Here is a 144,179-nt window from a genome sequence, read left to right on the forward strand (position 1 = left end):
GATGCTTTTACCTCTTGGAAAGTTAAGAAAGTTTTGAAAATCTTGAAGAAATTGATCTATCATCATAGAATTCATAATGGCAAGGGGCACACTACTGAGCACATTCACACGTGTATTTTAGGAAACCTAACTTCAGAGTGTTGAGAGGGGAATGGATCAGGAGGTTCCAATAATGCCTTTTTTTACAGCACAACCTCACATTTTTCAGGGAGAATAAAAAGGGAAGCACCTGAAGTTGAAAAAGCCATCATACTCCTCTGAAACTTCTTTGATCTCAAACCTTTAAAAAAGTTGTGAGTGGCAATGTTCTTATGATAATGAATCTAAAAGAGGGACCAGCACTCTTAAGGAAAATGACAGGATAGCAGGAGTCTAGATGGCACTAAAGATTGAGATGTTACTAAAGGTTGGAGAAAAGGCCAAGGATATCTGAGAAAAGATATTGCCATAGCAAGAAAGAAAAATTAGAACGGTTATTTAGGGAAGTCAGTATAATATTGAAAGAAACTTTTCTTTTTCTCTGTCAAGATTTATCTTGTCAGGAAAGAACACAAGGTTAAGGGGAAAGCAAAGCCCAAGAGAGAGAAGAGATAGAAAATGTCCTGCTATTTTCAGTGAGTCTGTTGCCAGGTTTAGGCAGACCACATGCAAGATTGTTGAAAGAATTTGGGTCTGAGGTCATGGAGCCAGAGATGATTATTTTGTAAGAATTGTGTAAGGTAATACAGAATCTAGATGACTATTGATAGATGAGTTACATTTTTTAAGATGGTTTCTTGATGTGGTATTGGGAGTTGGAAAAATTGTAGGAAAATTTAGTGAATTGGGTGTACTGTAATATTTAGAAAAGGATTGTGGTAAAGGGCAGCTGCATTGGTTTAGTAAAATAAGTCATTTTGAAAACAACTCCATTTTCATCTTATGTTAATATGAGGTCATAAGATAAGGAGAATATCATATATACGATTTTATATGATGTTAGGCATTTGATGGTTCTCAAAAACATTTTAGACAACAATGAATTTTGCACTAGAAATCTGTTAAAGAGGGAGTTGAAGGAGGTGATCATATTTATTATTTAAAGTACCGGTTTTGGAGCTTTTCAAAAATTGTAAATTGACAAATTATAATTGTATGTGTCTATGGGGTACAGAGAGATGTTAATAACATGTATACAATGTAAGTCAAGTTAATTAACATATTCATCAACTCATTTATTTATCATTTTTTGTGGTGTGAACTCTTGAAATTTACTATCTTCTCAATTTTGAAATGATCCATAAACTGTTATTATATTATAGTTATTATAGTCATCATTCTGTGTAATAGATCTCAAAAAATTATTCCCCTGGCTAACTGAAACTTTATATTCTTTAACCACTATCTTCTTTACATCCTAGAATTTCATATTCACCATTGTACTATGGAATTTTTGTATGAGAAACACACAAATAGCATGGTGTGTTTAGGAATGTAGGAGCTCAGCAGTGCCACAATTAATATTAGCATAGTAATTTATAGCTTATTTTAATGGTCGGACAAAATGTTAAAAGGGCAATTAATAATTTGATAGCAGCAGGAAAGGGATGATCCTAAATTATACTGTAGGGCTTTGTCAATTTGTATTTACTGTTGTTCAGTACTTATTTTAAGTTTACACTATGATGGGATTGCAGAAGTGTGCCTCTGTGTCCTTCTTTTCTTACTATTTTTTTAAATACTAAGAATCATTCTTTTTCCATTTACTTTATGAAGTTGAAATGTGATAAAAATATTTTGTTCTTTGTTGTTAAAATTATCCTATCAGAAAGTAAAGATTCCTAAAGTGAGCTGGTAATGGTAGTGCATGCTTGTAATCTCACCTACTGGGAAGGCTGACACAGGAAAATCTCAAGTTTGAGGCCAGCCTGGGCAACTTAGTGAGACTCTGTATTAAAACAAAATAAAAAGAGTTAGAGATATATATCTCAGTGGAGTATATATATATATATCTTAGACTTACCTAGCATGTGCAAGGCCCTGGATTCAGGACCCAGTATGGAAAAAAAAAAAAGAGTATGTGAAAGATTAGAGTTCTTCTGCCTGTTTTCATTCCCTTTAAATAAATACAAGTGGGATTAACTATGTTTGATTTTTTCCATTGGAATTAAAAGCAATGCTCTTTACCAATTATCCTCTATCTTTTATGACTGAGGAAATTTGGGTTTATAAAATATGTTGAGGCCTGGAATTGTAGCTCAGTGGTAAAGCACTTACCTCACATGTGTGAGACCCTGGGTTCAGTCCCCAGCACCACATAAAAATAAACAAATAAAAATAAATATATTGTGTCCATGTACAAAAAAACAACCACAAAAAACCAAAAACTTTGAAATATCTGCACTTAAAATATGACATTTGATTTGGTTAATTTTTCACTATTGGTCTTAGAGAATTGTACAATTGAAATGTGTTTTATTATGTGGTGCAAGCAGAATTCTGAGCCATTCTTGGAAAGTTATCGCAAGTATGACCTAAAAAGAAAGAGAAAATAATGGCTTCCTTGAGCCTCCAGATATAATTTCCCATATACAGGAAAACATGGGGGAGAGATGCAGATTAAACATACCATGAAGGAATAGTTGCTCAGATCCAGATGTGGGATATTGCACAAAGACATTTGGCCTGGGTTGCTTAAAAGTTCTTTATCATGGAAAAGAATAAAGGTAGGAGATCTGTTCTAGATTAAAAGAGAATGAGCAAGCATAGGGCCAAATATTATGTATGAACTTTTTTGGTTATATGTTTGAGGATATTTTGAGAACAGTTGGATAAATTTCAATATGGACCAGTTCTATGATATTAAGGTATTGTCAGGGGCTGAGGATATACCTCAGTGGCAGAGCCTAACTTGCATGAGGCCCTGGGTTTGATCCTTAGTACCAGAAAAATGAAAAACAGATATTGACAGTTTTCTTAAGTCTGTAATTGGTGGTGTGGCTATAAAGAAGCGTGCCCTTATTTTAAAAGGATGCATGTTGAAGTACTGGTAAAATGTGATGTGTGTAATTTTAAATGGTCAAGGAAAAAAGCATATGTATATGTGAAGAGAAAGATACGGCAAGTCCTTAGCAATTGTTGAATGTAGGTAGATGGTATACAATATTTTCTGTATGCTTGAAATTTTTTCATAATAAATGTTTGGGGAAATCCACAATTTCTGGAGTCTCCTTTGTATTTAAGCTTTAGGGTGAAAAGTAAAACTTGTAAAAGACTTGTAATACATTAGTTGAACTAACAGAATTTAGCATTATTCATTTTCTGCAAGGGAAATATAAAAATAAAGCATAACATTGTCTTTATTGTATTTGGCATGGTGCACTTGAATTTTCTAAATAAAATATTTTCTCTGCTTCCTGGTTGGGAAGATGATCATAGTGGCTCATAGGTCCTTTTAAAGCCCATTTGTTTATAAATGAACTTAGAAAAAATTTTGTGGAGAACATTCACCTTAAAGGAGTTAAATTGTGTTGTGGCTTGCTTTGCATAGTATACAGAACCCCACTTGAGCTATGCTTGGTCACCCTCCTAGAGGAAAGTTCAAAGGGAAGTAAAGAGTAAGTTTCACTTTAATATTTTTAAAAGCATTCAGCGCCTGTTCAGGAGTTACCTCCTGGCAAATGGCAATGTTGGGTTAGAATTTTTGAAAAACAAAATCTAATTCAAAACTATTAAAAATCTGATAAGTTATATCTTTATTTTTTTTTGCCAATGTCACTTTCATATGACTTTGTTTTATAGTTTATATTCTGCAATTTTAAAAAACCTTACATTGTTTTCTCAGATGGCTTCTCTGGGAACTACCTTGTATATAGACAAAGTCATTATGTATTAAAATACAGTTACATATGAGAAAAGCAATGTAATATTTTAGGCTTATGCAAATTACTAAAGATTTTAGTTTTCATAAACTTTCAGTTTTGGTATCTGAATATTTACTATTTGGGAAAATGATGTTAAAAATGATCTGACATTTGAACTGAGGTGAACTGTTTCATGGTTCTGTTGAGTTATTAAGTTTAGTATGAAGTGCAAGTATAAAAAAATTTAGTCTGAAGCTTTCTTGAGTTCACAAAGCAGTGATGGGTTTTATATGAGTAATACATTGTTGTGTGTGGGTGTGCTCTCTATATAATTATGCCGGCCCATTATAGTCATGTGTCTTTCCTTCCTCTCCGTTCTCTCCTTCGTATGCAGAGTATTTGATCTGACGCTGGAGGACAACAGCTCTCAATAGGTGACGCCTTCATCAAAGGTAATTTTATCAACAACTGTCCATGTGATGGTGTTTCTTTTGCTCAGGAGGGTATCCTTAGGGCTTAGCACATTGACTGACAGAGAAGTACTGAAAATATGTTTGATTAGTACTACTAACACAGTTTTAATGTGTATAATGGCTTTGAGAATGTTGAAAGACAAGGATATAAATTTAGATTTGGTTTGAGAGAAGGATCTGAAAAGTAATTGTTTAAAAACTTTTTAAAAAAATTTGAATTTTATTCTTTTAAAGGCATGGATAGTGTCTTACATCATGAATAAAGTATTAAATATTGATATACATATCATCAGGGATTGTTAGCTTTATCAAAAAGCCTATAGGTAGATTTCATCCATTTGAGGATGCTGCTTTCCCATGTAGACTTGGGAAAAGAAATAGACAAAAGAGGCTAAAGAACTAATTTTGCTGATCAGTTTCTTGGGGACAACAGGAATATAGAAGAATATAAGCCTATTATTACCCATTCCTTATTTAGCTTACTGTAAAGTAAGAACATACCCAGTTAGTTCACAATACTTCTTAGTTTAGGTCTTAAATATGGGAGAAGTTCCATTCCCAGTGTCTTTTTGGCTTCTGGAGTTTTGGATAAAAGAGAAGGTAGGGCAAGTTAGTGCAAGGGAACTGATCACTTGGCAATCCTTCTAAATTCATTTCTAAGCATCTGGTTCAACTGGAAGTTTGTAGACTGGCAGTTTATATGATTGAAATGTGCAGGTCTTGTACCTCCCACATCATGCACACATATTTTATGTAATGACTGTTGGACTGTTTAGTGTAAGTTTTTTGCTAGATTAGTATGCTTTAAAAGGGAAAGGATTAGAGGATTTTTCTAAGCATTACCTATCTCCTTTCTTTCCATTTATTTAGTCACTTCAGTTATTTAGAATAAGCATCTTTTCTACAAAACATTTATTATCTGTTGAATTTGTCTTGATTCATTTTTACCCTTTAAAATATTTCAATGATTTTATAAAACTTTGTATAATTTGCTATGTATCATGTTTTAATATTTCTTTGTAGTTTATTTTCAGGTCTATCTTGTTAACAAGTTTCTTTAAAAGTCTCTGCTAATATTGAAAAAGAAACTCCATAAAGGATTGTCTATATAGATTTCTACATTGTCACCTTCTGTTTTGGGATATCTGAGTTGAGCTTCTTTCTTGAAAGTTCAGTACCCCCACTATTATATATTATTCTGCCAGCATTCAGATTTCAGTTGAATGCAGTCAGTTTGTAATTTTGTAGGTGAAATTAGCATACACAACTCTCTCTTTTGTGGTGCTGGGAATCAAACCCAGGGTCTTGCACATGCTAGACATGTGCTCTACCACTGAGCTATACACTGTCAATCTCTGCTTCTATATTTTTAATGTATTTATATATGTACATGTTTATTATTATATATATTTTATATAATTTATGTATTTATTTTACATCTTTGCCCTTTCATACCTGTATTTTATATTGGCTAACTTAAAAAAATTTCAAAAGAAAAGTTGGTAATTTCTAAATATGTGAGTAGATGGCATTAAAACATGGCAATAAAATACTGACTTCATATTTTATGTTTACTTAGAATCCTTATTTAATCATCAGGTGGAGGAAAAATCCAAAGAGTTGCCTTTCACACCTTTGGGCTGGCATCATAACAACCTGGAGCTCCTAAGGGAGGAGAATGGGGAAAAACAAGCTATGGAGAGATTGCTGTAAGGCAGAGAGCTTTTAAATTTTAAATGTCCATTTTTATGTTCAATGACTTAGGCATATGTGTAGTTCCTCTTCCTTATAATGCAAAAAATACAAAGATTACTTAGAAAATAAAGCCTATTCTGATTTCTGATGAAATATCTTATTAAAAAGGGACTTGTCTGTTCACATTTGCATTTATGTACTGAAATTTCATTTTAGCAAATTAATGGGGAATGTTGGTTGGATTTATTCACAGATTTTATTTATATACAAAATCATTAAAGTACAGATACACCGAGAAAATATAAATTGACCTAGAAGATTCATCTGTGAGGTGTAATTGAAATGTTTATTCCATTGTAGACTGCTTATATCTTGAGAATTATGTGTTTGGTTATATTAACTATGCACATTTCTTTCTTCTGACATTTTCATAGTTCAGCTAATCATAACCACATGATGGCACTACTCCAGCAGTTGCTCCATAGTGACTCATTGTCACCATCTTGGAGGGACATCATCGTGTCACTGGTCTGCCAGGTTGTTCAGACAGTGCGACCTGATGTCAAGAACCAGGATGATGATATGGATATTCGTCAATTTGTACACATTAAAAAGGTGAGCTCTGCTAATACTCTGCCTATGCTAGGAATCAGTGAGGCAGGCCTGGTAGCATTTGTGACTTAATGGAAATGTAAAAAGAGTCATTACCCTGAGGGTTGCTGAGTGTGGGAAGTTTGGTGTCTGCTCTGTTAGCAGTGCACTTAGGGGTCATGAGAGCCACTCAGAGGAAGTGAGAGGTGGACAGAAGGTGTGAGTTGGGTGGATAATCCCCCAAAATAGTTTCTCCTTTCTTGCTTCCTCTTCTTAAGAAAGAAATCAGTTATGAGAAAATCTTGTTTCAGATTACTGTCACCATTCTGAGGAAAACAGTGGGTAATTAATTTAATTAGATAGTAATGGAATACTTTGTATTTTTTACTATGATATTTAAAATAATAGTTTTAATTGCCAAAGCAACTAATTTATTCAATCAGTGAGTATGTTAGAGTACCAACACTGTATAAGAAAATTGGGAGTAGGATGATAATCATGCTGAGATGCCATTAATCATTGGTTGATAGGAAGATTTATATCCTGGAATTTCTTGTCTTTATTTGGATGTATAGTAGAAAATGTTAGCACCATCTGGCTGGATACTAAGGATTTATCACTTAATTTTATTGTTTTTTTTTAATTTTAGTTATTCCATCAGATCCCAGGTGGAAAGAAATTTGATTCTGTGGTTGTCAATGGCTTTGTTTGTACCAAGAACATTGCACATAAAAAGGTAATGTGATTTAGTTCAACAGTGAAATTCAGTGAACTATGGCTCTGTGCTCTGTTAACTAGTCTTTCTGAAACATGGCAAAAAAGGAGAATAAGACATTGAGGGGCAACTAGTAATGTTTGTCACAGGGGTGAAAGTTTGGAGGTTTCTTGGAAGGTCCCTGTTTTAGTCAGCCTTTTCGCTGCTCTGACTAAAGGACCCAACTAGAACAACTGTAGATGAGGAAAAGTTTATTTTAGGGCTCTCAGTTTCAGAGGTCTTAGTCCATAGAAGACTGCTCCATTTCTGGGAGGGGGCCGCTCCAGGTGAGGCAAGACATCATGGCATAAGAGTGTGGCAGAGGGAAACAGCTCATGATTTGATCAGGAAGCAGAGAGAGAATCCATTTGCAATATACAAATATATAACCCATAGTCACACCCCCAGTGTGACTCCAGTTCCTCCAGCCATATCCCACCTGCTTCTAGCCACCATTCAGTTAATCTCATCAGGGATTAATTCACTGATTAGCTTAATGTTATAATCCAATCATATCTCCTCCAAACCTTCTTGCATTGTCTCACATGTGAGATTTTGGGGGACAACTCATAACCAAACCATAACAGTCCCCCAGAGCTGATGATGAATGAACTGGAATTTGGATAATAGCATTCACCAGATGGAAGAAGGAGGCTCAGTCTTCCATATAGGAAGGTTTCAGGTTTCCCTAGAGATACTAAAATCTGAGGGTGCTCAAACCTCTCATATAAAATGGTGTAGTTTTTGCATACTTTGAATTATCTCTGTATTACTTATAATAGCTAGTACAATATAAACACTAGATTAATAGTTGCTGTACTGTATATTTAGGGAATAGTGACAAGAAAAAAATCTGCATATTTATTTAGGTACAGTCCTCCTGCCCATGAATATTTTCTGTCTATGATTGGTTGAATCCATGGATGTGGACCTTGTAGATACAGAGGGCTTCAACTGTAAGGCATTTTACCTCTAGAGAATTGTTAGTGATCAAAGATAAGTAAAAGTTGCCTGAATTCAGTATTATTTTTCAGCAGTGGTCCAAAGTTAGTATTTACATATAGACACTTATTAAAGCGGCACATTACCTTTTAAAGTAGTGCTTTCAATCAGATTAAGTAGGGTTTTTGGTGGTTGTTATTGAATTAAGAGGTCAGTGTATCATGCTGTTTTCAGGAACTGAAGAAAACCATGTGTAACTGTGGTAGAAATGTATGCATGAGTGACCAACTTGTCCTACTGACCATATTTAGAGAATCTTTAATTTGCTAAAAGAACCTTGAATATAATTCCCCAGCTAGTGAGTCACTGTTCTCAGTACTGTTTGGGGTCTCTAATATGGGTCAGTCTGAAATCTTGATTAGAGAACTCAGTCCCTTTTGCCTGTGACTTTAGTCACATGTTTTTGAACATGCTTGAAGACTTTCTCTATGAACTTCATGTTACCCAGTTCAGTTTGCCAACTTGTGATTGTTTAGAAATTTATTTCATTATAAATGTTCAGGAGACATTTTAATTCTTTTCTTCCTTTTCTATCTTGAATTAAATATGCTTTCAAATTTGCTGATCTCTTTGAGTTTTTAAGATAGCCTATCTGTAAGACCCATTCCTACCTCTTCTTACAACATTAGGGGGAAAAAAGTTAGATTATAGAGGAATGGATTCAATTAGTGTTTCAAAAGAGTAAATTTTTAAAGAATTTTTCATTGATCAGAAAAGATTACTTGTTTTTTAAAAAATGAAAGAATAACCCAGAAGAATTAAATTAATACTGATATAATGAGATATTTTAAATTAGCGGTAATTAGGAACCATGTGAACTTAATTATTAAAGAAGGTCTGTAAAGTGCAAACCTTTAACAGCTTTAACAGTCTGTTCTTTTTTTCTAGATGAATTCTTGTATTAAAAACCCCAAGATTCTTCTGTTAAAGTGTTCCATTGTGTATCTCTACAGAGAAGAAACTAAGTTTACTTGCATTGATCCTATTGTGCTTCAGGTAAGCACTCACTACTGAAAGTGGTAATTTGAAGGAATGGCTATGTACAATGATGCTTATCTCAATTATTTTGAAAGGAAACTTGTTGCTCTTGTTTTATTTAAAATTTAGTTATAGAAGACACTTCTATGAATTAAACTTTACAGATAGCTTACCAAAATCTCTGTCACTCATTATTTTTAAAGCTTCAGAGTGTTAAAGGGAAATGTACATGACTGGGAATTTATGGAAGAAAAAATGAAAATCCAAATATTGTTTTCCCTGGACCATTGATATACTGAGAGAGTTTCACCAACTTTTCAGATCTCTAAAAGACTTTCCAGTTTGTAATACAGTCACTTTTACTAAAACACATTTCTAGAACATAGCACGTAGTTAGAAACTTGGGGAATAGTGTCAGATGGAAGCTGCTGATTCTGGGGCTGTTCCTAAGTATGGGGCTCCAGAATAGCGGAGTAAGATTATAGCCCTCATTTTGGCTGCCACATAAGCAAGAAGTCTCTCAGCTCTATTTTAAGAAATTGAAAGTGAGCATCTGTTGGCAGGACTTTCTCCCCAGCGAGGTGCACCTTCCAGCTCTGGGTGGCTTCTTGGTAGCTCTGCTGCTCTGAGCTCCATTTCCATTTGTACTGCTATAGTTTTGTGCATTTAAAATTTCTCTTGAGGCAGCCTCCAGCCATGATGAACAATGTACCTGGTCTTTCCAAGTTCTCTGTTAAGGTTCCAATTAGTGATTTTGTTATTGCTGTTGCATAGGTTTTAAGTCTTCTGCCCCAACTCTTTTCTCCCATAAATACTATTGTAGTTTGTGGTCATTCAAAATGGAAAGTTTTTACCAATGTAAATATAATACTACAGGGAAACATTTATATTCAATTCAAGAAACATAGGAAAAGCATTTCTTAAAAATTCATAGATAATCACATTTTTCCAGGAGTCATAGGAACAATCACTTTTGTTCTAAATTCATAGGTATCACAGAAAAAGTGAGGAAGTAAATTGTGGTCAAAGGCACAGTGCTTTTATTTATTTATTTATTTTTATGGAGATTGATTAAATACAGGGCACTTAACCACTGAGCCACAACCCCAGCCCTTTTATACATTTTATTTAGAGACAGGGTCTCACTGAGTTACAGCCTCTCTAGGTTGCTAACGCTGACTGTGAACTTGTGATCCTTCTGCCTCAGCCTCCCAAGCTGCTGGGAGATGTGTGCCACCACACCCAGCACACAGTGCTTTGGAAACTCTGCTCTTTTACTTAATGAAGTGTGTTATCTGGAACTCTGTGATCTTTGGAATTAAGCTATGTTTTCAATAAAATGGAGGGGTTTTGATTAGATTTATACCAGTCTTTCTAACTCTAATTTACTGTGACTTTTTGAGATTTCAAAGAAAAAACACAATTATTATTGTTCATGTAATCCAAGATGCTTTGATGTTGGGTTTTGGCTGCTGAAGATTAAACTCCAGGCCTTGCATTTGCTTATCACACCCTCTACCACCAGGCTAAAGCCCCAGATACTGCTCCGGAGGCTTTTTGGTGTCACAGAAGATGTCATATGACTTTCACAGGATAATAATCATAATTTTATTGATTATAGGGATGTATCCTGATTGTAGACGTATTCAGATGTCTAGAATTGTATGACTTGGATCAACGAACTAGTGTAATTGAAACTAAACAGGTATTGTTTATAAAAATTTTATGCTTCATCTGTGTTTTTAGTACTCCATTCTTTCAGTCCAATTAACAAACTAAAGTTTTTTCATGTTAGAGAGGTAAGCTCTGGACAAATATGTAGTTAATAAACATGGATTGATTCAGATAACAGAAAGTGTCTTATCTTTTCATCAATGCTTTTAAACATAGTTTAATGATACCTCTAACATTTCAGTTTGGAATTGATGGAAATAAAGTACCAGCTGATATGATTTTTCCCCTCCTTCCTCCCTCCCAATTCCAGTAATGAAATTAGTAATCAAAGAAGCCTAAAGGTAGATAGTCAGAAAAAGGAACATACAAGGGCAAGAAGATAATTAGGCTGTGATATTATATTGTCTTTACAAGGCCAAACACACTAGGTCTGATGGTTTGCTATGTTCCCCTTTGTGTCTACCTTTTCTTACTCTTTTCTAGCTGAGCATGGACCAGACCCCCTTTTTAAATGCTGTTTCAGGTACACTTACAGTAGTTGATTGGAGTTGGGTGAATAGGAAATTTATTTGTCATTCCTGTAGGAGAGGCAAAATATTTTTAAAAAATCAACTTATTTTAATTATGCTTTATTGGAGCTTCATAAATAACTTTAAATGCTATTAAATTATAAATTAATAATCAGAATAGAAAATTAATACATTTCACAAAAGACATTCGATTTTGTTAATAATGGGAGAATTTGAAAATATATACAATAATGGAATTTCTCCAGAAATTCTTTTAAGCATAATCGATGGTTCAGAATGATGAATGAAATTCCTGATTGGGTGTGAATTAATTTGGTTACTGATTTGTTGTGATAAAAACCATTTAGGTGAGATTGATATTAATAGTCAAGCTGTCCTAATATTTTAATATATCCTGATCTTAAATTGTATGAGGTATGAGGCTAAAAGGACCATACCTCCTAACAGGCAGGTTCATTAAAGGGAATAAACAATAAGCTCTTGCATTTTTGGTGGCTGTGAACATTATTATAGTCTTGCTCAGAAAATACTTTGGACATATGGAATAGGAGTGGCAAGCTTGCTCAGTTTCAGTTGTCTGCCATCTAGAGCCCAGAAGTTTTATGAAGTAGTTAATGAATTGTTTTGTCTTAATTCTGGTTGTTGTTTTCAATGTTCATTTGCTTTGAAATCAAATGTTTGTTATTAAATCATATTAAGCATTAGTTTTAGATCTCTCTAGCTATTCAGGGTGGAATATGATCAGTTGGGAGATTGGAATTAGGCTGTTTGAGAGTCATTTATTCTGATATCTAGAAAAAGGGTGACTTTTGTTGGTTTCAAAAAAGAGGATTATAACCGTATTAAAAAAATTCAGTAAGTGGGAGCTGTGAGGTTAGAGTTTGGTTGGTCTTGCTGTAGTTTTTTTAAACTAAGAGCTAATTAAATGTATTAGTACTTATGGATAATGATGCACTAAAAATCTTTCAAAGTAAAATTAGTTGGAGATGGCAGTTTCTCCTAATTTTTTTCAGCACAAGTAATATAGTTCAGAATGATTAATGAAATTCTTGGTTGTGTTTGAATTAATTTGGTTATAGATTTATTTGTGGAATAAAAATATTTAGGTTGAAAGCAATTTTAATTGTCAAATTATCCTGATATTTTAATATGTCCAGATCTTGAATTGTAACAGGCATAATATTTCTGATTTATCTTACTTAGGAAAGGGAATTCTTGAAGAATTATGTCCAGCGAATAGTTGATGTTCGACCTACATTAGTTCTGGTTGAGAAAACTGTGTCTCGGATTGCCCAGGACATGTTACTGGGACATGGCATTACTTTGGTCATTAACGTAAAGTCAGTGAGTTCTTATTTTTTAATTTTTATGTCACTTAAATCCATAGCTTTTCACTTTATATTTGTGCATGGTAGGTCTACAGTTATCTTTATTTCTTTGCTGCACCATAGAAGACATGGTAGGTATTTCATTATTAAGACTGAAGAATCTCAGATTAGAAGAAAATCTGCTTGATTATATGACACTTACTAAAAGTTTAATTAGCAAGTATTTGTTGGTCCTTTATTTTGTTTGGGGGAATTGTACAGCAGTAAAAATGTTCTCTCCTTTGAGAAGATTACCCTCTGCAGAATAGAGGCCAATTCTAGGGAGTTTTTCTTTCTTTTCCTCCACAGTAGCTTGTGATAATGCATGATACTCAAATGCATTTTGATAATATTATTAGTATGCGTATTGTATTTTAGTGGGCATGTTTTAATTACTTAGCAACCCAGTGTAGACTTAACTCTGACTATTGTTTATAATGTTCATTTGCTTTGAATTCTAGAATAAAAAACTGATTTTAATTATTAAAATTAAGGAAATTCACTATGAGGTTCACATCCCCATTACTTTTCCAGGTTAAATTCACTAAGGTTTTTATTTTTTTCTAATTTTGTAATACAATGTTTTTCTCTTGTAGCAAGTTTTAGAACGAATCAGTCGGATGACCCAGGGAGATTTAGTGATGTCAATGGACCAGCTACTCACAGAACCACACTTGGGCACTTGTCACAAATTTTATATGCAGATATTTCAGTTGCCTAATGGTGAGTGATTTTTGGCATAGATTCACTTGAGATTGGGGATTTCAGAGATTTAATGACCTCCTTAGTACTGCAGCATTTAGTTAGTAGGAAATATCAAGCAGCAGTGGTTAAGTGAGTGTAGGCAACTGTAGTCTTATTCTTGGTAGGGTGGTTTTTGTTTTTAAGACATTAAGGTAGTGAATTAATTCTGTTGGGACTTCTGGATTATCACCTAAACCTTCTTAACTTTTTGTTTGTTTATTTGTAGAACAAACCAAAACACTGATGTTTTTTGAAGGCTGCCCGCAGCACTTAGGCTGTACAATCAAGCTCAGAGGAGGCTCTGATTATGAGCTGGCTCGAGTCAAGGAGATCCTAATTTTTATGATCTGTGTAGCCTATCATTCTCAACTAGAAATCTCCTTCCTCATGGATGAATTTGCTATGCCTCCCACATTAATGCAAAGTCCTTCATTCCATTCTCTGATTGAGGGACAGGAGGAAGATGGGGCTGTGCAGGAGCAGTATAGCAGAACCTCCCTTCCCCGGGATCCTGACTACCCTCCTGAGTTTCTGCCCTCTGATGATAACACTTTGCTGGAATCCAGGATTATGTTTGAGAAGGGTGAGCAGGAAAATAAAAGTATTCCACAGACTGTTGCCTCTTTGAAGCATCAAGAGTATGCCACATCTGCTTGCCCAGCTGGTGTCCCCTGTGCTCTTTTCCATTTGGTACCAGAATCATTGTTGCCACTTCATGTGGACGAACAGGACGCTGTCCGCAATCAACAGCCAGAGATTTTGCAGCAAATAGAGGAGCAAGATCCCAAAAGCCAGATGAGAACCTTTAGAGACCCTCTACAGGATGACACTGGATTATATGTTACTGAGGAAGTTACCCCCTCTGAAGATAAATGAAAGACTTATTCTTTGGCCTTTAAACAGGAGTTTAAATGCTAAATAGTAATAAAAATGCTAAATAGTAATAAAAAATAGTAAATAGGAAATGCTAAATAGTAATGGTGTTAAACAATTTTTTATTTGTGAGACTGGCAAAAAGATCCACGATTAATGAGGGTTGGAAAAAACAACTTGCATAAATTTCTATACACTTCTGTAAATTTCTTGAAAGTGATAGGGAGGTATCTTAATGTATGGGTACATTTATATGCCTTTGACCCAGTCTTCCTCCTTTTTATAATCTATTGCTGAAGAACCAATTAAATCTGTTTGTATAAGGATGCTTGCATTTGCTAAGAATATATGTACTAGGATATTTATTGAAGCAATGTGTTTAGTTGTTTGTAGTGAAAACAATGATTTGGATTGCATTTAATGACATGGATAGAATCGATGATACATTTTTGGTTTTTTTGGTGTGTGTGTTTGTAGTAATGGTGACTGTACCTAGAAATGTTCTATCACCAAGCTAATCCTCAGCCCCCCACCTTTAAATTTTTTTTTGCAACATAGTCTAGCTAAATTGTTAAGACTGATTTTGAATTTGACAATTTTCCTGACTCAGCTTCTTGAGTTGCCAAGACTATAGGCAGACACTATGACATATGGCTTTGTGATATATTGTTGTGTGTTAACAAGGAAGTTGTATTTTAATATATGTAGCCTCATTTTATAATTTTTATAAAACAAAATCATCTGTGTGTTCATACTTATGAGGGTATTTGTGTGTGTGGATGTTTTAGAGAGCTAGCAAAGAGGATGGACATATGATTTTAAACTACAAACCACTGAGCTTGGGAGGTGGGGTGGAAGGCTTCTCCTCAGATGCACAGAGGCTTTGTGTATTTTAAGAACTTCTTTTTGTATTTCTGTAGCATAAATTTGAATTTCAACAGATAGCAGTTGCTACCTCATAGAGAACAAAAACAGGCATAAAATATAGGTGAGGAAATACCTTAGAATTTAGAATTCTGGGCATCTCTGATTAATGTTATATTCAGTTATCAGATCAGACTTTCATATGGACATTTTAGTTTCATTTTTCTCCCCAAATAATACAATTTTGAAAGAGTATTTAAGAAAACAAACTATTTAGTATTTTTTTATATTTTCATTTAGACTTTTTAGATTGTCTTTCTTCAAATATCAAGTTTTCTTCTTCCTTAAATATAGTTTCTTGTAGTATTGAATTCTCAGCAGAACTACTGCAGTGATGACAGGAGACTTTACCAATAGAGTGGAATATATTGTATGTTAGAAGCAGGTAGAATTAGATGTATTCTGACTTCCAGTGGCTCATGTGTTCCTTCTCCTTCAGGTGGACTGTCTGAATCCTGCTAACCATCAAAGACTGTGTGTGCTTTTTAGCAGCTCATCTGCCCAGTCCAGCAATGCTCCCAGTGCCTGTGTCAGTCCTTGGTAGGATTCTTCTCCCTGTAAACTATTGCACTTAAGAACAGAATTCTAGCAACTGACAAAAATGTAGACATTCATACTTGTTTTTAGGTATATGGCACATTGCTGGTCATAGCTAAGTTGACAAAACTCTGAAATTTGTAAATATGTAATTTGTTTATGGGAAGAAATAAATGAGAATAACCTGAGAGTGAAAAAAAATGTGAGGGATAGAAGAGAAATTTGTACTTACAGAAAGAAAGTTGACACACACAAGTTGAATTTTGATGATAACTGTTAGGCAAATTTTTCTTCAGATACCATTTTTATAAAAGCAATCAGCCTTTTGCTATATTGTTTTTATTTTTGGTGCTGGGGATTGAACCCAAGGGCTTTGCACATATTAAACATGTGCTCTACCATTGAGCATACCCACAGCCCAGTCTTTTGCCTTATTAATGGGTTTTATTCTAAAACTTAATTCTCTGTTGAAAATATAAAACATATTTTATAATGTTATAAATTATTGTTTCAAATCACAGGCACATGATGCTCACATAGACTATATAGTTTTACATGACATAGCTTACCTTTAGTTTAACATGTACCTTGTAGCTCAGTGGTAGAGTGTGTGTTTATATTTGTGAGTCTCTGGGTTCCATCCCCAGTACCACACACAAAACAAGACAAAGTACTATAAGAATGTAATTATACTTTCTGCAGTATTGTTTCCGTGATATTCTGGAAGTGGTATAGCAGTGGTATAGGTCCAGTAGGCAGATGGGGGTTGGGGAAGCCCACAGGGATTTTCTCTGGGAGAAAAGGGACTCCTTAGGTCAAAATTTGAATAAGAAGTGGGTTTTTAAAGGCATATAACCTAACTCTTGTTTGTGAGCATTTGTAGATTAGATAAAAAGTTAGCAGTTGGATGCTTAGTAAGAAGAGCTGCTGTTCTCCATGTTCAGTAAAGGTGTGGACTAGAGAGCAGACGACAGAGTCCTCTTTTTATGTTTAGGAGGCATAAGGTTTTGTAAAGGAAACTTTTACCTCTTTCTAACTCAGATCAGTTTTACTTAATTAATATTATAGTTTATGCATCCTCATTAAACAATTTCATAAGGTACTAATGGACTGGGAGTGGAAAAGATGGTATGGTGTTGCTAGTCCAAACTTTTTTTACAAGATGATGTAAAACCTGTTCTATAACGACAAATATTACCTCCTTTAATACTTCATCATAAGCCCATTTTATAATCAGAATGTGTGGTCTCATGAAGTGTATTTGCTGTGTGGTCCTTATGTTTCTAAGAAGTGATCTCTTCTTTTAGGATTGTAACAATGGAATTTTATGGGAAGAATGATCTTACATTAGGAGTATTTTTAGAGAGATACTGTTTCAGGTAAGAGCTAATTTCCTTGTGTTCCATTATGGCTTTTTGAAGACCAGAATTTCAACCTAAAACATAAGTATGAGTTTGATGTCAAGTGTTATATGGTCCTCACTTTAACACCACATTAAACCATGCCATGCAAAGAAGTAATCTACTTCATATTCAAATTGGGATGTCTTATACGGCACTTTTCTCATATATTTATCAATCTAATAACCTTGCCATCCCTAGGGCTTTTTCAAATGTCTTGTCCAATAGTGATTCAAATGACAGGCAAGGGAAGTGTTGGAGGCAGCTAGCTAGTCATTTTAAATCTTAGTGCTATCATTCCTCACTTACATGACAAAAGGCAAGTAATTTAATCTCTATCATTCCCCCTTTAAAGGGAATACCAGTCCCCCAAAATGTCTAGGTTTTAATGGATAAAATGAATCATCTTGAAATTGTTGGACAAATAGAAATGACTTAACACACAGTAGTTGATGACAGGGGTTCAGCTGCAGCTCAGAGCAGCAGGAGTGCTGTACACTTTGCTCACTGGTCATCAATACTCTAGCAAGAATGCTGCTCTTTATTGACAGTGGTTCTGAGTAACCAGTATTCATTATTCTTGGTTTCTATGTTTTATGCTTAATATGAGAAGGGCTCTTTTGTTTGTCAAAGGCCTTCTTATCAGTGCCCTAGCATGTTCTGCAATACTCCTATGGTGCATCACATTCGGTGCTTTGTCCATGGGCAAGGTTGTGTGCGGATAATCCTTAAGGAGTTGGATTCTCCAGTACCTGGATATCAACATACAATTCTCACGTATTCCTGGTGCAGAATCTGCAAACAGGTAAATATACCTTGGTACTATAATATATGACATTTATTTCTTTATTTGTATAGTTTTTTGGGGAGGTAGTAATCTATAATATTTTGAAACTGGTTGTAATTGGGCTCTTATTTTATCTTCCTTTGCTATATGTTCAAAATAATGTTCATTTTTTGACAATTTCACTACTGAAATATATCAGTCATTAAGTAAAATTCAGGTGCTTTGTTCAGTAAAAATATTGAGACCGTATCTTGACAGTTATTAATTATTTTATTTATTCATTCAGCAATCACTCATTTTGCACCATCTGTGTGTCAGGAGGTACTGTGCTAGGTCCTAGGAATGAAAAAAGAATACAGACTTTTCATCTAGGGGGTAAGACAGATTTGTAAAGTTAATTATTGCAGTGTATCAGGATGTTTGCACAATAAATCTGAGCTTCTATCAGTATTTCTCTCTGAAGAGGTATGAATGAGACAGTGTTGAAAGTGAACCCTACTGATTTTCATGTACAATCTTGAAAAAGATATGAGTTTTATTTCTTTCATGTGCCTTTCTTTACTTTTCTAACTCTGGGGCAAATATTTGGCAGCATGATCATGTTTTTCATACATAATTTTTTTATCCAAATTACGGTGAGTATATATCCAGTTTAACTTCATTGTTACCATGGCTTTTTTTCAGTTTATTTTTGGAAGGAATATATGACAATTAGAAAATAATAGTATGACTTACGATAATATCTGCTGTCAAATCTAGTTCCTCCTGCATTAGCAAATATACCAGCCTAAAATCATTCTATCATTTATCAGTCTTACTTTCATATTTATCTTATAGGCCTTTAGTTCTCATTAGATAGTTGGTAATATTTTTTGTGAACTCTGTAGATTGATAATTGCATTAAAGGAATAACTTGAATTTGAACTTTATATCTTGCATACTTCAGTATATGCACTTTATTTTAAAGACAAAACTTTCTGCTTTGGGGATTCTGATAGAAAAGAGTTTTGTTACACAAAAATGAAGAACTTCTAGTGTAAGAAAATTTACAACTTAAAAAAACCAAACATAAATATACTTAATATTAAATATATTAAATTTCTAGAAACCATGGTTATAGAAACAATAGGCAAAGAGCATAACATAGCAACTTAATACAAATGGACAGTAAATGTGCAAATAAATTTCACATTAGTAATCAAAGCAATGAAATCAAGTAGAAATTAAATAAAATGACTTTTTTTTTAAGAAATGGCATTTCAAATATTTATAATTCCTAGGATTGGTAAGAAAGTAGAGATTGATATTCTGAAATACTGTTGGTACTGGAGGTTTTATAAACTAGTACAACTGTTTTGGAAAACAGTGTGTCAAAAAGTATGAAAGCCCATAAGAATGTTCATGCCCTTTGATATTTTATTAATTTATTTCAAGGATGTAACTATGAATGTTTTTATGTATGTACAAGGATGTTTAACACAGCATCATCCAAATAAGGTGGAAATTATAATGTCTTACATGCACATAAGTAGGGATTGGGTTTAATATTCTAATGTAATAGGATAATCCTACAGCCATTTAAAAAGTTGTAAAGATTATCTTATGATAAAAATATTCATGATTTCTTGCTCAGTAAAGAATAAAAGCTTATAAAATTGTAGGAAAAGAGTTTGTACAAGTAACATTTACTGTGTAAATATATATTCATATATAGAAAGTAAACATACAGGTGTATTGTTGTTGGTGATGTGATTATCAGTGATATTTCTCTCCCTCACAACCCTCAGCTCCATTCACCTATAAACTTTTTTCTCCCTGTTTTCTGCATTCAGAATATATTGTTTGTATTAGAAAAGACATTTTAAAAAATGAAGTTCTCATTATTATTAGATAACTTAAATTATTTTTGTCGAATTCCAGGTAACACCAGTTGTTGCTCTTTCCAATGAATCCTGGTCTATGTCATTTGCAAAGTACCTTGAACTTAGATTTTATGGGCACCAGTACTCACGTAGAGCCAGTGCTGAGCCTTGTGGTCACTCTATTCATCATGATTAGCACCAGTATTTTTCTTATAACCAGATGGTGGCATCTTTCAGGTAAGGAATCAAAGGGATCTTGTACATTGTCATATTTCCTGAAGGTTTTGCAACATTTCTACTGTTACTGGATTGAATTAAATTGTATGTGTCATCTCCCACGTCCACCCTTGCAAAAGCACAGAACCAGACACTGCTAAGAGCTATCAGTGTTAACTTAATCTACCTAAAAAATGTATTATTATCCTTACTTATAGACTTTATAGACCTTACAAGTGAGGATAATAATATTGTATGTTCATTATAGAGCTAACAAGTTTTGGGGTCTTGATTTGAACCCTGGTTGACCTATCGGTTTCACTTTTTTTAAAAAAAAAACTTTTTTGTAGTTATAGATGGACAGAATGCCTTTATTTTATTTGTTTATGTGGTGCTAAGAATTGAACCCAGTGCCTCATCTATGCTAGGCAAGCTCTCTGCCACTGAGCTACAGCCCCAGCCCCTCGGTTTTACTCTTTGTTTTGGCATTCAAGAAACTCTGTCAGAATTTTTGCTAAGGTATTAACTACCATAAAGATAATCAAATACTTGTAATAAAGCTAAAATTTCAAGTTTAATAAGTAAATAATCACCACTGTGGTATTAAATAATTTGAGGAAGGGTTCAGGCTCTGGCTTCAGAATATATCCAGGATCTGAACACTTTTCACTGCCCTCAAAATTTAGTAGTCTCAGACAGTTTCCTTTTGGCCTTGTCCCACAGCCTGTGCTCAGTATGATCTTATTAAAGGAAAAATCAACCAAGGTCATTTCTCTGCTCTAGATGCTGCACAGAGTCCCCGTTTCACCCTGAGTGAAGGCCAGAGTCCATTTACTGGCCTATAAGTCCTTACAGGCTCTGTCTGTTTGCCTAGGGCCTATCACTGTCCCTTCACACATGTGCTAGCCCCTTGGCTCAGCCTCACCTGTGTCAGGTAGGTTCCTGTCTGGGAGCCCTGTGCTGGTTCTTCTTTCTCTAAGCTCTTCATTCACAGGTATCTGCCTGCTGTTTACTTACTTTGCATGAGTGTCTGTTCCAGTTTTCCCTACTCTGATCCCCTCTCATGACTAGTATTCCCCTGCTTCTCTTTCTTGTTTTGTATTTCTCTGACACTTAGCACTTGATGTATGTGTTTTAAATATTTATTTGTTTTTTAAAGAGAGAATTTTTTTAAATATTTATTTATTTTTTTTAGTTTTCGGTGGACACAACATCTTTATTTTATATTTATGTGGTGCTGAGGATTGAACCCAGCACCTCTTGCATGCCAGGCAAGCACGCTACCACTTGAGCCACATCCCCAGCCCCAATTTATTTGTTTTATTTTAAATATTTACTTGTTTTTCCTGAATCATGAGGAAATATCTTCAGTATCTAAAATAGCATCTGGGACATTTTAGACTCTGAGGGAACATTTGCTAATTAGAACTTATTTCTTTTCTTAAGCAAGAGCTTTAAACGTGAAAGTACTGTGTAGGTGGGGCATAGCATTGACTAGGCAGTACCTTAGGCGGAAAGGAAATATTCTCATGAAGATTCCTCAGGAGTGGAAAGGTAAAGAATATCTATACCTATACCTATTATATGAAGGAGTCTCTTCCTTACTCATAGAGAAGGTTTATATCAAAATCAGTTTTGTTTTTATAACAAATGAGGATAACTTCAAAAGGATACTGATGGCATCACAGTGTAGTGATGAAACAAAACAAAATCTAAAATTGGGGAAAATATTTATGATTGAAATTTGTCTTCAATAACTTTGATTTTTAAAAAATACAACTTTATAGAAACTTTATTTTTCTTTATGCCTTATTAGGATTTAATTGACCATCTGGATATATCTCTGCTCAAGGTATTAAAATAGTTTTCATTTTTCTGCTGTTACTTGTATTTCTTCTCTCAGTTATTCTCCCATTCGGCTCCTTGAAGTATGTGTTCCACTCCCTAAAATATTCATTAAGTGCCAGGCCCCATTAAAGTTGTCCCTTCTTCAAGACCTTAAGGACTTCTTTCAGAAGTAAGTTTCAGTTTCTTTGGTGATCCTCTTTTTTTAAAAAAGTCTGTGATGTACAGGTATCAAGTATCAAGTATCACGATTTGTTCATTTAACCGTCTTTGAAAATGTCGATAACTTTTTTGAATTGTATGTTATATGTGCTTTATGGAAAAAAAAGTAGACAATACAGAAAAGCATTTTTTTTAAAAAGTTGAACTCTGACAATGCAAACAACTGTGAAAATTTTGAAGTATATCCTTCAGGTCTTTTTTGGTGTGCACAATTATATGATTTTTAATTAGATAGGACTTTTTTCAGTTATGGTTTTGTGTCTAGTGTCTTCTTTTTTACCTGTTTATGTGGAGTGGGAAATTTGATCTCACCTTCTTTAAAGTATGTAATGTTCTCTGGTTTTAGAGTTTCACAGGTATATCTAGCTGTTGACGAAAGACTTGCATCTTTGAAAACTGATACATTTAGCAAAACAAGAGAGGATAAAATGGAAGATATCTTTGCACAAAAAGAGGTAGTTCATTTCTTTAATAGAAAATCAAAAAGTCAATTGTCTGCTTACTAGAAATTGTTTTTTGTGGGGAAGGGTTATCTATATAGTGCCTATTTACTGAAATTTTATCTTATTACCTGCTAGATGGAAGAAAGTGAGTTCAAGAACTGGATTGAAAAGATGCAAGTAAGGCTCATGTCTTCCTCTTTAGACACTCCTCAGCAACTGCAGTCAGTCTTTGAGTCACTTATTGCCAAGAAACAAAGTCTTTGTGAAGTTCTGCAAGCTTGGAATAACAGGTATATGATTTTGCAATTTAATTAATATTATTGCCAAATTGGCTGTGCCATGACATTTGGTAAATTTAAATAATTTATTAATTATAGACATTTCATCATATTCTTTAGTTATAAAGAAACTTCACCTACCCCCTCCTTTCCCTTTTTTTAAATCCTTTAAAATGTATGGTCTAACCTTTAGATTGCTTGTGAAGATATAAAAACCAAAGAAGGGAACAACCTTCAGTATTGTTTCAAATGTGTATACTGCTGAATGGAATTTGACAGAATTAGTGTGCAATGAGTAATAATTGGAATAATTAGTGTGCAATGAGTAATAATTGCTATGAGAGTATTTTAGTTAGCTTTTTTGCTGCTGTGAACAATTAGAGAAGGAAAAGTTTATTTGTGGCTCATGGTTTCAGAGGTTCTTAGCCATGGATGGCTGATTCTATTGCTCTGGGATGGAGGTAGAACATCATGGCAAAAGAGTATTACAGAGGGAAACACTTCAGGAAGTAGATCCAGAAAGCAGAGACAGAGACTTCTGTCACCAAGTACAAAATATATATCCCAAAGGCATACCGTCAGTGATCCACCTCCTCCAGCCACACCCTACCTGTCTATATGCCACCCAATTAATCCCTTCAGGAAATTAATGCTCTTATTAGGTTAAGGCTCTTATAATTCAATCATTTTCCTGAACTTTCTTGCATTGTTTAATACATGAGCTTTTGGGAGATAACCCATATATAAACCATAACAGGGGTGAGAATTCCAAATATATTACTGTATTTATCTTATGTCATTATTTAAATATTTATTTTTAGAAATATTTTTCTTTATACTAATTTGCTATTCTTTTATAATTGTAGTCATATCAACAAGAGCTCTTGATTTGTTGGTTAGATATGATAAGAATTTTGTCCTAGATAGGTACAACTTTAAAGTCTGTTGCAGAGGCTGGGGATGTGGCTCAAGCGGTAACGCGCTCGCCTGGCATGCGTGCGGCCGGGGTTCGATCCTCAGCACCACATACCAACAAAGATGTTGTGTCTGCCGAGAACTAAAAAAATAAATAAATATTAAAAAAACTTCTCTCTCTCTCTCTCACTCTCTCTCCTCTCTCACTCTCTCTTTAAAAAAAAATTAAAATAAAGTCTGTTGCAATCCAAATAGGAAACAATTGTGATTTCAGAGTGTAAAAAGAAAATTTATAAATATTCAAAGTGCTAAAAAACAAACCATATTCTTTGACTGCAGGTTGCAGGACCTTTTTTCAGCAGGAAAAAGGTAGAAAGGACCTTCAGTTCCTCCAAGTCCTGGAAGACTGAGACAAGGAGAAGAAAGCAAGGTAGGAAAATAAACTTTTGTCTTTGGTCCTTCACTATAATTGATTCCATTCATAACACTTAGAAGTGGTAGTTTAATACATAATTGATTAATATCTAATAGATTTTCCATCTTGAAGTTGTGAGGTTTCAAGGAGATATAGGACTTGGAATACTTTTATGTACTAGCCTGAAATAAATGATCTGTTCTGTTTCATTTATTTGAAATATTTATCATAAATCTGTTCTCCACTGGAGTCACTGAGATACTCTCATGGTGATAGCAAGTGCTTCAAAGGAAGAGATGTGGGTACTCAAGAGTGTGTAATATAGTCCTCGTTTGTTTTACTATGAGTATTTATCTCTGTGCTTAAAATGAGAAGTTCTTAAGGTGTCTGAACTGGGTAAGTTCTACATCTTAATTTAACTGAATTAGTTTTATTTTGCTGGGGAACAAATTGCCATAGATTAGTGTCTAAAAATATAAATCTATAATTTCATAGTTTCTGTGGGCCAGAGATCTGGCAAGCATGGCTAGGTTCTCTGCATAGAATTTCACATAACTGAAATGAAGATTTTGGCCAATGCTTCTGTCTTACTTGAGGCTCAGGGTCTTCTTCCAAGCTCATTCAGATTACTGGCAGAGTTCATTTTCTGGTGGTGATAAGAAGCAGATTATGCTAAGTGAAGTTTAGCCAATCCCTAAAAAACATAGGCTGAATGTCTTCTCTGATATAAGGTGGGTGACTCAAAATGGGGTAGGGAGGAAGAGCATGAGAAGATTACCACTAAATAGGGAAGAGAGGTGGGAGGGAAAAGGAGGGAGAAGGGGAATTGCACGAAAGATGGAAGGACACCCTCATCATTACAGAATACATGTATAATGATGTGAGAAAAAAAAGAAGTGTGTCACATCAGATTGGGTAGAGAGAAGTAATAGGAGGGGAGGGGAGGGGAAGGGAAGGGGGTTAGGAAGCACAGCAGAATAAAATAGACATTATTATTGCTATATGTATATGTGTGACTGTATGACCAATGTGATTCTGTAACCTGTACACTCAGAAAAAATGAGAAATCTGATTCAAATATATGATATGTCAAGATCATTGTACTGTCATGTGTAACTAATTAAACAAATAAAAAAAAGATTATGTCTGGCTGTGGAAATTCCCCATTTAAAAAAAAAAAAAAGAATGAGCTTCCCTTCTGTTGGTGGCTATTGATTTGGAGGCCATTCCTAACTCCTCCAGGCTATCTGCATTCATTGACCTGTTCAAAGCCTGCAACAATAGTCAAATCCCTCTTGTGTTTCAGATCACTTACTTCCTCTGTCTCTTATTTATAGACTTGGTTTTGGTTTTAATGACTCATGAGATTACATCAGGCCCACCTGGAATTTGAGGTTTGAGGTCAACTGACTTGGGACTTTAATTACAGCTGCAAAATTCCTTTACAGCAGTAACTAAGTCAGTGTTTGAGTAGTTGGAAGAAGGTATATACACACCAGGGGCTGGTGACCATCTTAGAATTCTCATCATGCTGCCCAAATTTCACATGAGTTGTTACCAGTATTTTTCAGGTCCTCATGCTTTGATATCACAACAGCTTTGAGCGAGTGTCTTCTTTTTATGTAGTGTTTTGTATTTGTAAAGGAATATTTTCATGCACTGATGGATCCAGGAAACTTTTGCTTTTTAGTAATATATAATGATTTTTCCTTTTGTCTCTTAAACAAATGTGTAGGAATCCTGTTCCCTTACAGTTTAGGTGAGAGTAAGAAAAAGATTATTAAGGATCATTTAAATTTTAGTATTTTCCAACTAGTTCAGGGCTATTAATAAGCACAAACCCCTGGTGACCTTTCCATTTGCCCACTGAACGCACTGCAAAGGTAATGGTGTAAGAGGTTGATACAGAATTGAAAAGATACCATCATTCAACAGAAAGTTATCTTTTTGAAAGATTAAAGATTGATTTGAAATTCTGTTGCACTGCCTTTATATTTAATTATTTGATAAATTGTTCTCAAGTACTTATGATGTTCTGGGAACTTTTCTAGGTTATAGTGGATGCAATTAGGAATAAAGGTCATATAGTTACTGTCCTCATGAAATATTTTTCTAGTAAGTAAGAGACTGATAGTACACATGTGAACCTATAATTATAAAAAGGCTCTGAAGGAAGAAATAACCGGAGATAGTTTTGCTGAAAGAGTAGGTAGTGGTGGTGGGTTATTTTATCTAGGGTGTCCAAGGAGGTCTCTCTGATGTGATGATATTTAATCAGTGAACTTAGAAATGACTTTATTGAAATCATGTGGCACTGATAGTCATTCTAAATATATTTTATCCACAGATAATTAGGACTTGAGAAGGTTCAATGGATAATAAAAGTTTACCAGCTTAATGATAATCTTATGTATTTCTAGATGCCATAATGCCAAGAAGTAAGCTTCTGTTTAGAACAATATTCTCAAAGTGTGGTTCAAGGACTGTTGAGGGTTTATGACCTCTTCAGGGCTTCTGTAAGTTTCTCTTTATTAACCACATATCTGTATGGAGCCAGAACTTTAATCATAACAGTGTATTCATCAGATTAAATGCAGAAGCCAAATAGGAATCTAGCTAGCTAGACACTAAAGATAATTGAAAAATGCAAAACAGTGCCACTTTTTCACCAATTGTTTTTAATTTTGGAAAATAAGTATTTTTTATTTACTCAATGTTTTTATACTTGTGCTAATATTATAATGGACTTATTACTATATTATTATTTTAGGGTACTGAAGATTGAATCCAGGCGTGCTTAACCACTGAGCCACATCCCCCAGCCCTTTTACTTTTTAATTTTGAGACAGGGTCTTACTAAGTTGCTTACGGCCTCTCTAAGTTGCTGAGGCTGGCCTTGAATTTGCAATCCTCCTGTCTCAACCTTCTGAGCCGCTGGGATTATAGGCCTGTGCCACCAAGCCCATCTTGGGCTTATTGTTTTTAAATGAATAAATGAATATTGTAAAATATTCTCAGGTTTAATTTCTAATAAAAAGTAGATTGATTAATTTCTAATGAAAAGCTACATTAAATTATAAAGGTGGTTCTTTGTTATTTTTAGTATAACAGGTCTTGACATGAAAAAGTTCAAGATTCATTTGGTTAGACAGTTTTAAAAATGTGATTTTAGTATTCCCTTAAGAATACAGTATTTATTTCTTTACAGATAAATGCAATGGATGCGTCTCCACGGAATATTTCTCCAGGACTTCAAAATGGGGAGAAAGGTTGGTCCTTGAGTCTAGTGACCACTTGCCATTGGAAAGTTTGCATAAGTTGTTGTTTTATAACTGAATGAATTGTTTTTAACTGCCAATTTTAGCATTTTTCCCAAATACAATTACTCAGAAACTTTTAACCCCCTACGTATAGATCATTTGTAACTCTATCATCTTAAGCTTATCATATAATATATTGTAAGAAATTAAGTTAGGAGAGAGAAACACATGAAATATAGAGAGGACTGCTATTGAAGGAAGAAGTAATAGAGAACAGGAAATTGAATTTCTATTTGCTCATTCCTGAATCCCTAGGTTTCACTAAAAAAATCTTCTAACATTTAATTTATATTTTTAATGTCACTAAAATATTTCCTAGGCTTAAAATATCTTTTCTAGTATCTTATTAGATAATTTGGTGTTATTGTAGAAACCTTGTGGGAGAATTTACATAGACTATTTTTGTTGGGCAAGAGCTCAACTCAATTTTTTTGGTATTTTTCTATAATAATTATGATCTAGTATCTTTTCTCCCCCAGAATGAGCATCTGATTTTTTCCCCATAGTGTCCTAAGACATTGTGTTATAGTGGAAAGAGTATTGTGTTAAATAGGAGTCAGATTTGATTGATATAGTCCCCTGAGATTTGATTGTGGTCAAGTCATATATGGAATTTTGTTTCCATTTCTGTGACATGAGCTACCTGACCTTGATAATTTTTTAAAAACTAAAATTCTGTGTTTTAGCAATTAAAAATATGAATTGGCATTTAAAAACATTAATGTTAAGTTGAAATAGACTTAATATTTTAAAATGACTCTTAGGATTGTATTTTTTTTTTAGAGGATCGTTTCTTGACAACACTGTCCAGCCAAAGTTCTACCAGCTCTACCCATCTCCAGTTGCCTACTTCACCTGAAGTCATGACTGAGCAGTCAGTGGGAGGCCCACCTGAACTAGATACAGCCAGTGGTTCCGAAGGTACAGTTTAAGTCACTTTTTCTATATTTCATTGACTCTAAGGCTGTTAGTTGTCTCTTTGGCTTATATGGGTCTCTGAGAAAGAAAAAAAAATCACTGCTAATTCTTTGACATAATGCTTTCTTAACTCTTAGAATATTTATATTATACTTACCAAAAGTGCTTTTTAAGATAGAGCTTTTCATTCTATCACTTCTTTATTTAGTTGCACTACTTGACATGTAAGTATTACAATAACAAAATGTGATTCAGCTTTATTTACCTTCTGGCGCTCTTACTTCTGTAAGTTCCATGAAGTATAGGATTGCTGCTTTGAAAAAAGAAAAAGAAATAAGAGAAATCACTGCCATTTCTTCCAAAAAAAATATTTACTTCCTAACAGTAAATTAGTGCCTTGTCCTTTCTTTCCTTGCTTTCTGTTTAAGTAATAAATTGCTCAATATAAAATTTGGAATTACTTTCCAATTGCTACTAATCTCAGGTATAATAACCACAGTGCTCATTACTTAGTTGGACCTGAACTTCATCACATGAATAGTTGTAATGAAGTTCATGCATATTTGGGCAGTTATACCCTTATGGCTACTCACTGTCTCCTGCAGCAGAAACCATTGATGGTAGAATAATCTCAGTTTCAGAGGCGCTAAAATGTAAAGAAGAAAACCTGTCTCTAGAGTCAATGATATATATGTTTCACTGTGCTTTCTCTTTCATTCCATAAGAGTCATTTTTCCTAGATTAGAAATTTTGAATCACATCTGATAATTATGATATTGATATGTCTGCCAGTATTCCCCAAGGGGAAATCAAGTTGACACTTTAATTTTTTTATTCTTCCTGAATGTTAGTGTACAAGTGGAATATTTTTTTATTCTAGATGTGTTTGATGGATATTTGCTGGGATCCACAGACAGCCAGGTGAAAGAGAAGTCAACCATGAAAGCCATCTTTGCAAATTTGCTTCCAGGAAATAGCTATAATCCTATTCCATTTCCTTTGTGAGTATTATACAAACTTTGTGTTTTTTTTCCACTCCAAACTCTACCATGTCTGTTTTTTCACCATTATTAATTTCTTAATTATGTAAAATGCTTTGTTTTCCTTAATGTCGTAACCTTGCCCATTAGGGGCTGAGTAAATAGCACCTAAATAAAATGAATGGATGTGCCTTAACAGTACCTAGAAGAGTTAGACTGGAAGTCAGGGGAGCAAAATTTACATTGAGAGGGAGTCGCCATTGAGTTTTCATGTAATAACAGTAGAGTGGCTGGGTTATTCTTGTTGGACTAGTAGTATGTCTTCTTCACAGTTTCTAGAAGACTTTTCTCTCAAGCTTATACTGGAACAAAGTATTTTAGACTTCTCTGGTTCTTTGGAAATTCTTTTTGAGATTAATATGGCCAAAATTTTGGTGCTATAGAAAGTTTTCTGGAGTCAATATTCTATAGTCCTGTGATTTGAAACCTAATTCTGACAATTTTCCGGTTGCCTTCAAATTTTTTTCTTGATTGCTTTTTTGTTTCCTTTTGATTCAAGTTCTCATAATTTGCATACATTTTTGATTAATTAATTATAATTCTGTAGTATTTAGGTAAAATTGTCCTGAAATTTACTTACAGAGTGTTAATGGATTTTGTATTTGATTTTCTGCTAATTTTAGTTTTATTTATTTAATGCATTTTAAAAATTTAAACAGTGATCCAGATAAACACTACTTAATGTATGAACATGAATGGGTGCCCATTGCAGTCTGTGAGAAAGAACCCAGCTCCATCATTGCTTTTGCTCTCAGGTATTGTTCTTGGGACTTTTTCCCCAATGGTTATATCTGTGTATTTTATGTATGTCTATAATTCTTTTTTGGGAGATTGTTCACATAAAGCATAACAAAATGATTAATAAAATACTTTTTGTTTCAGCATGGTGGTCTGTTCTCTTTGTACCTGAAAACCTTCTCTTTATTCAAATAATGGGGTATAGCATGAGTCTTAAGCAAGTTCCTAATAACTGAACTGACTAGAGAGTTTATTTACTGCCCTTGAATCCTGTAACTGTTTAATTTGTACCCCTGTATCCCTTACTTTGATTTACTTATTAACATAATACGTGGGACATATTTTCCTAATAACAGGTGAATATCTTGTTTTTGTATTCTGTTCTCATTTCCTTTCGGCTTCCTATACACACTAGGTAAATTTTCCTACCTTGAGAATGCTATTTCTATTCCTTAAGTCGTAGGTATATTTGACTTTCTGACATAGTTATCATGTGTCTTAAAGAAGTGACCCACTGGGCTGAGGTCCTGGCTCAGAGGTAGAGTGCTCGCCTACCACCTGTGAGGAACTGAGTTCGATCCTCAGCACCACATAAAAATAAAGCAAAGATATTGTCTCTACCTATAACTAAAAAATAAATATTAAAAAAAGAAGCAACCCACTTTAAAAATATTGATATGTCTAAAAAACCTCAGCTTTTTGATCATAAAAGTATCTTGACAGTGGTTCAACCGTTTAAATAGAATCCAAGGTGTTGAATCAAATTTTTTTTTCTATTGTAAGGCATTAAATTTTTCCTTTTGGATATTTGTTACAAGGTGTATATTTATTCAACAAGTATTTGGCATTGTATCTACAGGGGTAAACAAACTTTTTTTTTTTTTTTTTACCAGGGATTGAACCCAGGAGTCCTTAACTGTTGTGCTACTCCCCAGGCCTTTCTTTTTTATTTAGATATAGGGTCTTGCTAAGTTGCTTAAGTTGTATTCAGAAGTATATTTTTTTCAAATGAAAACAACACTGAAAGCTTTATATTTAAAAGTACCACAGGTTTTATGTGTACTTGATGTCCATGTGTCATTGAAATAGTAGATCCAAGGCTGTTTGTAAAACAGAATGACTGTACTTTTTATATAGGAATAGCCCTAATTTAATGATGTTGATTTTAATGAAATTCAGTGGGAGTGGCTTTTTTGCCCTTCATTTTTACTATGCTACTGAAATACTCTCCCCCTACCCAATTCAGAGAACCAACTGTTCTAAAAAACAGGAAGTGAAAAGAGGACATACAATCTGTGGAATCTGTGGGGGATTATTTCCAGAAACACTCCCCTCACCCCACAGATACTAAAATCTGGAGATATAAATCTCCTCTATGTAAAATGGCAGTGCATTTGCATATCATCTATGTACATCATCCTGCATCACCTCTAGCTTACTTATAATACAGTGGAAATGCTGCATAAATAGTTGTTTAGGGAATAATGACAAGAAAAAAATATGTACATATTCAACCCAATTTTCTAAAATGTATTTTTGATCTGTGGTTGGTTGAGTCTGTTAAATATGAACCCTGCAGGTACAGAGGGCCTATTGTGCTGCTGTTTCTGGTGGTTCTTTCCCTGGTTTTGGGTAGTTTTCTCACTTATGTGATCAGTATTCTGCTAGACACCTGAGTTGAGCCCTTAGCAAATCTTTGGGGTTCTCTTTCTCTTCGATTCTTACCAGGCTGGTACTCTCTCATATGAATTTGAGCTGCCTTGATTTCCCCAAATCTCAGTCCTGTCTTAGCCCAGGAAGTGGAACAAGTTTTTCTTAATTGCTCCCCTCTGTGCTTCACCTAGAACCTTCCCAGGTGTAATCTGGGACAAACAGGGCTCACCTTATTTCCCATCTCTAAAGGATTATTGTTCTTTCTAGGATGATATATAACTGCTTTTATTAATTTTGTTTGGTTTTCTTGGCTGTTTTTGGAGGGAGGTTAAACCTCCTGTTGCTTTGTCTTGCTCAGAAGTAGAGGCCTTCTTGGTAATAGAATTTTAGAAAGATTGGGTAAATGCTGTATTGAATATTTGATGTATTTGATACATGTTATCTGTTGGAGAGATAATTCTTTATTTGTAACTATTTTAAAAAATCATTTAAAAATCCAGTCTCCTCTAATTGAAGTCCTTATTTTATGCAACAAATCAGAATTGACAATAACAAGAGAGGGATAATTTAGTCAATATACAAAAATATGCCTGAGGTACCATCAGATAGTCAGTACTGTGGACATGAATGCATGTCATTGCCTCAACAGAGCAAGCTCCTGGGAGTGGAGAACCTGGAATTGCTGCCAGCCTTGCATTTCAGCTTCATGTCTGGGAAGTGCTGCTGAACTTCAGAGTTTTTAAGAATGTCCAGTATAATTAGTTGGAGTTTAGCTTATTGGCAGCAGGGCTTTATCAGTACATCTAGATTTTTCCACATAGAATTTGATGAACATTTCTGCTGCAAACATGCTACTTTATCTGTGAAAAACTTCCTGGCAGTTTTAGCCTCACAGGATCTGGCTGTCATCACACCTTCAGGAACATCACTTACACATAGCACTCCTGAGAAGGTGTGCATAGGCAGAGTCTGCCTGGTATTCTAAGTGATTCTTCTAAGCAACATTTGTTTGCCTGGCCACACCACTGCTCTTTAGGGGCCCTGGTTTATCTTTACTGTACTCATTTCTAAATGCTCATAGGTGGAAATATCAAGCATTAGCCTAATTTCAGAAGATTGCTCTTTTCTTCTGTCTTTTGGAAGTGAATGCAAGTGTGACACTGAACAAACTGGATGAGACATCTTTGGGAAATCCTAGTTCTTTGGCTATGATGGGAGTTGATACTCGTTGTCTTAATGATTAATTCAGGCATGGGAGCTTCTAGTGACATATTCTGCCTGCCATAGGAGTAGTAATTTTACCTTCTACTTGTCATTAATGTGTGTGCTCTTCATAATGCTATTTCAGCAACACTTTTGTTCTATACTGTCAGTGAAGACACCCTGGTGGATAGAAATTCCTTTAGAATAAATCCATCCATGGCTGTTTTGCTTCATATCATCTTAATACTAAGTTCTTCCTCCCGCCCTTGCTTTCAGATTTTGCAATTTTTTTTCTAATTGCTGTGTGTATGTGTGTGTGTGTGTGTACAGGGATATGTGATTCACTGGAAAAATTATCAGCATAGCTGGATAATTCTAAAATACTTTCTTTGTTCTGCTTCTAACCAAATTTACTTAACTAGGAAAACCTACATTGTATATAATGGAAGCTATTTTATTTTGATTCATGTAGTAATATAAATAAGTTGATGATTTTGAGATATTCATGCTTAAATTATCTCATAGATTAGATTTACAAGCTTTAATTTTGGTAATTATATTTGCTACAGCATTCACTGATTTTAAATATTGTAAACAAGAATTGACAGTTCCTACCATTGTTCCATAAAAATATATACAAATGTATGAGTGAAGAATGTTTTTGTTTTCAGGGCAGCAATAAAATAGGTGAAATTTTAATGTGTCCTCAGATTACTCAGAATACCAAGTAATACAAATAGTTTATTCATATTTGCATATATTTTAAATCACTGTGTGAACTGGATGTGTTTATTTTCACTTCATTTGTATTACTGGTAATTGCATCTTGAAGGAGGAAGAGTTCCTTCTGTCCAGGGTTCACAACTCCCCTCTTCAGCTTTTGATTCCTTACTCTCCTGTCTTATTGCCTCTTTTCCCAAAAGTGGCCCTTATTCTTCCCATGCTTTTTCATTTCTATGTCACTTTTCATTACAGAACTTTGAGAAGGCTCATGCCACATTTACTGCTACCTTGTACCAACCCCCCCCAACCCCCTACTCATTGCCTTCTACCCACTACTGATTTCTCCTTTGAAGATTATTTTTTATTTAACCCACTTGTGAAATCTAATTGAAAAGACTTTTTTTTTTAATCAACTAAATCCAGGCAGTGCTTGCACTCATTCAGTCAACAAACTTGGCTACAAACTCTTGGCTAGGTACTAGTGCTGCAGAAATGAAAGATGCCACTACTTGCCTTAAGGAGCTTGCAGAACAGTTGTGGCAATAGGTGTAAAATAATCATGAGTGAGATAAAGACTGATAAAAGTCTGTTTCTTGTTTTTGTTTTGTTTTGGATGGCAGTAAACATTTTTCAGAGAGTGTTGGTTCAGTTTTCAACATGACAAATTTGTTGACTTGAAGAAAGTTATCTGTAAATGAATTTAGAGATTTGTTTTCACATTTTAAATTTCAGACGATAATGTTATTCAAATCTTTGATTTTTTAAAATAGATGTAAACTTTACACAGCTACTTTAAAAGTGATATACCCCCTATTTCTCCTCCCGCCCCAAACTTCAAGGAGAAGAAGAAAATATATTTAACTTGAATACCTAATTTCAAGCATCTCTCACAGAACCTGATGTAAACTAAGGTAGAAGGATAATGCAAACCCCTTGTGAAGACAACCTACCTTAATCTTGCTGAAAACCTGCTGTGAGCAGCTCAAAACTATTTTATGAAGGCCAGGATCAACAAATACTTATTTTTTGTTTTTCACAGTTGTAGTTGAACTGTAGGCCAGTTGACTAGGCCACAGACCTTTAGGACTATCCATGGCAGTTTTCCTGTTAGAATAAAGAGACCATAAGCAATTTCTTTGTATAATTTAGACATTTTTTTGTCATGTTTCCTGATTACAATGACCATTACTGGTTGATCCAACCCTTTCCTAAGCCCAAAGCAACTCTGCACACCGATATGCTGGAGACCGGCAGCCTGTGAGGCCATCCAGTTTGAGTTCTCTGTCCAATGAAAAGACTTTAAATTGGATGGTGCCTATGAATCCAATAAAATTCACTTTCATGGACTTTTTAATTTCCAGAGTGTAGTAGAAGCAGTGTATATAAGCTGAGATGGTGGAGACAGAATGCGAGAGGGTTGAAAGTCTAGTGGGCTCAGTAGAGAATAAGACAGCTTTTAAAGGATGACTCGCTGCCCTGGCCCAGGCACTTCTGTATGTTGCCCAGGTACCCTTCTCTTATGAATGGCACTGAACTTTCTAGTTCTTGACACAGCCCGATAGGTCCAGGGTTTCCTGTCTTCCTACATACAAACGATAAATGCCTGTCATATAATGAGGCACGGCTGCTCCTTACTGCCTGTAAGAATCTGCACTATATTTAGGCACCAATAATTCTAAAAGGAGTGAATGATTCCCTGCCATTCCACACATCAGTGAACAGCAGGTCAGTTTGCCAGGCCATTAACAATTAGCCTTATGTTAGTTCACCATTTTTTAGTAGCTAATGGCCGAGTTTGCCAAGATAATATAGTGTTAAATAGTATTGGCTGAGATCCCAGGCTTTTTAAATATGTAAACCAGTACTTTAAAAAATATTACAAAGAAAACCAACCAGGTAAGCTTGAGAAGGAATTTTATTATCCACATTAGTTTAGAATAGTTCTAATATAAATTAAAGTGCCTACTGTTTTATATTAATGTGTTTTACACATATAAATAAAATCTGGGCTAGCAAATATGTGATTTTTATCCATATGCTTTGTTTGAAGATTATTTTTGTAAAACGTTTTCTTTGCTGAGATTAAAATTTCATGTTACCATGTGAATCAATCAGTAGTTCATTTATAAAATGTAAATTAATTTTTAAGAGTGCTAACATAGTTTAGCTGTTATTTTTTTATTTGCTCTACAACCCACACAGGCAATTAAGTAATAAGTATGAAAAAAAAGTCCTTGTCTGAATCATCTATTAAAATCTAGTTTCCACTCAATAGTAATATCATTTTATTTCTTGTTCTCATAATAGTGAGCCTTGATCATACCCCTATCTATGTCCTCTCTTCTCTGCAGTACTTCAGTCCCTGCCTCTCAATATGTGCTCCCTTGTACCCTCTTGAGTGGAAAAGGCCTCTTTAAAATAGCTCAGATAAGACTGATGTTTGCCCTCAGCAGTACCCACCCCACTCAATCCATATGTTGAAATCTTAACCCCAGATGTGATGGTGTTGGGAAAGAGGGCCTTTGGAAGGTAATTAGGTCATGAAGGTCAAGCTCTTGTGAATGGGATTAATGCCATCATAAAAGGGACCCCAGAGAGCTCTCTTATCCTCTTTGGCCATGCAAAGATACTATGAGAAGACAGCTATCTGTGAAGTAGGAAGCAAAGCCCTCAACAGACACCAAATCTGCTAGCATCTTGATCATGGGCTTCCCAGCCTCCAGAACTGTGAGGAATAACATTTTTGTTAAGTCATGCAGTCCATGGCTGCCTGAATGGACACTAGTGGGAAGGGAGACAGTTCTTCCAAGGAGCCTTCGTTTGCTTGAGGTGTGGAGCTGCCTTTCAAGGTGGTTGAGAGGATTACAGAATGTGTGCATGCACTGGCCAGGACAGTGCCTGGTGTCAGTACGTGGTGTATCTGGGGAGGTGGTTGGAGGCCAGAGTTAACTAGGGAAACACGTTCTATACATATCATAGGATTTCTTGGGCAACATCCAAATTCCCATTCTACAGTTTTACCACCCTTATTACCAAGTCTTTGACTTCACCATGTTTGAACCCAGTCTGGGTGCTAAGCTTTCTATTTACATGGTAAGAAAAATGTATATTAATAAATTACAGAGATAATGTTCTTTGTTGAAATGTCTTTATTTTGGTACAAAAAGGAAAAGTCGGGTTAAATGTACACTTATACAATTGGTGGCCAGAATCTTATAATTATTTAGCTAATAATTCATAAAGGAAGACTTCTGGAGTAAGTGAATTAGTTAGTAACTAATTCAGCCATTGTTCTTCATAGGTAAACTTTAGTAATAGTTGCCTTCTGCTCATTGAAAATATATTTGGTATGCTGAAAGTTGTCAAAGCAGCAAAGCAATGATGTTTAACACATTAGGAGTTTAATAATGGAAAACGGACCTTAAGTTCTACATAAAGAGACCTTTGGTAAGGAGTATTCTACACAAAATATTTTAGACCCAGTTTCTAGCATTGAAAAAATTCATCCCAAAACCAGTTTCCCATTGGCATTTCCTGATACCATCCATGTGATTTGTATGAACATGTACAAGTTATTTGACCACAGAATTCTGTAATGTCTTATAGGACAGTAGTGGGGGTTCAGTGAACAGTGTGCATCAAGTTTCCCTGGCACAGAATAACTTTCCAGTCAATGTTATTTTCCTTAGCAAGTTCCTGTACATCATGAGAATTGATGTTAAATGTATGAAGAAGCCTCAGGGAGATACACAGCAGAGGAAACAACTGAAAACAAACTTTAAACTCACAAGATGCTTATATGTGAATTATGATAGTGCCTGACATAAATGATGATATTTATAAATTAGTCATCACTTTTTCTTCTTATCTTGAGCTTTATAAAAATCCTGTCTACAAGTTATACACATCAGGACTTGATCATCTTCATGATTGAAAAATACTTTGTATTTTATTGGAAATAAATAGTAGATTTTTATGTATATGATTCAGTGTTTTGAGTTGCTATTGCATTGTTACTGCCCTTGCAACTTAAAAGACTTTTCCTAAATGCCCCTGGCCTTTTCCCCTGATTCTCTTAATGTCTTTGGAGATAAAAGTGAGTTACTGTGCTGGTAGGTGCAGCCACTGGTCAAATTTCACAAGTGTGGAACTGGTCTAATTAAAAAAAAACTCCACATGCAGGTAGGTCTCTCTGCTTTCTTCACCCAGGGCTTGTGAAGTGTGCCTGTTCCAGAGAATCCTCTTTCCCTTGTACAGAAGGACCCAAACCCTCTATTCATCAGGCAGGGATTGTTATATGGTGGTCTTAAGTCACCTATCAACTCTGTATCAGTAGTAAAGGTGACAATGGTCTCCATCTGCTAAACCCATGTGTACATGTTTTGATTGTGAGGAATAGAAAGCTGCTCCTTTTCTTCTTGAACCCCAGCACGTCTCAAGAACATCAAGGTTAAAAAAAAATTTGAGGGGCTGAGGTTGTGGCTCAGCGGTAGAGCCCTTGCCTAGAATGTGTGAGGCCCTGGGTTTGATCCTCAGCACCATATAAAAATAAATAAAATTAAAGTATTAAAAACATTGAGAAAATGATTTGGGTTCACTTAGTAAACCAGCATCTTTGGACAAAGTCCTGTACACTTTGCAATATAGCACATGATCTTTCTCATTTCCTTTTCGCATGTTATTTATTTAAAAACTGTTATATGTTGGGCCACCACTTATCTGCTCTGTGATATGGGGAAAGTTGTTTAGCCCCTCAGAACCTAATCTGTTAATACTGTTCATCTCACTGGGTTATTGTGAGAATTAATAAAAAATATATGAAGTGCCTATTTCAGTGTCTGAATTATTTCCGTTTATCGCCCAAATATATTAAATCCAGTAACTCCACAGCATTTTTTTATTTCCTATTTTTAACATTTTCTTGAATTTGGCATAATTTGATAGTAATAAAATACATGATTTATTTCATTAATTTTTATAATACAAAATAAATATTCTACATATTCTAAATATTCTTAAATTTTGAATAACTCACACTCATGAATTAACACGTGGAAGAACAGTGTGGGAATGGAGGGCTTCATCATTGTTGGAGGTAGAATTCTGCATTGACTCCCAGTGGCCTAAACCCTTGCACATGGCCTGTACATCCCAGTGGCCTCCCCATTGAGTCACTTGCCCTAATCAGTTGACTTTGAGGTACTAAGAAGGGAGATTATCCTGGGTGGAACTAATTGAATCTGGACAAGAACACAGGGACTTCAGTTCTACAACCAGAATGTCACATGCATGGAATCTTCCCTGCACAGTGTGTCAGTTGATTGTCAGATCTAGGGCAGGAGCTTGAGTGTGAGCGGATGTGAAATGAAGGTGTACCCAGCATCTGTTCAGCTGCTAATGCACAACAAGGCAGACATTTAGGGGAGTGGCACACACAGCCAAGTAGGAACAGTATGTAACCTTTTGAGTCTAATTTCTTCCAGTGATCATAGTGGGTTTTTTGTTGTTGTTGGTACCAGGGATTGGACCCAGGGCTGCTTAACCATTGAACCACATCCCCAGACCTTTTTGTGGGGTGAATCAATGCTGCAGGTTGAGCTTTATGAACCAGGGCACACACAGCATTATGATTATTTTGAGACAGGGTCTTGCTGAGTTGCTTGGGGTCTCTTTGAATTTATCATCTTCCTGCCTCAGCCTCCCATCCCAAGTTGCTAGGATTATAGGCGTGCACCATGGCACCCAACTGATCATAGTGCTTTTGAGGTTCATCCACATTGTTATTTGTGTCAGTAGTTTGTTTTTATTGCTAAGTAGTATTACATTGAAGGGATATTCTTGTATTACTGTATGGACATTTTTGTGTTTATCCATACAGTAGTGGACATTTGGGCATTACCAGTTTAGCTGTTCTGGATAAATTTTTTTTTTTTTGTAAAACATTCACTTAACATCTTTGTGTAGAAATAGATTTTCCTTTCTCTTGGGTAAATATACAGGAGTGGAATTGTTTTCCAAAATGGTTCTATCATACTCTGTCTTTAAATAGTACTGTAATACTCTATGGCTACAAAATAAGAGAATCTCATAATAGCTTCCCAGTCTGTCAGTGTAGGAATTGCCTACATAATACATGGAAGGTATGGATGGAGCAGGTACATATTGATGTGGTTAGAGAGTTTTGCTTCAACTACCCCATCCCACCTCATTCCAGTCTCAGCTCTCCTACCTCTTGAAAGTAGGCTGTGAATTCTTCTGCTGGGCCCTTTTCTTATACAGTGATGGAGCTATTCCAGGGAAGCTCTGCTATCACTCCATACTTATGGATATTTGGATGATAATACCCGTTACCCCAGATGCCAGCTCGATTGGGGTTTATTAGCCCCACATTGACTAGCACACTGCATTATTCTCCAAGGTTCACTTCATGCTGCTAATGTGCCCTGGTTTTAATGTATTGTTTTAATGTATCTTTATCTTTGTTACCACTGTCTTTGTTTTTCTGGACACTTTCTTCTCCACCTCCCTGGACACTGAGAATCATAAATTGAATATCACCCTTATGTGCCAGAATTGGTTAGACCAAAATTTGGCAAAACATAAAGCAAAACAACAAAACCCCTGAACTGAGAAAGAGTCACTTTTCTAGGAATGATTTCTATTGCAGAACTGGAAAGCCTCCAAAGACCATACTTCCAGATATCTGAGCTTTGGGTTGGGGGGACTTCAGAGAAAGTCTAATGAAAAGAGAATTTAGCAAATATAATTGTAAAGCCGACACTGAGAGGGAAACCTGAGGACTCTGAATCCTTCATCAACCAGTTCCGGGGTGAGAAGAAATGTACCTTCCTACACTGCTTTCCTATACCTAATAAATTTTAAATGCAAAACTTCCCTCTGCTTGTCTGTCCCTCACAGTGTGCCTTTTTGCTTGGGGAATAAACGTGTCTCATTTCCTCAATATAGAACATTCATTTCCTTTATAAGCTGTATCGTTGGCATTGGTTTTTGTCATCGCACACTGAAAGCTCCTACATTTTAAGTAATGTATTTTAAAATCTTATTTACTATGCTTTATGACATCTTCTGGCAGACAGAGCACCAAGAGGCAAGATGAACATTCAAGTCTAGACCGAAATGTGTCCTTGAGTCCAAATCACTTCTTGACCATTTTCCACTTTTCAGTTGGGGGTAACAACTGCTCTATTTACCTGCACAGCATTGTAAGGGCATGAAGGAGATAATAGATATATTGAGCATGTTTTCACAGAAGCGCCATCAAACTGCAAGCCTTCATTCTTACTGGTGCTCTCTGGCAGCTGGAAGCTGTCCATTTCCAGAAATTTCATTGCTCCTCCTGTGACCCAAGAGAGGCGGAAGTCTTGCTCATGAAAATACCAAACCTATGGCTTGTTCTGTGACTTCAAATAAAATAAGAATTGATATCTTATTTAGATGGGCTCCAGTTTGTGTAGACAGAGCAATAAATAGTTTATTCATCCTGAATCCTTCCTCTGGGAATTTTCTTTTGAACTGCACCCTAACATCTCATTTCAAAGTGGGCAAGGAAAACATCAGCTCCTGAATGACGCTTCATTTTTAATGCACCGCTTAAAAACACCGCACCTGGTGCAAAAGAAACACATCTGTTCGTGCAACTATCCAAGCTGGGTCATATTCAGCACATTCAGAAACAGCTTCACACACGTAGGATCCACATGATCCTGCCTGGTGGTGCCAGGGTTTGAGAACCACAGCCGCCAATGCCCTTTATACATTTGACTTTTGATGCTGAAAATCCTATATGAAAGTAAAGAAACAGTAGATTTTTATATCCCTATTTCCAAATCAGCTATTGCTGTTTAAGACTGATAAACCTCACTTGTAAAGCCAGGTCAAGCAGATAGAACACAGTCAAGGCAGCAGCAAATGTATAGATATTCTTTTCTGCCAGCCACATCACACAGGAGATGTGCTAAAGTCCTTCTGATGGTTCAGTTCAATTTTAAAGGCTCTGTTTTCTCAGCCCTGTTAGAAGACAGAGATGAGAAAATGCCATTTGATCCAGAAACTAGGGCTATGGTTACATTTTTGATCAAGAATAGAGAGTGAGGAGGTTCTCTGGGGTGGGGTTCAAGAAGACATAGAAGTCTTTCTAAGAACTGAAAGTTCTGTAGCTGTCCACAGTAACACCGCAGGTGAGGCAGGACATCAGGCCTTCTCCTGCCTGTGGCTACTGATGATGGCATTCTGCAGGCCGCCACTAGATTTTTCCTTCTCACCAGGATTCCCAGAACAGCGTTTACAGGGCCTCCATCAATGTCTTTAATTACACACCATCGTTCGTCCCATTGATCTTTGCATTGTCCCCAAAATATAGTCTACAGGGAGATTTAAATTTCTCACTACCTCTTGTCATAGAGTTCCCCTGTAGTTTTTAATTTGCTCATTTATTCAGTAGATATTCATTGAGGGCAATGTTCCATGTTTATCCGTAGGGGTGGGACAGATGATGATTATGTGGAGTTGAAACTGAAAAGCTGAGTGCATGCAGGAGTCGGGCTCCCATACACACCCTGGGGCTCTGCATTGCACTGGGCTGTCCACTTCCCTTCTTAGTGCCAGGCCTGATGTGGGTGTGAAAGACCCGCTCACAGCACAGCCTGCTTTTAGTCTGTCTCTGATATGCTCAATTCTGCATACTGTGATTTCAGAGACTTCAGGTTGAAGGTATGTACCACAGTGGAATTTCCTGGTTAAAAATTATGGAAATATGACATGAACAGTCATAAGATTGGGAAGGAACATGGGGCTCATGTAGTTGAAAGAGCTGGGTGCATTCATAATTGTTTTAGTCAGGTTTTTTGCTGCTGTGGCTGAAAGATCTGACAAGAACCATTTTAGAGGAGGAAAAGTCTATTTACTTATCTTTAAAATTTATTTATTTATTCTAATGAGTTATATATGACAACAGAATGCATTTCAATTCATAGTACGCGGAGCACAATTTTTCATGTCTCTGGTTGTACAAAGTAGAGTCACAACATTTGTGTCTTCATACATGCACTTAGGGTAATGATGTCCCTCTCATTCCACTGTCTTTCCTACCCCAATGCCCCCTCCCCTCCCTTCCCTTCCCTCCCCTTTGACATATCCAAAGTTCCTCCATTCCTCAAATTCTCTCTCCTCCCCCCCCCACCCCGCATCCCAATTTTGGATAAGCATTCACATATCAGATAAAACATTCTGACTTTGGTTTTGTGGATAGGCTTACTTCACTTAGCATAATATTCTCCAACTCCATCCACTCACCTGCAAATGCCATGATTTTATTTCCTTTTAATGCTGAATAATATTCCATTGTGTATACATACCACACTTTTTTTTAATCCATTCATCTATTGAAGGGCATCTAGGTTGGATCCACAATTTAGCTATTGTGAATTGTGCTGCTATAAATATTGATGCGTCTCCATTTCTATAGTAGGCTGTTTTTAAGTCATTTGAGTATAAACCAAGGAGTGGAATAGCTGGGTCCTACTATCTCACTAATGGTGGTTCCATTCCAAGTTTTCCAAGGAATCTCCATACTGCTTTTCCTATTGGTTGCAACAATTTGCAGTCCCACCAGCAATGTTTGAGTGTGCCTTTTCCCCCACATCCTCACCAATACTTATTGTTGTTTGTATTCTTAATAGCTGCCATTCTGACTGGAGCGAGATGAAATCTTAGAGTAGTTGTGATTTGCATTTCTCTAATTGCTACAAATTTTGAACATTTTTTCATATATTTGTTGATTGATTGTATATCATCTTCTGAGAGGTGTCTGTCTAGTTCTCTGACCCATTTATTGATTGGGTTTTTTGGTTTTCTGGTGTTAAGATTTTTCAGTTATTTATACATCCTAGAGATTAGTGCTCTATCTGATGTGTGTATGATAAAAATTTGCTCCCATTATGTAGGCTCTCTGGTCACCTCACTGATTGTTTCTTTGCTGAGAAGAAACATTTTAGTTTGAATCCATCCCTTTTATTGATTCTTGATTTTATTTCTTGTGCTATAGGAGTCTTATTAAGGAAGTCAGGGCCTAATCCAACATGATGAAGATTTGGGCCAACTTTTTTCTTCTATTAGACACAGGATCCCTGGTTTAATTCCTAGGTCCTTGATCCACTTTGAGTTTAGTTTTGTGCATGGTGAGAGATAGGGGCTTAGTTTCATTTTATTGCACATGGATTTCCAGTTTTCCCAGCACCATTTGTTGAAGTGGCTATCTTTTCTCCATGTTTTTGGTGCCCTTGTTTAGTATAAGATAACTGTATTTATGTGGATTTGTCTCTGTGTTCTCTATTCTGTACCATTGGTCTACAAGTCTATTTTGATGCCAATATCATGCCATTTTTATTACTATTACTCTGTGGTATAGTTTAAGGTCTGACATAGTGATGCCACCTGCTACACTCTTCTTGCTAAGGATTTCTGGAAAAGTCTATTTTGACTCATGATTTCAGAGGTCTCAAATAACTCCATTGCTCTGGGCTTCAGATGAGACAGAAAATTATGGTGAAAGGGTGTAGTGGAGGAAACCAGCTCAGTACATGACAACAAAAAAGCAGAGAGTGACTAAGCTCAGTTCACCAGGGACAATATATAAATCCCAAATTCATGCCCCCAGTGACCCAGCTCTTCCAGCTGCATCTTGGAAATGCTTACAGTTACCACCCAGGTAACCCACTTAGGTGGATTAATTAATTGATTATGTTAAGGCTCTCATGACCCATTCATTTCACCTCCAGACTTTCTTGCTTGGTCTCACACATGAACTTTTGGGGGACACCTCATATCCAATCCATGACAATGATAGTGCCCTGAATTTGTACCTCTCTTTTTCATCCTTGCCTTCCAAGTGTGGGCTTCATGCTCAAGCAGGCTGTTTTAAGTTGTGGCAAAACGGCTTCCAGCAGCTCCAGGCAGTTTTAATGAAGAAAAGAGTGTCTATTTCAGGAATTATAGGGAGTGCTCACTGGACAGCACCAGGCTAGATGTCCATGCGTTCAATCTATTCAGTGGGATGATGGAATTGGCTGCACTCTAAATCAGACAAAATGTCACTCTCAGCTAAGATGAAGGAAAAAAAAAGAGGAATGAGATATTTAGTTTCTCTGAGGAAAACCTAACTATCTTTACTAGAAAACAGGACCAAAAACACCCACATGGTTTTCTACTTTGTGACATAAACAGTGGGAGATGGCCTTTCTGCATAATTAGGGCCTCCTGGTGATTTTGCCCTGAAAAACATCACTGGGGTCCAGAATTTGATCATTAGAATTTCTGATCTAAAAATATCATTTATTATTGCTGCAGGAGGCATTTGGTCTTTGTGATAAAAGCTTGTGCCAACCGAACCCGTAGGGACTGATACATAAACGGGAGCTTTGCTAATCCCAGTAAGAAATAGAACTTCCTAGTTGACAAGGAAATCTGAACTACATTGGCCAGATCCTTGTATAAAGTCATGTGGGACATAAATTAAAATCTTTAGCTGAGTGTGACCTGAGACCCAGTGTAATTAGTTACACAATGGTTCTCTGTAGTGCCTACCTGCTGAAGTTTGGCATATGAGTTCCTTTACTATGGTAGATCTGCCCAGATTGTGCCGTTCAGGTAAGCTCATCTGCAGTCTTCATCACACTCCAAGGAGGTTCTGGGTAACTTTTGCTAGATCTGGCCTTTTGGACTTTTTGGTCTCCATCACTGTATTTTCACAAGGACCACTTCCTTATATTGACATCTCATGTAATTTAATAATCTCCCTTTGCTTTGTGATAAGGTATTAGTCCATCATAATTACTGTATCTTGATTTAATTAGGAAAAGTGTCAGAAATTTCAGTCTATGTGTTGATTGCAAGAAGTGTTTAAAAAGCTACTTGCTAGAATTTTCCTATAGTTTCCAACTTGCAGAACATTTTGTATCTCCTTAGAGCCAGCATGACAGGCAGAAAACACTTTCTGTTGGTGTGAACTATGGCCAAGACTGTCTTGCCTTCTTGGAATTTTGAACATCATGTTACTAAAATTCAATTGAAAATTTTCTCCTTTTATGTTAAAACTAGTGCAAAATAAATTTAGAAAGCATCAGATGTGGCCTTATTTTATAAAGATTAGAACTTATATAAGTTTGCAAATACTGATAGTAACTTTCCTTTACCCTTGATTCAAATTCACCAATTGTTCATGGTTTGTGCCACAGAAAACTCCATCCACCACACTCTCTCTACAGGGTAAGTTGGAGAGAGTGTGTCCTTTCCCTAGATCCTCCAGTGCATAGTTCCTAATAACAAAGACATTTACAGAGTCTTGGGGCAAGCAAAGATTAAAATCAGGAAATTGACTATTAATATCATGTTATTAGGCAATCAACAGTCTATTTAGTTTAATTGCCTTAATAATGCTATCTTTAAGCTTTTCTCTGTTTCAGGATATTTCCAGCATCACACCTTAGTTCTAATTGTTGGTTCAATTTAGACTTTATGCTCAATGTCTTTCTTTGTTATTTCTGACTTGGCCTTTTTGAAAAGTACAAACTAGTTACTTTATAGATTGTTCCTCAGTTTGACTTTTTCCCATTTTTCTGCATAAATAGATTCAAGTTATGTATTAATTGTGCATTTTCTCCTGTTTTTTATTGCATGATTTTGGAATGCCCATGAAGTTGTCTGTGGGCTAAGGTTAGGCATCAGTGTTTGCACTGATATGTGATATTTTGCTTCTATCACTTACATTTCTTACAAAGTTCTGGTCATGTGCTTCTCCTTATTATGCAACAGTAGGTCATATTTGTAACGACTGTGTTACAAAGTTGTATAACAGTCACATGGAACCTGGGAAGGAATTTGACCACCACCTGTGAGCTGTATAATCTTTGGAAAGTAGTTTAAGATTTCTGAATTTCAGTTTCCTCTCTAAAAGAAGGGAAATGATATTATCCTTAAGTTTCAGTAAGACAATATACTTTTTCTCTGGAACTAGCATAATATATATAAGAACTAGCATAATATCTATTCCCCTTTTTCATTCCTTTAGCTTTTTTTTTTTAAATAGGAAGCATTTATCAGGCTCTGTTTACACAGTAGCCATAGGGGCAGGGAGAGGGCAGTATTTTCTTAAATGGAAAGAGAGCAAATATTCACCAGCAAAGAGGAGTCATGTGGGTACCAGGGAGAAAAGGACTCTGGGGACAAGGAGCAAGGACAGAGGGCCGGGTGTGGCAGCATTCTTGACACAGAGAGAAAGATACAGAGACATCGTCTGGAGCATTGAGTGGGTCGGATGAGAAGGGGAGAGCACAGAGCAGGAGATGGGGACCAGCATCTGAGTTGGAGTTTATTCTAAGGAAAATGAAGGCATCGTAGGGTTGGAGACAAAGGAATGATTTGCTATTAATTATATTTTAAGTGAATCCCTGCTGTGGGTTAAGTTCTGTCCCCCTAAAACAATTGTTCAAATCCTAATTCTGTGGGGCTGGGGATATAGCTCAGTTGGTAGAGTACTTGCCTCACATGCACAAGGCCCTGTGTTCAAGCCCTAGCACCACCAAAAACAAACAAACAAATCCTACTTCTGTGGATGTGGCTTTGTTTGGAAATAGTTTTAAAGATATAATCAACTCAAGATGAGGTCATACTAAAATAGGGTGGACCCTAGTTCAACAAGGAGAGGGGGATTTGGACACATTGCACAAAACCACGTGAGGAAGGAGGCAGGGATTAGAGTGACCTGTCTTCAGGCCAAGGAGCACCATGGATGGCCAACCACCAGCAGAAGCAGGAAGAGGCAAGAAAGGGCTTTTCTGTGGAGCCTTCAGAGGGACTGTGTCCTTGCCTACACTTTGTTTCAGGCTTGCGGACTCTGGAACTGTTTGAGAATGTATTTCTGAGAAGCACCCTTTCTGTAGTAGTTTGTTAAGGCAGCCCTAGTGGACCATTGCAGTCACTTCAGGTGGCATGTGACAACTGTGGATGATACGTGTGAGAGCAGGAGGCTATTATAGATATGAGACAAGAGACAGTGGTGACAAGGATTAGAGACAGATATGTACAATGTGGTCATGTTTTGCAAGTAGAAGCAACTCTCTCTGATATTGGATTGGGCGGCCCCAATCAGAGATGTATTCCAGAGTGAAAGGGATTATATTAATAAATACACTGGACAACAGATGTTAGCTGAGGTTTCCTTCCATGCACCAATAAGATAAATGTAAACATGAAGGATAGGCGGAGCCAGTGATGTACCCAAGATTTTGGCCTGAACTGTTGGATTTATAGAGTTAACAGTTACAAGATGAGGAAGTCCACAGAAGGTTTGGATGGGGGAAAAATTATATTGAGTGAAAAAAATCATAAACTCAGTGTGGAGTCTGTAAAGTTTGAGGTCTCTATTAGACATGCAGGTAGAGATCTCAGTAGGCAGTTAAGTAAAGGAGCCAGTGTTAAAATGGAACAGTTGGGTGTAGACACATATATCCGGGTTGTCACTTAATGATATTTAACAGGACAAGATTGTATGAGATCTAGAAACCTGGATAATGAAAGACAGAGAAGGCATTGAGTCCTTCCATGTCAGTGCAGTGTCTGCCAGATTGCCAGGTATTGGGAGATACCCATACTTACATTTGTTGATTGTTTGAAAATTATATTATTTGTACTGATTGAATCGTACCTTAGAAGTAGGGAGACATTCTTTCTATCTGCCATGTTCATGTTAGGGAACTGAGAATTGGTTCTAGTTTTCTGTTAATTGTGAGTGCCAAAGCCCCTCAGTCCTGTAGCTTTTGCTTCCACAGTTCTTGAGTGAGACCTAGAGTTCTGACTTCATGAAAAGCAAGGCAAGAAATTCTGAGGCAAGCATCCAGGGGCCACATTTCTGGAGATACTTCTTTGACAAGTCTCTCTAGATAAGCTCCCCCGTAGAGCATTCCCATCAGCATGCTTCACATATTCAAGGTTTCAGACCCTGCTGCTACCATAGCAGATGTAGACATGTTCTGAACAACCACAAGATGGCAAATATGGAGGAAATGTGGCCAGTATTTCTGAATTGGTAAATTTGTCCTGAATAGAAAAGTCGTGGGATGAATGAACCAGAGTTGTGTGGTGGAGGATAAAGAGGGTGAGGCTCTGTACCCTGGCCATGCTCAGTCTGGGACCTGCTTCCACTCCAGGTGGCTCACTTGACAGACAGCTTGAGGCCCCCCAGAGCCCACATCCCCACTTCTGATTTCCCTTTCACATCTGCATGTGGAACCTGGTTAAGATATCTCACTCTGTTTTACCTAGACCTCTAGTAATTTCAGATTGATGACTAATCAGAAAAGCAGCATGGTGCCCCCCAAGCTCGGCCATCCTGTAATTGGCTCTTTTTCCATTATTATAAAATCCCAGTGAAAATATATTTAAAAATGCACTACAGTAGCAGAAGAGTATCTACAACTTCAATTACTTTAACATGTTCTTAATACTCCCAATTAGCTAATTAGAGTCTGTGCTTGATTGGAGGATGTTAGAGGTAAAATTCCTTTTAAACTCTGCAGAGGTACCAGAGAAAGTGGGAACATTTCTGATTAGATTTTAGAATCCTGGCCTCCTTCTTACAATAATAATTGTACAACTGGCATGTTTTAAAAGAATGGAATTTTTAAAAGAGGATAAAAGCAGAAAAAAATAAAAATGCATTCCTTTTCACTAAAAGATTGCAAATTTTTTTTAAAAGGAGTATATAAATAGGACTGGGGGTGTAGCTCAATGTAGATTGTGTTTAGTATGCATGAGGCCATGAGTCCAATCCCCAGCAAACAAAGAAATTAAGAAAGAAAACATTTAGAGAATTTTTTTCTTTAAAAACATCTAAAATATTTTATTTTGATAACATTTAAATATGTTTTATCCAAAATTGTGTTAGCAGCCATATTTAATGGTTTTCTGGAGATTCTTGATTCCTCTGAGAAGAAGAGGGGACAGTACCACAGCTGTGTCCTCTAAGGGGGTCTCAGGACTGAAAACCCTATAGAAAGGAAATGTACCCTGGATTGAATTGATTTGGTCTTAATTACACATGAAGTGATAAGCTTTATCTCCCTCACTGACTCGTTCATTCACCATTATCCAAATGAGCATCTACTTTGCACAGGGTACTAGTTAAAAGACAGATAAAAAACTGGATACAGTTCTTTACCTCATAAGATCCTGTTACACTTGCTTTCTTTTTTGCAAATTAATTTGTTTATTCTAACTTGTCATATATGACAACAGAATGCATTTTAATTCATAGTACACATATAGAGCACAATTTTTCATGACTCTGGTTGTACAAAGTAGAGTTGCACCATTCTGGCCTTCACACATGTAGTTAGGGTAATGATGTCCCTCTCATTCCACCATCTTTCCTACCCCCATGCCCCCTCCCTTCCCTTCCATATCTAAAGTTCGTCTATTCCTCCCATGCTCCCTCCCCCATCCCAATTTTGGAGAAGCATCTACATATCAGAGAAAATATTCAGCCTTTGGTTTTTTGGGATTGGCTTACTTCACTTCGAATAATTTCTCCAACTCCATCCACCCACCTGCAAATGCCATGATTTTATTTCCTTTTTATGCTGAGTAATATTCCATTGTGTACATATACCCCACTTTCTTTTTCCATTCATCTAGGTTGGTTCCACAATTTAGCTATTGTGAATTGTGCTGCTATAAACATTGACATGGCTGCATTACTGTAGTATGCTGTTTTTAAATCCTTTGAGCATAAACCTAGGAGTGGGGTCAAATGGTGGTTCCATTCCAAGTGTTCAAAGGAATCTCCAAACTGCTTTCCATATTGGTTGCACCAATTTGCAGTACCACCAGCAATGTATGAGTGTGCCTTTCTCCCAACATCCTCACAAATACTTATTGTTGTTTGTATTCTTAATAGCTGCCAATCTGACTGGAGTGAGAAGAAATCTTAGAGTAGTTGTGATTTGCATTTCTCTAATTGCTACAGATGTTGAACATTTTTTCACATATTTGTTGATTGATTGTATATCATCTTCTGAGAAGTGTCTCTCTAATTCCTTGTCTCATTTATTCATTTGGTCATTTGGTTTTATTTGATGTTAAGATTTTTGAGTTCTTTATATATCCTAAAGATTAGTTCTCTATCTGATGTGTGCATGGTAAAAATTTGCTCGCATTCTGTAGGCTCTCTATTCACCTCACTGATTGTTTCTTTTGCTAGGAAGAAGCTTTTTAGTTTGAATCCATCCCTTTTATTGATTCTTGATTTTATTTCTTGTGCTATAGGAGTCTTATTAAGGAAGTTGGGCCTAATCAAACATGATGAAGATTTGGGCCTACTTTTTCTTCTGTTGAGCACAGGATCTCTGGTTTAATTCCTAGGTCCTTGATCCACTTTGAGTTTAGTTTTGTGCATGGTGAGAGAGAGGGCTTTAGTTTCATTTTGTTGTGTATAGATTTCCCAGCACCATTTGTCTAGTATGAGATAACTGTATTTATGTGGGTTTGTCTCTGTGTCCTCTATTCTGTACCATTGGTCTACAAGTCCATTTTTGTGCCAATACCATGCCATTTTTTTTGTTACTATTGCTCTGTAGTCTGCTATAGTGATGTCACCTGCTTCAGTCTTCTTGCTAAGGATTGCTTTAGCTATTCTGGGTCTCTTTTTTTCAGATGAATTTCATCAATGCTTTTTCTATTTCTATGAGGAATATCATTGGGATTTTGATTGGAATTGCATTAAATCTGCATATTACTTTTGGTAGTATGGTCATTTTGACAATATTAAATCTTCTAATCCAAGAACAAGGGAGATCTTTCCATATTCTAAAGTCTTCCTTTTTTCTTTCTTTAGTGTTCTATAATTTTCATTGTAGAGGTCTTTCACCTGTTTCGTTAAGTTGATTTCCAAGTTGGTTTTTTTTTTTTTTTTTTTGTGTGTGTGTGTTTCACACTATTGTAAATGGGGTTGTTTTCCTACCTTATCTTTTAGAGGACTTGCCACTGATTTACAGAAATGACTTTATGGATGTTGATTTTATATCCTGCTAATTTGCTGAATTGATTTATGAGTTCTAGAAGTTTTCTGGTGGAACATTTTGGATCTTCTAGGTATAGAATCATATTATTGGCAAATAGTGATAATTTTAGTTCTTCTTTTCCTATCCATATTCCTTTAATTTCCTTCATCTTCCTAATTGCTCTGGCTAGAGTTTCAAGAACTATGTTAAATAGTAGTGGTGAAAGAGGGCATCCCTGTCTTATTCCAGTTTTTAAAGGGAAAGCTTTCAATTTTTCTCCATTTAGAATTATGTTAGCCTGGGGCTTAGCATAGATAGCTTTTCTTGTTGAGTTATTTTCCTATTATCACTAGTTTTTCTAGCGTTTTGAACATGAAGGGGTATTGTATTTTGTCAAATTTTTTATGCATCTTTTGAGACGATCATATGATTCTTATCATTAAGTCTATCAATATGATGAATTACATTTTTTGATTTCCATATGTTGAACCAACCTTGCATCCCTGGGATGAACTTCACTTAATCATGGTGAACTTTATTTTTGCTATGTTTTTGTATTTGATTTGACAGAGTTTTACTGGGAATTTTCGCATCTATGTTCATTAGAGATATTGGTCTGAAGTTTTCTTTCTTTGATGTGTCTGGTTTTGGAATCAGGGTGATATTGGCCTCATAAAATGAGTTTGGAAGTGTTCCTTCTTTTTCTATTTTATAAAATAATTTGAGGAGTATTGGTATTAGTTCTTCTTTGAAGGTCTTGTAGAACTCAGCTGTGTATCTTTGTGGTCCTGAGCTTTTCTTGGTTGGTAAGTTTCTGATGGCGACTTCTATTTCATTGCTTGAAATTGATCTGTTTAACTTGTGTATATCATCCTGACTCAGTTTGAGAAAATTATGTGACTCTAGAAATTTGCCTATGCCTTTGGTATTTTCTATTTCATTGGAGTACAAATTTTCAAAATAATTTCTAATTATCTTTTGTATTTCTGTAATGTCTGTTGTGATATTTCCTTTTTCATCATGGATGTTAGTAATTTGTTTTCTCTCTCCTTCTCTTCTTTAGCATGGTTAAGGATTTGTCCATTTTTTTTACTTATTCAAAAAATAACTTTTTCTTTTGCTCAGTTTTTTTCCAACTGTTTGTCTTGTTTCAATTTCATTGATTTCAGTTCTAATTTTAATTAATTCCTCTCTTCTACTGCTTTTGATGTGATTTCTTCTTTTTCTAGAGCTTTGAGATGTTGCATTAGGTCATTTGTTTGTTGACTTTTTCTTCTTTTAAGGAATGAACTCCATGCAATGATCTTTCATCTTAGTACTACTTTCATAGTGTCCCAGAGATTTCAATATGTTGTATCAGTGTTCTCATTTATCTCTAATAATTTTTCAATGTCATCTTTGATGTCTTTTGCAACCCATTTTTCATTCAATAGTATATTGTTTAGTCTCCAGGTGTTGGAGCAGCTTTTATATTTTATTTTATCAATGACTTCTAATTTTATTCCATTATGATTTGATAGAATGCAGGGTAGTATCTCTAGTTTTTTATATTGACTTACCATTGCTTTGTGGCATAATATATGGTATATTTTAGAGAAGGATCCATATGCTGCTGAGAAGAAAGTGTATTCACTCTGGGGTTGAGGTTATGGCTCAATGGTAGAGCATTTGCCTAGCATGTGTGAGGCACTGGGTTTGATTCTCAGCACCACATATAAATTAATAAATAAATAAAGGTCCATCAATAACTAAATTTTTTTTAAAAAAAGTGTATTCACTCATTGATGGATGCAATATTCTATATATGTCTGTTAAGTCTATGTTATTAATTGTATTATTGAATTCTATACATCTTTTGTTTAGCTTTTGTTTGGAAGATCTCTCCAGTTTGAAAGAGGTGTGTTAAAGTCACCCAGAATTATTGTGTTGTGGTCTATTGGACTCTTGAATTTGAGAAGGGTTTGTTTGGTGAATGTAGGTGCTCCATTGTTTGGGCCATATACATTTATAATTGTTATGTCTTTTTGATTAATGATTCCCTTGAACAGTATGAAATATCGTTCTTTATCCATTTTAACTAACTTTGGCTTCAAGTCTACTTTATTTTATGAGGATGGAAACCACTGCTTGTTTCCATAGTCCATGTGAGTGGTATGTTTTTTCCCCACGTTTTACCTCCATCTTTTCCTATGAAATGAGTCTGTTAAAGGCAGCATACTGTTGTATTGTTTGGTCTTTGTTTTTTTTTTTTTAATCCAGTCTGCCAGTCTGTCTTTTAATTGGTGACTTTAGGTCATTAACATTAAGGGTTATTATTGAGATATAATTGACATAATTTGTATTCCTGGGCATATTCGTTTATTTTTGGTTTTTAACTTGACTTGGTTTCTCCTTTGATTAGTAGTTCCTTAGTATAATACCACCTTTTGCTGATTTTCACCATTGTTTTTCATTTCCTTTGCCAAGGATTTTCTATAGTGCATGCTTTTCTAGTTGTAGATTCTTTTTTTTTTCCTCATGGAAGGTTTCTATTTTGCCATCAAATCTAAAGCTTAATTTTGCCGGATATAAGATTCTTGGTTTGCATCCATTTTCTTTCAGAGCTTGGTATATGTTGTTCCAGGATCTTCTAGTTTTCAAGGTCTGGGTTGAAAAATCCAAATCAGTATCTTTCCAGCTTCCCTTCTCATCCAATAGATGGTGTGTCTGTTACTTGTTGGTATCTCTAACCTCAGGGTGGTGAAAGTTGTTGGGGTAAGAAAGGTATTCCTTCTTATAACATTTATAAAAAGTTATTGATGGATGATGACTGATCTTGGGGGCATGGTTCCTGGAGGTGTAGCAGAATTGGAATTATACAGTATGCAAACACTTGGCACAGGCTTACTTCTTTTGAGATGCATCCAGTTTGTTGCATGTGTTAGTAGATTCTTTTGCCCTTTATTATTGCTGAATAATAGTTCATTGCATATATGTACCAGATTTATTCTTTCATTCACCTAATGAAAGCCATTTGTGGCATTTGCAGGTTGAAGTTAATATAAATAAGGTTTCTATGAACATTTATGTACAGGTTTATGGGTGAACATAAATTTTCATAGGATAAATACCCACAAGTGCTATTTTTGAATTATATCATAAGTCTTTGCTTTAATTTTACAGGAAACTGGAGACTTTTCCTCCAGAGCAGTCATACCATTTGTATTCCCACTAGCATTATAGGAGAGATATTGAATTTCTGAATCAGCCTTCAAATTTATCAGTAATTTAATTTTATTCACAAGAGCAGGCAGATTTATAATTTTTGTTCATTTATTTTTGATGGTGGAGATTAAATCCAAGAACTCTTGCATGTTAGGCAAGCTCTCCATCACTGAGCTACACCCTAAATCTTTTTATTTGAATTTTGAGACAAGGTATTGCTAAGTTGCCCAGGCTGGCCTTGAACTTACCATCCACCTGCTTCAGCTTCCCCAGTAGTGGGGATTAAAGTTGGATGCCACCAGATCGGGTGTGTAACAAACTTTCATCGTGATTTTGCTTTGAGTATGTAATACCTAACCATGAGAAACATTAATGTACTTATTTGCCACCCTTACATCATCCTGGTGAAGTTTCTGTTCATGTATGTTGCTTGTTCTCTCAATGGATTACTTTCTTATCATTTCATTTAGAATGTTCTCCATATATTCTTGATATAAGTCATGTGTCAGATATGTGACTTTCAAATATTTTTCCCAGTCTCTGGCTTTTCTTTTTGTCCTTTCAACAAGGTGATTGCATTGAATAAATTTTAAATTTTGGTGGTGTCCAATTCCTTAATTTTCCATCTTATGAAACACAACATTGGTGTCTTGTCTGAGAGCTCTTTGCCTAGTCCTCCTTCATGGAAATGTTCTCCCATTTTCCTCTAAAAGTTTGATGACTGGAGGTATGAATAAAATGAAACAAAAAAAGGCACTATTAATACACTAAAGAAATGAATAAACTATATTATGTGCACCCACACATACACACACACACACACACACACACACACACAAATAATCCCCACACAGTCACCTACATATTACTCCTCAAGCTTTCTGCAGAGAGGAACACACTTCGAGGAGAGCATATCTATCAGACTTCCCAGGGGAGCACATGTGGGCTGAAAATTGTCTAATACGTTAAATTGTATGAGGACTTAAAATGCATCTCTCTCATTGACAGCAATGATACCCTGCATTTAGTGAACTCTTTGAGACATGGAAGTTCAATGGTATTTGTTGAATAAACAACCCTGTGACTGAGGAATAGACAATTAACATCATAAAAATCGGTGATGTCTTTCTGTTTTCAAGGTTTATATCCTTGCAGATGCTAAGGTAGTTGGTTACTTAAACTATAGGGAGGGCATTTTTCAAATTGAGACTTCATCTTCAATGAAACAGAATGAAATGTCAGTGTTCTTGAGCTGCTATTTTTTAAGTACCCTGAAATTGGTCAATATGCATATTTTGGGGTGACATAGTCTCAGATCCTGAATCACCCAGTACATGTATATAAATATTGTAATGTATTTCATATATAGTATAGAATAATATATAATGTGTATAACACACAATAAATGTGTGTATATGTATACACACACATACACACACACACTTAAAATGAACAATTTCAGGGGAGTTTAGAGATAGTTCTCAGTTTCCGTTTTTAGGGGAAGTCTAGAAATCTCTTGCACATCTTATGCCATGTTAGTTATGAAAAACTCAGCAGAAAAACTAGACGGGAGTGGGCATGTTCTGATGCATTCCGTCAAGTGAGGAGTGAACAATAACATGGAACATTCTGGAAATGAAAGTTCTGTCTTAGTTGGGAAGGATTCATGACTCAACAATTACAGACAGAGTCATCACAGGCACAAAGTTATCCAAGATGTAGCATGCAAAATGGAAATTTCAAGTAGAGTTCACACAAATGACGTCACCTCTCTCGGATAGCAGCAGTCTTGTTTTCATACCACACAGTTCCTAAGCTCCTGGCTTGGCATGGTTGCCATGTAGGAAGAGTTCACTTGCCTTCCTGGGCCAAATGATCTGCATTGACCAAAGAAAGGCTCACAGATCCAAATGACAATATGCAAGTTACAGAGGATTTGTCTTTTCCTAATTCTGCTCACTGTTCTCTAGCTCCTTGGCTATTATGGATACAGCTACTACTGTAAGGAACACAGAATAGATTTAAAATTCAAATTCACTCAAAACCTACTGATCTTTAGGTCACAACTCACAAATAACTGAAGGAAAAATAAATATGTGTTACTGAATAACACTGAGACCTGAGGTTGTTTGATTATTTTACATTTTAAATTACATGTGTTTTGAAATTTATTTGGATTACAAAGTTATACACAAGTTGGAAACAAAGTCTTCACATTTGCACATATTGGAAAACAAAATTATTTCTATTATGGGGAGTCTAATACACTTTTAGTTTTTTATTTTATTTTAAATGCCACATATATTAGCTAGATTTGATAAATACTGAACTATGTAAAGAGAAAGATGGTGACAGGGGAGGAAATATCCCTGACAAAATGAACAACTGCTTCAGGGCAGCATCTGAGAATCACATTGAAAAGTGACTTTGAGCTCTCGGTGGGAATGGGGAAGCCCACGGGCAGGGCAGGGTGTGGACAGAAGCAGGCATATCAGGCCACACTGGAAGACCACAAGAAGTTTCCTCATCTGACTCATGGTCTGTTTCCTAGGCACCATGGAGTGGCAGCTAGATGTGATGTCTTGTTTTGCTTTAAAAATATTTTGGGCCTAACATTTTACAGTTTAAAAATATAAACTATCTTCTTATATAAGAGAAGCATCTTATTTCCTGAGGTTTGATTTAAGGTTGGCTTGACAATGTCTATTCATTTTTGAAAACTAAATAATTTAAATTCCTTTTATTGGTTTCGAAGTTCCTCCATAAACTTCTACATTTTTCAATTTTGGAAACTTTCAAGTTTAAAACACTGAAGCAAGCATTATTAGGGATTTTCCTTTAAAATTAAGAAAACATTAATTTAGGAAAAGACAGGCTTTTCTTTCCATAAATCAAATCCTGGCCATCAAACAGTCTTTGAGATACATTTTCTACAGACAATCTCTGTTTATGCAGCATGTGGATGCAATGGGCATGTGATACTTATTTCCTATTTTATTTTATTTATCTATTATAAATATAAATTTATTATAAATATAAATATAAATTTATATTTATATTATAAATATAAATATAAATTTATCTATTATAAATATAAATTGTGGTTGCTGGACCATTCAGCAACCACAACAGATTTGCATGGAAGGTACAACTTTCATGACATGCCCTTTTGCTAGCATGGCAATAAATTAACAGCTCTGGAAGCAGAAGAAAGTGACAAGAATACAGACCTGGTGGGGCTAGTGGCCTTTCTTCTTGGATCTGAGCCTCCAGTGGCTCTCAAGTTCCAGGTCATCTCTCTTGCCCTGACCCCTTTCCTTTCTCTGTGCATGTTCTACTGTCTTCAGTCCTGGACTTCAATTCTCCCCCTCTTCTTGGGATTTCTGTCCCTGTCTTGCTTCCTAGGCCATTCTCTGCCTTCCACATTACTTAATGACACATGGTAGCATCTGAGTAGCCCCTCTGGGACTTTGCTGGCTATCTTTATCAATGTGATCATCCCTCCTCTGGTGGCCCTGAGCTGTAGCCTACCTTGATATCCAGATGCAGACACCCCAACAGCTCAAGTGTAGCATCTGGGCTAATGAAAGCCCACACCAGTACTGAACTGGGGGTTAGAAGATGTTGTTTATGGGCCAATGTGTTCACAGCTTTTATTCCTGGACCTTCCTGTTGCTTATGTGCAAACAGTGTTTCTTCTCCTTGAGATCCTAAGCACTCTCCAGTGCCATTTAGAAGAGGTAGAAGGAAAGAGTGATAAGAGACAATTTTTGCAATATTAAAATCCCCAGTGTAGACAGAACCAAAATTATATAAATAGGTCAAAGGCAGTGATAGGCAGTGAGGCTTCTCAGCTAGAAAGGTCATGTCCAAATTAAAGAGAACCACAGGAGTGTGGAGGAGAGTGGAAACTCTGATCATCGCTCCCCTTTAAGTGACCAGGCTTTCATGAGAATCTCCTCTACTCCTGAGAATGGATGCTTCTTCCCTGGCTGCTGGACTGCTCTGCCTGATCTGGCTGTTTCTGCAGAATAAAAGACCTGGATGCCCCTGTGAGTGGGAGGTGCCTTCTCTTCAGGGAGGTCACCATGCCACCACTGGGCTGGTAGCAAAGAGAGTCAGGTCCTCAGGGTAGAAAGTGGAGCTTGAAGGCACAACCCTATATTTTGTGGTTTTATTCTCCTAGGCCCAGACTTTGCAAATCCCTAAGTGTTAGCCAGAAATGGCCCTAGGTTGGAGTTATGCAGGGAGGTGTAATTTAGAGAAACTGCTCTGTAGAACAGATAACTCTTGCCATTGTTGGATAGGATGACTCCATCTAGTTTTGAAATTTAGCCGGTATTTGTGACTCCAAGTTTGGACCAAAATAATGCTGCCATGGAGCCCATGTGGATATGCTGTCCACAAAGAGAAGAAGAAGCCCTTCAGACACAGGTGTTGGGGCAATACAGAGAGGGCCCAGCTAGCTGTCTCTGCAAGGTCACCGTCTTTCCTTGTCCAGTCAACACATCATTGGGCAACATTTAACGGAGGGGCCTTTCCTCATCAGGCTATTCATTCCTTCCTGGCTTGCTAAATAAGTGACATGTGCTAGACATTAAGGCTCTGACCAGTCAGCACTGACCATCATTTTGTGTCAGGCACCAGAGGGGCCAAGCCTGCTTTCCTGTCCTCCAGGTTCGTTTGTTCAGCAGGCTCCATTCACAGCCACGGGTGGAAGCCAACATCACACAAAGTGGAGCTTCATATAAAAAGTTAAAATGATATGGAAATTCATGATTTTGAGGGTCCAGAGGTACTAAGGAAAGGGAGAAATCTAGTTAGACCTTAAAGATGAATACCCATGTGAGATGTAGGCAACAGGGAGTATTTTAGGAAGGAGACAAAGATAAGACTATTTATGGGAACAAAAGGGTCAGAGACAACTAGAGATAAGCATGTGGTCTAACTTGGCTAGAAAGAGAATTAGATACATGAAAAAAGTAAGATTGAGATGAATGGGGCAGGGTACGGGCGGTGGAATGACAGGACAAAGATGTCCTAATGACAGAAACCTTAATGCAGCCTGATGACATGAAGGTCAGGCTAGAGGTCATCATGGTGCCCTTAATGAGGTTGCTGCTGGCTTCCTGCAGGCTGAAAAGGACAAGTGTAAATAATCATTGTAGATGCAGAGTGAACCCTGAGAAAGCATTTCCGGGGAAGATCATTTCTGAAATTGAGACTATTAAGTGAAAGGAAGATAATCCCCACTTTCCTGGAAGTGGCAAGAAAATAGGTACAATTGGACTAAGATCGGGATATTTATTTCCATACTTACATTTCATGTTAACAGTTCTTAAAATGCAATGTGTAAAGAAATGAATAAAATCTAATTGAAATGGAAAATAGGGCATGGGAAGAATGCAGACGGAAAATGGATTTTGTTGTAAATAATGTAATTTCAAAATTTCAAGGAACCTATTTATGCATCTTCCATGAGCTCCATCATCTCTGTTTCCCACACCAACATTAGGGTATCTTTTTGATAAAAATAATAATAATAATAATACAAACTTAGGAGGGTAATTGAGTTAATTTCAAAGGGAAGTGCTTCATGCCATGAAGATAGGCAGTCTGCACCACCTACCTATTATTAGGATGATTACAATAATAACTGTAAAGAACTGTAGGATCCAGGATTGCAGCCTTGCCTGAAAGAGAGGAGGCAGGAGAAAGCCAGGTATTAATGTTCCCACAGCTTCACAGGTAGGAATGCAGATGCAGGCAGGGCTGCCTTTTCTAATAACTGCAATTCAGTTCTTGAATCTGTAGACAGAAATAATCATCAGATGATAATTAGGGGAAAGTGCTGGGAGGAACCCGGATACCCACTCTTTGTGAAAGTTTTAGCTTTGAGATGGGACTAGGGGCTTTCTTTTGTCCTCACCTGGAAGAGGAGAGCAGGCAGGGTTCTTATTCAAAATGTGGGCTGTTGACCATTCCTCCTGTAGGATTTAATGTTTGTGTTTAGGAACTGTTCTATAAAAAACTGAGGAGGGACAAAAGAGTGGATCCTGGACCTCATGTTATGGAGAGGAGGCAGAGAGAAGAGCAGGAGGGATAATGAGTGTGACAGGGGCCCCTTAGCTTGTGTGTTTTTAAGATGCTGTGGTGACTCACTCCAGGGCTGGAAAAATAAAATAAACAGAGAGCTTTTCCTGGACACAGATTTGTTTTCTGAATGCTGCTCAGGTCTGGGGCAAGGATGCCTGGCTAATACTGACTCCCTTTTTTCTTTATGGAGAAAAAAAATAAAGCAAATATTTAGGAATGGTAAGAAACATTATGAAAATCAGTATGGAGATTCCTCAAAACAGAGAAAGTAGAACCACGAGGTGATCTAGCAATTCCACTAACGAGTCTATATTCAAAAGAGATGAATTCATTAATGCCAAAAAGATCATTCCCCTGTTTACTGTGACACTATTCTCAATATCCAGAATATGGAATCAACATGTATGACTTCCAGTGGATGAGAGGATAAAGAAAAATGATGCATTTTTCACAATGGAATCCTATCTGAATGAAGTCTTAGCCAGCTATGATGGTGCATACCTGTAATCCCCAGTGGCTCAGGTGGCTGAGGCAGGAGAAGCACAAATCGGAGGCCAGCCTCAGCAACTTCACCAGACTCTGTCTCAAAAAATAAACAAATAAAAGTCTGGGGATGCAGGTCAGTGGTTAAGCACCCCTGTATATTCTGGTATGGGGTAAAAAAATGAAGTCTTATAACAACATGGATAGAGGTCCTTATGTTAAGTGAAACAGGCACAGAAAGACAAGAGGACCTTAGAATCGTGCTTTTTGTCAAATGGACACAGGAGAAGCCTCACCTGTGAGATGGTGTAGGGTCTTGCTGTCTGCACATTCAGTTGTGTCTTGCTTATGTGATTTCTGCCAACTCCATCTGCACAAGTCACTCATCTTCTTTGTCAGTCCTCTCCTCCACAGCTGGCACTGTGACCCTCTCCCACAAGTTATCCCCCAAGGCACATTGAAGAATATCCTGGAAATGTTGACCAACAAAAGAGTAACACTGTAGCACATGAGTATGCAGGAGAACTTGGGAATGCAAGATTTACCTTTGATTCTTTCCTCCTATTCTATTCTGAATCCTCTTTCCCTCCCTCTCCCACCCCTCTCTCCAATTCCCTGGTTCTTGTTCAAGGTGCCATCATCTCTGACATGGAAAACTCAGTGGTCTGTCCTCTCTCCTCCTCTCTTTCTCTCTCTGTTGCCTTTTCACACAACACTGTGAGAATAATCTTAGCCCAATTTGAAGCCGAGCATTCATCTTTCCTGTGTAAAGCCTCCATTGGTTTTTCCTTGCACTGTTACACAGTCGAGGCCCCTTGCCATGGGTGTGCGCCCCATCTGTATGATCTGGCTCCTGCTGGGCTCTCCACTTTACCCAATGCAGCTCACTCTTTAGAGCCTTCTCTCCAAGTGCTTTGCTCTTCCTTGAAATGTACAAGTTCATAACTGTCTTTCAAGCTTTGAATCTGCTGGGATTTCCTCTGACCTTAAACCTTTTCCCTGGGGGTGTCACATGGCTGCCTCCTCCCCTCTCCAACCTCAGCTCTTCCAGACAAAAACCACATACTTCTCAGACTAAGGGGCATCCCAGACCCAGTCCTGGACACACCCTGGTTTATTTTCTTTCCAGCAATGACAATAATAATTTCTGTTTGTTCTCTACGTTTTCTGGGCAAGATGTGGGTCTTTGGCTGCAAAGCTATCCTCAACCTGTTCCTATCTGTATCCACAGCTTCTAGACAAAGCTCCCTGCAGCAGAGTGGCTGCTCAGAAAATATGTGTTGAATTTTAAAATGAATGAATGATTTGAAACTGTAATGGATAGATGGGTGCTCCAGGTCCTGAGCCCCCAAGGCTCTGTCTCCTGTATCCCTTGTTAGTAAATCAATGATAAGAAAAACAATAGGCAGTAAAACCTTCCTAACAACAATTGAACCAAAGAATCAAGAAATGAACAATGGAAAGCATTCTAGCCAATACCACTGGAAATAACTTAGCACATAAAACATCAGTAAATTCAATACAGTGGGTCAATGACTCTGATTTTCTCCAATTAATTGCTGTGCTCTTCCTGTTCCAGCCTGTGTTGCCTGGACTGAGGGCTGTCCAGCTCTGTCGGCCACAACTCGCTTTCCTCGGGGGCCCATTCAATTGTCTCTTCCACCCAGAGCAGTGCCCTCCCCAGGATTCAGCCACCTCGGCCACCTCACCCTTCCTGTGGAAATATCAGACAGACGCAGAACAGAATTGCAGCCGTCTGTCTGGGCTGTGGGAAGAACAGCTGGATTCTCACACAGGGCCCCCACCATTTCCAAGACGTGTCTGAGTTTCCTCTCTGGAAGCCAGCGCAATCGCAGGCACACAATAGAAGCAGCACCGATAAAGTCTATTCTTGTCAGCCTCGCCAACAGCCTCATTATTTGGTGACCGTAAACATGGCTTGAAGTCCCTGCTCCTGCCAGGCTGAAGTCTTCGAATGCTGAGGCGGAGTGGTTGAAAATCCAAGATTACGGTGGAAGGGGATGAGGGTTATTTATAGCTCTTCTTCATCCAGTAAAAGCCCACGGCCAGAAACAGCTCTCTGTTTGAAGGAAAGTGAATTTCTTCCACAGCTGAAAATAAATGTGTTTAGAGGGGAACACCAGGCAGAGTTCTGGGAGAGAGAGAATGCCTTGCAGGTCTGGGGGAGACAGGGGTGCATACCTGCATCTGTTCTTCAGACCAGGGAGGTCCCTCTCTGATAACAGTCAAGGCTGGGGCTCTAAGATGGAGCTGCTTCTCTCACTGTGAGAGGGGATTCTTTATGTCATTGTGGAAACAAACCTCTCCAGGTTTAGTCCCTTTCTAATTGGTAATTGCATCATTTTGAACATCTGGGTCCTGTTTATTTCTGCCACCTTAAAAAAGTGGAGCATGCATCCTTGAGATTGGAAGACCAACATATACAAGGACATGAGGACCTTAGCTGGGTGGACGGAAGTCTCCTTATCTTGGATTGTCTTCCTCACCAAACTGATCTTGAGTTACAGCTTCAGGTAAAAAGAATAAATTGAAATGAATGTCCTTACTTCTCTATTTTTCTCTCTTTGCAAACATTCAGTACATGTACATTATCTGCAAATATTCAGTGGCATGGTCCTGGCCTTCAGCTGCCTCATATTTCCACTGGGGAAAAGCAAGGAATCACGATGCAATGTGATGCGTCCTAGAGAATAAGCAATATGTAGGGGTGGGAAGCCCAGCCCTTGAAGTGCTGTGCTGTGCTCTTAGCTTTGGAGAGGACATGACAAATGTGGAAACCACAGAAAGTAGGTCAACTGAGCTTCCAAAGCCTCAGTTGGGGATGGAGAGATTGAGCCAGTGGTTTTGCTCATTGCAAAAATGGTAGATAGGAACATGGAAATATTTTTGGAGATGATTAATTGTGAGGATGGACATGTGGGCAAATTGTCCCAAGAGTATAAAGATGTTTACAAATCTTATTCCCCAAGAATGTAATGCACATATGCAAACTCATTTTTTTTTAGTTGTAGATATGCAAACTCAATTTTTGAACGAAGTTAAAGGCTCTACAGTGGCTGCAGGGAAACAGACTGAAGAGAAACTGTTAGGCTGAATTGCCTTTGCTTTCTTGCATCTTTCAAGCAACATTTCCCAGAGTAAAACCTTGGAATTAACCATTAGAAACACCTGGGATGTTTGCTTAACATGCAGATTCCTAGTGCCTTCAGCTCAGGTCTACCCTCAAATCTGCATTTTAACAGACACAACTGTGTGATTCTGAGCAGTAAAGTCTTTCACAGCTCCTAGGAAGGTCTGTTGCCCACCCTTTGAACCTAGGGACACTTCCTGTTTATTTGGACTTAATGTGATCCCTGTGATTTAAATGAGGGGTGTTGTGTATCTGCATCCACAGAGAGGCCTAAAGGTTAGAAGACTGATTCTCACTCTTTCTTCCTGCAAGTTCCACACATGGAAATTCAGCTCTTGATAACCATAGCATTTCTGCCACCTGCTTCCTGTGGATTTGTCTTACCTGACCCAAATGACTGCCAGTCTCCCAGGCCTTTGGGCACTAACTTCCTGTCTCATATTTCTCAGGTGTCTGGGGACATGCAATGTGCTTGATGAGTATTTGTTTGTTGTGTAAGGGACCAGCAGAACATTGGAGGAAGAGACCACAAGAGACCGGCTTCATGCAATAAGCATAAGGGGATTTTTATTGAGGATCCTAATTCAGCGCACTGAGGCTCTAGGCCCACTCAGGAAGATAGAGTACCCCAGAGCCCTGGGCAGGGGTTGAGCAGTGCTTAAGTACACTTTTTGGGGAGGGCAGGGACTTTATACACATCATAGTCTCCTTTAACAAATCACCATACACCTCGGGAAAATCAAACAATAATTCTTAGACTTGATTAGTACATTCATTGACGGGAACAGGCTGGGCAGGGGTGTTTGGTCACTTCTAAGCGGGGTACACATTCAAACTGATTGGTTTCAGGGCCTGGATGCCTACTTGCTGGGCTACACAGGGTCCTAAGTTATTAAACAACCAGATGGACAGTAGGGCATTGTCTTAACTGCCTCAGAAATTTAACCCAGGCTTTGCAGTTTAGAAGCAGGTTTAAAATGCCTGGCCCTTTACATTTTAACTCAGGCTTTGCAGCTTAGAAACTTTACCCTTTCAGTTGGTTATGGAATCATTTTTTTTTCCTTTTAACACAACTGCGTAAGCTACCTGTCATTCCATCAAGATCAAAATGCTTTTTGTCTTTTTTGCATTTTGAGTTAGGTTGATCTTGTACACTCCTGTGACTACATCATCTGGTCCATTTTATTAAGAAATGCTTTGTTAGCTTTATCCTCAGCTTCCGCACTTCCCTCCCCTGCCTCCCCATGGTTCTTCCACAGAAAGCCCTTTGTGTTGAGCAAACAGCCTCTAATCTGCACATCTCTTTCCAAGCTCTAACAGGGCTGCCAGGTGAGCCTTCCAACACTGGCCTGGAACAGCTGTTAGCGTGGTCCAGAGCATTGGGCAGGGACTGTGTATACAATCCTCTTGTCTGATGGGCACTGGGTCCAGCATACTCAGGGAGGAACCACAAGCACAAATGTTTTCGCTGCTGGCTAGAAGTCCTAATGTAGCTGCCTGCTGATGGATGATAACTTGCATAATGACAACAAGCATTCAGATGCTGCCAGGCATGAGTGAGACCCTGCGAGCTCCCAGTGTGATCCCTTGCTGGTTGGCCAAATCCTTATCTTCTAACATGAAGGCCACAAAGACAGCAAGAGCCAGAAAGTATCTGATCCAAAGATGCTCATTACAACCCCAACAATTTTAACACAGGGAAGTGGCCAGGGAGTCACTCGAGGCTTTCCATTTGCAAATTAACCAAGAAAACCATACACTGAGGCTCAAGGGCAGCTGAGGCACTCATACATTGTATTGCAGAATTGGATATGTTGATATTTCATGTTTTATGGCTAAAAATGGAGTCAGATATAGAGCTAGTGGAATTGACTTCTAGAAAACATTTATTAAAGAGAGTATCTGTTCTAGTGAGGCCAGATTCTAAGCAATCCATCACTGATGTGCACTATCTTCCTATCAAATTTGACTCACAGGTGTTAAAAAGAAAAGAAATGCATGTGATCTTTGAAATTAGAAGCACCTGTCAAAGCGATTAAACATAGTAACATCAAATGGAGGATTAGTGATAAACAATCTTTTGCATCAGTCTGATGGATGAAAAAAATCAAATCACTTCCATCAATTTTGATGCTATTGACATCACCAGAACACGTGGCACTTCTGATGTGATCCATTTCAATGGTGAGTCACTGCCTTGGCTGTTGGCTACCCCACTGGGATCCATCCTCTGTAGAGCAACAAGATTTCCAAAAGAAATCTTGTAATTCTCTTCATTGTCTTTGGTTGCTTTAGGGATAAATCTTCAAACTGTTATAAAATAGTCCATCATCAATTCCCACTTCTCCCCAAATGCAGATAAAAGATAAATGTACTCCAAAAAAAAAAAAAAAAGAGGCCCATAAGAACACTCGCTCTTTGTCTCCCACATTGGACTGCCTTTGGGCTTGGTGGACTATTATACCTGACATTGAGATCTGTAGAATGTTCATCATGAAAAAATGTTACCTGGAACTCTTAAAAAAATGGTTGTAGAAATTTGAGAAACTGGTAAAGATTATTAAAGCCCAGCAGCAGATTAGAGGCTATGAGAAATCTTATAATAATAAAAGAACACATTTTGCTTATGCTTATTTAACCAGCCATTTCGCAGGCATAGCTAAACTCAGAATAAAGTTTTTGGAAGCACATCTTGGTCTATGTGCTTCACAAATCAACAATCTGGAGCATTCCAAAGCTCTCTGAATTCAGATCCTTTATGATTTTCCTCTGGATACCTACAGAAGGGGCTTCCTCTGTGTGTTTTTTTTTTCTTATGGCGTACACCCACATGCCTTCATACAAGGATGTAGGGCTAACTCTCATTGTAACTTTCTTGTGCAAGTTACTTATCATGTACAAATAAGTTGAGATTCCTGAGTGATTTACAGATTATATTGAGCAAATGGGGAAGACTTCACAGCTCAAATAATTGGCAAATCCAGAGGTAGATGACACACTCAGTGGTTCTCAATGGAGGTATTTTTTTCCCTCACCAACATTTGACAATGTTTGAGACTTTGTGTTGTCAAAACCAGAATCTACTGAGCAGAGACCAGCCTGGGCCACCCCTCACAACAGGGACATAAGAAGCCCAAAAGGTCAGCTGTACTGTCACTGAGAAATTTGGGTAATGACTGGGTCCAAACACTAGAAGTCATTAGAAACTCTTTGGTATTCATCTCTCATTTATGTTGTCAAGCTTATCTCTGCTGCACAGGAGAAAACATGGCTACTGTCTATGCCAGGTTCACTTTCCAGTTCTGTGACCTAAGAGGAGATGTCTTCCTCACAAGCTTCAGTTGGGAAAAAAATGCAAGAGAATTCATTTAATTGGCCCAAGTTTGATCATCTGTTAGAGAACTACTCCTCAAGGCTGTTACAATGACCAACAGGGGCTTTGCACTTGTCCTTAGGAAGGTGCTGCATCTGCTGAGCTGAAACTTTGCTCACTGGGGTACCAATAAAGTGAAAGGTGCTGAGCAGAATGGAAACAAAGATTAAAAATGGCCAGTGTTAACTACATTTCTTATTCTAGAGTAGGCTCAATTTTAGATTAGATGATTTTCAATGAAGGCATATTTTATATAAAGAATGATATAGCAGGTACTAAGGAGCCTGTCACCCAAGTTGGTCACCTGCTTAGTTAAAGCTCTCCTGAATTTTATCAAGGTGTGTCTAATGCAATGTATCTCCCAGTTTCTGTCTTCCTGAGAATCCAACATAGTCTTTCTGCGATTATTAGAGTTGGCATATGTAGCTTTAGTTCCACCAATCTTCAACTCTTTCTAAAAAGAAGCACAAATATTATATAAGTGACTGACTGGTATCTTTTATATATCAGTCAGTCACTTATATAATATGTCATTTTATTTTTTTTTCTAGTTTACATAAACCTGACAACAAATTTGAGGTATTTATATTGTCTTTTCCATTTTCTTTTTCCCCTTTTTTTTCACATTTTAAAAATGAACCTTTAGGCATATAAATGATTTTCCAAGTTTATATACCTAATACCAAGCAATATACCAAGTGCATATATTCAAGAATAAGCTCAATTTTGGCAGATAGATGTATACTGTTTCAATGGTTATGTAGTGCACTATGTGTTTTTATTTTTCTAGGAAATACAATACTAAACTTAAAGTAGATGTGTATTAGAGATTTCCATTGCATGTATTGAATTTTTGAAGTTGGAAACATCGATAAAATTGTAGTACTGCATATTACGTATGAGAACTCCATCAGAGCAATTTACTGCACAAAGTGAATTGGAAAACAGAGATTACTTGATGATTTCATCCTATGAAATATTCAAATTGACTGACTATATGTAACTTTACAAAGCCAAAGACCATTACTAAGTGGGAATATTTTACCATTAAAAAACAGTATTTTATTTGACACAAAGGAATATGATATATGCACTTCTCCCAGTCTCAATAGAGATCATTACTCAAATTTGACAGTAACTTCCTGTGTTCATAAAAACCACCTTTTAACAACTTACATACTTCTAAGTTGTATAAGATGAAATGCTACAAAATCAAAATAGCACATTAAAGAAAAATCTGGTTGTCAAAAAAGAAATAAAAATTAAGCCATTTCCTAAAGGTATAATTTTTGGGAGATAGTAATAAAATTGTATTTTGGGTTGTGTGGTTCTCATCTCTTTCCTCATGCTTTCCCCACAGAATAAATTTTTAGGATGAACTTTGGCGTAGAGGTCCACCCAATCACATGCCAAGTTGTTCTCATCTAACGTCCTACCTAGGAAGTATTTTGCAGTGAGGTGGCTCCCTGTGAGATCCTCTCCATATCTTCCATAAATTACCCTTTCTCTTGTGCACTAAGTCAAACACACAAACAGACAAAAACTACTTTCAAAGTATATATGTGTCCTTGCCACACCATAAATGACTAATTCAGAAACTGTTAAAATACAACAGTTCTCAAATTCCACTCTTCAAACATGGAAATATGTGGATTAATTCTATGAAATATTAGCATGACTTTTAGTCATTTATTTTATAGCATGTAAAAATAACCTTAACCTTATTTACTTATTCATGTATCCATGCCCTAAAAGGCTATGAACTTTTTGAGATTTGTACTTCTTTTTCTTGTGGGTATTTTATGAATTATTATTATTATTATTATTATTATTATTATTACTTATTTTCTGATCAGCACAGTATAATACTGGATTTTTCGGATTTCCAATAAAATTAATTCCCCTTTGTCTTGCTTGGTTTGGTAGTATAAAAATGTTATTTAAAATGACAATATTATCCATCATATATTTTCTACAAGTTTTTTATAGATACAAATATTTAGTCATACAACAAGGTTTCATTTAGCTTAAGCTACCAAATACTAATTCTTAGCGTGTGACAAACAGTATATAAGAGAGTTAGTAATGTTTGCATCAAATGGGCAAGAATGAATGTCCTCAGAGTCAGAGAAGTAAAGAGGGATGATTAATGAAGAATGAGAATAATCTGAACTTGTTATCTGGCTTAGAACAGAGACACATTCATTGTCTAGAAGAATAAAAAAAATCAAAGAAATAGTACAAGGTAATTCCTCAGAGTCAAAGATGAAATTCTATAGATTAAAAAATACTAGCTTATAAAACAAAAATATATATACACATACTCAATTCATTAAAAAGTATTATAAATATATTGTTTCAGATATTTTAGTACACAGTGGACTATAAAAGCTTCCTTGAAGAAAACATTAAAACCCCAAATAAACCAAAAACTGTTTCTTTGATTTTTAGTTTAGAGTTATTCTTTAAGACAGAACATAAACCTTTACACCTATGATTTGCAAATAATTTTTTGCTATATGTGCATAGTCTTTTTTTTTAAGATTGGGTAATTTTTATCAATCATTTTTTTAATTAATTAATTAATTTGTTCTAGTTTGTTATTCATGACAGCAGAATGCATTTCAATTCATAGTACATATATGGAGCACAATTTTTCATTTCTCTGTTTGTACACAAAGTCGAGTCACACCATTCATGTGTTCATACATGTACCTAGGGTAATGATGTCCATCTCATTTCACCTATTCCCATGTGCCCTCTCTTCCCCCTCCTCCCCTTTGCCCTATCCAAAGTTCCTCCATTCTTTTCTTGTTTCCCCCAAACCTCATCATGGATCAGCATCCTCTTATTACAGAAAACATTCGGCCTTTGGACTTGGGGGATTGGCTTACTTCCCTTAGCATGATATTCTCCAACTTTATCCATTTATCTGTGCCATGATTTTATTCTCTTTTAATGCTTTGTAATATTCCATTGTGTATATACCACAGTTTCTTTATCCATTGCAAAATGAAAGTAATCCCCTATCTCTTACCATGCACAAAACTCAACTCAAAGTGAATCCAGAACCTAGGAATTAAACCAGAGACCCTGCACCTAATGGAAGAAAAAGTAAGTCCAAATCTTTATCATGTCAGAGTAGGTCCCAGTTTCCTTAACAAGACTCCTATAGGGCAAGAAATAAAAACAAGAATAAATAAGTGGGATGGATTCAAACTGGAAAACTTCTTTTCAGCAAAAGAAACAATCAGTGAGGTGAAGATCCTATTGAATGGGAGCAAATTTTTACTGCATGCACATCAGATAGAGGGCTAATCTCCAGAAGGTATAAAGAACTCAAAAAACTTAACATCAAAAAACAGATAACCCAATCAATAAATGGGATAAGGAACTGAATAAATACTCCTCAGAAGATGATATACAATTGATCAAAAAATATATGAAAAAATGCTCATCATCTCTACCAATTAGAGAAATGCAAATCAAGACTACTCTAAGATTTCATCTCACTCCAGTCAGAATGACAGTTATTAAGAATACAAGCAACAATAAGTGTTAGCGAGGATGTGGGGGAAAAGGCACACTCCTACATTGCTAGTGGGCCTTCAAATTGCTACAACCCATCTGGAAAGCAGTATGGAGATTCCTTGGAAAACTTGGAATGGAACCACCAGCAATCCCACTCCTTAATCTATACACAAATGACTTAAAAACTGCATGCTGCAGTGACACAGCCACATCAATGTTTAGAGCAGCACAATTCACAATAGCTAAACTGTGGAACTAAACTAGATGAACTTCAATAAATGAATATGCATGGTCTTTTCATGTTTTTTTAAATATTATCTTCTGTTGAACAGATGTTCTTTAAGTAAATCCAAGTCATCACTTTTTTTCCTTTTATGGTCATGCCTTTGGTGGTATAACTAAGAAAGCTAACTCCAATTTACAAATATTGTCACCTTATTCTTAGACATTTTGTAATTTTAATTTTTATATTTAGGTATAATCTACTTTGAAGTAACTGTTTATAGAAGCAAATTTATTGTTTTGAAACAGATATCTAATAGTTCCAAAATTATTTTCTGAAGATTGTCCTTTCTCCATTGAATGGACATGGTTATTTTGTGAATTAATGCATGCTCATATATATGTGAGTCTATTTTTGAACTCCATTTGGGTTAATTGATTTATTTACCTGTGTCAACTGTCTTTATTACTCTTATCTTTATGAGAATCTTAAAGTTCACAACACCAGCCCTTTTATTCTGAGACAGGGTCTCACCAAGTTCTTAGGGCCTCGCCAAGGCTGTCATTGAACTTGTGAACTTGTGATCCTCCTTGCCTCCGCCTCCTGAGTCATGGGGATTACATGTGTCTGTCAGTATGCCTGGCAGGCTACTAGAATTTTGATTGTTACTTTGCAGAATCTATGAGTATTGACATCTTAAATATACTTAGACTTCTAGTTCTTTTTTTTTAAGGAGAGAGAGAGAGAGAGAGAGAGAGAGAGAGAGAGAGAGAGAGAGAGAGAATTTTTTAAATATTTATTTTTTAGTTTTCGGTGGACACAACATTTTTATTTTATTTTTATGTGGTGCTGAGGATCAAACCCAGCGCCCTACGCATGCCAGGTGAGCACGCTACCGCTTGAGCCACATCCCCAGCTCAAGACTTCTAGTTCTTAATCTTCATTTATCTCCTCATTTGTATAACTCTAATGATTTTCAGGAATGTTTTATAAATTCAGTGAACAGGTTTTGATCAATTTTTTTTCAGATCCATCCCTAAGCAGTTCACATCTTAGATGCTATTTGAAATTGCATATTTATAAAATTTTTGATTGATAAATGTTTGATTCTCATATATTAAGTCTAATAAGTTTTTAATATTAATCTCATCTATGCAGACTGCTTAAGTCATTTGTTAATTTGGGTAATATTTTTGATATTCAGTAGAATTTTCTACATAGACAATCATATTATTTTTACATAGTTTTAAATTTTTATGTCAAAACTGAATAACTTTTCTTTTACTTCTTTAATTGCATTTACTTAAATCTTCAGTAAAATGATGAATAGAAAATGTGAGAATAAGAATCATCTTCCTGTACCTTATTACAAGTTAAAATCATCTAATCTTTATCGTTAAGTAACACATTTGCTACAAGTTGTTCATAGATTTCTTTGGCTGCGTTGATAATGTTCTTGTTCTAGATTGCTGAGAATGTTTAGTCATAGGGAATGTTGTATTAATGCCCCACTTTGAGTTTTCTGAGTCTGTGGAGATGATCATGTTGTTTTAATCTATTAAAATGATACATTATCTTTATTGCTGTTAAAATGTTAAATTAACCTGGAACTACTGAAATAAATTCTAATTGGCCTTCCATGTCACCATTTATATATTGTTGCTTTCCATTTCCTAAAAATTTTGGCATTTATATTCACAATGATATTTTGTATGCAGTTTTTATGAATTTTTTTCCAGTTTCATATGAAAATATCCTTGGTTTTATATAATGAGTTGAGGAGTATTTTCTTCTCTTTAATACTTTTAGAGAGTTTGTGTACAATTTGTTTTCTGAAGTATTTGGTAGGATTCATCAATGAAGCCACATGGGTCTAAAGTTTTTTATTGGAAGTTAAAAAAAATAATACTGCAACATTAATTATTTTAATCAACATAAAGCTATTGGAGTTTCTTAATTTTTTTCTTTAGTGAACTTTTCTTTTTATGGCTTTGATCTTATTTATTTCTTCTGTTTAATTAGTATTATCATTGTGAAATATTTCAAGTATTTTAGTGCTAATATTTTGAAATAAAAATGATTTTTATTTGTTGATCTTAAATCCTGTTGATCTTATATCCTTTGTCCTGTGACATTGTGGATAACACAGAATTTGAATACAGAATCATGGTATCTGCTAATGAGGATAGTTTTATTTTTTTCCTTTCCCATCTAGATGACTTTATTTATTTATTTACTTACTTACTTACTTATTTACTTATTTTTTAGCTTTATTGCCCTGATTGTTCTATTGCCCTGATTAAATCTCCAGTACAATGTTGAAAATAAATGGCAACAGGTATCATGCTTGTCTTGTTCTGGATCTTAGGAAGAAAATAATTCAATTTCTTACCCTGAATTATAATGCTAGCTATAAGTTTCCCACAGCTTTCACTTATCAAGTAAAATAATTTCCCTTCCTATCCTAGTTTGTTTAGAATTTTATTTGTGACTCTGTTTTGGATGTTTTTCAAATGATTTTTTCTGTGTTTCTTGAAGTGATAATATGGTCCATTGTTCTTTATTCTCTTTAATATAGTATATTACATTAATTAATTTGGGGACCAGCCTTACATTTGAAAGATAAATACCACCTTTTCAGAAATATATTTCTATATTTCTGGACCTATTTTGCTATTACTTTGGTAAGGACTTATAAATCTAAGTTAATGTGTGATAATTGTCTGCATATTTTTATGATTTCATTTTCTAACAAGTTGAGACTTGGTCTTTCTTGTTTTCTGACAGAGTTTGTGGAAGCTTGATATTACCTTTTTCTTTAAAATGTTTTGAATTCAGCTTTGAGGACAAGTAGGCTCAGTCTTCATAGGAGAGATTTTATTTATTTATTTATTTATTTGAGAGAGAGAGAGAGAGAGAGAGAGAGAGAGAGAGAGAGAGAGAATCTTTTAATATTTATTAATTTATTTTTTTATTTCTTGGCAGACACATCATCTTTGTATGTGGTGCTGAGGATCTAACCTGGGCCACATGCATGCCAGGCGAGCGTGCTACCACTGGAGCCACATCTCCAGCTTATTGGAAGGATTTTAAATACTTAATTTTAAAATTTGTTGTTGACAAATAGATTTTTTCCTGACTTTTTATTTCTTTTTGAGTTAGTTTTGAGTCATTTTTAGTTTTGTTTTTCTAGGGATTTATCTATTTGCCAAAGTTATTTTATTTGCTAAAAATTTTCATGGTATTTCTTTATAGTGTTTTACTTTCTCCTTATTAGTAATGATACTTCTTTTTTTTATTCCCAGTTTTGTAATTTTGAATCATTATCATTTTTTACTATTAAGTCCATGATTTTTTCAATTTTTTTGACCTTAAGAGAGGACAATTTTTAGTCTTGTTGTTATTTTCTCTTGGTTGCCTTTTTAGTTTGTCAACTTGTTTCTATTCATTTTTTATTCCATGCTTGTGCTTTGAGTTTAATTTTCCATTCTCTGTCTAGCTTCTCAAGTTGTACAATTAATTCATGGATTTTTATAAGTCCTATTTTATTTTCTAATATAGGCATTTATAGCCATTTTTCCTCTAAAACATTTGCTGTGCTTAGACAGGTTTTTTGCCTGTTAAAATTTTCATTCATTTTAAAATATCTTTGTATCTCACTTTTTGAGTTTTCTTTGCCCCATGGGTTATTTACACAGACACCCTTTCATTTCTAAATATACAGGAATTTCTCAAAATTTCACTCTGGTGTTGATTTCTCATTTAATTTCTTTTTTCCCTTTTTATTATTATTAGTTGTTCAAAACATTACAAAGCACTTGATATATCATATTTCATACATTTGATTCAAGCATATCATTTAATTTTTTTGAGTTGAAAAACATTTGTATGTTTTTCAGCCTTTGAAAGTGTGTCTTGGGTTACAGCCTCACCTACATTACTGTGAGATGTGCCTTGTTTGCTCAAAAAGAAAATGACTTGTTTCCAGTGAGGACAAATAGACTGATAATGTCATTCAAATCCTGTATATCTTTGTTGAGTTCTGTCTAGTTGTTCTAATATGTTATGGAGAGTGTCATAATTAAGTCCATATATATTGATGTTCTATCTACTATTATTGTATGATCATAGTATTTTCTTTTTAGTTCAGTGAAGTTTTGCTTTCTGTGTTTAAGGACTCTATTATTAGGTAAATGTACATGAATTGATCTGTAATTAAAAATTAGCCACGTTTTCCTCCAATAATATTTTTGCCTTAAAGTCTACTTTGTCATTTATACTGCCATTTTTCTTATCTTTGAATTTCAGGGTGCTCTATTTAGTTATAAATTGATTTCTTAATCCAATTTCAGCTTTTTATTAGAATGACATGGTTAGTTTAGTATAATAGTTCTAATTGTTGGATTTCCTATCTGTGTTTTGACTTTCTTTTTTACATCTTGTACTTTTTTATTTCATTCTTTACTACCTCCTTTTATGATAAAGAGATATTTTTAGTGTATCCTTTTGATTTTTTCTTGATGTTTTTACATTTTTAAGCTTATTAGTAGTTTGCTGTAGGCATTATGATATGCATTTTCACTTATAATAATCTATTTTAGGGCTGGGGATATAGTTCAGTTGGTAGAGTGCTTGCCTTGCATGCACAAGACCCTGGGTACAATACCCATCACCACACACACTCAGACACAGACATACACACACACAGACACACACATACACATACAAAATCTACCTTAGATTTACACAAAATTCTGATAAAATATAGACTCAAACATAGACTCTGGTAAAATATTAAAATGACAAATACAGTCATCTCTGCCCACCTACTTTGTTCTCTTACTGTCATACATATTAATTATATATGCTATAAAAAAAATTACACAGTTTTGCAATTTGTTTTATAAAATGTAACATACATTCCTTTTATTTTTTTTTTAATCCAGAAACTTTCCTTTTTTTAATGTTCTCACTTTTGTATTTTGTTATTTGGATTCAGCTTACTATATGATGTCATTTTATTTCAGCTCAAATGACTTGCTTAAAGATTTTGAGACAATTATTCAAGGAAAAAGTTCCATCCGTCTTTGTTTACACATAAAAGTTTTTACTTCATTTTTGAAGAATTCTTTTACTGGAAATTAGCTTTTGCCCAGAATCTTGTTTTTCTTTTATCACTGGATACATTCTTCTCTTCATTACTTCTGGCGAGAATCAAGAGAGTCAGATTTTCATAGAATAATTGCTTCCCTGTATGTAATGCATTGTTTTCTTTTTTTTTTAATTTTTAATATTTATTTTTTAGTTCTCGGCGGACACAACATCTTTGTTGGTATGTGGTGCTGAGGATCGAACCCGGGCCGCACGCATGCCAGGTGAGCGCGCTACCGGTTGAGCCACATCCCCAGCCCTGCATTGTTTTCTTTTTGATGCTGCTGTGCTAATTGAGACTTGGAGAAGATGTGAAAAGAAGGCAAGAAGCCACCAAATGCATTGTACTTTCTTAAACTTGGCTAGATTTTTTAATTAATTATTGATTCTCAATTAGTTATATATCTTTTTTTTCTTCTCCAGTAACCTTAAATGGTTGAAGTCGGCAATTTTATTATGTTTTATCATTGCTTTTGGGCAGAAAATTGAGGGTGATGTCCTCACAGCTCCATTGTGGAAAATAAATTGATTGATTTTGTTTTAAGAAACAAGGACTTGATACTGCTTACCTCTTTTAGTTCTAAAATTTACTTTAGTATTAATATAGCCATCTGAGCTCTCTAGATCAGTGTTATCACAATAGCTCTTCTGGTTTCAATTGGTCCTAAACTTTTTTTGTCTTTTTATTTAATGTGGGATTCTTGCATACATCAGATGGTTTTGTTTTACATTTGATCCATTCTTACAATAATTGTGGTGTTCAGGACAATTACACACTTACATTTAATGCGCTTGTTAATATAGTTAGGTTTAAATCAAACACTCATATTTATTTTTTATTTGTCCCATTTGTTCCCTTTTTACATTTTTTTAATATTTTCAGCCTTTTTTATTAACTTAATATACTTTTATTACCCATCTTCTTTTTATTTGTCTTATTATCTATACTGTGATATAATTTGTTTCTTTAGAGTTTATAGTTCTCAGTTAACTTTAAGTTTGCTTTTAGTTGATAATATACCACATCACATATAGTATAATAAACTTAGAATACCATGCTTATTTCTATAACTATTTCTTATTGAAATGTTTTGCTATTTTATTTTTGCTAATTATCTTGAAAATAAATTTTAATTAAAAATATTATATTTAGCCAGGTTCAATTGCACATTCCTGAATCCCAGTGACTCCGTAGGTTCAGCAACTTAATGAGACCCCATATCAAAATAAAAAATAAAAACAGTTGGATATGTTGTTCAGTGGCAAACATGTCCGGGGTTTAATCCCCAGTAGCAAACAAACATACACACACACACACACACACACACACACACACACACGGGGTAGAAGGGAGAGAAAGAGAGAGAGGGATGGGGGATGATTTTGAGTGATCTTTATTCATGCAGACCCAGATTCCCAATTGGTATAGTTCTCCTTTCTGCCTGAAGTACTCCCCTTACATTTCTTGTCTGCTTGTGATATTATTTTAGCTTTTTTAGGTCTAAAATAAGGTGTTTCCTTCTCCTTCATTTCTAAAAATTAGTTTTGGTCTGTAGAGAATTCTAGATGTACAATATTTTTCTTTAGTTCATTGAAGCTGTTACTCCCAGGCCTTTGTGTTTGGATTGTTTTCAACACTGCATTTGCTCACCTTCTCATCTTACTTTTCTACATGAACCATGCTTTTCCCTCACATTGAGCTTCTAAAATATTTTTATCATTGGATTTAAGTTACCTTGTTATGAAGTATATAGGTATAATTTTCTTCATTCTTCTTATAATTAGAGTTTATTCTTCATTTTTGATCTGTGAATTTTTAGCAGCTCTCCAGTTCGGCAAAATATTTGATATTATATTTCAAATGCATTTTTCTGCCCCACCTATTAGAGAATCCAAGTATCATGTATGTTAGACCACAAGCCACAAATTACCAATTCTCCATTTTTTAAAAAAACATTTTTAAGTTTTGATAGTTTCAATTGCTCTGTCTTTAAAATCATTAACATATTTTCTTCATTAGCTGTTATTTATAAAATCCAATTTTTTTCTGATATTATAATTTTCATCCAAAGTCAGATTTTTTTCTCTTTAACATCTCTTCCAGATTTCTGCTAAACATATTTCTTTTTTTCCTCTAGATTACTGTGTATATGCTATATACTTGTAATAATTTTTATGCCCTTGTCTGCTAATTTTATCATGTGTGTTACTTCTCAGTCTGTTTCATGTGACTGACATTATCTTCCTCAATTATTATTTTCTGCTTATCATGGTTTTGATCTTTAATGGCCCCCAAAGGCCCATGTAGTAAAACTTGTTCCCCAGAAAGGCACTATTGGGAGGTGGAGAAACTTTTAAGAGGTAGAGCTTAATGAGAGTTCTTTAGGTCTTTGGGAGTTTGCCCTTTAAATGGACTGTGGACTCTACTCCCTTCCTTGATTAATTTTTTTATCTTTGGTCATGAAGTGAGCAGTTTTGCTGTATAACATTCTCCCTGCCACTGCTATCTACCACCACACCACACCAGAGGCCTAAAAGTAACCGGATCCAAAACATAAGCTAAAATCAACCTTTTGTATTTATAAATTGATTATTCCAGGCATTTGTTATAGTGACAGAAAGTTGATGAACACCTTGCTTTACATGAGTGACAGTCTTTGTTTAGATTTCAAGGGTGAGATGTAAGAGTTACTTGGTTGAGAACTGTATTTATTCATTTTTATTTTGTAAGACCAGTGCTATAATCTCTGAGCTGTGAAATTATCTTCTCCAAGATATAACTGCTTTGTACTCTCATATTCATTACAGCCTTGTTCACAATAGTCAAGTTATGAGTCAGTGTAAAGGTACATTGAAAGTTAAAAAGATACAAAATGTGTGAGAAAAATATATAATTTATAAAATAAACATATAAAATGTCATATAATACATATAAAATATTTAATATGTAAATATAATTTATGTATATATACATATATAGACACAAACATACAAATGAGAATGCAGTGAGAATACCTACATACACATGCACTAGTGTGTTATTCAGGCATGAAACAAAGGAAATTCTATTAGACATTATGGTAAGCAAAATAAGCTCATCAGAAACCAATACTGTATTTGTCACTCATGTGTAATCTTAAAACACACACACACACACTCACACACACACACACATTTATAAAAACAAAGAATAGAATGGTGATTGCCAAAGTCTGGAGGGTGAGGAAAATGGGGATATGATAGTCAAAGTCCAAAATTTTCAGTTATAAAATGAACAATTTCTAGGGACCTCATGAATAGCTGGATGTTGATGGATCTGTTATATATTTTGATTGTGGTAATAGTTATGCAATGTATACCTACATCAAATCATTCTGTGGTGTGCATTGAAAACATGCTATCTTTATCAACTAAATATTTTTATAATAAAAATAAAAACATGTAAAATATTTCTCTAAAAATCCTTGAATGTTTTGGAATTTGATTAACCTATTTGAAAATATTTGGCCATTTTTTGCTCTTGCTTTTATGTTTTGACAAATATTATTAAAACACATGTAGTCAAGGATTAATTTTTGCAACCATTGAGGAAAATATCTTCTCTCTATTCAGTGAACTTAGATTTTAGTTTCCTCAAATGAATGCAATCATTAGTTCTCAGCTGAATTCTCATAGGGGACCCTCTGCTGTTCTCCAGAGTTCTCACTGAGCAGTTCTTTTTCACTCCTGCACTCAGCCCTTTGAATTCTAACCACCTTGACCTTCATGGACTCTAGAATCTATTTTGTTAATGCAGAGAGATTTCTGGACTCCACCTGGTGCCCCCTATCTCTACATCATTGTCAGGAAACTCTTAGCAATGGCAGTTCTTACTTCTCTAGTTTCCCTTTTCCTTTATTGCCCAGAGTCCAATATCTTTAGAACAACTTTTCTATATATTTTATGTAGTGTCTTAGTTGTTTGAAGTAACTCTTTCTCCATCTTGGCTCTGTGCATGTTTCATCTACTGGTCTGTATACTTAATGTTTGTTAAGCAAGATAAATAATAATGATAAATTTTAATGCTTTCTAGTTTGCAAAACTTACTTAGACACATTGTTTTATTTGATTGCACAAAATACATAAAGTGCCAATTTTATTATGAAATGGAAATTCTTTTCAAAATTCTCTGTAATTCTTAATCCTGCATTAAACCCTAATAATCATCATCTTGTAAAGTGTAAATAGGGGAAAGTCTGTTGGTCTCTCTAAACTTTAATTGTCTTACCCATTGATAGAGAACATTAGAATTAAGTTGTATAAAGTGATTTGTCTAAAGGCTGGTCTATATTAAAACTCAGTAAATTGTAATTATTATTATTAGTAAAAACAACAGGTGAGAATATAAAAGTTTAATTGTCAACAAATTTAATGCAGCAGCAAGCCTTGGCTTATCCTCCCTCAACCCATCTCCTGGTTTAAGAGAGGGGAGAGAGAGTTGACAAATAAAACATCTTAATCCTGTTTAAAATAGCTATTTGCCTTTGATTGTATAGTTCTGAATGTGCTTATTATATTTTCTATGCATAGCATACTATAAGATTAAATTTAGAATAGTCAGATTAAATTTACTACTTTTCTTACATTTGAATTATTTTGATAATTTTTGTCAAAATATCATTTTGTCTCATGTAGCGTAGATATTAGATAATAAGACTTTAAGAATCCTATAGATGTTTCTATAGTGGTCAAATCTGTGACACTGAAGTTTTGGTACCAGATGTGTCCATGGACATTCTTTCAGTGATAACTATACATGATGTTTTTGCTATTGACTTCAACTTCTTTACTAGCTGAATGCTGAAGTTGAAGTGTGAACTTGATATAGAAGATGTGAGTCTTAAGTCACTGACTACTGAGTATTGATGATGGCATCTTACTCATTTGAAAATTTTCACACCTAAGATAATTCTGAAGAAGTGTAATATATAAACATGCTGTCCTCCAAAAGATATTATACTTTAAATGTTTTTAAAGGTTTCCAATGCTTAGTTAATGAATTTTTATGCTTTTTCCTAAAAAGGAAGAAAAGTTTGAAATTATTGTTTATCCACAGACAGCATTGCAGCATTACAAGAATATAAATGTCCTTACTCTCAGAGATAACACACCTCTAAGGGACAAAGCTTTCCACGTATGGCTCAGGCACCTTCCCTCAGAATCCTTTTTCCAAAATTTTGATTTGGGATTCAACTTTAAGTGTTATAAGAGGTAACACATTTCATAAAATCCCGTTAAGTAAATTATAATTACAGTCCAGATTCCAATTAGGAAAATTCAGCATTGCTAAGCTGAGGAATGAAGCTTAAAGATACAATTAATATGAGCTTATATTAAAGGATTTGATGGAATTAATAAACTCTATAACAATAGTTTATTACTTAATCATGAACACAGGCAACAAGTTCTTGCTTTCAGTAACTAGAAAGTCAGCCTACCTTCTGTTTATTGCTTTTGAATAGTTTTCTTTCATCAAATGAAACCCTGTAACCAGTGTAAATATGAGGGGCTTGGATAGTTTTCATGAAAAAATTAAAAAAAGCACTTGGGATCTTAGAAAATAAAGTTTAAATTTAACCCTCAAATATGAAAAATGCAAATATTTGCAAATATTTATTCTGAAATACACAATATAAAAGAAACAATATTGGAAAAGGCAAGAGAAAGTACTTTTCTTCCAGATGACTAAGAAATATGTCCAATGATATGAAGAGAACAAGAAATAATTTCTGACTTTGGTTAGAAAAGCAAGCATGATAACATTGGCTGCTTCAGGGCCTGGGCTATTCCTTATCAATACAGGGATAAAATTGATAAACTGAAGTGGTATTAGTGGTTCCACTCAGTGATCTCATTTAACTAGAATTTATCCAAGCAATTTCTTGATGTAAATTTACTCAAATATGTTGTCTATATAAAAGCCGCATCATTTTCAGTATTTCTGGCATTAATCAAACTCTATATTGTTTCACCCTAAAAACTGCCCTTTCTGAAGATCAAATAAATATAATGTTATTAATTTGGACTATATATTTATCTTGAGTCTCTCTCTCTGTCTCTTTCTCTCTCTCTCTCTCTCTCTCTCTCTCTCTCTCTCTCTCTGTGTGTGTGTGTGTATATATACAAACACACACACACACACATATACCCACATATACATATGGACATACACACACATATATCTATATGTGTGTGTGAATATTAGGAATTGAAACTGTGTCTTTGAACATGCTAGGCAAACATTCCATCCACAGCCCCCTGGACAATATATTTTGTGTATTTTGAAATTAAATATGATTTTTTTGATCCCATCTTACTGACATCATTCTGACATCATTTAATTTGTATCACCTCCTCATAGGCCCAAATACACATACTCCAAATATTTGTATTTCACAAGTCACATTGAATGTTAGGACTTCAACATACAGATTTGGGGCCAGGGGAGAAGGGCAAACATAAAGTCCTTAACAGAAGCTGAAATATTCATGCCCCAGTTCTCATCAATCATCAGATGAGTACTTCTTCTGGAACTATTTTCCCTGGCATTTTGGTCCAGTGCATGGATAAAATAAAGACTTTAATAATCAGAGGAAGTCTCACATAAGGAAATGCAGTCTGGCAATTGCAAGTGTGTGGAGTACAGACTGAAGCGGTTAAAATGTGGGAATATGAGTGGAATTTTTTATTTAAAGAGGTTAACCTCTTTAAATAAAATCTGCAGAATAACCTACAATAATTTACCTATGAACTTAGTCATGTGTTCGTGTGACAATGATCAGTTATTTATTTACTTTTTTTTTTGGCTGGGGAGGAGTACCAGGAAATGAACTCAGGGTCACTCAACCACTGAGATACACAGCCCTATTTTGTATTTTATTTAGAGACACGGTCTCACTGAGTTGCTTAGCACCTTACTTTTGCTGAGGCTGGCTTTGGACTTGTTATCCTCCTGCCTCAGCCTCCTGAGCCACTGGATCAGATTTTACTTAATTATTGTATTTTTAAGTTATTTCTTTTTCATGGTTTTAAATTTTATTTTTAATAAATTTATTGGGAATCTTTTAGGGTATATAACATGATGTGATAAAATGCACATGTAACAAAATGACTAGTATACTGGAATATATTTTATTTCATAACTTTATGCTTTTGTAATCATTGGTACTTTCTTACTATTGTGTCAAAATAAGATAATCACAGTTCTTAGAATATAAAATGAGTTTCATATTTAGATTTCCTTATGAGAATATAGGGAGTTATTGTCATTTACTTATATTTTTAAGAGAGAGATAATTTTTTAATATTTATTTTTTAGTTTTCAGCAGACACAACATCTTTAGTTGTATGTGGTGCTGAGGATCAAACCGGGGCCACACGCATGCCAGGGGAGCGCACTACCGATTGAGCCACATCCCCAGCCCATTTACTTATATTCTAAAAGCATACCTGAATTTAATTGCATGTTTATTACATTGTGTATTGAATTCACTGACATTTTAAAGTCAGAACTACTGTTTACGTTCTGCACCTTGCCACCTTGCTCCTGGATAATATAATCTTTTATAGTTATCATTTGAACATTTTTCTTTTTAAAATTTATAGAAACAAATGTTAAGCTAGCAATATAAATTCATTTGCTCTTCTTTCTGATACTATTTGTGTGTGTGTGTGTGTGTGTGTGTGTGTATATATATATATATATATATATATATATATATATATATATATAGTATTTTACAACAATTATGCTTTTTCATGTATAGTCTCAACATAAATATAAAAGACAATAGTCATTTGCAAATGATGTATTTCAACAAATTTTAAAGATAAAAAGCAGATGGAGAAAGAGTGAAGGATATGGTGGGAAACTGGAAACAAATGTTTGCCTTGCACACAGGGCAATGACAGCAACAAGGAAATCACTTTTAATGCAGGATCTGAGTTCAGTATTTACAGGCAGCTGACAGGAAACAAATTTGGATAGAAATTCTGGGTAAATTGAAAGGTATGTTTGTTAAAATAATGCAAAGAAATGAACTAAATGGAGATAAAGCTCGCAGAAAAATGGATGTGCTCCCTGGAGCTGCATAACCCTTATTCACATAGACAAAGTAATGTAAGCAGATAATTGACATGCCCTCTCCAAATCAAATTACAGACATAGCAGGGAAAACAAGCTTTGTTAGCATTCTGTAACAGAATACAAGTGTTATCAAACCAAAAAAAGACCTCCATTTAAAGGTAGGCATTGGGAAGAAAGGTCCCTGGAAGGGAACTGATGATGATAAGTGCGTTTCACAGAGGGGAACTACACTAATCTGTATCAACAAAGTTAGGAACAAATGTATTAGGAGTGTAATAAAAATCCATTATTTAGTGTATTTTCACAATCTCTCATGAATGACTCCCAAATCCTAAGAGCTATAAAAATGAGATTTTTTACCCTACCCCCAATGCATTGCCTATAAAATTTACGTAATCTTAATTCACTTGCTGACAAAATATGACCTAAATAATATGAAGCTATTGTTTCCTTTTGTTTATCACACTTGCTATGGATATTTATGCTTTCTGTTTCAGAAATATTTGTTGATTTTAATTATAGAGCCTGCTCCAAATCTACAGAAGATGTTACATATTCTATAGTATATAGTGTCTTTATAGTAATGTTTTCATAGTATCTAAATCATTCTGAATTTCAAAATACCTTTAACTTCAAAAGGGTTTGTAACAGGAAAGATGGATAAATATAAGTGAATATGTACTTGTATGGAAAAATAAACACCGAATTTAAGTGGAACTTAACATTTGCAAGGAAAGGAAGGAGAATGTGATACAAGTGTTACTTTGGAGATTTATTAAATTGGGCTATGTTCACATTTATTTATTATATTAATTTATATTCCTTCTCTCAAATAGTTCCAAATGATAGAAATTACCCCAAAAAAACTTAAGAATAGTGATGTAAACATACCCAGAGTACATGGAGGTGATGTGGTAGTTTAAATGCTTTAAATATTTTTGGTCATATCAGAAGACAATAGACAAGTGACTTTATTTTCATAAATTAAGAAATTATACACACATATTATTTTGAGGTGTGGATAATGAAATATACAAAAAGTAAGCTGGATGTCATTGCTTTTAAGAATTAATAGTGGACTTGGAAGAGTAGAGTTACTTTTAAACATATTACTGTGATAATAAATTTAAAATGTAGTTTTAAAAACAATGAACATTGATGTCTTTCAGATACATAGATGAATAACATAAATTTTTATTATTTTTGAGAAAGCTTCTATTCTTTGTAGTAAACTGGGATTTATTAGGTTGTCATGATTTAAGGAAAATGAATACTATAAGAATAGGTGAAAGTGGCAAATGTGACATTGCTGGGTACTGTGTAATTCATTATAGACATGCATGTGTCTGTGTCTGATGTTAATAATATGTTTTTAGTTTCTCTACAGCTACATAGAATATAGTGCATTTGCAAATAAATACAAATTCCTCCCATTTAAAAATACAAACTCCTTCTACATAGAAATACGTTAATATTTTCTCTGAAACGTAGGTAATCCAAATTATTGCTAAATACTACTAATATATACATACATTTTACCCTAAAGCCTTTTGGTTATAGATACCTCTGTACAAGTTTTGTTTGTTTGTTTGTTTGTTTCGTCATTGTTGTCATTTTCCTTGATCATCAAAAAAATCAAGTTTCTTCCAAATCATCATTTCTAGGGTTTGCTGAGATCTAATAAAATTCTTAGCATTTATCATAATTTGAACTTCATATTTCATGAGACATGTGTATTACAATTTCAGGAATTATATAAGTAAATTTAGGCATCCTGCTCTTCTGCATTCTCCCCCTGGATACAGTCTGGAATCCTTCTTGATGACTTTATGTCTAGCATGTCAATCTTCATGGAATAACAATTTATCTTTGGATTCTTACTATTTAAAACTCTGAGGCCCAGTTCAGCTGCAATTTTGACCATTATACCTCCTTTGATCACACTAACATATTTGGAGATGTTTTTGCAATTTGGAGCAAAGAGAAGAGAATTTGAGTTGGCCTCTGAGATCCATGCCCAAGAGCACTTGAAATTATATAAGTGATGTAAGCATTAGAGGACAATTGTAAGGTGGATAACATATACTGGCTATTGAAGAATGGTAGGAACCACTCTGTAGCAATGACTTTGTGCAGGAGTTAACAGTATTTCACTTTTCTTATTTCTAGGGGAAAAAAAAGAAGAATATGCCTCACTATGGAAATAACCACAACCTATCACCAGGGTCAGGTGATAGACCCCCAAACAGTAAACCTTTTAGTTTTAGAATTTCAGCTATGATATGAGAGAAGGTGAAATTCAGTCTACTGAAACTAATGGTCATAGGTCTCAGAAAGAAAAACATGAAGTTCACTTGAATTCTGATCCTGAGCATATGCTTGGCCCTTTCTAATTCTTTTCCCCTCTAGAGAGTTTGTTCTCAAAGCTCTTTATGAGTAAAAAAGGTTTGAAAAGGTTGTATGTTTACATATATACCCAAAGGACTTAAAAACAGCATACTACAGGGACACAGCCACATCAATGTTTATAGCAGCACAATTCAGAATAGCTAAACTGTGGAGCCAACCCAGATGTCCTTCAGTGGATGAATGGATAAAAAAAAGTGGCATTTATACACAATGGAATATTACTCAGCATTAAAAAAGAATAAGATCATGGCATTTGCAAGGAAATGGATGGCATTAGAGCAGAGTATGCTAAGTGAAGTTAGCCAATCCCCAAAAAACAAATGCTGAATGTCTTCTCTGATATAAGGGGGGTGACTCAGGATGTGATAAGGAGGGAGACCATGCGAGGAAAATTACCTCTAGATAGGGAGGAGGGGTGGGAAGGAATGGGAGAGAGAGGTGGAAGGAGAACCTCATCATAGTACAAAGTTCATGTATGAAGATGTGAATTTGGTGTCAGCATGTCTTGTATAGGAAGATATGATAAATTGTGGTATAGAGGTGTATTAAGAATTGTAATGCAAATAATAATAATAGAGCTTATGTAAAGATATAAAAAAAATAAAATGAAAAAAAATAAATAGCAGTTTGGATTTTCTAGAACTATGGGATCCTAGTTATCACATTTGATACTAGTTGTGAATATCATTTTAATTCAGCTTTCAGTCCCCTTTGATTATTTATCTCTTAAACCCTTCTATTCAATATTTTAATGACAGATGATTAATATAACTAAGTTATATTAACTAAGTTTAGGAAAACTAATGCTTTATTTTCATGGTTAAGAAACAAGAAGACTACATGTAAACAGATTCCTTGGTCTAGTTTATTTTTGCAAATGGTTTAGGTTTAATTCTGTGAACACAAAAATATGCCAAATCTTAATGTTAGATTTAACATTCATATAGATACATCAATAGATGAGAGATACATCTACTGATAGATGAAGGAAGAAAGCAAAAGAAAAGAAGGAAGGAAAGAAGATACTAATAAGCATTGTCCGATAATAATTTGCATGGTTCTTTTTAAAAAATTTTTGGTACCCAGTTGTTCCTATAATTCAGGGTTCTTTTAGTTGTTTTCAACTAATTTATTTCTCATTTTCTCTATTTGCCAGATCATCAAGGGAAATACTATCCAGCCCCTATTTTCTCTTGGTTATTTAACAAAGCCATTATCTTTGTGGTTCTGCCTTTTGAACAGGTCCCTATCTCTTTCTAATATAGCTGATCTAGATCATTTCCTTTTTCAAAATCCCAAAATCTTTTTGCATGCACATTTTATTTTGAAGCAAGGACACTTGAAATAATTATTTTAAGGCAAGGTGTTATATAAAGTGAACAATAACTACATATCTTCAACTATCTAAAATTCATACCTACCTGTATAACTCTAAATAATTACCAAAATGAAGTGCAGATTAGACTATCATGTAGCATCTGATGGCTGCCCTTATGCTGCAAAGTGTGTTTTCAGAAATAATTTCCTGCCACATTCCTGACTGTATTTGCAGCCTGAGTTTATACCTTCCCTGCTGTTCTCTGATCTGCCCCTGGGTTACTAACAGCCCCAACAGACAGATTGGCTCTTGCCACCTGCTGCTCAGACACAGATTAACTCACTACCAGCCATATGGGCTAGCAACTTCACAAATTCCTCTCCTTTTGCTTTTGGCTCTTTGGAAAGTTAATGGACAGTTTTCTGGTGGAGAAAAAAAAAACAACCTTGTGGTGTGTGGACTGGGCCATAATCACCTGCACCCCACACAACTGACACCTCTGTCTGCCTTTCAGCAGCTATTTGTGTAAAGGGAATGAATTACTGCATTTATTTGGTACTACTCCTGTGTTGTGAGCCACTGTTATTTGCCTTGACTAGAAAGTCAAACAATTCAATACCTAATTCATATTTATATAACTTATAATTATTAGATATATCTATTGTTAAAAGATGTCTCAGAATGTTGCTACATGTATATATATCTATATATATATGTATATATATATAGATATATATATATATACAGAATATTTATACACACATAAATGTGTATGTATTTCTATACAAGTAAGTTCAAACACCTATGCTCATTCCAAAAGGCAGTAAAAGCAATGATTTAAGATTTAAGGAACATTTTGATGAAATAACCCATTCAATAATTAGGAAAATAAATGGGCAAAAGAACAAAATAGACACTTTTCAAAACAAGCACAATTGACCAACAACTCTATGAAAAACAAATGTTCAAAATCTTCAGCCATCAGAAAAGATGCAAATCAAAACTACATTAAGATGCTAAATTGCTATCATGGAGTGTACGAATAGCCATAATGGCTGGCAAGAATGTGGGGGTTCTAGTGGGGTGAAGCATCTCTTACACATTGTTGTTGTGAATGTAAATTTGTTCAAGCAGTATGGAAATCAGTAGGGAGGTTCCTCAGAAACCAATATAATCTAGCTATAGCACGCCTGTCTTTGTCCAAAAGAATTAGAGTCAGCATACTTCATACATACATGTATACCCATGTTTATCACAGCAAAATTCTTAATGTCCAAGTTATGAAACCATCAACCAATTAATGGATAAAGAAAATGTGGTATATATACACAATGAGGTTTTATTCAGCCAAAATGAAGAACAAAATTATGTTATTTGTTGGAAAATGAGTGAAAGTGGAGCACATCATGTTAAGCAAAATAAGCCAGACTCAGAAAGACATATGTCATATATTTTCAGTCATATATGGAAGCCGAGATGAAAAAAAAGAAAAAAATAAGATGTCATGAAAGTAGAAGGGAGGCCAGTAGAGAATAAGCCAGTAGAGTATAGGAATCAGAGGAGGGAGGAAAGTGGAGAGAAGAGAAAGGGAGGTGTTTGGGAAAATATAGATTAATTATGTTATATGCCATAATGAAACACAGAAGTCTATAATTAATTTGCATAAATATAAAGTTCTGATGGACATGATTCTCCACCTAAAAGAAAAAAAAAAGAGAGAAAAAAACTGTGGTGAGATGGGAAGACCACAGACTGCAAGCTTTCCATTCTGGGTTCATGGTGACTTTAGACAAGTACTTTCTCATGCCTTGATTCCCTCTGAAACAGTGTGTGGAAACATGCTGTGAAATGTAGAGGAATACTATAATAAAACTCCACTGTTTAATCATAAATACTATGGTTAGAAGACTGGATTTTTGGAAATTGAAAGCAGAGGTTCACAAAGTTCTTTATTTGAAATCTCTAAAAATATTAACAATCATTTTTTTCATTCTCAAGTGATCAGAGTATGATTATGCTGTTGAAAGATTCAAGTGCTTGGCATTATTTCAATCTTCAACTCATCTCAATTCCTGTCCCTAAAAAATAGTATTTCATTGATTCTTATGGATAGAACAATTGAAATCAAATCACTGGCTTTAGAATTGATAAGCAGTTGTAAAATGTTTTACTTATTTTCCTTAGCTACAGACATAACTTTTTAATCTTTTAATTTACATAAACTACAAAATATGGTAATTCATACTTAGTCATTTTTGTGGTTTATGTTAAGATTGGAAATGGGGCAAATAATTAAATGATGTCTCATATTAAATATCTCATTTCCTTTTGATATAAATTCCCCTGGAGGAATTTTAAAAATGAAGAAATATTCTGTACTATTATAAAATTAACCTTACAGCATAAATACTTTTATATGCAAATATGATATATAAAGTTGCTTTTTATTTTTTTCAGTTTTTTTTATTTGAGTCTGCTGTTTTATTAAGATTTTGTGTAAGTAACATTAATGTTAATTTATTATTATTTTACATTGGGAAAAGTATTGTAATATCAAAATAATACAATTTTATTCATTTTATAATATATGTAGTTTTACCTGTAGTACATTGTGTTAAGCAGCTTTTAGTCACTGTGACCAAAATATCTGATAAGTATAATTTAGAGAAGAAAAAGTTTATTCTGGGCTCATGGTTTCAGAAGTCTCAGTCCTTGGTTGGTTGCTTCCATTGTTCTTGGGCTGAGGTCAGACAGAACATCATGGTGGAATATCTCAGCAGAGGAAAGCTCCCGGAAGCAAATATCAAGCAACCAGAGACAAAATAACCCTCACTGTCATGCTCCCAATGACATAATCCTTCAGTCATGCCCTACCTAACTACAGTTACTGCCCAGTACAGTATTCCTTTCAAATTGTTAAATCACCAAAATAATTAATCCACCTATTAAGTTATGGCCCTCATAATTTCACCTCTGAACACTCCTACATTGTCTCATGAGTTCTCCAGGGGGCATTTTATATCCAATCCATAGCATATTATGATGTGTGATATTCATTGAATTAGACATGCTGGCATGTAAAGCATTGTATGTGTGTCTTTAAAAATATATCTTTGTGTAGATATAGAGTAGTTTAAAAACCTGATATGTAATCAAGATAAATTTTAAATAAATGAAAATTTATTCTGGTTTTCTTCATAGTCTTTATTTTAAAAGTTTCTAATTTAGAAAGGATGAGGTATACATTTTAATTTATTTTCTATACTCTTATCTGTCAGAACATGGCATTATTAATTATAATATAAACCTCTAATTGTTGAATGATTGAATGGGAGCAACAAAAAATTAAGGAGACTTTTGGGTTGCTTTCCTATTATATATTGAAAAATTGTTATACTGGCCTGAAACATTAGAACACATGAATAACTTGAGTAACTCAGTGAGAAGACAAGTGAACTGTAGATGCTTAGGAAGTCTAGATCACATATGATATTGTGGACAATGGCCTAGCTAAACTTTATATGCTATTTCTATCAGATTCATAACAGGAAGTTTTGATTGTACTTTGAAATGGTTTGTTGACTATATATAGCATTTTCAAAATAATTATTTTCAAAAATAATCTACAGCTTTTGTTCTGGAGAAGATTTCAATATACACACTTGCCTCTGCTCTTCCCCAATATATACAACCACAAACTATGAGAACAACATAAGGAGCAACCAAAGAAAAACCCTGAAAGGAGGTAAGAGAAAGGCAAATTGGTTTGTCACTCAGAACTGGCAGAGCCCCTTAACTGTAAGAAGACTCATGATTCCCACCCTCAATAGAAGCTGACCCAGGAGTAGACCAGGTTGCTTTCTTCCTTCCCTTGTTGGTACAGGAGCTTACTTAGAATACTAGGTAGCCTGGCACCACAGAAAGGGAGGTCAATTAGAAACCCCTGTAACAATAGAAGCCAGAGGAAAGACTCTTCATATCAGCCTGAGACACCAAACCACTGGGTAGCAACAGCAAAAGAAATGTAGTCACACTGAGAAGCCCAACATAAGAAGATAGGAAGATATTTTTTAAACCCCTATGTAACTGATAGTCTTCTCATCAGCCAAAACTAGAAAAACATTTTGTTTCTGAGGGTTTGAGTCATGCCGTTGCCAGAGATGCTAGGCCAGGGAAGAGGAGTGCTGGCCAGGATGCTCACTGACAATACTCTGTTCTCTGATCGTGACAGGAGAATCCCACCACAATAAATTTCTGGCCACAGAAGCAACTTCATCCTAGGATCAATGACTTCCTTTACCTGATAAAAAATACTTTGTAGTACTTGCTGTTAGAAACCTCTTTTTCCCTTTCAAAACATCGGCAGTGGAAGAGACCCATGGAAGCCCCAGCAGTAACAGAAGGAAGATTAGACAAGAATATACCACACAAGCTCTAAAAATTGAACTGTCAGAGAAAAAAACAACTCACAGAAGAATGCCAGGACCTGAGTGCTAAAGCTAAGAAGAGTGTTCATCTAGTAGAACAAGAGATTTTAGAAGATCCAGAGTCTGCTAGTAGTAAAATATATTCAAAATCATCTAGTTACACCAAGAACAAAGAAGATCACAGCATTAGTGAGAAAAGACAATCAGCTGGCACCATGACAAGGGGTTTTAATTAATGGCCAGAAAATTTACTTAAACAATCAATAATACACTTTCATGGAGCAAATGAAAAAAAAAATAAATTAAAAACTTCAACCAAGAATTAGCAGTCATACAAAAGAAACAAGTGGAAAATGTTAACCTGAAAAGTACAATAACAACATTATTAAACTGACTTGTAAGGCTCAATCATATATTGAAGATAACAGAAGATAAGGATGGTTAACTTGATAGATTAAAAAAATTGCTCAATTTAAACAAAAGAGAAAAATGAACTAGAAAACAAATAAACTAAATACTTTCTGGTACTATGGACAATATTCCAAAATTCAGTATTTGTGTTATCAGAGTCCCAGAAGGAGAGGGAATGTAGAGTGTGTGTGGAAGAGTATTCAGAGACATAATGAAAAATAACTTACAAAACTTGGAAAAATGATACAAATATATAGATTCAAGAAACTGAATAAATTCTAAACAAAATAATTCCAGAGAACTTAATGCTGAAAAAAAATTTAAACTTATAAAAAATAAAGACAAAGAAAAAGATAATGACAGCAACCAGAAGTGAGATTCACACACTTTACCTAAGGAGGCCCAGTGTTTTCCTTGATAACTTCCTTCCTTTGTTGATTCAGGAGCTTACTTACAGTACCAGGTAGCATGGCTCCAAAGCAAGGGAAGTCAATTGGAAATCCCGGTAACAACAGAAGTCATCTATGTATGTTGAAAGTCACATTTATATGTTGTAATTCCCAGAGCAACACTGACAGAAATGATACAAAAAGACTGTCTTGTCCACAGCCCAGTGTGCCAGGGCCCTCTGATGGGCTCTGGGAAAGTCAAGAAAATGCCCACATGAGACATATATGACTAGTAAGGGAAAGCTTAGGAGAGATCAGTGACTGCTCTCAGAAAATTCAGTTCTTGGAAGGCTGAACAAATAGAACCTCTGTACCTCAAGGTGTTTCACCAAGGTAGAGACTCTTCTTCCTCTTGATGCTTTGTCTAATCGTGGCTGGTTGAATGAGTGTAGAATGATATACATCCTTTCCACAGTGCCTCCAGTTCACACCATCACGCAACTCCCCAGAAGATAGATTCACATATTAGGTGGCAGAATCAGTGACATATCACCATTAGCTTACTTTTATGACCAGAATCTCAAGGAGCAACCATCACTGTACACATTCAAGAAAGTAACATTCTACAGGTAACACTAACTTACCCTAACTCTGTGTTCACAGAGAAGGCCATGCCTTCAAGATAATAGGTATCTGGACTTTCCTGCCCAGGATTGCTCTCATACTTCCCTTAACTTGGTGAGGTTTCTTGGGAGTAGAAAAGGAACATTCAAAGATACAATTTTTTTTTTTTGCTGTCCACTTTTCTTTAGGATTGATACAGAAATACACTATCGCAAATCCATATGGAACTGGACAATTTGATTATGTGTCTCATAAAAGGCGGAGAAAGCAAAACAGAGGAACAAATCCAGAGGACACACACACAAAAAAAAATCGCAGTGAAAGATTTAAGTTTAATTTATTATTAATTATACTAAATGTGAACAGTGTAAATTCACCAATGAAAAGACAAGTTGGCACCAGGGTCAATGAAACAAATAATGAAACAAACACACACCCAATTAAATTTTATTTAAAAGAAATTCATTCTCAGTTCAACAACATATGTAGACTTAAAGTGAAAGGATGTAAAAGATGAACCAGAGAAACATTATCTTTTTTTTAAAAAAAAAAAGGAGGAATAACTGAATTAATAAGAGACAAAGTATATTTCTAAAATTTATCAGAAATAAAAAAATGGCAATTCAATAAGAGAAAAGCAATATACCAGAAATACATAACAGTCCTAATTATGTATCAAACTAGAGAGTGTCAAAATACAGGAAGTGCAAACCAACAAAATTACAATGAGAAATTAACATTTTCACAATTATAGCACTGACTTCACCATATGCCTCTGTCAATTACTATAATAAAGATAAATGAAAATCAGATAATAGGAAAATAGAGAAAATTAATTAAACAAATTCTTAACACATCAAAAAACAAAGTCAACAAAATTAGTAAATCTCTGGTAAGACTGACAGAAATAAAAAGAAGAAAAAAGAATCACTAATATCAAGATAAAATTGAGGCTATTGCTGCAGACCTGAAACCAGTGGAGGGGTAATAAGTCATCATTCTGAACAAGTTTATGCTCATAAATTCAATAATTTAGATAAAATTGACCAATTATTTTAAAACCATGAACTATCAAATCCCATTAAACCATTAAAAAGTAAAATTTGCAATTAAAAATTTCCTGAAGAAGAAATCCTCAGCCCCAAATGAATTCACCAGAGAAATTTAGCAAACATTTGAAAAACTGAAAAACAATTTCATATAGTCTTTCTCAATATTTCTCTAATACCAGCAGCAGACAAACATAGTTTTAAAAAAGAGAAATGCTGATATTGCTCATGAACGTAGACATGAAAATCACCAATAATTATTAGCAAACAGTATACAACATTTTTAAAAGAGCTGTATACCATGGCAAAATAGTACTTATTCTCAGGTATGCAATGTTGGATCAGTGTTAGAAAATCAATCAATGCCATTCATCACATCGACAGGCCAAAGAGAAAGAAAAAATAATTTACACTTCAACTAACACTGAAGATCCTTGTAGTTAAGGAAATGTTCAGTATCCTGAGTATGTTTGGTGCAACATAAAACTATACAGATTATCAAGCTATATACAACATCCCCCACACACACACACACACTAGTGAGTACAAATAAAATAGGTGGTTTGAGTAACAGTAACATGATGTATAAATATCAATATTGTGATTACAATATTATATTATAATTTTGCACAGTCATACAATAAGGAAAATGAAGTAAAGAGCACACAGGCTCTCTCTGCATTATTCTTACAATTGCATGTATATCGAAAATTATCTACATCATATTTTTGGTGAAAAATTCTCACAGTCAAACATTACTTTCTTATGTTAATATTAGTTGAGTGATAATATCGCAGTCCAAGACTAAACACAGTAATTGAAAACTTTAGGATCAGATTGTTTCAGTCATTCCGCATTGTATACATACTTTAAAAAATCATGTTTGTACACCATAAAACTATACAATTTTTATTTGTTAACAAAGTAATTTGAAACAAAAACAATTTTAATATTTGTGAAATAACTTCAGTGGTTAGGGTGAGGTCTTATAGGCATCAAGAAAATAACAAAATTTTATGAACACTGTAAAGGAAGTTCACTCAGGGTATTATGTTTTTACTTTCCTCTTCTACTTGCAAGCTTACTAGGATTATAATAGTAATAAAACTATTATGTTGAACTTTTTTACTGAGGGTACTGAGATAGGCAGTGCATCAATTAATACTTACACATAATACATGCATTTGTAAATGACTTTAAAATTTCAAAACCAAAACTGTTTGAATGAATATGGGAGTACACGATGTTCATGACAGGCTTAAAAAACAAAGCTTGAAAATAGGACTGGACACTCCATTTTTTACTCTCAATTTATGATTTCTTCTATTGTCTGTTTAATTAAGGGAAGCAGGTCTTGTGTGTTTTGTGTTTCTTTCACTGATGTTTTTGTACCATTTGTTTCTTGTCTTGGAAGAAAAAAAAATTGTTCACCTGGATCAACTTCACAGTGGCTATAAGCAAGCACCGTTTGCCTTTTTGTATAGAAGCATTATATTTATAAAATGGTAATTCTACTATTTATTGAAGACTCACTATGTAGTATCTGCAGCATTAAGTACTTCACTTACATTACTTCAGCTAACCCTCAAAATAACCCTGAAAATAAGCAATGATCACATTCAAGAAATGAGGAATTCAAACTTTGGGAGAGTAAAAATGCAGTCGCAGAATCTGGATTTGAACTCAAGTCAGTTTGAATCACAAATATGTACTCACAAATATTATGAATAACTAGATAATGAATGGAGGCATATTGGTTGAATGCACACAAAAAAGTTATGTTGTAGTAAAATTAAATATGTGTAACAAAATATATTAGCTTTTTTAAAAAAATATTTATTTTTTTTTAGTTTTCAGTGGACCGTTATTTAATTTATTTATATGTGGTGCTGAGAATCGAACCCAGTGCCTCACGCATGCTAGGCACCTAGGCACTCTACCACTGAGCCACAACCCCAGCCCAAAAATATATTAGCTTTTTAAAATTGAAGCATAACATATATATAAAGTAGACAAATCTTAAGTGTTTAATTTTAAGAACTAAGAATTTGAGCTTGGGATGTGGCTGAAGCGGTAGTGCACTTGCCTGGCATGCTTGAGGCTTGGGTTCGATCCTCAGCCCCACATACAAAGATATTGTGTCCACTGAAAACTGAAAAATAAAAAATATTAACAACATTCTCTCCTCTCTCTCTCTCTCTCTCTCTCTCTCTCTCTCTCTCTCTCTCTCTCTCTCTCACACACACACACACACACACACACACACACTCTTTTAAATAAAAGAACTAAGAATTTAATGCACAGACAAGGAAGATGAATTGATAGTTACTGACAAACAGTGGGGACAATCTGTGAACCAAGATTGCCTGGATTTTAATGACTTCAAAGAAAGAATAGAAAAGGGCAAATTATGCCTGGATTTCTTTTGGTGAATCAGAAGAAAATTTTAGGATTATCTTCTTTGACAAAAATCCAATGCATTTGGACATTGGAAAAAACGGAAGAGGCAATAGTGTCTTAAGCATTCTTTAATTTGAATGCTCAAATAACCAAAAAAAGCTTCAATAATCAAAATATTCTAGAAATATTCAAACTCTCAGAAAGTGTAATCAATCTAATAAAAACATGGCTATTGGAAAACTACCTCTTAAACTTTACCTCTTAAATTTGAACCATTGGGGTCCCAAATTTGATTTTTCACTTGGTTCTTTTAATCTTGGAATGTATCTTGTCTCAGAACTAGAATAAGTTTCAGGTTAGTCCTCAAGACTTGAGGTTTTACCTAAGTTATCCCTGAGTAAACAAATCCCAACTACAACTTACACCTTTGTTTTAGGGGACACTCAGTCTGCTGTGCTTCTCCAGAAGACAGGAACACATTTTTCAATAATATTTGTGCTTCTTATAAGAATTTTACCCACTCCACCTGTACCTATGGCTTTTGAGAGCTCAGAAAGGGGCCAAGGGAAAGAGCTCATTAACACATGGAATAAGACATATGCCCAAGTCCAGCAAAGGAAAAAGATGTGTGTATCGCAATAATCACCCATAAGGGGCATACATCTGCCAGGCTTCCCCAAGTTGGAAATGCCTGAGCTTTACATTCAAAGTAAAACACTGAAAGGTTAAAAATTTCTAAAAATATGAATAACCTCAGATTATTTATGTAATGTAAACAATTAATGAAAGAAAGAGTTTCTAAGAATTATAACCAAGATCCCAAACTCTGATTCTTTATGCCAAAAATCACTTTCATACTTGTCATGGCAGCCTGATCTATATCTAGATCTATGTAGGAGAAACTACAGTTTAACTCAAGAATTTCATTACTTTACATATCAATACTACATTATCTTAGTGTAAACTTTGTGTTTCTTATATTCTTTCATGAATTACATACATATATAAGATAAATATTGACATTCTTATTTTGTTCAAGAACTTGAGAAGATTCAGGATGTTTTAACTAGACAAAATGATAACAAATTTTTTAAAAAGATGTAATTCTTGTTAATAAAAAATTAAATGGGTACCCTTTGAAATGAACATCAAGTAAGCATTTTTCAGTTAAAATCTTATTATCTTTTCTTTGAGGAGGTACAAATAATGCAGGGATAGTTTCTATATTGTTTTCTTTCTAGCTGAGTACTTCACTAGTGGACCTATACATTAATTGGATTAAGTGAAGTTATGCTAGAGTAATCAATACTTTCCAATTGTGGTGGCTTTTTATTGGTTTATATTTTGGTCATTTTATGCACCCCCTATGGACCATGTGCAGATCTGTTTTCTGTCATTTCTTCCCTGATAAAAATTCTATGGGAAAGCCTCTGTGTAGAATATTGCTGGTAGATGGCAGAGAAGAGAGGCCCCATGTGTCTTGCTCAAGCCAAGACATTACATGTGTCATTTCCTTTCATAACTCATAGACCGTATCAGTCGCATGACCACTCAACCATAAGATAAAGGAGAAAGTACAATCATCTATATGAAAACAGGGAGCCTTTCCTTGACCTCCTACATCCTGAGGCTTTTCCCACCAGGCCTTGAGACACTAAAAGGGAATTCTATTTTTCACTTTCTATGAAAGAAAAACAAATCCCTAGCTGTGTTGAAGACACCAATTTGTCCTTAATACCTTTTAAAGACTAATAGTGTTCTTTAAGGAAGTCGTACTATGTTTGTAAATTAGATATTGAGGGTTTGGGGGGAAAACCCTAAGAAATTTTGATTCAGAATATTTAAAAGTGATATTTCCATATAAAAATTTCTAAGTTGTCGAGAGAAGGCTCAAAAACACACAAAAATGAGGGCTGATGATGTAGCTCAAGTGATAGTGTACTTGCATGGGGCACTGGGTTCGATCCTCAGCACTACATAAAAAAAAATGAAATAAAGATATTGTGTCCACCTAAAATTAAGAAATAATTATTTAAAAGAACACAAAAAATGAACAAAGTACTTAAGTGTTTAGAAAATAAATCACATTTATGAATTAATTAATATATATTTTCTCAAAAGTGCCATAAAATAGCATGAAAATATAATAGCCTGAAGAAAACCCAAAATGATAATAATAATAGTAATATTAAATGGGCTGCGTTGTAACTCAGTGGTAGAGCACTTGCCTAACAAGTGTGAGGCATTGGGTTTGATCCTTAGCACCACATAAAAATAAATAAATAAAAGGTATTGTAGCCATCTACAACTACGAAAAAGAAAAATAGTAGCAATAACAATGATAAAACTGAATAAAGTAGTCAGAGGAACTGGAGACCTCTAAGTGCTATGGTACAAAACTCACACAATGCAGTGGTCAATTATTTTTCCCTTTTCTGTGCATACTTTTAATATGGGTTATTTTTTCAGGATTTTTTGTATTCTTGAGAGCTGCTTTAAATCCTTTCTAAGACAATTCTTAATGAACAGGTGGTGCTGACTTCCAGAAAACAAAGTATCTAGACAATGCATTCAGACAAAGTCTTCTCAGGGACTTGCCTTTTGCAGAGTCTGTGGGGCACCTTCACAATGGTGAGATGGTGATGTTCTTTGTGCCAGTTGTCACAAATTCCCTTGGTCTCACATCAGCAGAGTTGGTTCAAGAGTCATAAGCTACCCGCTCCAAATCCCAGAGTGAGTGGCACATGGGCCAGCTCTTGGCTCATCAGCGCAGGGCTTTTTCTAGCACATCTGTCCAAGATCACATTCAGTCCCACCCTCACTTATTTCTCTAGGAACCTTCTTTGGGCCTCACCCAGGAAGTGAGGGAATGAGAAGACTGTTGGAAATGGGAGTTCTCAGGGGATCATATTCTCATATTCTGAGAAGCTTTAAAGAACTGGGACCAATAGATACAAATTACATGGAGGTGGGTTCCTGCTCAGCCAAACACTGTGATTCATCTAAAAATGCAATGAGCATTGTGTTCCTAGGATAATCCAAGTCCAGAGTTAACAACCATCTGTCAGAATTGACAGTAGAAGGTTCTGTGCAAGGGTGGTCTCAAGGATCTGAAAAGTTGCATACTGTTCTCTAGTCTTTATAGGGGGATATTCTTTCTTTCTTTCTTTGAGCAGAAACATGGGCTTGCTCAGTCTAAGCTCAGTTCCCATGGCCACTTAACCAGCATTTTAAAACCCAAGGCTAACTTCTCCTAATTGAGACGATATTCAGAGAAAAGAAGCTGGAGAGGTGAGAAAAGGGACTGGCAGTTAATATGCAGCATGATGGTTAACTGAAAGCATATTAGACCAGAGCTATGTGAAGCATTGATAGCTCCTAATAAGCAGGACTGTACACCTAGAAGATGAGATGGGCCACTGGCAGAAAGGGGGGTGCAGGGCAGGTGCCTGGGCAGGAAGACCACCTCAGGTTCTGCCCTCTGTTTCCTGGCCATCCTGTGCATCCACCCTGGTTAACCTGAAGGTGGTATAGGAATAGGAGTTTGTAGAGTAAGGTCAAGTACCTGATATCCAACTGCCCCCAACCAAATCAAGAACTATCACAGCAGGCAGTCTCTCCATTTTCCCCACTGAAGATTGTTACCTCCTCTCTGAAGTGGATGCTCAAAAGTATTTCTTGAAGGAATGGATGAATGAATGGCCATACCTGGTCTCAATTCTAGAACCCAGAGTTCCATGGGAGTTTTTTTCTTTTGCTTGACATATTTCTGATTTGGGATTGGGTTGTGCTGACAGGGCAGCAAAACGGCAAAGATTCATCAACAACACTTTTTCTTAGGGGCATTTGTTTCATCTGATCTTTGTCCCCATAGGAGTGATCACCTGTGCAATAAGGGTTGCATGGGCTGCACAGGACAAGCTGGAGGTCACTTCTTTGTGGATGAGTTTGACAACCTGTACAAATCCAACCCCAGGATCATCCAGAACATTTGTACAGAGTTCAATGCAAAGCAGCAGAACTGAATTCAGAGCAGCAAAGCATAGCAAATGCTGCCTTACTGACTGGCTCTTTGGACCATCCCTGTGCTTTCTGGGGAACCCACAGGGTGGGCGAGTCTTGGGGAGGACTTGGGCAAACAAGATGCATTTCTATTCTTTGCTATTGCAGTTCTCATATGTCAAAATTTGGCACTGGAAATATGATCATCGACTTATAGATTGAATCAAAATGATAAGTCATTTTTAGGGTGCTGAGGATTTACATTTTGACATTTGTTTTCAAAATCCATGTTCAAAAGAGAGTGCAGCACTTATAATAGGCTTAAATGGGGCTTTTGTGAGAATTTTTTATTTTTATTTCTCATTAAACTCTGTAACCCTCAACAAGTTTCATTTTGTCATGACAGTGTAGGAGTTGCTTAATTAAATGTTTAAAAGAATCACGTGCACTCTTTCTCACTGTGTCACATGTCATGAGGTGGGAGTTCTGTGATGTGGGCCACTCTCCACTCTTTCAGCCCAAGATAACAACATACCCACTGGTACGGAGAACGTGGTAGGGTCCCTGTTGTTTGTATTGTCTGAATCTCTGAATGCCTGCATCACACTGCTTTTGGAACACTGGCCCTTAAGGAACAGGTAGATCTTGCTTGAAAGTGATGCTACCCAAATCCTGATTCTCAGGTTCCATCTTAATACCAGTGAAATCTGAGTCTCTAGGAAGAACTGGAATCCAAAACAAGTATTGGCATGTTTTAAGAGCTCCCCAGTGATGCTTAGAGGTTGCTAGGATTGAGAACCACTGCACTACCTCAGAGGGATCAGTGTTACAGTCATTTCCTACAAGTTTCCATGCCTCTTGTCCTAAGGGATCCATCTAGTTTAGCATTTGTCCTGGATTTTTCAATGATAGCTAGGTTTCTTATTTATTTAATTAATTATTTATTTGTACCAGGGATTAAACCCAGGGGCACTCAACCATTGAGCAATATCCCCAGCCCTATTTTGTATTTTATTTACAGACAGAGTCACTGAATTGCTTAGTGCCTCAATTTTGCTGAGGCTGGCTTTGAACTCAAGATCCTCCTGCCTCAGCCTCTGGAGCTGCTGGTTATTATAGGCATGTGCCATCACAGAAGGCTGAGAGCTAGATGTTATTATTGATGTTTTTGCATTACAATAAGCTGGGAGAAATCTGGTTCAACTTTCCTTTTTACTTCCATGTTCTGCTAAGAACATATCTGTCAAGATGTGAGATAGATGTATAATGGGGAGACATTCAAAAGAATCCTAAAAAGGGCTCACTCAGTGTCTGGGTATATGTGATGTCTAAAACTCCACTAGACTTGATTTTTCTCAGGAATTAGGGCCTTTGGGAAAAAAAAAACCTTTTTTGTTGTTTGTTTGTTTTTTGCTAAGGTTCAATGTTTGCTTGGGGTATTGGAGACTGAACCCAGGGATCTTTTACCAATAAGTCACATCCCTAGCCCTTTTTATTTTTAAATCACTTAGTTTCCAAAGTTTAAATCACTTAGCTTAAATCACTTAGTTGCCAAAGCTGTCCTGGAACTTGGTGATCCTCCTTCCTCAGCCTCCCGAGTCACTGGGATTACAGGTAGGTGTGTGCCACCATGCCTACAAGTGTCAAAGTTTTGCAATAAGGCTCTGCTAAAAATTTCTGGCCAAAATGACAAGGTCCAGATATTTCTTGTTTTCTTGGGCCTTTTAATTCTTTTGAACAGCACCTTCATGAGATAACTTTCCCGGCAGCCGCCTCAAGGGCCTGTGTAGGTTTAAAGAAATCTTCTTGTGTCCAAGGATGTTTTAGCCTCAAGGAAGAATTTCCAAAGAACAATGTTTTCTAGTCAAAATACTAAACGAAGAGCTCCCCTTAGATTACAGTATATAAATATATTAAACAGGAAATACAACTGAAAGCATGATATCAATTGCTTTGGGAAAAGGTATTTATTCAACCAATGCCTTTGAGGAATTCATAGCCTGGCAGGAAACCACATGAAGAATTAAAGTCATATCATTGTCATGGGCTTATACACCAAATGCATGACAGGCAACTGCAATCGACCTCATAAGAAATAAAATTGTAGTTTTGAAGTAAGTATTTGCCACAGGTTGGGCACTGTTCTAAGGGTTCACACGTGCTAACTCACCCCAATGATTTGCTGAGAAACTCTTCTTATTCACATTAATCTAGGCTGCTAGTTGGCTTTTCTCTAGCACATAAGCATTGACTTTATCCCTCTGTCTTAAAGATAGTTACATCACATGGTGACATCAAAATTCACCTTCAAAATTACCTAGAGGACTAATTAAAACACAAATTGGGCTCCACCCTCAGAGTTTCTGATTTAGTAGATCTGGAGGGGGCAGGAGAATCTGCATTTTTAGCAAGTACCTATGTGATGTTCTAATCTGAGACCACATTTGAAGAGCCACTGACTTACATCATCTGTGATACAGGTAGAAGGCCAAAATACAGCAAGTAGGCCACTCAAAAGCAAGGACCCAGAACCACAACTCTTTACTCCATGAAAGTATGGATTGTTACATAAGCCCACAAGCTGACAGACAAGTATATATACTGGCATTTTGAATCTCTTCCAAATTTCTTATTAATGGCTGTGTTTTTAGGAATCTCCTGATAAGTAAATAAAAACTGCCAACATATTTCAGTTCAATCACATGTTTGAGAATACCTATTACCCACTACAGCCCAAAGTGTTATAAATAAGAATTTAAGAAAGACAAAATCAAGTTCCTACTCATAACACATTCCAATCTAGTTAGGGTACATGACCAGTCCACAAGAAAAGCTAAGATAAGATAGTTCAGTCTTCTAATAAATGATAATTCAAATGATACAGTCAAATATTCATATTCATTCAACTCACAATATTAATCAAGCACCTACTCTGTACTAGGCACAGTTACTGGATTAAAAGACTAACAATAGAAATAAAACAGTATTCACAGTCCAGTAGATGTAACATGTCATATACACCATGAGTACAAATAACATATGGTAGATGTACTTACAATAGAAACAGTTACAGGCAAAAGCAGTGAATATAAAAACAAACACAAATAAAATACAATGGGACATCTATTTAAATTTTGAGACAAATATAGAATTGTTGCTCTTTTCAAAAATTTTTGACCTGGTATTTATTCTGTAACTAGCATAAAAAAATTCCTGTACTATTTACATTTATTTGTCTATCATTCCTTTTCAAAAAAGATTTGGAAGTTTTTAGATGACCTATTACCTCTGAAATGCTATAGGAAAGAGTGGTGCATTCTTTCACAAAGCCATCTCCAAATGTCTGATAACAAATACTGGTTTTTCCATACAGAAAACCCTCAACTACCCAAACCACTAAATTAATTATATCCACATCATTGCCTTATTTCAGTATATAAGTAACCACCCAGCAGTAGGTTTCTACATTCTCATAAAGGTTCACTTGGGTTCCCAACCAATCAGTTACCACAGCACATTTTACTCTCTTAAATATTAAATCTTTACAAATGTTCCTGATGTTTGCTCAAGGGACTAGAAAGTTCACTGAAAAAAACATGAAACCAGATGCATATGATATGCATATCTACACACACACAGATACAGGCACACAAAGAAGTATGAGAAAAGAAGATATCGATCAAGGGAAGTATTCTACAAACATATTCAGTATATCAGACTATGACACTCATGGTTACCCATGCAGAAGATACTTTGTGAAGGCAATGGAGAGGCTAAGGCCTAATTCAAAGACTAAAAATACTTGAGTTTAGCCTAATGTTTTTAATTTACATCTCAAAGTTCAAAGGCAATTACTAAAAAGTGTTATTTTTTTGGTATAGTTCGAGAAGGGGAATAGCTGGGTCAAAAGGTGGTTCCATTCTCAGCTTTCCAAGGAATCTCCATACTGCCCTCCAAATTGACTGCACCAATTTGCAGTCCCACAAGCAATGTACAAGTGTACCTAAGAGCATACTACAGGGACACAGCTATATCAATGTTCATAGCGGCACAATTCACAATAGATAGATTGTGGAACCAACCTTGATGCCCTTCAACAGATGAATGGATAAAAAAAATGTGGCATTTATACACAATGGAATATTACTCAGCACTAAAAAATAACAAAATCATGGCATTTGCAGGAAAATGGATGGCATTAGAGCAGATTATGCTAAGCAAAGTTAGACAATCCCTAAAAAACAAATGCTGAATGTCTTCTCTGATTTAAGGGAGGTGACTCAAAACAGTGTAGGGAGGAAGAGCATGAGAAGAAGATTACCATGAAACAAGGAAAAGAGGTAAAGAGGTGGGAGGGAATGGGAGGGAGAAGGGGAATTTCACGGAAGATGGAAGGAGACCCTCATGGTTACACAAAATACATATACAAAGGTGTGAAGGGGAAGGGAAGAAAAAAGAGAGAAATAAGTGTCACAGTAGAATGGGTAGAGAGAGGTGATGGGAGGGGAGGAGCAGGGAGGGGGTGGATAGGAAGGGCAGCAAAATACAACTGACACTAGGATTGCTGTATGTATACACATGGATGTATAACCAATGTGCTTCTGCAGTTTGTACACGTGGAAAAATGAGAATCCATACCCTATTTGAATCAAATGTATGATAGGTCGAGATCATTGTATTGTCTTGAGCAACTAATAAAAAAATGTTATTTTTTAAAACCCTGAGTTTCTTTTGTTAAATATTTTTTTAGTTGTAGTTAGACACATTATCTTTATTTTATTTATTTATCTTTATGTGGTGCTGAGGACCAAACCCAGTGCTTGCACATGCTAGGCAAGCACTCTACCAGTGGGCCACAACCCCAGCCCACAAAGTTTCTTCGTAAAGAATGTCTTCTTCATCACCACCAAAGAAAGCCAAACTGTTAATAAAAATATTGGAAGAAGGGAAAGTGTAAAGACTAAGAAAATGATAGCTCTTAACCTGAAAAGGAACAGATTATCAAATTTGGTAATAACTTGTAGCTATGAATGTGAACAAGTCCACCAAATGTTTGAGATTAAAAAAAAAAAAACAATCATTGAACTGATTCGCCAAATACTCCAACCTGATCAAAAATAATTCATAAAGTAAAATAAAACATTCACTAAAGTTGAAAAGAATGTTAACATGTAGAATAGTAGTATATACAAGAAACATAAGACTCAATAGAAATACATTCAGGGCAAGTAAAGATTTGTACAAAAATCTTACAATGTTAAAATCTGAGGATTTGAAATGGTCTCAGAAAGCATGCCATGCAAATGGCAAATCTTCTATACTGTATGATGTTTATGGCTCCAAAGGGGTTCTAAACACATTTTAAACCAATAAAATTCTTTTGATATGTACATTCATCCTTAAAGTAGCATTCTTCAGGGGGCCTACTTTTCTATATTTAAAGCATTCATTCTCTATGTATAAAGTGTAAACCTATAAATCTCAGGTGGCATATAAAGTCCAGCCAGTTGAGAGCCACAGCCCAGTCAGAATGACTCCTGGCATTTGCCAGAGGGAATGGTTGAAAAGTGATGCTAGCGAACCATTGAGATGATGATTTGAGTTAAGCTGTATATAATTGCTGTGAGGCTGGATTGATTGAATTGCATATTTGACCTTTACTGTCGGGCAATGGGGCAGCTCTTGCTGCCTTGGGTGCCTGCTACTTTGGAGTTCCTGTGAGTTCTTGGGGGGGGGGGAGATTGGACAGAGCCTGTTGGAGGGAGTGTGTTCCCGTGTGGTGTGTGCAGTGCCGGTGAGAGTTGGGAAATAAAGAGTGGCTGTTTGAATCTACAAGGCTTTGTGATGGCTCGGTTATTTGTGTCCAGCCAGACTTCAGCACCAGCCTCTTCCAAGCAGAATAAGGATATCCACAATCTGTCCCAGACTACTCTTCCTAGCTTCACCTTTCATAATCCCTGCTCACACACTCTGGGCTTCAACTGAAGCAATGAATCTTCAGATAGAACTGAACTTTTCCAGGTCCATGCCTTGCTGTTTGCCTTTCCCTTTTCCTGCTAACCTCCCCAAACACTTTTTCTTTTCATATTCTACCAATATTCAAATTTGAGCCCACTTAGCTCATAGAAATCTCTCTAAAACTCAAGCACATTTATTATCATTTAAAAACAAAACAAATCTCTACATGTAAATATTATTTTATGAAACTTTTAGTGTTTAGTCAAAATGGAAGAAAATAAGCACTTCAAAGTATTTACCATGTATTAGGCACTCTGTTAAACACTTTATATAATTAATCTCATTAAGCCAGGATTATTATGTAATTATTTTCTTGCTTTCATTTAATTTTTCAAGTGTTTATGGTTCATCTCATCTCCAACCAGATTATAAATTCCCTATGGGCATAAATCTTCATTTATACTGTAAGAGTAAAAGAAATTGAAATTGAAGTTAAAGTGTAAAAGACCAGATATTGTAAACTTTCTAAGCTGCAAAGCCTGAGTTAAAATGTAAAGGACCAGGTATTGTTAAGTTCCTATGCTACACTACAAAACCTGGAATTCCTGTAGCTGTTAAGACAATTCCCAGGACTGCCCAGTAGATATTCCCCCTGACCACTTAGTAGATAAATAACCTGGACACTGTGCAGTTTGGCACGTAGGCATACAGGGCCCAAACCAATAAATTTGAATGTACCCCCCTTCTTAGGACTGACCTATCACTCCTGCCTGATTTGTTCCCACCAATGAATGTACTAATCATGTTTGAGAATTGTTATTTGATTTTCCCGTGCCTCATGATGATTGCTCTGATGTATGCAAAGTTATTAAATGTATAATTAGCCTTCTGATTCTGATCACAGGCTTTTTTCTTTCTTTTTGTAATACATTACCTATCACATTTTAAGCAAATTTTGTAAAAGAATGTCTTAACATTCAGGAAGATCCTGAGTTCAAAGCTAGCCTCAGCAACAGTAAGGCACTAAGCAACTCAGTGAGACTCTGTCTCTAAATAAAAATTCAAAATAAGGCTAGGGATGTGGCTCAGTGGCCCAGTGGCCCTGGGTTCAATCCCTGGTATCCACCATACCTGCCCCCCACCCCCAAAAAAGAATGTCTTAAAATTCTCCTTCTGAAATAATCTATGTTGTTGTATACAAGGCTTAGAATATGACTTATGATGGCAGAATTTTCCAGGCCAACATACTAAAATTCTCAGATCAAGACAGTTGGACTGGGCTGGGGTTTTATCTACGTGGTAGAGTGCTTGCCTAGCATGTATGAGGCACTGATTTTGAAAATCAGCCCCGCATTAAAAAAAAAAAGACATTAGGACTCAGAAAAAGTTGGAGAAGATAAAAATAAAAAAACAAAAAACAAATTAGTGTGTGTGTGTGTGTATGTGTGTGTGTGTGTAAGAGAGAGAGAGAGAGAGAGAGAGAGAGAGAGAGAGAGAGAAAGAGAGAGAGAGAGAGAGAGAAACTTACAGACTGACCAAAGAGAGAGAGAGAGAAATGGTTATGAAATATTCATTCTTGACAGTAACAAGAGGAATAAAATCAGCATTCTTTAAAACAATCTCATTACCAATAAATAGTTCTCAAAGAAAAGTAAGAAGAAGAAAAAATGGAAATAACAGGTCAAAGAAAAGCAAAGAGGCTGTGATCATGTATCTGAATGCCGTGAGCAAGGCCATGAGTATTTCACCAAACCTGAAGTTATTTTGAATTGTGAAGATTAATTTTTCTCTCAAAAGAACATATCTAGTATAATCAAAAGTTTAAGAAATTAAAGAAAGCTGATTGTAAGAATCTCAGAATTGGGCTGGGGATGTGGCTCAAGCAATAACATGCTCACCTGGCATGCACGGGACACTGGGTTTGATATTCAGTATCACATAAAAATAAATTAAAGAGGTTGTGTCCACCGAAAAACTGAAAAAGAAATATTAAAAAATTCACTCTCTCTTTCTCTCTATCTCTTTAATAAAAAAAGAATCTGGGAATCATTTGCAACTGAGCTGCTCTCTTAGCCCCAAGAAACCTTTTGAGAGGCAATGCAGGTATAGCCAGTTCAACCTAGTTTAAATCCTTGCCATGTACTGAATGGATAAGAAGCCTTGAGCTCACCTGTTATTTGCTATTTGTATTTATTTTCATAAAGTGGCCTATAATCTTTTTCCCAGTGCTGTCAAACTTAAAAGTTATTAAAACTACTACATTGATACTGTTTTTAATATTTTAGAACATACAATTACTTGATTTTTTAATTATTGTCCATCCTGTCACTGTTTTATGGATTCTGATTGAAACTTTTTATGATTTTTCATGTAATCATCCTTTATCTCTTATCTTTTCATAAAGTACTTCTGATAGGTTTGAAGAGAAGATTTCAGGGAATGAACCCACAACCTTAACATGCTAGGCAAGTGCTCTACTACTGAGCCACATACCCAGGCCTCTCTCTTTCTTATCAATTTCACTAAACTAGATAAACGTCTGCCAACTCAAATATAATTCCAGATATCTTTGCCTATCTATTAGATGTAAACTGTATTTGTTTTTGCAAGAAACATTTGAATAAAGCTTTAATTTCCTAAAATAAAACCAATACTATAAATTTTATTATTTTCAGTATGTGAGTTTACTTTTTTAAAATACAAATAACACATTCTACTGTAATTTTTTTCCAAAGCCACTTTTGCCATTTTCTCAGACCAAATACCTAACATAAATCATACTGAAAATATATTAACAAGAGGCAATGATAACATCTATCTTCTGCACTTTCACAAAGCACTTTCATATAACTATATTATGATTATGAATCTTCACAATAGTGATACAAATTAGAAATCAAATTCCAAAAATGTCAACTCAACATCTAGTCACTTTAAAGCTTATTTTGCCATTTAATAATGGTAAATTCTTTAACCTTGTTACACATTTCATTTCCTTATTAGTAAAAATGAAATAATGCTCCCAAACTCACAATGTTAATGCAAAGATTAAACTAATTACTATAATGTATACAAAAGGATCTAGTACAGTTTGTTTGTTATTCAAAACATCTGTTTATATTCTACCTATGGGTTTGGGTCATAATCCTGAAAACACAATCTGGAATGACATAATCCTAAATGCTGAGATCCCGAAAGACCTAAACTCCAAAAATATAATTCTGGAAAAAAAAAAAACAGTTTAAAATTTTCTTAAAAGGGCAATTACATTTTCATAATGGGATTCAAGAAACACAAAACATATCAGATTACTTCATTTTACAAATTATAATAGCCAATAATATATATTTTTTGCAAGCACACTCAAATATACTACCAACAACTGCACAGATAATGAGTTATGAGCATACAAACTACTCAAATAGGTTAACAAGCGAAACGTACAAATGCATATCACTATAACTGGTAATTCTGTGTACCCAGTGTTAGAACAATGGTTCTATGAAATACAAAGATGAATAATCTAAGTTTCTTGATGAACTCAATCAAGACCCACAAGGGGTCATGACCTAAACAATGGAGATACTAAAGATAGATTTAATCTTTCATAAACATAGATGTACAAAAAAGAACACCTCTTCATTTACTGAGGAATTTTTTACATTTTTACATATTCCACGCTCCCATACAGTCAATGTTGTGAAAATGCACTTGCACAGTTAAATCTGCAAATAATGCATACAACAAATCAGAACTCAAAAAATTCTTTACACAATTTATACCTCCAGTATTAGAAATGATACTAATGAAATACCCACCATAGTAAATTATTTTAAAATGCATTTAATTAAAAAAAAAACTAAAAGGAAAATCTGACATATCAAAAAACATAACACAAGAATAGAAATTGGCAACTGCAAGAAGAGTCTATAAGACCTCACAATCTTTAGTTATATTTTGAAGCCTTACATCATAATATATAGCTTCTTTTTTCTTTTAGGGCACATGGTGTTCCTCAAAAAATCCATTCATGCTCATTTTCTAACTAGTACTGCTCTGTTTAAAAATTCTTCTACAATTCATTTATACATGAAAGGAAGTCCATATTAAATTGTCCCATCCAGTGTGCTATGCTTCTGGATCTTCTGATTCTAGTCCACTCGAGAATCTCTCACCAATCTACACTGGAAATACTCTCACAGACACACCCAAAATAATGTTTTACTGGGTTTCCAACATTCATTCCATATATCATTATGCAGCTATCTCATATATAACTGTAAAAGCACCAACCCCTTTCCTACTTAGCATCAAATTTGTACTCTTATCATATAATACCCCCCCTACCCCCGTGTATCCACAATAGGAACTGTGGTTCTGGGAATTTCAACTTTCAGTATTTTGAAATTCAGAAACGTAACCTTTGGGGATTGCCATTTGGAGGACTTTAGATGTTCAGAACTGGTATCACTTAACTTAAGGGAGGAGACCTAAAGATAAACCAAACTCCATTAACATACTAATAAAAATGCTTATACAACAGTATGTTTGAACTATTGAATAGGAAAATAATAATTTAACAAAAGGGGAATGTATTAATTTTTAGAAATAGAATATATACTTAGAATACTCAGGAAATTAGAAAAATTTAAATACAATAATTTAGCAAAATAGCAGGACATAAAACCACTTCATAAAACCAGCACCGTTCCTCTTTTCTACAGTTTAGATGGTCACCTTCCAAGAATAACAATGAAAGCAACATAAGGTAGCTCAATAGTGATTATAGTTCTCTATGCTAAATGCAGTCTGTTAAGTACCTCACTAACCGAACCTCGGAAAACTCAAGTTCAGGTATGACAGCCACATATTTTGAGGCCTAAATTGTATAACAACCTATTTTTCAAAGCAGTGATGTAGAATACAAGGGTGAGAGTCTTCATGGAGAATATTAATATGGACACAAATTACAAAAATTTTCCATATGTATTTAATACAATTCAATCAAAGGAGATACAATTAAACTGGAAGACATGAGGTTTTGGGTTACTGCACAGGTATATATTATCACAAGAATAGTTCATCAGGATTTTCCATATTCCTTTGGCCCAATCCAAAACCAAATTTTTATCAGTGCATATTAATTATACAAAATAAAAAGTTTCATTGTGGTATATTCACACATGTATATTCATATATTCTCACCCACTGTCCTTTCAATCCTTCCCCCCCATGATAGTCTCCCTTCTACTTAATCTTTTTTCCCGCTACATCACACATGACAGTACATGTGATATTTGTCTGAGTCTAGCTTATTTCTTATACCATGTTTTTCTCCAGTTCTATCCATTTGCCTACAGATCACGATTTCATTTTTCTCTATAGTTGAATAATACTCCATGGTATATGTAGTCTCCATTTTATTTATTCATTCACCCATTAACAGGCACCTTGGCTAATAGCACATAACAGTTAATGTGATATGTGCTGCAATAAACATAGGCATGCAGGTATCCTTCAGGTATACACCCAGGAGTAGTACAGTTAGATCATATGATATTCCTATTTTTAGGTTTTGAGGAACCTCCCCACTGATTACCACAGTGGCTGTACTAGTTTACACTCCCATCAACAGTGTATAAGGGTTCCTGACTTGTAACAGGTCTGAATCAGCATTTATTTTTTGTTTGTTTTTGTGTTTGTCCTGGGGATTGAACACAGGGGCACTTTACCATTGAGCTACATCCCCTATCCTTTTTATTTATTTTGAGACAAGGACTCAGTAAGTTGCTGAGGCTGGCCTCAAATTTGTGATCCTTCTGCCTTAGCCTCTCAAGTCACTGAGATTACAGGCAAATGCCACAGTGTCCAGCTATTTTTTAAATATTCTTGATGCTAGCCATTCTGACTGGGGTAAGATGGAATCTTTTTTTTTAGTTGTAGATAGACACAATATATTTATTTATTTGTTTATTTTTATGTATTTTTTAAAAGTCCTTTGGGATAACTCACAGAACTTGAAAGATTTATGACAAAACTGTTACAAAAATATGAAATCCAAAGAATCCTAGGAAGTAGGAAGTAAAAAATAAAAGGAAAATTAACAGTGATGAAGGCAAATACGTAATAGATTTTAAAACATGCCAGAACAGCCCCTTCCCAAAAACTTACCAAAAACAAACATTAATTTAAAAAAAAACCACAACATGAAGAGAGAATATTAAAAAAGACAAATGTCAAGTGATAAATACCTATTTTTGGAAGGTAGAAAACAGATTCAGAAAAAATCATTAAACTGGGCTTAGAGGCTCAGTTTATCAGAAAGGCTAAAATAGAGTTGCAAGTTTAAGCGTTGTGAGACATGTCTCAAAATATTTATGTGGTATTGAGAACCAAACCCAGTGCCTCACACACTCTAGGCAAGTGTGCTACCAATTGAGCCCCATCCCCAGCCCCAGAAAAAAAGTTAAAAAGTCACTAACTCAGCAGCTCAGAAATCCAAGGGACTTCCTAAAAGAAGCTAGTATATTTTCTCCAAAGTGCCTTAAAAGCTTAGAAGTTAGAAATATAAAATCCATAGATGAATCATGTATTTACAAGACTTAAAACTTTTATATGAAAGTACGCAAAGTATTCTGATCTCCAAGGAACCTACCTATCTACTTATTGCAATTAAAGGACTATGAATTCTTCCTCTACAAGACATTAGACTTTGGTCTCTGAAGAAACTGAAAGGAACAAGCTCCAACTTAACAGAGTCAGGTATAGTATAGGACAAGAGTGAGGCACCTCACCAAGAAATAAATAAATAAAAGGTTTTTGAGGGCGAGGCCTATCACCTACTATCCACATAGGTTCCAATAATACCTATTATCTAAACTCCTTCTCCCAAGGAAAGGAATTAGAAAATAATTTTTCTGGAAAAGTGAATAAATCCAAAGAGGGTGCACTTAAATGATATCAAAGGCTCTCCCCGCAGAAAAGGTGATTCACCTCAATCACACTGTCCAAGAGTGAAGGCTTCAACATCCTTTAGGGAAGAGTCCATGGCAATACACCAAAACTACAACTAGAGAGCTTTGGGTAACATTCTTAGTGTCATGCTTTTAAAAAACTGTTCACTTACTGAACCCCTTAGACACTTGAGAAAAAGTTCCATCCCATAAAAGAGACAAAAACAAAGATGACAAAACCCACAACAGAAAATACAGACACAGAACAAAACTTCAAAAGATCTCTGATATACTTAAAGGAAAAATAGCTAACATGACTGAGTGCTTTCTATGTACCAGGGACTTTTCTAAGTGATGTACTGGTATTATTGCTCTTAATTTTCATACAGCTCTTACAAAAAGTCTATTGTTATCTTCATTGCTGAAATTAGAGATAATATCACATACACAAAGCAAAAGGATGTTAAGAAATGTTTAAAGATCAAAACGCTGAAATTGAAATGATGACAAGCAAAACAGGAGGAAAAAACAAATCAAGATAAAATGAAGGATTCTCCTGAAAAATAGAACAAAAGCCAAAGAAAATGGAAAACAGATGACAAATATTAAAATAAATAAATTTTAAGGCTCATATCCAATTATAATCATTCCAGAAGGGGAGACCAGGGAAAATCAAAGAGGAGAATATTAAAGTAATAATGTTTAAAATAATTCATAGAACTGAAGGACAGCCAGGATGGCAATTATCAAGAATACAAGTAATAACAAATATTGGCAGGGATGTGGGGAGAAAGGTATACTAATATATTGCTGGTGGGACTGCAATATTATTAATTCCAGAAAACTTGGAATAGAACCACCATTTGACCCAGTAATCCCACTCCTTGGCATATACCCAAAGAACTTAAAACCATCATGCTATAGTGATGGTTATAGCAGCTCAATTCACAATAGCTATGCTCTGGAACTTACCTAAGTGCCTTTAACAGTTGAATGGATGAATAAATTGTGGTATAAATATGCAATTACTCAACCATAAAGAAGTATAAAATTATGGCATTTGTTGGTACGTGGATGGAACTGAAGACTATCATGCTAAGTGAAATGAGCTAATCCCTAAAAACCAAAGACTGAATATTCTCTGCTCTGGAGGTGCTAACACACAATAGGGGTGGGGGAAACAACAGAAGCTCACTGGATTAGGCAAAGGGGAATGAAAGGAAGGGAGGGGAATAGAATAAAATGAATTGGACATACTCTATACAACCATAAGAATGGAAAGTTATATTTCATATATGTATACTAAGTCAAAATACATTTTATTGTCATATATAACTAAAAAGAAAATAATTTTTAAAAAAAGTACTGAAAGAAACCAATATACCACTATATAACACAATAAGTGAAAAATTTTAAATATATATTATCGTGAAACGTAAGATCAGAGATAAAAAGCTTTTAAAAGAGGAAAAATAAGACAAATATAAAGTCAAGAATCAGAATAATACTGAAACTGCCAAAAAAATATCAAGCAATGTATTCAGGTTATATTCAACCTGAAATTCCATCAACTAATCATTTTCATATATATTTCCAAATCTTATGTCCCCAAATATCTTTTCTCAAGAGACTAACAATATTACTAAAATGAAGGGATGGGGCTGGTTCAGAGGCATAGCACTTGCCTTGCACACGGGAGTCAGTGGCTTCGATTGTCAGCACCACAGAAAAAATAAACAAAATAAAGATCTTTTGTCCATGTATAACAAAAAAAAATATTTTTTTTAAATTAAGGGATAATCCCAAAAAGAAAACATGGGATGCAGGAAACAGGAGTTCTAAGAACGGAGAAGGGCAAAAGGAAGTTCTAAGACAATGGCTGGGCAGATACATATCTATGAGTTTATATCTATGAGGGTTCTATATATGAGGTCCCAGGAGGAGATGAGCCCGAAGCCCAGAGCTAGGGAGGAGCTGAGCCAGGACTGGAGTCTGAGTGTGCTGGGTCCTGAGGGCCACCGCCCTGGGCTCCAGAGGGCAGCACAGGCTCTGGGCCTAAGTAGGAGGGTGTCAGGCTGGGGCAGGGCAGGGCCGAGCGGGGAAGCGTGGGGCCAGCCTGCCAGGAGGGAGAGCGGGGTGTGTGCGTGTCTTTTTGGGGCGTGCGTGTGCCTGCGCTCTCTCTCTCTCTCTCTCTCTCTCTCTCTCTCTCTCTCCCTCTCTCCCTCTCCCTCTCCCTCTCTCTTGCTGCTGTTCTGCTTCCTCGGCAAGCCTCTCCCTCCCCCTCCACTGGGGTTTTCTTTCTTCTTGTCCTTATTCCTCATTGTCGTCTTCATTTTTTAATGAGACTTAATTAGCGTTGAGTTTGTCCTCCGGCTCCCTCCCTGCCCCTGCCCTCCCCCTCCCTTCCCCTGTCTTCCCCCTCCCCGCCCCTGCCCTCCCTCTCCCTCCATCCCTCCCTCCTGCCCTCCCCCCTGCCTTCCCTTCTCTCGTCTCTTCTCTCCCTCCTCCCCAAGGTCCAGGCCAAGCGATCTGACCAATGCACTTGAGAACAAAGTATCGGGCTAACTGGGGCCTGCGCAGGAAGCCAGAGCTGAGCTGAGATGATGGGTCTGCAATAGCGAAGCAGGATGATGCTTCCCCAGCCTGGGGCCGAGCGGGTGCAGGCTCAGGCGGGTGGGAAGACAGGCGGGCACCGGACTTGGCTTGTCCAGGGTGGTGAGGGCCAGGCTTCAGTGAGGGCCAGGCTTCCGCACCCAAGTCAGTCCTCCTCTGTTCTTCTCTGGAGCCTCTCACCTTGCCTTTCAGTCCTCAGTGAGGACAATCGGAGGGTCAGCCAGGATCACACACACCACGACAGGAACCCACAGGTTAAGGGCAAAGCTGAGGCCAGAATCCCAGAAGTCAGGCTCCCTGGCTTCCCTTCTCCTGGCTTGGCCATGCTGTGTCCAGGCCGAGTTGGTGGGAGGAATGGCATGGTGGACATACAGAACAGGGCCTGGGATCCCTAGAGGGTCAGGCAGAGCCCTCCAGGGTGACCAGAGAAGGGGCATCTGGGACAGCTCTGGCATGTTGAGCAAGACAGAACATGGGCAGGATGCCCATCAGAGGAAGGCGTCAGATGTCCCTTGGATAGCCTCTCCCTTGGCTTCCTGCAGCTTATCCAGAGCTCAACACCAGACTTAGGGGGAAGGGGAACAGGCAGGAGGAGGACTGAGGATGGGAAGGAATCCCCCTCCACAGCCAGTCCTCCTAGCCTGCCTCCCTGCCCCCACCGACAAGCCCTCATCCTGATGCCAATCATGGCCTGGGGCCTGGCTGAGAGAATATCCGTGAACCTTTACTCCTTGACCCAGTTGTCCAGTGGACTGTCCTTCTGAGACCCAGGTGTGAGCATGTGTCCACTTGGCTTCTCTCATCCACCAAACACGTTGCCTGCTCCTCAAGAGCCAGGCTCAGAGGCTCTTAGTTTTGTAGGGGTGTCAGAGAAACTGAGAGAAACCATGTCTGTGTGGTGATCCTTGGAGTCCAAGAAGTCATGGGAGCTGATGAGATGTCAGGGCTTGGCATCAGGGAAGGCCTCCCAGAGGTGATATTTGAACTAGGCGTGAACGATCAGTTGGGTGTAGATGACAGAGGAGAGAAACAGGTTCCCTTCAGCCCTGGGAAAGCTGGAATGCGTTTTGCTGTTCTAGTGATTCTTTACAACTTTGGGATCCTGGGGCCAGAAGGAGGCACTTGCCAGACCAGGCACATGGGCGAGGCTGCACTTGAACACAGACCCCGGTTCTCTACCACCTAGGGCAGTGACTGGACCTAAGACAGGGCCATCAGCCCTTTTTTACCTGACTTTTCTATCCCTTTATCCATCATGGGCCCTGACCACCCGATGTAACCTAAAGTTCCACACTGCACAGACCTCCCAAGTCTTCCTTGGTTTTTGTTTTTGTTTGTACTAGAGATTGAACCCAGGGGCACTTAAACCCTGAGCCACACCCCGGGGCCCTTTTTGTATTTTATTGAGAGACAGAGTTTCACTGAGTTGCTTAGGGCCTTGCTAAATGCTGAGGTTAGTTTTGAACTCACAATCCTCCTGCCTCAGCCTCCAGAGCTGCTAGGCGTGCGTCACCGTGCCTGGCCCCAGGTCTTCCTTTGGTCTTCTTTGTGAACCATATCTCTGCCCACTGCTCCAATCTGTTCCCAACCCTGGACCTCATTCTCTAACTACAGGAATTCCAGAGATGGAAGGCCCTTTCTATCTTCACATTTGCTTCAAATGCAGCTTGAAGATCACCTTCCTTTGGTGACTTTTCACTTCCTGAGCTGTTCCAGGACTTACTATAACCTTCTTGGAATTTTCTTTTTGTAGGGACTCCAAGTGGGATCCAGTCCCGTTTTTCTGAGCATGCCTCCCTAGGCTCTTCCAGAGCCACTGTGGAGAGCATCCAGGTTGTAAACTGCACAAGGTTCCTGGCCAAGGACGAGTGGGGGCCAGAATCCCACCTGCCTTCTGCTTACCAACCCTGTGGGGCCCTGGCTCCTCTTCCCACTCCCATCCCCACCACAAGGCCCTGGAGGAGGAAGGGGACTGGAGATGATGAACTCTGTGATCCTGTCCCAGCTGAGAGCCTGGGTTTGTGAGCTGTGACACAGATCTGGTGAGTGGAGCCAGCTCGGGACAGAGGCTGTTCTGGGTATGTGAAGGGACTGTGTGTGAGGATCAGTGGGGGGAAATGAAAATTGGGGATGGCCCTCAGGGGAATTGACTACAGATGATGTCAGAGAAGAGGTGGTCTCCTGGAGAACAAGGGACCCGGATGGCTGCAGAATGGCGTGGTGGGAGGGGGGCAGGAGGTGTGGGAAGGAGGGGCTCTCTCTACTGTCCCAAGCAGGGAGGCAAAGCAGCTTCCTTTAGGCCCCACTCATACCACCTGGATCTTTGCCCCTAACCACCTCCTAGCTCTCCTGGCACCTGGGGACCTGGGGAGGTGTATTCCTGTGGAGGCCCTCAGGTAGGGAAGGCTGGGAGGAGGGCAACCTCAGGATGGCTCTCACCTTCTGGCAGCACACTTCGCAGCTTGCACAGGGCTGGCTTCTCCCTGCAGGGTCACCCTTTAAAGTGATATTGAGAGTTCCCAAGAGATGGCTGTGTCTTTCTCGCTTCCCCTGCCTTGGGATGGAGACAGGTGGCTCCTGTGATGTCCCCCTCCCACCGGTTTCTTCTCTGTCTTCCAGCCCAGCCCCTACCCGCCCTGAGGCCTTGAGCCAACAAGTCCACATTGATTCAGGGGCTTCTCTGGAGTAGAGATAGAGGCTGAGCCTGGCTCCGTCTGCTTCGGTTGGGTTCTACTCATTGAGTGGTTTGGGGAGAAGAAAAGAAGCAGTAGTGACCATGGGCTTCCACCTCCAATTGGTAACATCGACCTTGGGCTGGGAACATTCCTGGGTTCCATGCTCTCCAGACTGGTAGATTGGAAATTAGGTGGATTGCTACTCCCACCATCTTGGGAGCCAACAGAGAAATGTCACCCCAGCCTCTCCTCACCTAGCTCTGATGTTACTTCCCCATCCATTTGGCTTCCAGCTCTTCAGTTCAGGAGACTGCAGAGTACACTTGGCTGGCTGCCTCTGTGGTGAGTCCCACATTCTGGAAGTCCTTCTTGATGTCTGACATGAAGCCTTCTTGCTGCAACCAGCTCATTTTTTTTCTCCTCATTCTGTCCACAGAAGTGTCAGAGGGAGTCTTCTCATTTAAGATCATGCTGTGAATGGAACTGAGAAGACTGGGAAGCATAAGCTGGACTAGGAAGCCCAAAGAAACTCAAGAGTCGGACTGGGGTAGAGAACTTGCCTAGCATGTGTGACGCAGTGAGTTCAATCTTCAGGACCACATAACAATAAATAAAATAAAAGGATCGTGTCCATCTACAACTAAAAATAAAAGTTTAAAAAAAATGAAGAGCAGAGTCTGCTAGCGTGGGAGCCTCTCCTTAGGTTAGTGACTTTGAAAAATGCTACGCCTACGGTCCTCGGCATTGGCTTCTGGTTCAGCATGCTGTCCCTCAACAGTCTCCCCTGCTACCATTCATCCTGCCTGTTAGTCAATTATTCAGCCCAGGGCTGTGTGCTCCTCCCAATGCTTGGCACTACTGGGGGTAGGGGGCACTGTCAAGGAGGGGACCATGCAGCCAGGCTGTACCCTTCAGGGACTCCCAGCCTCGCGGTCCTTGCTGACCTCACCTCTCCCTCCACTCAGGCTGGGGTGGGGGTGAGAGGTCTTCCAGTGCAGCTGAATTGGGTCATTAAAATCACTCCTCTACCCCTGACAGATGACCTCCCAGGTCCCTTCCTGTCCTATGTTTCCGTGATCCCAGCTGGGGGTAACCATGTAACCCTTGTGATGCTTGGCTGGTGGTGTGGGCTGTAGAGTGGGAAGGGGTGGGGTGGACGAGGCCTGAGGAAGGCCACTCTCAGCACACACCAGCACACACTGTCCCCTTTCTCCCATTTCTCCCTTCTGCAAGAGGCCCTCCCAGGGTGCTGGCCTGGGAATTCAAGTGCCAGAGGAAGGAAGGACAGCACTATCAGTGGTTGTGGGTCCAGGCAAGCTCTGTCATGTGTGGGCTGGACCAGGCCTTTGGATCAGGCTCAGGCAGAGGGTGTCCCCAAAGCTTTGAAGAACAGAGATAGGAGGAGGTGGGGGCTTTGAAAGGAAAAGAGAGAGCAAGACCGCTGGCCAGTAAATGAGCCATCCAGGGGCCTGGCATCTTGGACCATGTGTCGCCACCCATGCAGTGCGGGTGCCAGGTGGCTTTCTCCTGGTGGAACATTCCATCAGCTCTCCAAGGGCATGACATTGGGCAAGGTTTGGATTCTTCTCAGGATGGTGATGGAGCTATCCATGTGCCGATGGTCAGAGGTGAGGTGGGCCCCAGAGACGGCCATAAACAAGCACCTGGGCCACTTAGAACCTTCTGAGTGTCTCCTTTGGCTCCCATCATGCCTACATCAAGAACAAATGATTAGCCATCACTGAAAATTCAGGAGTTTTCTACATAAAATTCCAGATTTATAACTTCAAAAAAAATCTCGGACAATCTAGTAATCCTGGGCTCACACTCACAAGGCCATAGGCAGCTGGAGTGGAGTGGCGCTGTCCCCTGAGCCAGGGCACATACTCTCGGCTTCTCCATGGCCTTCACCTGCCTGAGTTTGCTCTGCCTGGGGTGAATGGGGAGATCAACGCCCACAGAGAAAGGAGCGCCCTCACTGGAGATTACCCCAGGGTGAGGGACAACATTCCCCCTTCACCTTCCTCCCCAGAGCTTGGCCAGAGGCTCCAAGGCCCCTCTGCCACCACCGTCCCCCTCTTCTCTGGAGGCCTGTTAGAGTCTGTAAACAAGTCTGGATGGCGCCTGGCAAAATGCCAGAGGGAGTGGTTTGTGAAGTAACGCCAGTGAGCCATTAAGTGTGGAGATTTCTTATTGGTTGACTGCTGTACCTAGTTTATGTTAATTAAGATAAGCTTTGTGGAATGTATAAATACCCCTCCTGTCCTACAATAAACGGCTTCCACTCCTGCTGTATCAATGTACACAGTTGTTCGTCACCCCCCACCCCCCCTTAGTTTGCTGCAGCCGGACTGTGGCAGAGGCCTGGCAGCCTCTGTGGCCAGGCTTGGTCTGGCTGCCTTCCTGCCCCAGCCCAGGCCCAGGCCCCCTTTGGGTGGGAGCAGAGGTGCTGTGGGGTCTCCACAGCCTGGCCTCAGCACCCACAGCTTGGAACATGAAGGTCATGAAGTGCAGGGGCCATCGCCGCCAGGCCTGGGGTGCCTGACCACTGAGCTGGAGCTTCCTTCTGCAAACAGCCTTGACTGGCCAAGCTGGGCGGCCCTGTGTCTGTGAGCCCAAGGGGCACTGCGGCCACCCATCCTGGCCACCCAGGCCTCTCTTGCTGCCTCTGACTTCCTGGGCCCCTTCTTTCCTGTGACCACCCCAGTCCTGTTTCTCTTCCTTCTGCTGCTCCTCCTCTCTCTCTCAGCCAGGCTTGCTTTCTGCCTCTTTCTGTCTTGGTTTGGCCATCCTCTCTGGCATGGGCCCTTGCTTTTCTTCAGGGTCCTGCCTGCTTGCTGGGTCTGTCTGCTGCAGCGCCATCTTGTTGATCCACAGGGGTGCCTGCCCGGCTTCTGTCTCTTGCTCTCCATCTCTGAGCTGCACCGTTTCTCCCCAGCTCTGCTGTCCCTCAGCTCTCCTGCACTGTGGGTCTCTTAGGCGCCAGTATCTCCCTCACTCCAGCTCTCTGGGCCTCCCTCAGTCTGTGTTTCTGAGGCCACCACAAGGAGGGCTTCTGGGAGGTTGGCTGTGCTGGATCAGCATGGCCCCAGCATCAGGATAGGAGGAATCCTGCTGACAGAGCTTTTCTCTGGGGCTGAGGAGGGGCAGTGAGAACCAGTGGCCAGGGGCCCCAAGGAGAGGGCAGTGTCCTTTCCATGCCTGTGTCCCTTGCCCCAGCCAGCTCAGGGCATGTCCCCAGCTGAAGAAAAGGAACAGCCTCCAAGGGGCTGCTCCCTACCATTTCTTCCTCACCACTGATGCCCCCCAAAATAGACACAATGCACACACTGCCACCAGCACCTCCAGTCCAGCACCAACGGGATGGAATTCAGGGGTGTGCTGCTCCTGGCATTGCCTGCCTTGGCCTCAATGGCAGGGGCTCTGGGGAAAGGAAACCACCCAGGGGCCCCTGAAGCAGACCATGGGCTACGAAGAACTCATGGCAGCTGACCCTCTTCTCCCAGATGACACCCTGCTCCTCACAACTCTTCTACATTTAAAGGCTCTGCTCCTGAGGAGGAAAAGTGTGTGACTTCCCCTCTCACCTATCTCTGAGGCCTGATCCTACTGAGGGTCAGCAGGTGCCTAGGCCAAACTGAAATCCTTCCTGCTGAGGTTCAGGTGAACAGGGTGTGTGTATGTGTGTGTGTGTGTGTATGGGTGTGTGTGTGTGTGAGAGAGAGAGAGAGAGAGATAGGGGTGAGTCCATGTGCCTAGACAGAGTGGAAAAGCAATGGTCAGTGTGTGGGTGTACAGCAGGGACACAGAGAACTCAGAGGAAAGATGATGGGTCCTGTGGTAGAGGGACAGAAGGGACAAGGCCTAGAATGGCAAGAACACCTGTGGACGCAGATGCAGAGAGAGGAAGAGGATGGAGAAGAAGGTTCCAAATGATATAAGGCCAGGAAGTTTCCCTGAAGAAGAATCAGGAAGATTTGTGGGGGGAGTCTTCTACACCCCAAAACACTGTAGGAGTTATGTGGGGTGGGAGAGAGTCTTCAGAGACACACAGTGGAACCTACTGTTTGCATGACGAGTGTGTCCCAGTTTGCCAGAGACTGTCCAGATTGGAGAACTGAAACCCCTCAGGCCCCAGTGACCTAGGACAAGTGAGTGGCCCAACTCCCTGCCCCCCCCCCCCCGCCCAACAGGCCTTATGCACCTCCGGACAGCTCGTGTCCACCTCCAACAGCCCTGGGCCAAGGATCACAGTAGGCAGGTCCCATTTGACAGAAGAGACCATGTGAAGACCTGGCTCTAATGTCATGTGGAGAGTGGCCAGTGTGAAATCAAGGTCTGTTGTCTGTCTGCCTTGGACTTTTTAATCCTAGTTGCTGAGACCTTCAGGGACAGACTTAGGAACCTCACTCCTCCCCCCAAACATCCCCACCTCAGCAGTTTCCAAGTCCTGCCATGAGGCACTGTCATCTGGAGCCACTGCCCAAGTTCCCCTGGGCTGGGGCTGGGAATGGGGGTGGGCTGGGAGAAGGGGGGCCTGGGTCCCCTTAAGCCTGAGGCTTGCCAGGACTTCACTGGGGATGGCCATCTGTTGATTTTTTGGCTTCTCCCCCAGCTGGGGGCAGGACCCGCTGCTGGGGAGGGGGTGAGTGTAGGAGGCAGAAACTGGAGGGAGTGCTGAGGGGGGTGTCTCCAGAGTCTGGCTGGGTTCCTGGGCTCCAGGTGGTAGGTCTGGGGAGGGCTGGCCAACCTCTGAGAGCAGGCTGAGTGCTGGCCCCTGGAGTCCCACGCTGTTGGTCAGTGCCTCTGGTGTGCTGGGGGGTGAGGAAGCAGCGACAGAGCAAACAAGCAGAGCCTGTGAGGACAGGAAGCAATCACAGGGCACCTGGCCTAGGCTGCTGTGGGGGGCAGGCTGAGGCCAACCTAGGCCACCAGCTAGGGGTGGCCTGGAACAAGGCCAGCAGAGCACAGGGAGTAGGCTCTAAGCTGTTGAGATTCTGGGGAGGCCATAGCAATTGTCTTCTGCCGGGGGATGAATCCCTTCCACTTAGAAGCAACTCCAAGTAAGGAACTACCTTGGTGAACTTGGGATACTGGTTTCCTGTCAGGAAGTCTTGGTCCTAGGTCTAGTCATGGCATTCATGAGCTTTGGGGAGTATCTGTTCTGCATTCTGAGTCTTAGTTTGGCCAACTGTATAATGAGGTGATAGGAATAAACAATCCTGAACAGTTCTTCCAGAGATCATAGTCCATAATACAATAATGTTGCTGAGAGCAAAGGACTTTTTTTGGCTATGGAAGATTTCTTGAGTGTCAGTTGGATGTATTCTCTGGCTTCATTAGCAGCATCAAGAGAAGGAATTATTTATCTATTTATTTACTTATGTATTTATTAGCTGTGGAGGCTTAATCCAGGGATGCTCCACCACTAAGCTACATCCTCATCCCTTTTTATTTTCTTATTTTGAGATAGGGTCTCACTGCAGGGCCTTGATAAATTGATGAGACTGGCCTCAAACTTGCGAACCTCCTGTCTCAGCCTCCTGAGATGCTGGGATTATAGGCATGTGACTCTACCTGCCTATAGGTTTAAGACACAGGCTCTCTCCTTAAAGAATAATGTTATCTTAAAAAATACTATATATTAGTCAAGGCACAGTGGTGCATACCTGAAAACCCAGCTACTCAGAAGATTGAGGCAGAAGGATAACAAGTTCAAGACTGGCCTGGGTAAGGCAGTGAGACTGTGGTGGTACAATGCTTGTCTAGCATGTATAAGTCCCTTGGTTCCATCCACAGAATGGAAAAAAAAAGTCAATAGCTACACAGTAACTATTTACATGGGCTAGAAGTTTTACTGAAGTGGTCTCATTGAGAAATTTTCTCCCAAATCCTGTAAAATGGGTATAATTATTATTGCTATTCTAGAGACAAAAAAACTGTCACTAAGGGGTGTTGAGTGACTTGCGTAGGTGTGCTGGTTGAGGAAGAATAAACCACAATTGTACCTACCTCAACCAGACTCCAAAGGCAGCACTGTGAATCATGACTCCAAATGGCTTCTCTGGCCAATGAGGAGCCAGTAAATGTCCACATTCGCTATGGTGGACTTTCCCACTCAATAGCTTTGTTCAGCTTTACAATAGGCCTGTGCACCTGCCAAGATGATCCCCACTTTCCAGATACGGACACTGAGGAGCAGCAAGTGAAAAGCCCAGCTGCCCTCTCCCTATGTCTCCTGTGCATCGGGGTACTGCTATATTCCCTCCACCCCACCTTGCCCACGTGGCTCACATAGAAAGCCAGCAGCACTCCTAAAGTACCTGGGAAGTGCTTTGTCTTGTCACCTACCCCCTAGGCTACAGGTGGCCCAGAGCATTTCATGCTTCACTCTGGACTGAGGGTCCACAGTCTTCCCTTTTCTTCCTACCCCAGGGGCTTATTGAGCACCTACTATATTCCAGGCATTGTGGTGGTGTTCTGTGAGTTATTCCCTTAAGTTCCACAGTCACTCTGTGATGTCATTCAGAACTTCATTTTGTGGATGAGAGACCTGAGGCTCAGGAGCTTCTGTGGATCCCCTAAGTCTTCTGGCCTCCTTCTCTCCCAGGCCATAGGGCAGGAGCTAAAGGGTGCTTGGGGCCTGTTCTTATAGCTCTGTCCCCTTCAGAGGACTCATTCCAGAAAATGACCTGCCACAGTCAGATCTTCCTTTCAGCTCCTGGAAGTGAGTCCAGGGTGAGCGGTCTCACAGTGACCTCTGTCCCCGTCTCTATCACATGCAGCTCCCTTTCCCCACTTGCCTGGAGCTGGGCTCAGGTCTCAGGTGGAGGGCCATATGGGACACTGATCTTCAAGTGCTCATGGCCTCATCTCATAGGTACTGTTCTGAGCTCTTTGACCCAAATTCCCTGATTTCCTATTCTGTATAATGCAGCGAAGCAGATGCTGTTATTATCATCATGCCCATTTTGCAGATGAGGAAGTTGAGAGGCAGCCAGGTTCTCTGGATTGCCAGAGGCCACACAGCCAGCAAGTGGTAGAAGCAGGATCCACACAGCGAGGGAGCCTGCTGCGCACAGGCCCTGTTCCTAGTGCAGTCACATTTGTGCTAATAATAGGGAAAGATCCCTAAGTGCCATCCTCAAGGAGTGTGCCCTTGACTGGAGGCAAGAGGAAATAATTGAGGGGCTTGGCCTAGGAGGGACATGATCTACGTTGCTTGTGACATCAATCCATCTGGCTACAGGGAGCAGGGGCCTTGGAGGTACCAATGAGAAGCAGGAACGCTGGTGGAAAGACTGGGGCCACTGCAGTCTCTGGGAGGAAGCCTGGTTCAAGGCAGTGACAGTGTCGGTGGACATACAGGGCAGAGATGGAGACATTGTGGACATGAAGCAAGGTCCCCGGTGTAATTCACACTGCCCTAGAGAAAAGAAGCATCTACCCTCAAGAACAGGGACCCTCTGCTCAATTATGTGCCTAGAGGGACATGCTTTTCCAGTTGGCACTAGGCACCTTGTGGGCCAGCTTGGGGCTTTGACTGGACAGCCGGCTGAGACAGAGGACAGTCACCTAGGAGGGCATAGGGAAGGGAGTATCCCAAAGTGGACCTCCTCCCTCCTGCAAGGCACCAGGGCTGCCACAATGTCCCCATGTGACAATAGGGGACATGCAACAGACCTAAAGGTGTGGGGAAAGAGAAGTCTAGAAGGTTAGACAAGAAACTCTTCCCAGTGGCTATGGCTGGGTATTGGTAGAGGGGATGCAGAGAAGTGGATTTTGGCCTTATGCCCTGAGGCGTTCTGTGGATGTCCTTACAAAGAATGTGTCTCATTGAAAGAAAAATAGAAACGTTTTGAAAAGGAATGAACCCCTCTCTTTGGTGGGGAGTGTGGATCTCAGTTAAGATCTCAGACAGCACTTGGCAAATTGAGGGGCTGGGATAATGGATGAGTGACATTTCCACCCCCTCTCGTGAAGAAGGCCCAGGCAATGTCCTGAGGCTGACTATCCCCCAGCTCAGCTCCCTAACTGACCTGAGCCCTGGGAGGTGACCAGACTCAGCTTCCCTGGGCTCCTCAATTCACCCTCATCCCTTCAGCCTCCTGGAGCCAAGCAGAGTGTGTACAAAAGGAATCTCGAGGTGTAGGCCTTTGCTGAGGCTCTGAGAATCAGTGACAAGTTGAATGGTATAATAAGATAATTAAAGCAATCCCATATGTATGTGATACTAGGGCAGAGGAAGAGTTTTGACCAGGAAATCACATGGGGCACCTTGACCTCTGACCCCTAGACTCCTTCAAGAAACTTAGGCCAGTTGCTCCCTGTGCCTGCCTCAGTTTCCCCATCTATACAATAAGGAGGCCGGATGACATGGTCTCTTTAGGCTATGCCAGCACTAACGCTCCAGGAGTCTCTGATTAAAATTGTCCCCTGTATATTAATCTTTTTGTCAAGTTTTAATTAATGGCTGATGGAGTCAGAGCAGGCACCAGCTGCCCCTCCCCTGCCTCCCAGCAGGGGACACCCACAGGATGCTTGACCTGATTATTACCGCTATGTGGCCTTTATCCCCATACACCCACCTCTCCACCTCAGACCTCTCCTCAAAGTTCAATGTTTTTTTCTACTATGCTATACCACCTAGGGTTTGAGGGATTGTGTGTGTGTGTGTGTGTGTGTGTGTGTGTGTGTGTGTTTGTGTGTGTGCGTGTGCTCACTTGGTTTGTGGAAAAGGGTCTAACCTTCATCTCAACTCAAGCTACTAACTAGTTCTATGATCTTTTTTTGTAACTTAACCTCCCTGAGCTTTGTTTTCCTCTCCCATCAAATGGAAAGAGCATTTGGCCTCAAGTAAATAAAATAAAATAAAAGGCTTACATAATACGCTCATTAACTATCCCACAGAAGAATTCCTCACTAAGGGTGTTTCAATAGTGGGTTTATTCAGAATCCAGGAGGCCAGTTCCCTCCATCCTTCTGTTCTTGACTTCTGTGCTCAAGCCTGTCTCCTCATAGTCATAAGGTGGCTAATCAGCTCCCGGGATGGCACTCTCATTCAATAAGACCCCAAGACAGGAAGAAGTCATGGCTTTGCTTTGGGTCACTTTTTCAGAACAAAGTGACCTTGCCAGTACATTCCAGCAGCTTTCTGTTAATGCCTCTCACTGTACAGAATTGTCACATGCCAAACTGAAGCCAACCACATGGCAAAGAAGTTACAATTATCGAGGCTGACTGAGGTCAGTACTCTCAATCCTGGCTACCCATTAGAATTTCCTGGTGTGCTTTAAAAAAATACCAGTGCTCAGACTGATCTCCTGGACCAATTTAATCTCTGGAAGTAAGGCCCAATTACTACTATTTTAAAAAACCTTTGCAAGTCAGTCAAATATGCTGAGACTAACCAAGATCAAGCCCCCATAGAGCAGCACCTCACATGCTGGCCGCTCAGAAGTGGATGAACAGACTGGGATCTAAAAGGGAAGAGGAAGTGGTGATGGATGGTTAGCTAGTCAATATCCACACAGCCCCTGCTCCCATGTTATCACCAGAAGTAGGGTTGAAATTCATGGAAATATGTATCCTCCAGAGGTATTTCTTCCCAGGACTTGCCCTGCCTTTGGACTGGAAGACTCTGGCTACCTTAAGCAGTTATTTCTAACTCTGGCCACATGTCAGATTCTCCTGATGTGCTTGTTAAAAGTAATGATCCCTGGGCTAGGGTGTGGTTTAGTGGTAGAGCACTTGCCTGGCATGCGTGAGGCTTAGGGTTCCATCCCCAGAACTCCCAATGAAACAACAAAAATATTAGTCTTTCTGGGCCTACCTATCATAGAGCCCAAACACACACACACACACACACACACACACACACACACACACACACAAATTGTTCAAGTGGGTCTCAGTCAGCCTATCCATAGTGATGTTTTGAACTCACTGCTTCACAAATGTCCCTCATGGCCTTGAAATGGGCCTGGAACTCCATCATCAGGTGTGCTTTCCTAAGTCACCATTTCTATTACCAACTCCCCTGCCCCCAATTAACTCACCACATTCTTGATTTTTAAGGAAAGATAGTTGGAAAAATGCTGTGCCTCTCTTGCCTTTAGTTCTTTTTCCTAAAATGAGGGTAATAATGGTTGCCCCATTTGTAATTGCAAAGGGCCCATGAAACAGTGGAAAGTAGTTTGTCACCAGAACATGCAAAGGGCAGGTGAGAAAATACCTGTGTACTGGGAGATTGGAGGTCCATACTCCAGTTTTGTCCCCAGGCCACCTGGGGTCAGACCTGTCTGTTCTCCCAACCCCTAATCCCCTATGGAAATTTCACTGACTCATGAAGGGCTTGGTATGTGGGTTGAGTCTTCGGTTTTGTGGCATTCTTAGTGACAAGAAGCCCCTCTTCTGCAGAAATATCTTGGCACTTTAGCAAGTCACCTTGCCCTGATGGGTAGGACAGAAGTCATCTTGGTTTCACAAGCAAGGACAGAGGGAAAAGGCTGGACCGGGGAGTTCTTCTCAGGGGAGAAAGGCTGGGGTGGTGGTGGGGTCCAGGATGAGGACATTTCCAATGACCCACGTCCCAGGCCTCGGGATTTCTGCTAAGAGTCTGTGGGACCCTTAGCTTCATCCACTGGCATTCCTAACATCCCTGCTCCAGAGGAAGATTTTTTCCTCCTTGTCTCCATGTGATCTATGGAACACCTACTATGTGCCAAGTTTTTGAGGGGTTCACCAGGTCTATGGGTCCTAACCATAGCCCCCAGGCTCTGCAGCCTCCCTCAAGTCCCCGGATCTCCCATTTTCCCACTTCTCTTTGCTACACATCTGGCTCTGGGTCAAATGTGGATCTCCTTTCAGCCTGAGAGCATCAATCTGTAGAGCCAGAGCTGGTTCAACAAGGAGCTCATCCATCAGCTGAGTCCAGGCAGGGGCTGGGAAAGACCACAGGGTGTCAGACCACCCAGGATGCCAAATGAAGAGAGGAGCTTCTGGATCTCTGGGCCACGAGGTTGGTTCTGGCCCAAACATCCAAGGAGTGGGAGGATCCAAGATGGAGCATGAGGACTCCTGAGTCTAGTTCTCAGAGGACCAATAACGCCTTGTGTGACCTCCAACATTCCCTGCATCTCTCTGGGCCTCAGTTTCCTCATCTGTAGCATGAATAAGTTGAATTCAAATGCCAGAGTCATGGAATCTCAGGGTTGAAAGTACCTTTCGAGGTCATCTAGCTGCAGCCTCCACCCAGGGGTCAGTTGAACTCTGCTGGCACACCTCTATTGATGGGAGGCTCCTTCCTTCCACTGGCATTCTGGGATCAGTCATTCCAAGTGGTCTTCCTGTGGCTTCCACTAACAAACTAGCTCTGTCTCCTGTGGCTACACATGGCCTGTGCCCTGTGACAGCCCTTCAGATGGCTCAATCCCAAGTTGACTCTATTCCAAGCCAAATGGTCCCTTCTGCCCAGAATGTTCTCACAGAGCCTGCTCCGTGGTCCCTCACTGCTTGAGGCCTGCCACTGGACAAATCTCCCAGGTATGGTCTTGGCAAGGACTCAGAGGGCCAGAACATCACCTTGCTCCTTCCAGACACAATAGGTCTTACAGCTTGTCACCTTTTAGTTTCTAGTTGTAGTTGGACACAATACCTTTATTTTTATTTATTTACTTTTATGTGGTGCTGAGGATTGGACCCAGCACCTCACACGTGCTAGGCGAGTGCTCTACCGCTGAGCCACAACCCCAACCCCAGCTTGTCACCTTTTGGGGGGGTCTCTTTGGGGTTCTCTTCTAGCTTAATAGTTCCACAGAGAATGGTTTTCTGATTTCTGTCTGTTATCCCAGTGCCTGGTTTAGGTATTTGTTCAGACCTGTATTTGGAACATAAGTATCCCCTGGTTCAAATCCTGGTACAACAACAACAAAAAGACACCTATGAGAGCTGGAGACCTGTGGGTGCATGTGTGAGCACACGTGTACGTGTGCATATGCTTACCCCCAGAGGAAACCTGAACTGCACGTGTGTACTGGGCCATGGAAGGCCCCAGACTACCCAGATACATCCAGGCAGCTCCAATGCCTGCATTCCTGCTATATTTGTCACACAGTGAGGACCTGGAATAGGGGCCTGGTAAAACTGGTCCTCATCAGTTCCCAAGTCCTGAAGAGGCTGGTATCTATCTATGCAGCCTTGGGACCCAGAGTGTCCTTTGCAATTCTATCTGCAACTTGCCCATGTTGTTTATGTCTTGAAGAGGTGGCTGTGTCCCACCTGTTGGCAGGGGTGACATGGAGATGTGTCTGAAGCTATAGGGAATGACTGTGCCCCGTCAGTGGGCAGGTGTGTTCCTGGCTGGGAAGAGGAGGTAGGATGAGGTGGAGCCCTGTCACTTGATAGGGGTATTCCCAGCTGTCTCTATTGTGGGTGCGGAAAGCTGCCCTGGCAGGTGACGGGGGGATCCTGTCCATGCCTGCTGTGATGTGGCTCATTGATGTGTGTCTGTGTATGTGTGTCCTTGTTCCACTCAGCTGTCATCAGCCCCAGTCACCACAAGGGAAGTCAGCCTTGCCAGAACTCAAGGTCATAAGAAGGACACTTCAATTCTTCCAATGTCATCTGCCTGGGTCCCAGTGGAGAGGACAGACACAGGCTTCAGGGCTGGCTGTAGAGAGTGTGTTCCAGAGAAGAATAGGGCAGATGGAGGGGAGAAGAGGGAGGGCCATCTTGAGCAGAGGGAGCCAACAGAGGCTGTCCAGACACACCATCACAGATGGGGCCTTCTTAGAGCCAAGTGACACAGTGCAAGTGTGGGTCTAGGAGTCAGAGAGTCCTGGTTCTGGCCTGCTTCTGCTGCTTCCTGGCAACTTGGCGCTTTTCTCATCTGTGAAATGGGGTGACTGGGCAAAGGTGTGGCTGGGGTATATGCCAGGAAATCCAAAGCTCCCCTGCCTGTCCCTTCCTCTGTGGCTCTCTGAGAGAGGCAGATGGTGGCTGGCCATTGCCTTTTGGGGACCTCTACCATGCTTGTCTGCATTCTAGTCCAGAGTTTTGATTCTCCTGGCTCGGTCCCCTTGACTGGGAAGCCTCATTGACATAGAATGAAGGAAGGGACCAGAGTCTCTGTGAGTGACCCCTTGGTCATTTGGCTCACACTTGGGGATCACTGTCATTCCCCACATGTAAGATCTTTCTAGAAACCCAGCCAAGAAAGGCTCTTTCTTCTTCCATCCCTTCCCCAGAGGGGAGAATTAGTGTTGGAACCAATGAGGAAAATGAGGCTGTGTTCAGTGACTTCTCTCAGGTCACACAGCTGTGGGACAGACACAGGATTCCAATCCACCAGGCCACACCCATTGTCCCTGGCCGCGACAGTGACTACTCAGGATTCCCAAAACACTCCCAGTGTTTTCCTGCTACTGTGTTTTTTCCTCACTCCAATTCTTTGGCCTGGAATATTCATTCACCCAGTGCTGCCTTGACCCCCCGCCCCCCACTTCTACCTTTCTCACCTCCTGGGCCTGTGCAAATCCTCCTTATTCTTCAGAGCTGCAACACCTCTTCTGATTCCTGGAATCTGGGGGGCTTTCTGGGCTCCCAGAGAGCTTTGCTCCTCTCTTGTGGCACTAGATGCCATGCCCACAGAACAAGATGAATCTTGAAGATCACTGAGTCAAACTGTCTCTGTGCTCGGAGAAGAAACCCAGGAGAGCCAGTGAAAAGATGGGGCTCATGTACACACTTGCTCTTCTCCCCAGCCCTCTGACCACTGTTTCAGTCTCTCACCTGTTGAAGGTTCTCAGGCCTCTAGGACCCCTCCCTCCTCTGCCTCCCTTCCCCCACCTCCACTTCTCTCACCTCCTCAGCTCTCCTTTCCTTTTCCTACCCCTTCCTTTCTTCTTTCTCTCCTTATTGGAAGTTCATCTATGATCAAGGTCTTAAGGAAAGTATTTCAAGGGTTGGGGGTACTAGGGATGAAACCCAGAGTTTCTGTACATCTGAGCTATATCTCCAGTTCTTTTTATTATTTATTTATTTATTTATTTATTTTTATTTGGGGATGGGGCCTCTCTAAATTGCTGAGGCTGGCCTCAAACTTGTGATCCTCCTGCCTAAGCCTCCTGAGTGGCTAATGAGATTTTGAAGCACACCAACATTTGGCCTCCAGCCAAGATAAATTAGAACAGAGCTTCTGGGCCTAGGGCCCAGGCAATGGCATTTTTATAAGCTCTCCAAGTGATTCGAATGTGAAGCCAGGATTGAGAATCTCCTCTTTGGGGAAACTTTATAAGGATCGACCCTGAAGGTATGTTCAAGTCACCTACCTTTTGCCTTAAATGTCTGTCCCCCTATCAAGCTTTGGGGTTTGCTGATCATTTTGGCAAGTCTGGCTGCTGAGTGCTTGGGGTACTTCCCATCCTTCAGAGGCCAGCTGTGCCCCCCTCTTCCCTCCCTTGCTTCCTCCTGCCCCTCTTTGAAGGAGGAGGTGTGCTGATGCAGAAGAGACGAGGGGGCTGAGGGCACAGCTGGGATTCCAACCACCTCCAACCACAAAAATCCATGACAAGCCATCTCTTCCCCCCTCCCCACAAGCTAGACTGTACAGAAGCACCCCACTTCCTGAAAGCAGCCCAGAGTCCCCAAATTGATACAGGGAAAGGGGCTCTGCATGTGGATATTAAGGAGAAGAGAAGGGAACCCCCAACTGTCCCTTGTTTGGGGGATGTGCGGGAAGCTCTCTGTGTCCCTTGAATCTGATCAGCCCCTAAGTCCACACAGCCTCCCTGGCCAAGGAAAGGAAGGCATGGGGGGCCGTGAGGGAAGGTGGGTTTCTTCACCGTGGGACAATGTCACCCTTCCATCTAAAACAGGACTTCCTTCGAGCAGATCCAAATGAACTGGTTCCCCTTCCTCTTGCCAAGATGGAACTGGGTGTCTATCATGGAGAGCAGGCTTTCTCTTCCAGGAACATTCCTCCAGCAGCCTCCTTTCCTTACCTTGGCTAGGCAAATCCAAAAAAGTTCCATTTGATGCTGCTGGGTCAACAAGTGTGAAGAGCAAGGAAGGCCTGAGAAAGGAGGGTCAACCTTTGATAGGACTCTTGGACCAGGAAGATCTTTCAAAGCCAAGGGCTGCTGGGATTGGAGACTGGATAAACCCCAGTTCATCCAGGGTCTGCTCAGAGCCTGCAAGGAAATGCACAGGCCAGGCCTGATCTGGGCTTCAGGAAGATTCCTGGGGCCTCACTGGGCAAGCTCTTGCCAGAGGGATGGAGCAGGGGCAACAGAAGGTGACAGGCAGATTCACATCTTTATCCTGAAAGCTGCTTGGAGGTATGGACGTGTAGGTGCTCCTTGACTTACAATGGACAGGGCTCAATAAATGCACTGTAAGTGGAAAAGAATCCTAAGTCAAATATGCACTCACTGTCCTTCCAGAACATTGTGGCTTAGCAACACAGCACACTGTAGAGGATCAGTTGTTTCCTCTCATGATCGTGTGACTGAGGGGAGGCTTCTGCTCTCTGGCCCTGCCCAGCATCATGAAGGGTACTGAATTGCATACCACCATCCCAGAAAAATATCACAATTTGAAGTGCAGTTTCTACCAAATATGTATCAGGCTTGCACCATCATAAAGCCAAAAAAGGCATTAGTTGAATCATCATAAGTTGGGAACTATCTGAACCTGAAGGACAGTACGTAAGTGAGATGACAAATTGGAGATATATGTCTGGGTGTGGTGGTGCCCATCTGTAATCTCAGTGACCTGGGAAGCTGATGTAGGTGGATTGCAAGTTTAAACCCAGCCTCAGCAACTTAGTGAGACCTGGTCTCTAAATATAAAAAATAAAAAAGGGGTCAGGGATGTGGTCCAATCCCTGGTCCCATATTATCTATCTATCTATCTATCTATCTATCTATCTATCTATCTATCTATCTATCTATCTCTATCTAATCTATCTATCTATCTATATCTATCTATCTATATCTATGTATATCTATCTATCTGTCTATCTATCTATCTATCTATCTATCTATCTATACATTATTTTTGCCTTCATGGTTTTCTTGGTTGGAGGCTGGCTTGGGGCATGAAGGGTTGAAGACCCGAAGATGAAGGACTATCTGAAGACTAGCAGAAAGATCTCAGTTCATAAGGTTGGTGAGACAGCCATGAAAGAACTAGATTTTTTTTTTGTAGCAGAGATTGTACCCAGGGGTTTTTAACCACTGAACCACATCCCCAACCCTTATTTTTTTTTATTATTATTTTTAAATTTTGAGACACAGTCTCGCTAAGTTGATGAAGTTGCCTTGAACTTTAGATCCTCCTGTCTCAGCCTCCTGAGCCACTGTACCTGGCTTAATGAAGCAGTTTGAATGTCAAGGTGAGAAGACTGGGCAATCTTTTGGATATTTATGGCACAGTTCCACTTGCTCACTTAACATGTTCTAATGGCTCCCAGCATTCTTTGGATGCAGGCTAAATTCCCTCCAATAGCCAGTAAGGCCTAGGTGCTCAGGTGCCTAGTGATTTCTGCACGCTCATCTCCTACCAGGTAAGACCCTATCCCCCAATTTATAGCTTTGCCTCTCTATATCCAGAGCATGATGTGATCAAGTTTCTCAATTGCTGAACGTTCTCTTTTACTTCTGGCCTTTGTACATACTCTCAGCCCTGTGAGGACTTCACTGATCTGCATACAGAATTTGATTAATGGCTTCCTTCCTTCCCTTCCTCTTTCCTTTTTGGTAATGGGAATTGAACTCAGGGATACTCTACCACTAAGCTATATCCCAATTCCTTTGTATTTTGAGACAATTAGAGTCTCACTAAGTTGCTGAGGTTGGTCTCAAACTTGCAATCCTCCTGATTCAGCCTCCTGAGTCACTAAGATTACATACATGAACCATTGTGCCTGGCCCGATACTCCTCTTCTGGGTTCCCTCAGCCCCTGGGATTACACCCATCTCAACTTCTTGTCAACTGATCAGTGATTTTTCTGCTTACTTATTGGATGAGACTATAAACTGAAGTGGGTGCAGGGATTGTGACTTGCTCACAGCTCTCCCCCATCTCCTCAGGCAGTACCTGGTACCACCTGTTCATATATGTTGAAGGGACAAAGTTAGGTGAGGAATATCAAATATGATGTCCAGCTGATGGGTGGTGACATTATTCCTGGAGTTCAAGGATGAATTGTGTTTTAGGAGTGGGGCTGTGGGGGAGGGGAAAGAATACCTTTGCTTAGAACCAATTGAGCTGGAGGTGTCTGAGGGTCACCCTGGAGGACACGTGCAGGAGGCTGTCCACTCTGTGGGCCAGGAGCTCAAAAGGAGCACTTTGGACTGGAATGGTCTGCCGAGAGGTGAGAGCTAAAACTGGGGGAATGAATTTGAAACCTGATGTTTTTGATTCCTAAGTCAACATCCAGCCAAGAACCAGTGTATTTTGAAACACTGGTGGCCAAGGACGTGACAGGAAGAGATGGAGGGAGGCAGTGGGAGGTGGCGCCCTCACCCTGTGGGGTTCAGTGGGATCCCTCCTCTGGAACTGCCCCAGCTGTCACACATCTCTGCGGGGAGAGAGGGCCTGGCTGGGGAGTTGGCTTGGGAAGGAAGGCTGGAGAGAGTTGAGGTCCTGCTGGCCTCTCTCTGTAGTCCCCACCCCTCCAGGTGCTCCCAGTTCTCCCTGGGTCCTTCCCCTGGCTGCAGCCCATGGAACCTGGTTGGCGGTGTGTTCCCCCATCTCCACGGGCTCATGACACCCCTTTCCCTCCTGTCTCTTCCCTGCCCTAGGCCAGCCTCGGTAACTCAATGTGTCTTCTCTCTCCTCAGCCGGGCCAGGAACCATGCCAAGCGCTGTGCTTCCTGGCCTGGGGGTGACTCAGGCTTCCCTCCCCAGATCCCCCGCCCTCAGCCCCAGAGTCATGCCATATGCTGAGTAACAGAGGAACTGAGGGCAGTGCAGACTCATGAGCCGGAGGGCCACGGAGGCAGGCCCAGGCCCCGACTCCTGATGCCAGCCAGGTGGCATCCAGTGAGGGGGACAAGGAGCAGGGTCAGAGCTAGAGGTACTGTGGACAAACTGTCAAGACTACAGACTGCTCGGAGGCCTGGCAGGCTAACATCAGCACAACATGACCATGCCTCACAAACCAAGGAGTCCATAAGTACGTACTATGTTGCAAGGCCAAGCTCATTTTGCAGCAGGCCAAGTCTTCTCATGTTCAGACTCTGAGTTCTCCACTGCAGATGAAGGAGACATTTGAGATCCATGGGCCTAACATTAAGTCCTGGTGCCACCTCTCCCTTGCTGGACAACTTGGAGCAAGGAAGTCACTTTGCTTGTGGAAACCTCAGTTTGCTCATCTGTACAATGGGGACAAGAATAATCCCTTCCTCCCAGGGTTGTTGGGAAGATGAGATGAAGAAGCACATGGGGAGTCTTTGGGAACAGTCAGGGGCTGTCATAGGAGGGTGTTATATTTACCTACATAGCTTGGATGGAGAAGAAACAGGTGGCTTTTTGCTTCTCTGTCATCTGAGGGCCCATTCCCCAGTTTCTTCCACTTGATACAGTGGGATTTCTTGAATCCTTGGCCCATGGAGGGTCAGGACTCAGAACACTGGGTTCTTGTGTGGGTGGAGGATCTTCTGCAAGCAGCTGGACTCTTTGGAGCCCCAGAGAGGTGTACAAGGAGGGGCAGAGAAAGGACGATCTTTCTCTTCCACTTCCCCTCCCAACTGCTCTCCCTCCTTGTGGCTGACATGATCAAAGCAGAGGTTCACACAGAGATGAGGCCCACTGGCCCAGCAAAGCTCTTCCCAGACATGGCGTGGGGAGGGGGTTGAAGAACAAATGTGGTCACGTGGAGGGCTGGTGCATGTGTGATGGAGAACAGGGCTGGGTGGGCAGGTGCTGGAGTGAGTTCCTTGGTTGCTGATGGTTTGCTCTTTTCTCTCAGTTGCTGGGAGGCCTTGGTCTTTACACCCCCCTTGTGCTCCCTGCAGAGCTGTGCCCACAGCCCCCACTCAGGCCCAGTAGGAAAGAACAGCAGGCCACCTACCTGGCTGGCCACAGAGTGCATTAGCAGGCCACCCACCTGTGCACCTGGCAACACTCCGCCTCCCGAGTGCCCCCTTGCCTCTTGGTGGCATGTACACCCAAGGGGCCCCTCGATTCCTGGGCCGACAATTGGAGAAGTCTTCTGCTGCCCCTGATGGCACAAGTGTCTGATGTGTCCCACAGCCTGGGTTTTGCCCGCCCCTTGTGTGCATAAAAAGTGGCCTGTGCTAGGGGGCAGGGGTGTTGTCCTCCTGGCCCAGGACAGGGACTCCTGTGTGGCAGGAGGGCTGTGCCCTGGCCTGGGCTGGCTGGAGAAGAAGGGATCAGCTCTGCAGCTCTAAGGCCTCCTGCAAGGTAAGATGGGAACAGAAATAGTCGCTTTGTTTGAGAGAAGAGGAAGAAAGATACTGTCTCTCCTGGGCTCACTCCAGTATCCCAGGAGCTTGTCTGCCAACTCGACCAGTAAATGTGCCTTCCAAACCATGCCCAGGCCAGCCCACCCTATGCCCCACTTCCCATCCTTGGTGGAGATCTTGGGGGAGATGCCTCTGACTATTGTTTCCAGAGACGGCTCACTCGGGTCAGGCCTAGGACAGGCTAGGGTCCTCAGCCCCCACACCCTATAGGGAGGCACAGACTGTCCCAGACAAACAGTCCTTCCAGCCTTTGTTCTTGGCTGGGCAGGAAGCCACAAGGACACCAGGGCTGGGTGAAAGGCAAGCATTGGGTAGACAGTTTCCCTTTTGATTTCCCTTGGGAAGGGTTTTCAATGAGAGGAGACCGAGGTAAGGAGCAGATACTTGGCTCAGGATCATGGCAGAGTTAGAATGGCACCATAACATAGAAGGGGCCCTAGAGTTGATTTAGTTACTCTCTTGAATTTTAGGGAATGGGTTTGTCTTGATCAGGGTTGTGTCCTCAAAAATGAGATCCATGCCTGGCACAAAGTATGTGTTCAATAAATATTCATTGGGTATATGACTCTCTCTGCGTTCCAAACTGATTTTCCACTCACATCACCAAAAGCTGACAATTCTCCTGGTGCTCTGGACTGGGAGTTCTGTTATATCCCTCCCTCCCTCCCTCCCTCCCTCTGCCCTTCCTTCCTTCCTTCTTCCCCTCCTTCCCTCCCTCTTTTCTTTTTTCTTTTCTGTTTCTTGCTCTTTCTTTCTTTCAGCACTGGGGATTGAGCCCAGGGGTGCTCTTCCACTGAGCCACATCCCCAGCACTCTTTATTTTTTATTTTGAGACAAGGCCTCAAAAAAAGTGGCTGAGGCTTTCTCCAACTTGCAATCCTGTAAGCTTACCCATCATCCATGGCTGGTAACTGCTGCATTCTGGCTGGGTGTAATAACTGAGCTGCCACAAAGCCTTATAGATTCAAACAGCAACTCTTTATTCCCCAACTCTCACTGGCACTGCACACACCACACAGGAACACACTCCCTACACTTGGCTCTGTCCAATCTCCCTGAAATTGGGGGGGGACGGGGACGGGGACGGGGACAGGGACGGGGACTCACAGGAACTCCATGGGCCAAGGCCTCAAGAAATCCCACTGTATCAAGTGGAAGAAACTGGGGAATGGGCCCTCAGATGACAGAGAAGCAAAAAGCCACCTGTTTGCGCCTGAGGCAGCAAGAGCCACCCTATTGCCCACAGTAAAGGTCAAATATACAATACAATCAATCCAGCATCACAGAAATTATGTACAGCTTAACTCAAATCATCATCTCAATTGTTCGCTGGCATCACCTTTCAAACATTCCCTCTGGCAAATGCCAGGAGTCATTCTGACTGGGCCTTGGCTCTCAACAACTGACCAGGGATTCTCCCATGCTTGGAGTCTTTGGGCTTTGAGTTCTTCCCAAATTAGTACTTAGGAGGAACTGGCTTAGCTCCCTAGGCAAGGACGGCCCACTCCAAGCCCAGGAACAGCTCCTCCATCTCTGGGCCAAAGGCTCTCCCCAGCCAGCAGGCACAGAACAGCTTTGTTGCCCCATTTAGGCCTTTAAACAGCCTGGTCTGCTTTCCTCTCCTTGGGCCCAGGGCCTTGCTTGGCTGGACTGCATTGAACAACTCCCTGGTGATTGATGTTTCTGTTCCCCCCTCAGGACTCTGTGGTCTGCTTATTGGCCTTGCCCTTGTCCTTGTAATGGACTGGTCTGAAGCCATTTCCATTTCCTTTGGTGTGTTCTCCTGTCCCATAGCAACTATGACATGATTATGTTGTTCTCCCTTATCCTTAATCCTCTCAAACTACCTAGTTATCTTTAATTTCCTGTCCATTTCCCATACCAGGGAGTTAAGTGGAGCTCAGTAAGGCCCGCAGTGGTGGAGTAGCATGGGAAAGCTCAGAGATGCTCACCCTGGGTCCCTGGACCCAGAGAGGTAGCTTGGGCCCTGGAGCCTGTGGAGGCTGGCAGGATATACCACCCCCAGGCTGGACCCTCTCTGCTCCAAACCAGAAATCATGAGCAAACAGCAGCGCTGGGTTTCTGGGGCCTTCCTCCCACTTGGGCAGTCTAGGTTCTTTTGAACTAGTAGGATCAATAACCTCCAAAGTCCCCACCTCCCCTAGCCACCTATATCAAATAATGCACTCTCGGATACCTGTCCCAGTGTCCCTAAGTCTCATGGACCCAGCAGTGATAGCCCATGACAAATTCTACCTAGACTGTGCTGTGTGTGTGAGTGTGTGTGTGTGCACGCATGCATATATGTGCAGTCTTGCACACGTCCCCATGACCACAGACTTCCTTTGGCATAGAGTCTGGCATATGCTAGACACTCAGGATGTGGCATTTCCTGCCTCTCTTTGGTGACCATCATGCCTAAGGTTCAGCAGAACTAGTCAGATCAGCACACAGTAGACATTTATTAAATGACTAGATTGATGAAGTGTATTCTTCCTAAAAGTGTCCTCTGTGCATTTCTACATGTGCACGTGTGTGCGTGTGTGTGAAATGGCTGCACCTTGGGCATGGAGTGTGTGTAGAGTATGTGTTATATGTGGGCAACAGTGTGCATGACATGCTGCTCTGTTTGTCCCCAGGGGGTTGGGTGCAGGCAGGAAAGCACAGTCATTCAGAATCTGGGGCACATACTCAGAAGTCAGAGTGACCCAGACATGAGTCCCTGCTCTGCACTTTCTCATGGTATCACCTTGGTCCATCAATCTATGGAAGTCCTAGCTTCGCTTCCTGTCAAAATGGGAAACACATTTGAAATACCAAACTCACAGGGATGTAGGGAGCTTAAATGCTCCAGTGTAGATCAAACTCCTAGTATGTGAATGACACATGCTGAGTGCCCTATAGGGGATAGTGGCTGATGGTGAGGATGATCATTAGAATGTGGAGCAGCTTGCCTGTCAGGGGCACATGGCGGTGCCCAAGTGGAAATGCAAGCGTGTGCATGTGCTTGCTGTTGTGGAATGTTGTATGATGACGAGTCTAGAAGGATTGGGTAGCCCCTGGAGATGCCCCTTGGGAAGGGAAACTCAAAAAGCAGGGGCCCAGGTTGCTCCAGATACAGGGTGATCTGGGAGCTGCTGAGGCTTGGCAAGAAGTGTCTGATGACCTTTTCTTTTGAATACTGTGACTTAATCCCAGAGACACTTCACCACTGAGCTACGCCCCCAGTACATTTTAGTTTTAAGACAGGGTCTCACTGAGTGGCTGAAGCTGTCCCCAAACTTGCCATCTTCCTGCCTCAGCCTTTCTGAGGTGGTGGGATTCCAAGTGTGTGCCATTGCGTCCAGCAGCATCTGGTGACTCACTGACCATCTTCCCCCTGAGCAGCAGAAGGAATGGGGTGGAGTGGGCAGAGGACTGTTGAGCTGGAGACTCAAGAAGCAGCCTCTGGAACGGCATCCTGAGTTTCCCCCGAGGACCTCCGTGGATCTCCCCTGAGCACTTCAAACCTTGGCTTATCCTGGAGAGGGAAGGAGAGCCAGAGAGGGCTGGCAGGCAGGCTGCAGCACAGGCTGGTGAAGGTAGAGATTTTGCAGGGCTGCAAAAGGCTGAAGAGCAATAAGGAGCAGCAGGGAGCAAAGGATAGGGAGGAGATGGAAGGGAAGAGGAAGGCCCCCTCCCCCTCCCCCTGCACCTGCTGCTGTCCCCTACAGGCTTCCCTTATAGCCCCCCAAGGCCACGAGGCCAATCTTAAGGGCCACCTCCAATGCCTGGGCTTCAGCTGAGAACATGGAAGGGAACCAGAACTGCAGGGTGACTGAGGGGTGCCAGAATATGTGGGAGACACGATCCTTAATCCAGAAAAGAATCTGAGAGCCAGACACCCTAGCTCTAGCCCCAGTTCTCCAGGACATTGTCCCACTGTCGGGCCCTCTCTGGAGGATTCCATGTCTCAGGGCAGTATCATCTAGCCTGAATATGGGCCCTCGTCACTTCTGAGGCTCTGCTGAGGGTCATCTGGATGGGAGGCCACTGCCCTCACTGTTTGCAGTCCTGTCCCACTTCCATGCACTCCCCAGGATAGACCT

At 38.5% G+C, this 144,179-nt stretch overlaps 1 protein-coding gene across 1 annotated transcript; it reads left to right on the forward strand.

Annotated features, from left to right (window-relative positions):
* The first annotated feature begins 6,466 nt into the window (after positions 1-6,466).
* LOC144252569 (1-phosphatidylinositol 3-phosphate 5-kinase-like) lies at positions 6,467-102,422 on the forward strand. Its single transcript, XM_077794811.1, is given in 18 exon segments — positions 6,467-6,625; positions 7,251-7,337; positions 9,246-9,353; positions 12,743-12,874; positions 13,573-13,629; positions 15,887-15,987; positions 17,292-17,363; positions 18,018-18,189; positions 20,092-20,270; positions 22,153-22,266; positions 22,663-22,771; positions 22,895-23,049; positions 24,292-24,382; positions 27,576-27,636; positions 28,471-28,608; positions 29,486-29,606; positions 30,305-30,400; positions 102,272-102,422. Coding segments are annotated over 18 exon segments (2,103 nt in total).
* The last annotated feature ends 41,757 nt before the right edge of the window (positions 102,423-144,179 follow it).

This window comes from Urocitellus parryii, unplaced genomic scaffold (genome assembly GCF_045843805.1).
Source record: "Urocitellus parryii isolate mUroPar1 unplaced genomic scaffold, mUroPar1.hap1 Scaffold_48, whole genome shotgun sequence".
NCBI classification, from domain to species: Eukaryota; Metazoa; Chordata; class Mammalia; order Rodentia; family Sciuridae; genus Urocitellus; species Urocitellus parryii.